The sequence below is a fragment of the Dipodomys merriami genome, unplaced genomic scaffold, assembly GCF_024711535.1.
Source record: "Dipodomys merriami isolate MVZ:Mamm:240054 unplaced genomic scaffold, mDipMer1.0.p SCAF_505, whole genome shotgun sequence".
NCBI classification, from domain to species: Eukaryota; Metazoa; Chordata; class Mammalia; order Rodentia; family Heteromyidae; genus Dipodomys; species Dipodomys merriami.
The window spans coordinates 367,197-498,046 of NW_027206075.1; the positions used below are offsets into that span (position 1 = coordinate 367,197).

A 130,850-nucleotide genomic window follows, 5' to 3' on the forward strand; every position below is an offset into this window, starting at 1 on the left:
ATCTTGATCCTCAATCTCTACCTCCTGTGTAGCTAGATTACAGGTATAAGCCACTGTGCTGATGTTCATTCTTCATTCTGAAGCGAGAATCTGACTGATTTGTTTAAACTATGATCCTCTGGATCTTAGCCTGAGTAGCTACAGGCTTGTACCAGCTCCTATGGACATTTTTTAGAGTTGTTATTTCTAGATGCCCCCCAAAAAGAGAGAGAAAATGTAACATTTCCTTCAGAAACAAGGACCTTTAATAATTAGAACACATAGTGAGCGGCAAGTGCCAGATGTCTCCTGGAGTCAAGGAACTTTCTTTGTTTTCCTGCAAACAGCCAGAATCAGCCTCTGGACCAAGGAGCAAGTATGCAGGTCACACTTCCCCAGTCAGGACCAAAAAAGTCATAGCAGTCCATGCTCAACTCACAAGCCCTGGAAAAACAGGGAAAGCACATCAGCTAAACCCAGCACTCAGGTGTGGCCCATGGATACTTTCCTCCCCAAAGCCACATGCCCTGAACTTCTAAGCAGACAGAGTGAGAACTGACTGGGACATTAAGTCCTCCATCCTCGCTCTTTCCAGGCCCAGCCTTGGCACCCATGATGAGGGAGGTACTTACCCAAATAATCATCCATCAGGGAGCCAATAGCAAACTGGAGGAGGGAAAGTAAAAATGAAGTAAGGCCAAAGAAAGCACAGAAGCACCACCACTCCACCAGCCCCGGGCCCTCCCAGCCCTTTTCCCTCTTAAAAGAACCCCCAGGAACTGTGAGTGGTGAGAAATCAACAGTTCTCAGCTCTGCCTGGTTCAGGCAGGGAGGCAGGCAAGAAACTCACAATGTCATTCTTGTCCACACGGGTTCCTACAATTTTCAAGCGAATCTCATCATCTTGCTGAATCACAATGTCCTAAGGAGAAGAGAACAGTGTTCTCAGACATCTGCAGGCCAGTGCTTTTCTTCCTTCCTCTTCCAGAATGCTTTCTGCCTACTCACCTCATCCGTTGTCTTGTAACAAGGTGGGTTGGAGTTCGGATCAAACTCCATCTCTGATGGGATGGACTGAAAGGAAACATGAGGTGGAATCAGCATTTTACTACATTTTGCTACATGAAATGGTCAGAAGCGAATGTCTCCAGTCCTCGGCCCCACTCAGTGCACCCAAACTTACATGACGGGAGATAAAGCAAGACATGGGCCCAATTTCAGTGAAAAGTCCAACCTAGGAGGAAAAATGAGTATTCATCCTTTTGCTTCTCTCTCCACCACCCCCTGCCTTTTGGCGTGCGTGCGTGCATGTGTGTGCGTGTGTGTGTGTGTGTGTGCGTGTGTGTGCGTGTGTGTGTGTGTGTGTGTGTGTGTATATCAGGGCTTCAACTGAGGGCCTCAAGCTCTTGCTCCATCACTTGAGGCAACAGCTCCACTTCCAGCTTTTTGGTGGTTAGCTGAAGATAAGTGTCTCAAGGAATTTCCTGCCTGGCCTGGCTTCAAATCATAAACTGCTCCTGCCAAGTATCTAGGATTACAAATGTGAGCCTTTCTCTTTTTTAAAAACCTTTCATTTTAAGTTAAACAAACATAGTGTAGTTGTAAAAAGCTTAGGCTTATCACCTAATTATGGCTACTCAGGAGGCTAAGATCTGAGCATCATGGTCCCATTGGGAATGTCCTTGAGACTCATCTCTAGTTAACTACCAGAAAACTGGAAATGGTGCTGTGGCTCAAAGGGCTAGAGTGCTAGCCTTCAGCAGAAAAGCTTAGGGACAGCATTAAGGCCCTGAGTTTTTTGTTGTTGTTTTTTGTCGGTCAAGGGTCTTGAACTCTGGGCCTGGGCACTATCCCTCAGCTCCTCAACTCAAGGCTAGAGCTCTACCGCTTGAACCACAGCACCACTTCCGGTTTTCTAGTAGTTTATTGCAGATAAGAGTCTCACGGACTTTCTTGCCCGGGCTGGCGTTGATCTCAGCCTCAGATCTCAGCCTCCTGAGTAACTAGCATTACAGGTGTGAGCTACCAGCACATAGCTTAGGCTCTAGTTTAAGCACCATGACCAACTATTAAAAAAAAACAACAAAAAACACCTAGTTGGGTGCCAGTGTTCAAGTCCCAGGACCAACAAAAAAATACTTCCTAAGCTTGAGCTTCTACTTAAAAAAAAAAGGATCAAGATATGCGCTGTAATCCTAGCTACACAGGAGTCTAAGATTCTGAGGATCAAGGTTCAAAGCCAGCTAGGAAAAAACAGTCCCTGAGACTCTTTTTTGTTGTTGTTGTTGTTGGTCGTGGGGCCTGAACTCTGGGCCTGGGCGCTGTCCTTAAACTCTTCAGCTCAAGGTGAGCACTCTACCACTTGAGCCACAGCGCCACTTCTGGTTTTTTCTGCTTATGTGGTGCTGAGGAATCAAACCCAGGACCTCATGCAATCACTCTATCACTGAGCCATCCTCCCTCCCTGAGACTCTTATCTCCAATTAACCACCAGAAAACCGAAGTGGCAAAGTGGCTCAAAGTGGTAGAGCACAAGCCTTCAGCTGAAGAGCTCAGGGACACCACCCAGACCCAGAGTTCAAGCCCCACAACTGAAAAAAAGAAAAAAAAAAAAAAAAAAAAAGGATCAGCCACTGTGACTTGATTGAAGGTATGGAGTCAGTAAATAGCTCTTCTGAGGGACCAATCCATAGTCCCCCTATGAGTAAGCTTACCTTGTTCACCTGAGTGACCACAGCATCCACAACTTCACCTTTAAAGGGCCGGAAAACAATGGCTTTGTACTTAACTGGATAAAGGACAAAACCTCGCCCAGGTTGGATCACACCAGCACCAATATTGTCGATGGTGGTGACAGCAATTACAAAGCCGTATCTGTGAGGAAGAGGAAAAGGCACTGGAGGTTGAGGAGCACTAGCCTTGAGCAAAAAAAAAAAAAAAAAAGCTCAGGGACAGAGCCCAGGCTGAGTTCAAGCCCCAGGACTGGCAAAAAAGAGAAAAAAGAAACACCTGGTCTGGTGTTATTCTGAGGCTAGAGGCTGAAATACTTAGGTCATTCAAAGCTCATATGTGTTCTGTAAAGACCCTTGACTATAGAAGATAAACAAAACAAAATCACAGAGCACAGACATAGGAACAATGATTAGACAAAGGGATGGGGATCGTAGCTCAGAGAGTTCTTCCCAGCATGTACAAGACCCTGGGGTTCAGGCCCAGCAAAACTAAAGCAAGCAACATTGAGCAACTAAGGAGTCTCCAAGTGCTAGAGGGCTGACGTGCGTGCGTGCATGCGTGCGTACGTCAGTAATAAGGATTAAATTCAAGGCCTGGTGCTGTCCCTGAGCTTTTTTTTGTCAGCCATGGGGCCCGAACTCTGGGCCTGGGCGCTGTCCCTCAGCTCTTCAGCTCAAAGCAAGCACTCTACCGCTTGAGCCACAGCACCACTTCTGGCTTTTTCTTCTTATGTGGTGCTGAGGAATCGAACCCAGGACCTCAATAATACTAGGCAAGCACTCTACCACTGAGCCACCTTCCCAGCCCCTGTCCCTGAGCTTTTTCACGCAAGGCTATCACTTTACCACTTGAGCCACAGCTCCACTTCTGGCTCTTTGCTAGTTCAGACTTTTAGACTTTCTTCCCAGGGTTGGCTTCCAATAGTGATTGATTACAGGCATAAGCCACCAGCAGCAGACAGGATCTGAACGTTTGATAAACAGCCTGGGCTACATAGCAAGACCCTGTCTCACAACAACAACACAATGATTGTGGAATAAATGAAGTGCCATTATCAGCAGAGGGAAGAACGTCTTGTTATCAACTTTGCAGAGGGCACCAAGGCATAGCATCCCAAAGTGGGAAGAAACTAGCTGGCTGGGACGCCGGAGGAGGGAGAGAGGGAACGATGTGTGCATCTCCGTGACAGGAGGGGAGGAACACTCACTTCCCGGTGCACGTCCCCTCCACCTCGGTGAACAGCTTTTGCTTCACCGTGTTGAGCAAGTTAGGGCCGAAGTACCGCGGATGCAGCAGGATCTCGTGCTCCAGGGAGATCTGCAGAGAACAGGGATGGAGGCCAGGTGAGGCCCGGCCAAGGATCCGGTAAAGAAGCGGCCCTCGCCTTGGCGCCCGTAACCCACTCCTGTGATCACAGCTACTCAGGAGGCTGAAATATGAGGACTGAGGTTCAAAGCCAGGCTGGGTAGGCAAGTCCCTGAGACTCCTATCTCCAATCAACCACCAAAGGGCCGGAAGTGCAGCTGTGGCTCAAGCGGTAGAGTGCCAGCCTTGAGCCAAGAAACCCTCAGGGACGGTTGCCAGGTCCTAAGTTCAAGCCCCATGATCGGCAGAAAAGTGTCACTCGCTTGGACGAACCGCTTCGCAGCCCCCGCCCTCCCACACCGCGCCCGGCTCACGTGGTAAAACATCCTCCCGGCGGAGGCTGGACTACGGAGCGCGCAGTGGATGCAGCAGCCTCTCGGCCTCGGCCGGAAGCACACGCAGCCGTGCCAACCCCACTTCCGGGGCCCCTCCGCAAATCTGATTGGACTTCGCCATCCTAGACCGGCTTGGGGAGGCGGGCACTTATGAAGTTCCGCCCTCCAACCCCACCTACCGGAAGTCCAGCTACCCATCTGCGTAGATGGATGACTCACTTTCCTTTTTACTAGTGCGGTGCCTGTAGCTCAGGTCCTCATGTGGTCTGCCACTGGAGCCGCGCTTAAAGACTCGCGCTTTTTAATTTTTTTAAGTTGTTATGATAAAGATGATGTACCGAGGGGTTACAGTTCCATAAGTCAGGTCCTGATGGGCTTTTTTTTGTTGTTGATTGTGGGGCTTGAACTCTGCCTGGGCGCTGACTCTGAGCCGTTCATGCTCAAGGCTAGCACCCTTATTGGACTCTTTATTGGAGATAAAGAGTCTCAACGTGACCTTTCTGCCCAGACTTGCTTTGAACTGCAATCCCCAGATCTCAGCCTCCTGAGTAGCTAGAATTTCAGACATGAGCCAAACAGACTGACTTTTTGCTGGTTATTTTAGAGATGGAATCCCATGGACTTTTCTTTCTTTTCCACTCCTGGGGCTGAACTCAGTGCCTGGGCACTGTCCCTGAGCTGTTTTTACTCAAGGCTCTACCACTTGAGACACAGCGCCACTTCTGGCTTTATTTCCTGTTTAGGTGATACTGAGGAATAGAACCCAGGGCATCATGTATGCTAGGCAAGAACTCTACCACTAAGCTACATTCCCAGTCCCACCCACCCCCCATGGACTTTTCTGTTCAGGCTGGCTTCAAACTATGATCCTCAGGGATTGGCAACTTGGCTTAGTGATAGAATGCTTGCCTACCATGCATGAAGCCCTAGGTTCAATTCCTCAGCACCACATAAGCAGAAAAAGCTTGAAGTGGCATTGTGGTTCAAGTGGTTGAATGCTGGCCTTGAGCAAAAAGAAGCTTAGTGACAGCCCTCAGGCCGAGTTCAAGCCCCAAGACTGGCTATATATGTATATTAATTTCATCGCCAGTCATCAAACCTCTCTGTGCAATGGGACCTCCATAAACACCAATAAATGATAGGTTCAGAAGCTTCTGGATTGGTGAATGCATTCATGGTCAGGGAAGATGGTATTCCTGGAGATGACATTGAGGCATTTAGGTCCACAGAACATAACTTTTGGAAACAAGCACAAAGACCATAGCCCAAACAGGTTCTGTACAAAGGTCTGCTACCGAAGCTCTATTTAGTAGCATGGATTTAGATTTTTTTTTTTCTTTTTGTAAGGTATATTAAATAAGTAGGTTTCATTAGGTAGCCGATGAAGAGAACACCACGCGCTATTCAGGCAGGAAAAGAAATTAATTTACCAAACTGCTGCTCCCCTTCCCCCTCATGAATGGTGAAGAAGCATGGCTGAAAAGGAAAGGGGGGGGGGAAGAGGGGTGACCCACCTCTGGGCCAGGGACAGGAAGAGGTGTGGCCTGGTTGGGGAAAGGTGTGACCACACTGGATCTGGGTGTGACCTCAGGGTCTGGGACCCTGGAAGGCATGTGACCAGAGGTGGCTCAGGATGTGACTTAGTAGGAGGGGAAGGTGACTGCTTCCAGGTCTGCCAGTTACCTAGGTAAGAGCCAAAAGGGAGGGAGGTGTCCCTGTGCAGACTTTATACACTTTTTGTAGGTCATGGGCCTGAACTCTGGGCCTCGGCACTGTCCCTTAGCTCTTCAGCTCAAGGCTAGCGCTCTGCTACTTGAGCCACAGCACTACTTCTGGCTTTTCCTGTTTATGTGGTTCTGAGGAATCGAGCCCAGGGCCTCATGCATGCAAGGCAAGCACTCTACCACTGAGCCACCTTCCCAGCCCATGGATTTAGATTTCTCATTAGAGTTTTTTGTTTTGTTTTGTTTTGTGTTGGTCAAGGGTCTTGAACTCTGGGCCTAGGCGCTGTCCCTCAGCTCTTCAGCTCAAGGCTAGTGCTCTACCACTTGAGCCACAGGGCCACTTCCAATTTTCTGGTGGTTAATTGGAGATAAGGGTCTCAAGGATCTTCTTGCCTGGGCTGGCTTGAACCATGATCCTCAGATCTCAGCCTCCTGAGTAGCCAGGATTACAGGCACCAGCGCCTGGCTCATTAGAGATTTTACACCCACTTGTAGGTTGTCTCTTGTTTCCCCGCACATAAGTCCCCCTCACTCCACCCCCCTTACCCATCAAGACCCAGTTCTCAGAAAGTTCTCCTTGTTCCTTTCTGCTCCTATCACTTAAAGATTAGTTGTCCACTGAAGTCTATCTTTTATAGATTAACTGTAAACTTACTATAATGGCAGTCTGTCCCTTTCTGAGTACTCCCTAGTCTCAAGTTACTAGAGAAGGTCACACTTGGAAGGGTGCTTTTCATAAATACTGCTCACAAAAAAAAAAAAAAAAAAAGATACCTGTTACTTTTTAGCTTAAACTCAGAGCCTGGGCCCTATCCTTGAGCTCTTTTGTTCAAGACGAGCTCTCTACCTTTTTGAGCCACCTACTGGTTTTTTTTTTTTTTTTTTGGTATTTTGTTTTGTTTTGTTTTCACCAGTCCTGAGGTTTGTGAGCTGTTGCTTCCTCATCTTCCTCATCTTCCTCCTCCTCCTCCTCCTCCTCTTCCTCCTCCCCCTCCTCCTCCTTCTTTTGTGGGGCTTGAACCCTGAGCTCTTCAGCTTAAGGGGAGCACTCTACCACTTGAGCCCCAGCACCACTTCCAGCATTTTCTGCTTCTGTGGTGCTGAGGAATCAAACCCAGGGCCTCATGCATGCAAGGCAAACACTCTACCACTGAGCCAGCCCTGAAAGGAGTATTAGGGGTTGTTCCTTCCCAGGCTGGCTTTGAACTGTGATCTTGAGATCTCAGCTTCCTGAATAGCTAGGATTACAGGTATAAGCCACCGGTGCCCAGCTCTTTGAGCTTCTTTTGCTCAAGGCTAGCACTCTACCACTGGGCTTTTTCTGTCTATTCAGTACTGAAGAATTGAACCCAGGGCTTCATGAATGCTAGGCAAACACTCCACTTCAGAGTCACATTCTCAGCCCCATTACTAATTTATTTATTTTAGTGCTCAATTGACAATAAAAGTCTCACAGGGACTTTTTGGCCTTGGCTGGCTTCAAACCTGAATCCTCAGATCTCAGACTCCTGAGTAGCTAGGATTACAGAGGTGAGCCACCAGTTCCTGGCTACAAGTCATTTTAATCAACATACTCGGTTTCTATCTTCTTTGGAGCCCTTGGCTGACTTTCAAGATCGGTTTTGCTTACCACCCCTTCCAACCATTCCCTGAGCTCCCAGGGCCCTAATATAAAACCAGCCGGTTTACTACAGGTCACTTTTGGGGTGGTCATTCAATCTATGCCAGATGTAGCACATAACTACTGACTTTGTCTTCAGTCCAGACCCCCTTATTACATGGGGCTAGGCTCCTGATGCCATTCTCCTTAGGGTATGGGAAATCTGGAAATTCCACAGGGCCAGTTCTTACCCTGGAGGACACCCAGGAAATATTGCTCTTGAGAAAATCTGTTTTGCATGTACTAATGGCCTAAAATCATGTATTGATGTGTCTTTCCTAAAAGGCCTCTCTGAGATTTAGTAGTTATACTGCCACAGATCCTAGTATATGGAGGGGAAGAAGGTCTCCACCTCATGGTGCCCCAAAAGAATTTGATTATACTGGCCTTGTGGGCATAGGGATCACCCAAGCTTGGAACTGCTGCCCTTCTATTATGGGGACTGCTGCCATTGTGACGGCACCATTGACCTGAGCCTGTGGGGATTGGAGATGACCAGCACAGACCTCTACACTCTGCTCAACTCCCCTGGCTGGAGTTTCCCTTCAAATCTGGCATGGCCTTGTGCTAGGTACAAGAAGGACTGTGCACAGCACTTGGGGAAGCAAGTTGGTTTTATAACAATAAGTCAGGCATCAAATTGGTATGAAAGTCTTTTTAATTGGAACCCATTCAGTGAAATTATTTGATTCTATTCCTCCTCCTCATGTGTAGCCCATGCTTTTATATGTGAGCCACTTGTCAACAGCAATAGTGGTGTTTATATCTCAGTGAATTGAGTTATGTATAGAAGGGAGAATGAAGTAGAAAAGTTATTCTCCAGGTGAAGACACTTTCCAGCATCTAGTTGTGAGAATGTGGCCCCCACCCAGTTGTGAAAATGTGGCCTGGTGGGACTGTTGCTGTAATGTGGGTTGGGGACAGACTTTGAGGGGCCATCTGGATTGATAGCTGGAAGTCCATTTGGCATTCCTTATAATAACAATGCAGGAGTAGTAACATGATTTGTGCACAACTAGAAAGGAATTGACCACCTGGTCAAAAGTAGATATCTAAATAATGCCTATTTGGGGTGTAACTAGCTGGTAGAACCCCCTCCCTCTTCCCCAATCTCTCCTCCCCAGGGATCTGAACTTCTTTCAGGTGGCTGGTAATAGACTCGTTTTTCCTCTCTAAAAATGTGGTCGTGGTTTGTTGTTGTTTGGGTTTTTGTTTATTTTTTTTGGTCCGTCGTGGGGCTTGAATTCAGGGTCTGAACACTGTCCTTGAGCTCCTTTTAAGGCTAGTGCTCTATCACTGAGCCACAGCTGCATTTCAGTTCTTGAACGGTTAATAGGAAGTCTCACCGGGGCACTTTTCTGCTCGGGCTGGCTTCGAATGGAGACCCTCAGATCTCAGGCTCCTGCGTAGCTAGGATTGCTACTGGCGCCCAGCACTGCCCATAGTTTTGGGAGAGCCTGGTGTAGGACTCTGGATTCGAGGGGCCCACACTATTGCTTCTCCTTCCAGTCACCTGCAGCGGGGTGGTTGGGGGTTAGAGGGGTGGGGATTGAGGACAGGAGACCCGAGGGTCACTCCTGTACAACAGTGCGCAGTCGCAAATTCCCAGCCTCTCTTGCCTACAGCCTCAGGTAGAAGCGAAATTCAGCCAATCCTGAGGGCTCTGACGCAAAGAAGGCGGGAAGAAGGGGAAATGTTTAGGACGGGAGTGACAGCCAATCCAATGCCGCGCTGACTGAGCGACGGCTGCTCATAACCATTTGGAAATGCCAGTAATAGTGGGGCGGGACACTGGACCACAAACCAATCTATGACTAGAGAAGGAAAATTTGAGCCAATTAAGACTGAGAAGGTGGGAAGGGGCGGAGCTCGCCTGTGGCCGCTCGGTGGTGGGTGAGGGATCAGCTTTCTCTGCTACTTCCCGTACTGGGAGTCTTTAGTCCCTGGAATGCGAGAGGGGGAGGCTCAGGGAGTTCTCGGAGTGGGGCGTGGTGGCATCGTCCGGGAAAGCTTGGGAGCGAGAGTCCTAGTTGGTAAACCTCTAGAAGATACAGGGTGGGCATCAAGGAAGCAGAGACTGGTCAGGGGCGGGACTTCCGGGGGCGGGGCATTGATGGGACGGGGCGGGGTCTTCTGGTAAGGTTAAGTCGAGGGGCGGGGCTAATAGGATACCTTTTGGGTGTGACCTAAGCAAAAAAGGGGTAGTAACTAAAGCAGGCGTCTTGGGGGGCGGGGTGGGGCCTGGGGTGGCTAGCCATAGTTCAAGGCTAATGTTAGGGTTGCTGGAGGAGTTACCTGCCCTTAACTTCCTGTCCTCTCTTCCCAGGGAGCCACTGGTGGGGACATCTCTTGGGCGCCCTTCCCTTCTTGGGGTGCTATGGAGTTTCCAGAACACAGTCAGCAGCTGTTGCAGAGCCTCCGGGAGCAGCGGTCTCAGGGTTTTCTTTGTGACTGCACCGTGATGGTGGGTAGCACCCAGTTCTTGGCCCATCGGGCTGTGCTGGCCTCCTGTAGCCCATTCTTCCAGCTTTTCTACAAGGAGCGGGAACTAGACAAGAGGGATCTAGTGTGTATTCACAACGAGATTGTTACAGCTCCAGCCTTTGGGCTACTTCTAGACTTTATGTATGCTGGCCAGCTGGCCCTGAGGGGGGACACCCCTCTGGAGGATGTGCTGGCAGCTGCCAGCTACTTACACATGAATGACATCGTCAAAGTGTGTAAGCAGCGCCTGCAAGCTCGGGCCTTGGCAGAGGCAGATAGTACTAAGAAGGAGGAGGAAACCAACTCACAGCCCCTAAGTTTGGAGTTTTTGTCTAGCACTTCCCGTGGCTCCCAGCATTCACTGGCATCTGCTGAGCCCTCAGGCCATTGGGGCAAAGAGGAATGGAAAAGTCCTGCTCCCTTGCCTGTTGTCCGTCCTACAGATGAGCCACCAATGCCTGGTGGGGCTGACACTACACAGCCTAGCATGGAGGTTGACTCACCACATCTTCGAGCACCTCCTCCGCCGGTGACTGATGTCTCTGTTTCTCTGGCCAGCCCTAGCAGCTCTACAGAGACCATTTCTGCAAACTACTTCTCTTCTGGCCTCCCTGCAGTTTCAGTGGAGCCTCTAACTCCATTGGATGTTGGTTCTGAGAGTTTGAGGGTGGTGGAAGCAAGGGATACTGGAGGACCATTACAAGGCTTCTACCCCCCAGCATCAGCCCCAGTTTCAGCTCCAGCCTCAGTCTCAGCCCCAGTTCCATCCCAGGCTCCAGCCCCAGCTGAAGCTGAACTCGTCCAGGTGAAGGTAGAAGCTATTGTGATCTCCGATGAGGAGACTGATGTGTCAGAGGAGCAGTCTCAGGGTCCTGAGGGACTGTTCCCACCGGGAGGCGGAATGTATGGGGGACAGCCCTCCCAACCAGAGACTTTTGAGGAGGCAGGGGCAGCAGGACTAGATGAGGTGGGGCCAACTGACCACTTCCTGCCTCCAGACCCTCATCTGTCCTACCACCTGCTGCCAGGTCCAGGGCAGTATCATCGAGGACTGGTGACCTCACCCCTTCCTGCACCTCCAGCCTTGCATGAGCCACTTTACCCACCTTCTGAGTATGAAGCAGCCCCAGGAACCTTTGGGGTTTTTACTGATGATGTTCCCACCTGCAAGACATGTGGAAAGACCTTCTCATGCTCTTATACGCTACGGCGACATGCTACTGTTCACACACGTGAACGACCCTACGAGTGCCGCTACTGCCTGCGCAGCTACACACAATCAGGGGACCTCTACCGCCACATCCGCAAGGCTCACAATGAGGATCTAGCCAAACGCAGCAAACCTGATCCAGAGGCTGGCTCTGTGCTAGGGATGCAGCCCCTCTCTGGCTCACCCACAGCAGACAGACAGGGTACTGGTGGTGGTGGACCACCCAAAGATTTTGTACTTGGCCCCAAAAATTAATAACTGGGGGACACGAACTAATGCCAGGCCTGAATCTTACCTCCCTTAGATGGTAACACAGAAGGCCAGAGGCATCTCATCACTTCCTTCCGCTGGGTGACAGAACTGAGGGTCGGCTCAAGCTAAAGGTTCCTACACTTTTCTTGGCCCAGCCAGATACATAGGACTTTATGGGGCAGAGTAGATCAGCTGGCCCTCTCTAAGGGTACTGGGATTTTTTTTTTTTTTCCTGAGGTGTAATTACTTCTCACTTCAAATTCTAGAACATAAAGCTAGCAATGGGAAATTATCTCTTTGAACTGGTGTTGTCTGGTTTGTTCCACAAAACTGAAAGAAAGTCTTCATCCCTTTACTCAGGTTCTTTTATCTGACTCCTGTATTTGGGTTAGGTAAGTGAGTCTGATAAGGAAAAAGGGGAGATGGCAGTGTAAACTTTACTTAGGAAAGGTATGCAAATTAAGGAATCTTAAAACAATCTTGGCTGATTTTTACAGCTGAACGTTCGCATTCTGGGTTCTAATGTTTTGGGCACTTTGTATAACCTCTGCTTTTTGTTTGTTTTTGTTTTGGTCTTCCTGGGACTTGAACTCGGGCCCTGGCACTGTCTCTGAGCTCTTTGGCGCAAGGGTAACACTTTACCACTTTGAGCCACAGTATCACTTCCAGTTAGTATTCTGGTGGAGATAAGAGTCTCAAGGAATTTCCTGCCTTGGCTGGTTTTGAATCACCATTCTCAGATCTCAGCCTTCTGAGTAGCTAGAATCATGTGTGAGTCGCCATAGCCTGGCTTACTAATTTAATCCTCAACAACCTTTTGGGATATTATCCCACCATACCTGTTTTTGCATGGGCAAGGAAACTTGAAACTTAAAACGTTAACTTGCTCAAAACTGGCTAAGGGGCTAGCCAGTATTTGAACCTAGCTTATGACTATAGATGCCATGTGTGCTATAGAATGGTCTAAAACATTCATGGCAGTTAACAATTGAAAGTTCTTTTCTTGTCATTTGAGTGTGGTTTTGTTCCCTTTTACCTAGGACGTTTCCTTGATTGTTTCAGTGACACATAGTGTACTGATGATTTGAAATTTTTGCCTGTGTGTTGAAAATATGGATTGTGGTCTCTGAAGACGAGATAGGGACAGACCGGAAACAGTCTTGTGGTACTAGTCTTGTGTGGGGGAGGTTGAGAGTCTGTGGAGGCATTGGAATAATGGTTGCTTGGGAAAGCTACAGCAGAAAAGCCTATGAGAGGATCTTGTCCCACACTTTGCATCAGAAGTGCGGGACTGGTAACATAATTCAGTGGCCAAGTGCCTATAGCATGAATTATGCCCTGGGTTTGATGCCCAGTACCAGAGAAATAAAACAGTGTGATGATGGTAACCTAGAGAAGTTAAATTATGTAAGGTCATACACATGGCTGTTTGCAATGGAATGGCAAAGAAATGAGAATTTGGGGTGTTGATGTGGGATGGGGAAAACTAGCCCTAAGAATGTGAAAGAAAAAGAAAAGAATGTGAAAGAAGGGCTGGGAAGGTGGCTCAGTGGTAGAGCGCTGGCCTTGCATGCCTGAGGCCCTGGGTTCCATTCCTCAGCACCACATAAGCATAAAGAAAAAAGCCAGAAGTGGCGCTGTGGCTCAAGTGGTAGAGCCCTAGCCTTGAGCTGAAGAGCTGAGGGACAGCGCCCAGGCCCAGAGTTCAGGCCCTGCAACCGGACCCCCCCCCCAAAAAAAAAAAAAAAAAAGAATGAGAAAGAAGGCACTGAGAATGTGACTTAGTGGTAGAGTGCTTGCCTAGCATGCATGAAGCCCTGGGTTTGATTCCTCAGTACCACATACACAGAAAAAGCCAGAAGTGGTGCTGTGGTGCAAGTGGTAGAGTGTTAGCTGCAAAACTCAGGGACAGTGAGTTCAAGCCCCAGGACTGGCAAAAAAAAGGAATATGAAAGAACCTGCTCTAGCTGTAGAATGGAACAGCAGGCTTGCTCCAAAGCACATCTTTATTTGCACTCAGGACTTGAATGCAGTGAAAATACAAATAAACTTCCCAAATTCCTTTCCTCCCTTTTCGGGTATGGACATCACATTCGGCACTGTAAACGCTTCTTACAAAGCTAGTTTTTGATACAGGAAGGAGACAGAGCTTAGAGGTGAAGATTTGACAAAAGAAAAGTTCCTTCATTAAGGTATTATAGGAAAAGCTTGCAAGCTTGGGGCCATGGCTCAAGTGGTAGAATATCTTCCTAGGAAGCAAGAGGCCAAGTTCAAACCCACTACCACAGGGCTGGGAAGGGGGCTCAGTGGTAGAGCGCTTGCCTTGCATGCATGAGGCCCTGGGTTCGATTCCTCAGCACCACATAAGCAAAAAGTAAAAAAAGCCAGAAGTGGCGCTGTGGCTCAAGTAGTAGAGCACTAGCCTTGAGCTGAAGAGCTGAGGGACAACACCTAGGCCCAGAATTCAGGCCCCACGACCGGACCCAAAAAAAAAAAAAAGGAGTTTCACACTTTCGTGTCCAGGCTGGCTTTGAATTATGATCCTCAAATCTCAGCCTCCTGATTAGCTAGGATTACATGTGTGAGCTACTGGCACCGGCTCCCTTAGCCTTTTTGTTCAAGGCTAACATTCTACCACTTAAGCTACAACTCCAGTTTAGGTTATTTTAATGGGTAATTGGAGGTAAGACTCTCCCAGAGTTTCCTGCCTGGGCTGGCTTCAAACTATGATCCTCAGACCTCAGCTTCTTTTGTAGCTGATTGCAGGTGTGAGCCACCAGTCCCTGGCTTTATTCAAAATCACCAAACCCTGTGTGGAAATGATTAAAGATGGTAACTTCCAAACCCAAGGATGGAGAGCTTCTGGCTGGCCCCTTCAGGACAGAGGGTTGTTAGACTGTTGACACCAGCATGAGACAATTGATTGACATCTCCATCAGAAGCTGGGATTCTCAAATGTAAGCCTGACCACTGTGTGATTTCTTAGTAATGCTAAAAAAAAAAAAAAAAAGTTAAGTAAAATTTCTAAACTGCATTTTTTGGGGGTGAAAGGGGTCGGTAATGGGACTTGAACTTTGGGCATGGGCATGTCCCTCAGCTCTTCAGCTCAAGGTGAGAGCTCTACCACTTGAGCCACAGAGCCACTCCCAGGTTTTGAGTGACTAATTGGAGATAAGAATCTCACAGGAGGGGCTGGGAAGGTGGCTCAGTGGTAGAGCGCTTGCCTTGCATGCATGAGGCCCTGGGTTTGATTCCTCAGCACCACATAAGCAAAAAGAAAAAGCCAGAAGTGGCGCTGTGGCTCAAGTGGTAGAGCGCTAGCCTTGAGCTGAAGAGCTGAGGGACAGCGCCCAGGCCCAGAGTTCAGACCCCCCCCCCCAAAAAAAAAAAAAAAAAAAAAAAAGAATCTCACAGGAACTTTTCTGCCCAGGCCAGCTTCAAACTTCGATCCTCAGATCTCAGCCTCCCAAATAGCTAGGATTACTGCCATGGTAAGGCAGGCTACTCAATGGAGAGTCATAGCAACTGGGTTTCACAGTGGGGACAGAGTTGGACCTAACTGACTCCAACAAGGCCAAGGGGAGACTCTTATCAAGGGTGTGGGGCGGGGGGAGGGAAATGGATGGAAAATTACTAAGGAAATAGAGTTTTTTGACTTGACAGGATGCACCATGGCAAAATTTTGTCAGTAAGCCTGTTTTATTTTTTATTTTTATTTTTTGGTCAGTCGTGGGGCTTGAATTCTGGGCCTGAGTGCTATCCCTCAGCTCTTTAGCTCAAGGCTAGCACTCTACCACTTGAGCCACAGCGCCACTTCCGGCTTTTTCCTTTTTGCTTATGTGGTGCTGAGGAATCGAACCCAGGGCCTCAGGCATGCAAGGCAAGCGCTCTACCACTGAGCCACCTTCCCAGCCCAGCCTGTTTTATTTATCTTTTGGTCAGTCGTGGGGCCTGAATTCCGGGGCTGAGTGCTGTACCTCAGCATTCCAGCTCAAGGCGAGCACTCTACCACTTGAGCTACAGAGCCACTTCTGGTTTTCTGGTGGTTTATTGGAGATTAGTCTCACGGACTTTCCTGCCCGGGCTGGCTTTGAACCTCGATCCTCAGATCTCAGCCTCCTGAGTAGCTAGGATTACAGACGTGAGCCACCGGCGCCCAGCTTTATTTTGTCGGTTGTGGGGCCTGAACTCTGGGCCTGGGCGCTGTCCCTCAGCTCTTCACCTCAAGGCTAACGCTCTACCACTTGAGCCATAGGGCCACTTCTGGCTTTTTCTGCTTATGTGGTACTGAGGAATGGAACCCAGGACCTCATGCATGCAAGGCAAGCACTCTACAACTGAGCCACCTTCCCAGCCTCAAGCCTAAGTTTTATAAACCATGAAGCTTAGGAGTAAAAATTTGTGTGTGCTGCCAGTCCTGGGGCTTGAACTCTGGGCCTAGGTCTAGCACTTGAGCCATAGCTCCACTTACAGCTCTTTGGTAGTAATTGGAGATGAGTCTTAAGGACTCTGGGCTGGCTTCAAATCACAATCCTCAGAACTCAGCCTCCTGAGTAGCTGGGGTTACAGGCATGAACCACTAGTGCCTTGCCAGAAAAGTTTTCTGATGAAAGCTGATGGTTATATTACTTAATGTGTTGACAGGCACAGAGGAGTCTAGTCCATGAGGTCTTATCAATAAACCAGAGTGCTTTTTCATTCAAAAAACCTATTTACTTTACAGTTATATGATGCTAATAACATTTATGAAGGTACTGGCCATGCTACATGTTTTCAGCTACTATTTAGTATACATGGCATACATGTAATCCACAAGTAAACAGAACGACAAAGGAGCTTCTGGTGGACAGAGCCTTCTACTAAGCCAGACCTGCATCCTGCATGCATGCACAACACAGCTTCCCCACAGGCCATCAGCTGCTCCAAAGGCACTCAGCAATAAAATAATGGGCTTTCTTTATTCTCTACTCTTGTCAGGACTTAAAAACTCTTACAAAATATAGGGTGACAGGTCAAGAGAGATTTGTGTTTTTTGCCCTACTATTTTATAGTATAATTTCTAGAAGACATGGTAGATAATGTCTTTTTTTTGGGGGGGGGTCTGGTTGTGGGGCCTGAACTCTGGGCCTGGGTGCTGTCCCTCAGCTCTTCAGCTCAAGGCTAGTGCTCTACCACTTGAGCCACAGCGCCACTTCTGGTTTTTTTCTTTTTGCTTATGTGGTGCTGAGGAATCGAACCCAGGGCCTCATGCATGCAAGGCAAGTGCTCTATCACTGAGCCACCTTCCCAGCCCATGTCTTTTATTTTTTAGAGAAATGCTTATACAACAGATTTACAACTTTATGAAAACCAGGGATTTCTTCTTTTTTTTTTTTTTTTTTGGCATGAGGCTTGAAGGGTTATTGGATAAATGCTTGAATGCTTGACTCTAGAAAGTTATTATTTTAATGAAAAAATACGTGTTAATGACCTGAGTACAAGCAATAGCAAAGACTAGAAATTACAAATAAATCAGAAAATAGTAACAAGAGGCTGGGAAGGTGACTTTTTTTTTTTTTTTTCTTTTTTGGGTCCAGTCGTGGGGCCTGAACTCTGGGCCTGGGCGCTGTCAGCTCTTCAGCTCAAGGCCAGCGCGCTCTACCACTTGAGCCACAGTGTCACTTCGGCTTTTTCCTTTTTGCTTATGTGGTGCTGAAGAATCGAACCCAGGGCCTCATGCATGCAAGGCAAGCGCTCTACCACTGAGCCACCTTCCCAGCCCGGAAGAAAGAAATTTCAATGTGTATGAATTAGTAAGAAGAATAAGGAAACAAAAATGATTCACTGTAAGCCTTTCATTTACATATACTCGAGCTCTACTTACAATTATTTAGCTTGACAAAAAGATCAGTTTTCCAGTTTGAGTTTGGGCATTTGAGGAAAAACAAAAATCACTGGAGGCTTTGCCTCCCTTTACTTTATCCTCTGCTACTCTTCTGCCCTGTATAGAAATACACCTAAAACATCTCATTAAATTTCATGGCCAGAAATATTTTCACCCATGGCTGATGAATGTTTTCTGGTCTATATTTCAAAGCAAACATCCCCAACAGTAAAATTTTATTGGAAGGTAGCAAATAGCAAATATATAGATGGACACACACACACACACACACAAATGGTCTAAGTAGCAAAGAACTGTGCAGAACAGGAAACAAAATAGAAATTCAGCTGGAACAGAGATACAGGATTCATTTCTCTTGCTGAGGCTCATGTTTCTCCTTAATGGGTCTTTAATGGTCCACCGCAGTTGATGTGCTGGAGCATCCCTTTTCTTTATTAACCGAACATGCCAAGGTACAGTTGTTTCTCTTTTGTATGGTAGCTGTTGAGTTCTGTCTGTGTCAGCTGGAGGTACCGCCGGACATTGGTATCTTAGGAGATGATGGAGAAGGCAATTAGACAAACCATAATCATATGTTAGGCAGGGGAGGGTCATTAACACACTCTCATTTATCTTTCCAGAATCTGAATATATCACAACAATAAATTCCATTACTTAATATCACTCTGAATTTTTTAAAGTCACTGTACACAGCATGGCTGATTGCTAACTTTATAATGAAAGGGATTTTTAGGAAACGGTGATTACAGTACCTAAAGATGCTATCTCTGGGCAGGGGATGTGGCTCAGTGGTAGAGTGCTTGCCTAGCATGCATGAAGTATTGGGTTTGATTCCTCAGGATCACATAAACAGAAAAAGCTGGAAGTGGCATTATGGCTCAAGTGGTAGAGTGTTAGCCTTGTGCGAAAGAAGCTTAGGGACAGTGCCCAGGCCCTGAGTCCATGCCCCAGGATGGGCAAAAAAAAAAAAAAAAAAAAAAAAGATTTTATCCATATTGGTGGCATCTTTTTTTTTTTTTTTTGGTTGGTTGTGGGCTTGAACTGGGATCTAGGCATTGTCCTTGAGCTCTTTTGTTCAAGGCTAGAATTCTACCACTGTGAGCCACAGCATCACTTCTGGTTTTCTGGTGGTTAAATGGAGATGAGTCTCAGGGACCTTCTTGCCTGGGCTAGCTTCAAACTGAAATCCTCTCATATCTCAGCCTCCTGAATAGCTAGGATTAATGTGTTTTACAGAGAGGTTACTGTTTTCATAAGTCAAGTAATGAGTATATTTCTTTCTTTTTTCTTTTTTTTTGGTCAATCATGGGGCTTGAACTCTGGGCCTGGCCGCTGTCCCTTAGCTCTTCAGCTCAGGGGGAACACTCTACCACTTGAGCCACAGTGCCACTTCCAGTTTTCTGGTGGTTAATTGGAGATAAGAGTATCACAGACTTTCCTGCCCAGGCTGGCTTTGAACCGCAATCCTCAGATCTCAGCCTCCTGAGTAGCTAGGATTATAGGCATGAGCTACCAGCACCCGACTATGAGTATATTTCTTTTTGAACACTATCACCTCTTCCTGTGCTTCGCACACCTTCCACCCCCCTCCCCCCGTTTCCCTCTTCCGTCCCTGGCTATAAGTTGCCTAGTCCATTTTCCACATAGTGTTTACTGATTGCACTTATTCATCCTTCTTCCCTTTATTTATGTGTCCCTACTTTCCTCCCTCAAAAGAAAAAAACAACAAAAAAAAACAACACAAGAAAGCAAAAACAAATACCACTACCACCAACAACAACAAAAACCAATGTGTCCCTTTCCCGAAATTCATTTAGATAAGCAGTCATATTTTATATTTTACTAGGCTAAAGTGGCTTTAGCATTCATTTAACTTAGTAAGGTTTTACAGCACTTCTATGCTTGGGGACCCTCTGCTTCTAGTCTTCAGTAACTGCTCTAAGCCAGCAGGGGGGAAACGGGGAGACAATCCTTAATACTGAACCAACTAACACAGTAATACGCCTACTGTCCACTTCACACTTTAAAGGCAAAGTGCAAATCTCAAATTCTCTCAGTAGGCTGCTTCTTTTTCTAGGTCGCACCTGGGGCTAGCAAGAGATAAAAGACAAAATGACAGCGAAAGTAAATGCCAGTCCCCAGCCTGAAAGCAGGCAAATGACAATTACCCAGTTTAACCGGGTAACATCCTATTCCAGACACACCTTTAAAGGGTAGGAAATGAACTTTGAAAACTAATGCTTCTAAAATTCCTGTCACACCCAGTTGGGTGGGCATGGAAAAATAATTATGGGATGTGCCTTTCAAAAAGGGTACAAGAAAGCCTGGAGCTGGTGGCTCATGCCTGTCATCCTAGCTACTCAGGAGGCTGAGATCTGAGGATTGCAGTTTAAAGCCAGCCCTAGCAGGAAAGTCTGTTAAGACTCTTATCTCCAATAAAACACCAGGAAACTGGAAGGAGTGCTATGGTTCAAGTGGTAGCGTGCTCGAGTTGAGCTGAAGAGCTGAGGGACAGTGGCCAGGCCCAGAGTTCAAGCCCCACAATGGACAAAAAAAAAAAAAAAAAAAAAAAAAAAAGTCTCATGCACTTTCCTGCTGGGGCTAGTTTGGAACTGAAATTCTCAGATCTCAGCCTCCTGAGTAGTTAGGATTATAGGGATAAGCCACCAGTGCCCAGCTTGATCATTTCATAATGTTGACAGCAGGACAGATATTTGTCCTCACCACTTCAATTCCCCTCTCACCTTTAGGCTGCCTATTCACAGCAGCCAGGAGGTAATGCCGAGCCTGGTCATAGTCCTGCAGATGGAAAAAGGCTACTCCAGCTCGATACAAGGCCTTGGCATTATCAGGCTGTCGTTCCAGGACTTTCTGACTGTATTCCCTCACTCGTTCATAGTTCACTGGCTCCATCTGAAGGAGACAGGCTAGTGGACAAAATTAAAGGTTGAATGAAGAAGGTGGAGAGGCTTATTCTAACAGATTCCACAGACCACTTCAAGGGCATCCCCAGTGTTCACTTACTCAACAAATACTCACGTGTCTCCTGGGTGCCATACCCTCTATTAGGTACTGGAAACACAGCAGTAAATAAAAGCCATACATACTTGAAATCCACTTCAGTATTTACCAATTGCCTTTTGTATACATAGTGCTATGTATTATCCTAACTTCAGAATGAAAATATATGTCATCTTCATTACACCAAGGCTCTATTTTCAAACTCTCCCATCTTACCAGTTGTGTCAGTCATGGGCCCGGGTGCTGTCCTTGAGCTTTTCAGCTCAAGGCTAGTGCTCTACCACTTGAGCCACAGCGCTACATCTGAATTTCTGGTGGTTTATTGGAATAAGAATCTCACAGACTTTCCAGCTCTGGCTGGCTGGCTTGGAACCTTATTCCTGAGATCTCTGCCTCCTGAGTAGCTAAGATTTTCAGGCATGAGCCACCGATGTCAGCTTCTTGTCATTTTCTTTTCTTTTTTTGGTGGGTTGTGGGGCTTGAACTCTGGGCCTGAATGCTATCCCTCAGCTCTTCAGCAAAAGGCCAGCATTCTACCGCTTGAGCTACAGCCCCACTTCCAATTTTCTAGTGGTTTTATTGGAGATAATAGTCTCATGGACTTTCCTGCCTGGGCTGGCTTTGAACCGTGATCCTCAGATCTCAGCCTCCTGAGTAGCTATGATTACAGGTGTGAGCCACCATCACCTGGCTTTCTTGTCATTTTCAATGACAATATATCACTATCCTCTTGGATGATTTAATAAGGGCTCAAAATAAAACCCTGGCTCAGAGGCAATATCCCAATTCATTATTTCCTATCTTAGAGCAGGGAAATATGCTCCTTATTTCACAACTGTTAGAATTAAACATACAAATATTCTATTATGGTTCTGAGATGAACCAAGTTCAGGGATGATGCGAACAAAAGCCTGGCTTATATGTGCTCCTTTCTCCAACACCCCTACCAAGTGTTCATAGAGTTTATACTGAGCTATTTCCCCAGCAGTCAATTAACCCACCTCTCTTTTTTTTTTTTTTTTTTTGGGTCCGGTCGTGGGGCCTGAACTCTGGGCCTGGGCGCTGTCCCTCAGCTCTTCAGCTCAAGGCTAGGGCTCTACCACTTGAGCCACAGCGCCACTTCCGGCTTTTTTCTTTTTGCTTATGTGGTGCTGAGGAATCGAACCCAGGACCTCAGGCATGCAAGGCAAGCGCTCTACCACTGAGCCACCTTCCCAGCCCTAATCCACCTCTCTTACTACCTTTCATTAATTCATTTCACAGGAATGAAGCATTGATCTGAGCATGTGCAGACACTGAACTAGGAGCAAAGAATGAGAGGAACAAGAGGGATCTTCATGCCCACCCCACTCCAGGTGGGCTTGAACTCAGGGTCTTGCACTTGCTCAGCTTGCTTGTTCCACTTGGTGCTCTACCACTTGAGTCATACTTCCAGCCCAGCTATTTGCTAGTTATTTTGGAGACAGGAGTCTTGGTAACTTTTCTATCTGGGCTGGGTTCAAACCATAATTCTCTGGATCTTGGCCTTCTGAGTAGCTAGGATTCTAGGCATGACCCACTGGTGCCTGGCTAAGGCAAGACATGTTGATGATTTGCTTCCTAGTCTCCAAGTGGAGAATATACAACAAACATGAAATTTTGAAAGTTTTACCTGAAGACAATAAAACTGGGTTGGGAGAGAGAGTAAATGAAGTCAGACTATTGTTTGGTACTGAAGGCTTCTCTAAGAAAGTTACTTTTGGAGGCCCAAGCAGGACAGTCCATGAGACTCTTATCTCCAATTAACCACCAGAAAAAACAGAAGCAGCAACTGTGGCTCAAGTGGTAGACCACTGAGGGACAGCGCCCAGGCCCAGAATTCAGACCCACAACTGACTAAAACACACACACACACACACACCACACACACACACACACCCCAAACAGTAGAACACACACACACACACCCCAAACAGTAGAACACACACACACACACACACACACACACACACACACACACACACACACACACACACACACACACACACACACACACACACACACACACACACACACACACACACACACACACACACACACACCCCAAACAGTAGAGTGCTTAGCATGTGTGAGACCTGGGTTTGTCAGCCATAGTGCGTCTAACCATACACATGCATACATACTCTCAAGTGACTTTTAATCAAGCTCTCAATAACAAGGGTCATTCAAGGAACAGAGCATTCTAGCTCAAGAGTAATTGTTAGCTCACACAACCTGAGATGGAAATATGCTTTGTCAGCATTTAGTGTATAGAGAAGCCAGATCTAATTAGGTACTGCAGAAGAGGGTTAAAGTTTAGATTTTTTTTTCCCCTAAATATGATGAGATGCCATCAACATGTTTTAGGCTGTGATATTTTCTGATTTGTCATCTGTAAAAATCAGAATAATCATTACACATTTTGTAAAACATTCATGACAATAAACACTGTAAATAAACTGCTCACTGTGTTATAAGCACTCAGTAAATGAAAATAAGCACTCAGTAAATGAAAATTGCTAATTTAGTAAGTCTTTATGAACATCTATCAAATACTCCCAGAGATTCTAGAGAGGGCTATGTTACGATAGTCCTTGCCTTCAAGTCCACCTGGAGAGTCAAGATACTTACACATATTCCCAAGTAAAGCTTCTTCTTTCCTTGCTTTTTGGTCAGTTCCTTAGTACATATTCTATTCTTTAATAATGTACAGTATTGCTGGATGCTGGTGACTCAGGCCTGTAATCCTAGATACTCAGGAGGCTGAGATCTAAGAATTTCGGTTCAAAGCCAGCCCAGGCTGGAAAGTCCATGAGACTCTTATCTCCCATAAACCACCAGAAAACAGGAAATGGCACTATGACTCAAGTGGTAGCCTTGAGCTGAATTGCTGAGGGACAGTGCCCAGGCCCAGAGTTCAAGCCCCATGACCAAAAAAAAAATAAATAAATAAATAAATAAATTACAGTGTCTTGCACTAAAAAATTCAAGCTCTGAGGCCACGTGCTGGTGGCTCAAGCTTGTAATCCTAACTATTTAGCTAGCTCAGGTAGAAAAGTCTGCAAGACTGTCTCCAAAACAACCAGATAAAAAGCAGGGCTATGGCCGGGTGCTGATGGCTCATGCCTGTAATCCTAGCTATTCAGGATACTGAGATCTGAGGATCATGGTTCAAAACCAGTGTGGGCAGGGAAAGTCTGTGAGACTCTTATCTCCAATAAACCACTCAGAAAGTCAGAAGTGGTACTGTGGCTCAAGTGGTAAAGTACTAGCCTTGAGCTGAGGATTGAGGGACAGCACCCAGGCCCAGAGTTCAAGCCCCACGACCGAGGGGAAAAAAAAAAAAAAAAGCAGGGCTATGGGCTTAGCTCAGGATTGAGGATGAGCAAGTAAGTAGAACATCTGTGAAGCCCTGAGATCAAATTACCGGCTAGAGGAGGGGGAAAAAATAAAGAATTCAAGCACTGAAGTTAAGATTGACTGGTTTAAAAATTTTTTTTTTATTGGTCGTGGGGCTTGAACTCTGGGCCTGGCACTGTCCCTCAGCTCTTCAGCTCAAGGCGAGCGCTCTACCACTTGAGCTACAGCGCCACTTCTGGTTTTCTGGTGGTTTATTGGAGATAGGAGTCTCACGGTCTCTCCTGCCCGGGCTGGCTTTGAACCGCGATCCTCAGATCTCAGCCTCCTGAGTAGCTAGGATAACAGGCGTGAGCCACCAGCGCCTGGCTTGGTTTTAATTTTATTTATTTATTTATTTACTTATTTATTTTGGCCTGGGGGGCTGTCCCTCGGATCTTCAGCTCAAGGCTAGCGCTCTACCACTTGAGCCACAGCACCACTTCCGGCTTTTTCTGCTTATGTGGTGCTGAGGAATCGAACCCAGGGGCTCATGCATGCAAGGCAAGCACTCTACCACTGAGCCACCTTCCCAGCCCACTTCCAGCTCTTTTGTGGTTCACTGGAGATGAGTCTCACAGTCTGTCCTGCCTGGGCTAACTTTGAACTGCGATCTTCAGATCTCAGTCTCTTGAGTAGTTAGGATTACAGGTGTGAGCCAAGTGCCCAGCTTAGAAACAGATTTCAATTCACGTGAGAATAAACTGGATTGTAGCAGACATGAACATCTTGTTTGTTGTTTTCTCCAAAGCTCACATTTAATGTTCCTCCCTTAATGTTCTCTACCCACCCTTCAGCCCTGTTCTTACCAGCCAGATTGTTGTAGCAGTCTGTCTGGGTGGTGTGCAGTTCGTTTTCTTGTTCGGGTGTAAGAGCCGGGCCCTGTGGGCCTAGACTAGGAATCGGGGAAGGCAGACTCGGGTCTAGCCCTCGCAGCTGAAGCAGAGCTCGGTGGTACCGGCTCACCGCATCCCGGTACTTCCCTTCCCGGTAGCGCTGGTTCCCTTCCTCCTTGTACAGCTGAGCCTCCTGCAGGCGCTTCTCCATAACGCTTGGTGGCCCAGGGCTCTTAAAGAATCGGAAAGGGAAAAGAGCAAATGAAGCTCGGGATTGGGATTGAAATAGTTTCTCGGGCAGCTAAGGAAGGTGGAAAATCACCGTTCTGAAAAAAAAAAAAGGGGGGGTGGGGCAGGCAGGTGAGCTTTGAGGGCTTTTCTACAGCCCCTGTTTCTCCTCTTTACGGTATTTTCAGACTTAAAAAGTGCAGGAAACTAGTTAAAGGGGATGAGGAATAGTCAAGCCAAGGACTAAGCTGGGGATCACGGGATAAGGAGACTTTGAGGGGAAAAAACAAGGCCCGAACTGATGATTAGAGGCCGCCGTGCTAAGGTCTGCAAAATCGGCTTCCTCTTTTCTCAGCGACACACCCCCCCACACCCCGACCCGGAAGTGAAAGCCGGTGGTACAACCGCTACCAAAGGAGGGTTTTACTGCTTCCTAGCTCTTTATTTGTCCTTATTCGATATTACATTTATTGATGTCGACTTCTGTGAGCTGGGGAACCGAGGAGAATGGGATCCGTGTCCTCAATCCACAGGCGAGGCGGAGTCTGCCGCAGAGGCACTCTGGTTTTGGGCCCTCAGCGCAGGCCCGAGCCCGGAAGTCTCTCGGGCTTCAGTTTAAGGGCCGGAGCATGGACAGGAAAGGGTCACACGTTCCACAGTTTGGCATCTTAAGGGTCGCGCGCATTGCGCCCACGCCGACCAACCAGAAGCAGCTCTAGAAAAGTAATCCCCCAGAAACGACCCCACCTGCCCAGCGGAACAACTCTCCTCACCCCACCCCACAGAAATAAATAAATAAGTCCCAGCCGCTTCGCCAATTGGAAAAAAACCCCAAAACCCTGGCGAACACGCTTGACCAATCAGAGCGCCAGGCGACGATTCAAGCTGGCCAATGAAAAGGCGGATCAGGGAGTCTGTTGCTGGGTAGAACTTTAGATGTTAAAAGGGGGCCACCAGGTGTTACTGTATTTCTTGGTTTTGCAGATCCCTTTTCCAGTAGGTACGAAAATGCTTTACTGGAAGGCTCTCATAATGCAACACTTGCCATCCGGCTTTTCTTTTGTTTTTATTCTCCAGAATATTCTACATTCACGCAGGAAAGTGAGGGCATGGCGCGAGCCCTAGGATTTCGCGGTAATTGAAAGTGAGCCGGAAGTACTGGTTGTGAGAGGGTGGGAGGCGCTCCTCCATGCGGCTGCGCAGAACGCCTGGCTGAAGTACGGAGAGTCGGGCGCGCACTCGTTTCCGGGCTACGAGGCACTTGAGCCACCGCCAGCCTTCCCCGCGTCAGACCTCTGCGAGGCTGCGCGGTAATACTGCAGACGCTGATTGGTCCGAGGAGGCGAAAGGGGTGGGGCGAGGGAGGGAACTCCGTCGTCCTCTGCGCGCGCCCGTCCTCGGTAGGGAACCCGGGGCCTGGAAGGAAAGCGGTGCTGCGTTGCGTTGTTTTGGGATCCCGGAGCCGAAAGGGGGAGGGAAGAGGAAAGCGACCCAAACACTACGCTGCGGGCACAGCTCGGCCTTCGCCGCTGCGTCCGTGCGTGCACTCGCTCGCGCGGGCTCAGTACTGGCGCGTGAGGCGGAGGCGGGCGGCGGCGGCGGCGGCGGCGGCGCCTGCGCGGTCGGACTCGGTCGACGGTTCGCAGGGGAGGAGGCGGCGGGAGGCGGAGGAGGCGGCGGCGGCGATGGAGGTGAAGCGGCTGAAAGTGACCGAGCTGCGGTCAGAGCTGCAGCGGCGCGGCCTGGATTCGCGCGGCCTCAAGATGGATCTGGCTCAGCGGCTGCAGGAAGCTCTGGATGCCGAGATGCTTGAGGACGAGGCCGGTGGCGGCGGGGCCGGGCCCGGCGGGGCCTGCAAGGCGGAGCCTCGGCCTGTGGCCCCGTCGGGCGGCGGCCCGGGCGGGGACGAAGAGGAGGACGAAGAGGAGGAGGAGGACGAGGAGGCGCTGCTTGAGGACGAGGACGAGGAGCCGCCCCCTGCTCAGGCCTCGGACCAGGCCGCGCAGCCGCCGCCGGAGCCCCCGGAGGTGGCAGCCATGGAGGCCGAGCCCGAGCCCGATACTTCCGACCTGCCGACCGAGGCCACGGCCGAGTCAGGTGGGGTAAATGGTGGCGAAGAGCAAGGCACCGGCAAGGGGGAGGAAGACGAGCCGGAGGAACGGAGCGGGGACGAGACGCCAGGATCCGAGGCACCGGGTGACAAGGCCGCAGAGGAGCAGGGTGAGGAGCTGGCAGCGGAGCCTGGTTCCGTCCTGCCTCGTGCGCCCGTGAGCCGGCACCCCGCCCTGCACCGCAGGGTTCTAGCCCTTGTTCCCTCTTGCCCCAAAGTGCATGATTCCCGTCGCTTGCTGATGGGACTCCCCCAGGGAACATCGCTTTCTTTCTGTGCCCATTTTTCCAAGGGGTCTGGCGGCCTCTGTGGCTTGGCTCTTTGCAGGAGAGAGGTCTCTGCTTAACTTGGTTCCGTGCTGCCGGTGTGTGGAAGTGAATGGTTTGGCATGCGAGCTACCTGTGGAGTATTCTCTTCCGGTGCTTGCCCTGGTTATCTTATCCAAAAATGTGCTGAGAAATTGGTGATTACAGGGACCGCTAGACTGACAGTTGGAGGATTAGGCCTTAGGGCTACCTGACTGTTGACTTTCTCACTGTAATAAGTATGAAGCAATAAACAGGGTCCGGCAAAGTCCGCTCTGCCAAAAGCACATTGCCAAACCTTGAGCCACACAGAAAATCTGGACGTCCTACTTTAATCTTGCTTGATCGGCAGGGAACAGCGTCTAGTGTGAGCTTGTTGGGTTTAATGGTTAACTAGAGAAGAGAAACTATTAGTTTAGTGCATTTAGAATAGTTTCTTGTCTAGTATTAAATTTTCATCTTCCCACCGAGTCAGTAGATGGGTGCTACCTTTCCCTTTGCAGATATTCTGACTTCCTGAGTTGAGGTTCTGGAGGGTTCAGTAAGTAACCTTGTGGCAGGTGTGTAACGATGCCCCCAGGGAATTGGTGATCTTCTCCTTTTAAACTGATTGTATAGCTGGTCCATAACAGAATCAGAGTAGGTTGGGAAAAGGGAGTTACCTCCAAGTCTTTAAAGAAAGTAAGTTGTGTTAGTTGTCTTTATAATGCTTTTTCCATTGTTATTGAGTATCAGCGTGGTGTAGTTGGAACCTGTTTTACTATAGTCTTATAATGTGTCTTGTCTTACGTCCTGGAACAAAAATCCTATTACATAACCTTTGACTTGTCTGTATCCTAAATAGATAAGAAACTCGGAAGGATAAAGCCCTGTGGGACTGCTTTAAAGAAATTATTAGTGTCACAAAATAGAAAAGCTTAGGGGAAAACTCCTGGGCATTTTCTTCTTCTAGAGAAGTTACTAAATATATGACAACACTTTTCTGCCCCAAATTATGTGCAGTAGAGTTGCAGGATTATTTACAGGTCTCACGTGACAATGGTTTTCTTGCAACTTTCAGTTTAAAAATTCCCTGGTAAAAATATAGCTATCTTGCGCTTTTGTTCACTTGCCATAATGTATAAGTAAAAGCCATTGGATGGCTGTACATTTTAATGAAGGAAAGGCAGACTCTTAAAAATCTGAGACATCTGTGTTACGAAGTTGTGGCAAATTGTTAGAAAATGTAAGTACAGTACCTGTCTTATATCCAAATCTCATAAGAGTTTTTCAGAAGACCTAGGGGATATTTTTTGTTATTTTAATGGGATAATCTACAAGTTTGACCTGATTTACGTAGATAAATTTAGAATATAAAATTGCCCAGTTTTTAATCTGCTGCTTGACTAATTAGCTAATAACACCCCCCTCCCCATAAAATTCCAGCCATTGATAAGAAAATGACCTTTGGAAATAAAATTTTCAGTGGATAAATGAAAATAACTTGACCGTTTTGATTAGACAGATAACTTAGATCCCCTTTAGTTTTTATTGATTCTGAGCTTATTCTACACTCCAGTATAAAAACTGCTGATTTTCTTTCCCTCCTTTTTGTAGGAGATGACCAAGATAGTGAAAAGTCAAAACCAGCAGGCTCAGATGGTGAGCGGCGGGGGGTAAAGAGACAGCGGGATGAGAAGGATGAACATGGCCGAGCTTACTATGAATTCCGAGAGGAGGCTTACCACAGCCGGTGAGGGAAACAGTCCCTTTTCCTTGAAGGGAGTGTCTGCTCTGATTTTGGTAAACCTGGTATTGACTGGATAGTCTGGAAGGAGGGGTGGATTGAAAAATGGAATAGGTTTTTATAGGCATAAGTTTTAGAGTGAATATACCATGGAAGCTCCTATTGCTTTATTTGTTGAAAGAAGCTGTCTGCTGGGATTTGATATTCACTGGTAGTTTAAAATGGACATGATGCCATGCAGATACCGCCCCCAAAGAGAAGGGCCTTTGTTACATTCTATTTGCTTTTCTTTCCCACTGCATATAGCTCAAAGTCACCACCACCTCCAGAAGAAGAGGCAAAAGATGAGGAGGAGGATCAAACTCTTGTGAACCTGGACACGTGTATGTATAAGGCAGATAGCTTGTTTGGAGGGGTTTTTGTTTGGTGTTGAAACAGGGTCTTACTATGTAGCCCAGGCTGGCCTAGAATTCATTGGGTAGCCCAGGTTGACCTCCTTCCTCAGCCTCTGGAGTAATGCCTAAAAGTGTTTTTGGAAGCTAGGCACTGGAGGCTCACACCTATAATCCTGGATGCTCAGGAGGCTGAGATCTGAGGATAGTGGTCAGAGCCAGTCCAGGCAAGAAAGTCTGTGAGACTTATCACCAATAAACTACCAAAAGAGCCAGAAGTGGAGATGTGGCTCAAGTGATAGTACTAGCCTTGAGCAAAAACCCAGGCTGAGTTCAAGTCCCAGGACCACCACCACCACAAAAAAAAAAAAAAAAAAAAAAAAAAAAAAAAACCACCACTACAGTGATTTTGGAGATTAAAACTTCTTGGCCTGAAAATTCTAAGAAACTTTGTATCAATTCTGGACAACTATGTATACTTGTCCTCTGTTGGCAGGTTTCAATTGTGGGAATCACATGATTGACCAATTGAATCTTTCTTTCTAAACAGATACCTCAGATCTCCATTTTCAAGTGAGCAAAGACCGCTATGGAGGGCAGCCACTTTTCTCAGAGAAGTTCCCCACCCTTTGGTCTGGGGCAAGGAGTACTTATGGAATAACAAAGGGAAAAGTCTGCTTTGAGGCCAAGGTAAGAGGCTCATTTAAACTATTCGGTTTATCCATTAAATTATACATTGAACTCCTGATTAATTATTATTAATCCTATTAGTATATAATTAATATTGATTAATATATATAAGTTTAGGAAAAGGCATTAACTGTAAGAGTAGAAGAAATCTACCCTTGTGGTCTTGGTTTAGGTTCAGTGAGTTATACCTTGATATTGAGTTGTGTTGTGGTTATTTTCATTCTGTAAAAATAAAAAAGCAAAAAACATAATTTGCTTTTTAACAAGAGTTTGCTCCTGAATCTATCAGAATCTTAACAGTTCTTTTTCTGACTTGGCTAGGTAGCCCAGAACCTCCCAATGAAAGAAGGCTGCACGGAGGTTTCTCTTCTTCGAGTTGGGTGGTCCATTGACTTTTCCCATCCACAACTTGGTAAAGTTAATTTGTTTCTTCAGTAGGTGTGTCTGTTACCATGTTGATAATGTTGAGAATTTGACAGGTAACTGATTTACCAACTATTCTAGGTGAAGATGAATTCTCTTATGGTTTTGATGGACGAGGACTCAAGGCAGAGAATGGACAGTTTGAGGAATTTGGTCAGACTTTTGGGGAGAATGATGTCATTGGCTGTTTTGCTGTAAGTGTTCCTGAGAGGTGTGGATTCATAGCAAAAAGTGGATATGGGCCCTGGGAATTCAACTGTTTTCCATCCACTGCTGACTTTAAGCATTTACATTGCTTGTGTTGTGCCATATTCTGAGTTTTAAAAACACAATAGCATTTAATCATCATTAAACTGTTTTCATCCTAGAAATGCTTCTATTCTTTGTCCTTACAGAATTTTGAGACTGAAGAAGTAGAACTTTCCTTCTCCAAAAATGGGGAAGATCTAGGTGTGGCATTCCGTATCAACAAGGAATCTCTGGCAGACCGGGCACTTCTACCCCATGTCCTCTGCAAAAATTGTGTTGTAGAATTAAACTTTGGTCAGAAGGAGGAACCTTTCTTTCAACCACCAGAAGAGTTTGTATTCATCCATGCTGTGCCTGTTGAGGAGCGTGTGCGCACTGCAGTCCCTCCTAAGACCACAGAGGAGTGTGAGGTATGCCAAACAGAATTCAGAAGTGCAGTTTCATGCTCCTGAATGGTGGGTGGTTATGTTCTCCCAGGTCTATTCTGAAAACATTACCATACTGGGATGGAACGTATGTTCTTAAATTGGCTTTTTAAAGAATGTCTCATTTTCTATTACATCATGGGTTCTGCTTACTTGCAGGTGATTCTGATGGTAGGACTACCTGGATCTGGAAAGACCCAGTGGGCATTGAATTATGCAAAAGAAAATCCTGAGAAAAGATACAATGTCCTGGGAGCTGAGACTGTGCTCAACCAAATGAGGGTCAGTTGTTGGGAGGATTAACAAGTTAACAAGCTATAGTGTTTGCTCTTAGGCCTCCAGGAAGCTCCTTTGACTTGTCCTTTAGTGGAGAGTTAGTTTTTTAAATGGCTGAGAACAAAGGTCCCATAGAGGAGTGTTTAAAATGGATTTTTATTTTATTTTATTTTTTGTCGGTCATGGGGCTTGAACTCTGGGCCTGGGTGCTGTCTCTCAGCTCTTCAGCTCAAAGCAAGCGCTCTACCATTTGAGCCACAGTGCCACTTCCAGCTTTTTCTGTTTGTGTGGTGCTGAGGAATCAAACCCAGGGCCTCATGCATGCGAGGCAAGCACTCTACCACCAACCACCTTCCCAGCCCCTGGATTTTTTTATTCCTTTCCTTTGCTACATCAAATTTCTGAAAGTCTAAAATCTAGACAATATTGAGGTTGAGAGTGAAAATGACTACTATGGCTACTAAATGACTACTATGAACTAGATAAAGTTCACAGCACTGAGGAAAAGGATGACGTGATGTGATGGATAGTGGATACGGCATTCAAAGAAGAAGCAGCAGTAGCAACAATGACCCGTGAACTTTTAACTTGCTGCATGACTCCTTGTATTTATACACTCTTCCTTACATTTGTCAGATGAAGGGACTTGAGGAACCAGAGATGGACCCCAAAAGCCGAGATCTTTTAGTGCAGCAAGCCTCCCAGTGCCTTAGTAAGCTGGTCCAGATTGCTTCCCGGACAAAGAGGAACTTCATTCTTGATCAGGTATTGTTCAAACGTTCAGAGGAACTTGGTTTTACTGAGAATCCAGAGGTGATGGAAATGAAATGTCTTCTGACATTCTTTCTGACAGAGTGGCTCATAATCAAAAGCTGGATGCATATGTAGAGAGGACTGAATAAAAAGATCTAATCAGGTTATCTAATTATGACCATCTGTGAGTGATGGTTGTAATTGTTAGTTTGTTTCTACTAACATCACAAAGTACTCTTTGCTAGTTTTTTACCTGAGTATATAAATACAGGTAATAGAGGTGGTAGAAGTTTGTTTGGGAGGCTGGGAAGGTGGCTTAGTGGTAGAGCGCTTGCCTTGCATGCATGAAGCCCTGGGTTCGATTCCTCAGCACCACATAAGCAAAAAGAAAAAAGCCACAAGTGGTGCTGTGGCTCAAGTGGTAGAGCACTAGCCTTGAGCTGAAGAGTTGAGGGATAGCGCCCAGGCCCAGAGTTCAGACCCCACGACCGAACCCCCCCAAAAAAAAGTTTGTTTGGATTCCCCAATCTGCCACTTAATTTTAGTTTGGAGTCTTGGAGAAATCCTTGTTCTTTAATCTCTAGGGATATGCAAAATGAGATAGTATCTGTCACATACAGGTAAAGGTATGGCTCAGAGGTAGAGCACTTGGCTAGCATGTGCAAGGTCCTGGGTTTGATCCCCAGCATTGCAAGGAAAAATAATAAAGAAGATTGTGTATATATGACTCCCAATGTGATGCCTTCAATTTGGTTGGAAATGAACTGTAATTTTTATTCTTAACCATCTATTATTCCTCCTGTTCTTAGTGTAATGTGTACAATTCTGGCCAAAGGCGGAAGTTGTTGCTGTTCAAGACTTTCTCCCGGAAAGTGGTGGTGGTTGTCCCTAATGAGGAAGATTGGAAAAAAAGGCTGGAGTTGAGGAAAGAAGTAGAGGGAGATGACGTTCCTGAGTCTATAATGCTGGAGATGAAAGGTGGGATAAATTATACAAGAGTTCCTGTTAGCCTACTGGGTCCTCTTAGCACCAGGAGTGATTCTCTGTGTCTAAAAGTATGAATTAGAAGAATACATGCAAGCTCTTGTAAATAAATGAGTGAGCAGATTGAATGAAAAAGCAGTAATCCCTTGACTTATTCTGGTTATGATATAGAAAAGGAAAGTAGTCGCCGGGCGCTGGTGGCTCACGCCTGTTATCCTAGCTACTCAGGAGGCTGAGATCTGAGGATCGCGGTTCAAAACCAGCCCGGGCAGGAGAGACCGTGAAACTCCTATCTCCAATAAACCACCAGAAAACCGGAAGTGGCGCTGTAGCTCAAGTGGTAGAGCGCTCGCCTTGAGCTGAAGAGCTGAGGGACAGCGCTCAGGCCCAGAGTTCAAGCCCACGACCGACAAAAAAAAAAAAAAAGAAAAAAGGAAAGTAGTGTAGAGTGATGGTACGTTCCTGTAATCCCAGCATTCTGGAGGCTGAGGCAGAAGAATCTTGAGTTAAAAGTCAGTCTCAGGGGCTGAGAAGGTGGCTCAGTGGTAGAGTGCTTGCCTTGCATGCATGAGGCCCTGGGTTCGATTCTCAGCACCACATAAGCAGAAAAAAAAAAAAAGAAAAAAGCCGGAAGTGGCGCTGTGACTCAAGTGGTAGAGCGCTAGCCTTGAGCTGAAGAGCTGAGGGACAGCACCCAGGCCCAGAGTTCAAGCCCCACAACTGGACCCCCCCCAAAAAAAGTCAGTCTCGGCTCCATAGTGGTATTCTGTCTCCAAAAACAAAAAAATAATGATAGCTCACAAGATAACTAAAACTTGAGAAAGAAGCTTCCTTGGGTTATTGAGTAAAGAAATGTTTATGGTGTGTCTGTATGGCCAGTACTGCCCTAGACATGGAGAAATAACATATGAAATGAGGTTCCCCCTTTGTAGATTACTTATACTCCATGAAAACAGGTAATAGGAAATTGTTAGGATTCAAATTAAAATATGATTATACAGTGAATGATCTCAATATTGTAGTTTGATTCCTGGTGTCACATAGGCTTTTGTGTTTTGATTTACCTTAAGATTTTCTTTGTTAAAAAAAAAGATTTTCTTTGTTATTATTGTCATTGTATTTACTTGTGCAAAGGATTCAACAATAAGTACAATGTGTCTTGGTCTTTTCTTTTGATTTTTGGTATTTGATGAATTGCTAATGTAGCAAGGTCTGCACAAGGTAGTATTGTTTGCTTGGTTTCACTTCCTGATTTCCCCTTGCTGTCTTCAGCTTACAGCCGCCACCTGCTCTGTGAGCCCCTGGCTCTTCAAATTCTGAGAGTCAGCCAGGTACTGTTGGCCTCACGCCTATAATCCTACCTGATTATGAGGCTGAGATCTGAAGATCGTGGTTCAGCCCAGGCAGGAAAGTTTGTGAGACTCTATCTCCAGTTAGCCACCAGAAAGCCAGAAGTGGCGCTGTGGCTCAAGTCGTAGAGTGCTGGCCTTGAGCTAAAGAGCTGAGGGACAGCGCCCAGGCCCAGAGTTCAAGCCTCACAACTGACCAAGAAAAAAAGCAAAACTGATAATCACTATCCTTGGAAACATTTACACAGCCATGAGCTAAATCCTCTAAATTTTTACACAGTGAATTTTGCCAATTCATAATTGATACTCCAGCTCCAGGAGGAATTTAGTATAGTTTCATAAAATAGGGCTACTTGGATTCATCCAAGAACCACAAGAGTCCATTGGAGTAAATTCTCCTGGGATTTAGCCTATGAACTTGACATCCAGAGACTGGCCAATATGCTAGGCAATTGTGTATTGATGGCAAAGAGAAGCTTGCACTCGTTTCCTTTTCTTGTATCAATGAATAAAAGGCCTGTAGGCTCAAGTCTCTTAGCTTTATTACTTAACTAGCAACACCAAAAATTCCTCAGTTACTTTAGCCTCTTTCAGTGCTTCTTTCCTGATAAGAAACCTTAACTCACATCACTGCTAATTTATTATAGATCACTTGAGACCTTGTAAATTTACAGTTTGCAGAGATTACAATTTAGGGAAAAATGAGGATTAAGAAAAAGATGAACCCGATCATTGAAGTATGAGTGAGTGTGAACCCAGCATATTTTTGTGTATTACTAGGTGAGGCTTACTTAGAAAGTCTTAGGCAGCCAGGTATCAGAGGCTCGCGCCTATAATCCTATCAAAAAGCTGGAAGTGATGCTTTGGTGGAGTGTTAGCAAAGAACCACCCAGCAAGGTGGTACATACCTATAATCCCAGTACAGTGAAGTTTAAAGGCAGAAGGATCAGCAGTCTTGAGACTAGGACATAGATGGTCTTATTTAAAAAACAGGCTGGAGATCAAGCTAAGTGGATTTGCCTGGCCATGGGTTTCATTCCCTGCCACACACACAATGTCTTTCAATACTAGAATTTATGAGTTCTTACCCATCTGTGTATTTTCCAGACCTACAAACTGCTTTCTTACCCTTGCAGCCAATTTCTCTCTGCCTGAAAAATGCGACTATATGGATGAGGTGACATACGGGGAGCTGGAAAAGGAAGAAGCTCAGCCCATTGTCACTAAGTACAAGGAGGAGGCCCGGAAGCTGCTGCCCCCCTCAGAGAAGCGCACAAACCGCAGAAACAACCGAAACAAGCGTAACCGGCAGAACCGAAGCCGAGGCCAAGGCTATGGTGAGTCCTGGGGATCTGCCAGCCCCCAGTCTCAGTTTGTTCTTTGTGCTGTATTACCCAGGGAGACCCAGAAAAACCAAGTCAAGTCACTCACAGTTAGGAAGCACCTTCTTTATGGAGCTTCTTTCTTCCTGTGTCCTTTACAAATTCTGCTTCTTCCATAATCCTCCAACAAAAAAGAGAGTTACTTTTCAGCAAAAATATGTGTTTCCTTGGCAAGCAGTGCTGCACCTTCTCTGTGTAGCTTTCATGTGAACTTAGGGGCTCCCCGCTTCACTGTACCACTTTATTGAAAAGATTGTGCAGTGAAATCTGATTCTTTTCTTGGTGCTTTGTCTTTTGGATAAACTCAGCTGTAGAGACTAGAAAGGAGATGCATCATTCAGTAATTTGTGGGCTGGGGTGGAGGTTAGAAAGCGAGTTAGACTAGTGTGGTGGAATTATTTCCCCCTGAATGTCTAGTTTGTCTGCTACCCCTGCCTCCCTCCCCCCATGTGTATCCACTGCCTTTAAGAATGTGTTTGTGTATGTGTGTATGTAACCATAAGTCAGGGCTTTGAGTGCTGCCAGCTAGGTGCTGGGTACTTAGAATCCCAAGGTTCTGTCCTCATGGAGAATTAGAAAGACAGTTTCCAAGGTTGAAAGTCTGTGATCCGACGAATGGCAGTTTTTACTCACGTTTCTAATTCTGCCATGTATTCCTTTTGCCATCTTAAATGTTTTACAGGATTGGGGAACTTCAAAAGCAAGGTGGCTCGGTTTTCATGTGTCTCTTTTCCTCTGCCCTCCCCCCTCAGACTCTTTAAAATCCTGGCAATGCTTTAATTAACATTGTATATGCCTGGTTGAAGCAGGCCTCCTATTCCCTTAGATTTGCCTTTGGCTCCAACTTTTTGATTTCCACTCAGTTGTGGAGCCAGGACCCCACGCCAGCTGTCTGAGCGTGCTCTCCATTTCTCTTCCAGTGGGCGGGCAGCGCCGAGGCTACGACAACCGGGCCTACGGGCAGCAGTACTGGGGGCAGTCTGGAAACAGAGGGGTGAGTGCAGCTCTCCTTCTGCTCCTCCCTCTGGGCCGTGATAGCCATTCCTATTGGCTTGGGGGAGCAGAGGGGTCTGGGCTGTTTTTTCAGGGCTTAGGGTTTTGCCCACTTAATGTTTCATCTGGAAGAATATATCCTGGGAAAAAGATTTACCCTGATTTATAATATGAAGCTAAGATGTGTCTTGAAGAAGGGGGCAACCAACTGTGGGTCATGCTGCTGAAAACCCGTAAATGCTTACTACTACTTTCTCTCCTTTCTCAGGGCTACCGTAATTTCTATGATCGCTACAGGGGAGACTATGATCGATTCTATGCACGAGATTACGAGTACAACAGATACAGAGACTATTACAGACAATACAATCGGGATGTGAGTATCTTCTTGGGATGGGGGGAGGGGTAGGAGCAGGATGAGTGTTATCTCTTCATCCCCAACCAGCTCTGGCTCCAAGTGATGAGGTTTCCCCTTTCTTCTAGTGGCAGAATTACTACTACCACCACCCCCAGGACAGAGACCGATACTACAGGAACTACTACGGTTACCAAGGGTATCGGTGAAGCCCCTGCTGTTGTCACCTGTCAGCCATGAAGCTGAATATCGGGGTGCCAAGCACCCCTCAAAACACAACCAAGGAAAACAGGGGCTGTCGGGGTGGGGCTGAGCTGCCAGGGAGGGGGTGGGGGAGGGTGCGCAAGCAGGGGGGTGGGGGGAGGTGGAAACAAACAACAAAACTGTACATTTTTTTTAAAGTTTGTTGAAAAGAATATTGTCTTATTCTATAAAACATTTCAAACCTAGTTAGATATTTGTAATCAAAAAACATTTGCGCAGAAAGCAGCACTTAGGGCTGCCTGTTCTGTACCCTGTAGTTAAGACAGGAAAAGAACTGAAAATGTCACCTCTTCTGATATTCTAAGGCAGCTGGACTGGCAGCCAAGTAAGGGAGAGTGATGTGGGGGACGGGAGCAGCGTGAGGGTACTCTCTCCACAGCAGATAGGAGCAGGCAGGAGTGGGGATAGGGGAGCGCTGTGATGGGACAGTGAAAATAAACGATTGGCTCTTATCAATCACATGCACCAACTAACCGTTTGTATTTTCTTTACCGACCTCTCCCTCTTGGGATATCTGGTCTGGTGGGCTGGGAGGCCAGAGTGTCCCAGTGTCCACTTTGCTGTGCCTTGATGCTGTGTGGCTGAGGCACAGAGACTCTGGTTGGGCGGTTCTATTATATAGGATTCCCAGGCCAAGGGGGCCTGTGGACTGTTCTGGACTGCAGGACAGGATAGCTTAGCCCCCTCCGTGTACCTACTAGTGAATTCCTATAAAGGGGAGAGTGGAATTGCAGCCCTCAGTCTGAAGATTGTGATTTGCCAGTCTATAGTCTCTTGTCTTCCTACTTAAGAGAAGCGGGAGGCCTCTAAATAATCATCTGTTAAGAGTGTCTGCCTCTTACAGTGTGAGAGAAGAAACGATTCTCAGGGTTTCAGCTCACAGAAATGCAGCAGGACTCTGCTTGCCGCAGCAGGACATGTATATAGGGGAATCCTGTGGTATGGGCTCCCAGGCCCAGGTGCTGAGAATAGCAACTATTTTATACAGTATGGGAGGGCCTCTGCCCTGCTGTTTTTTTTGATACACAGGTAGAAAGTGAATAGTATGGGAGGGTGGGGGGAGGGGAGGCAGCTCAGTGGGGCTGCTGAAACTTTGGAGGAATGCGTGAAATTGTATGCATGTGCGTGTGCAAGGAGCACCCCTACCAGACTTCTTGAAACAAGATTCCTTCTGAGGTGCTTCCCTGGGTGTCCCCAGGGACGCATCTCCCCAAGAGACTTCAGTTAGAATCCCTTAATTTGTAGCTTTACCAGTACCCTGCTAGTTCTTGACAGAACAGCTATAACTTGCTATAAGTTCAAGAACATGAGTAGGATATGGGAATGCTCTTTGAATATTCAACTTCAGTTTTAGTTCATCTTTCTGCTCAGCATTGTGTCAACATAAGAGTGTACTGGGCAAAGCACCACGAACTCAGCACTTGCGAATGAGAGAACACCCTGGACTGTGCTAGTAGAAAATGCCTCACTTTAACTTCTGCACTTGGGCAGTTCATGTTTAAAATTTTGTGCTGGGATTGGATCATTCTCTGCCTCTCCCACTCTCCCTGCTGTGCAGCGCTTTTCTAGGTGTACAGACCCTCATCCTAGCCCTCTGACCATCCCAGTTGGGACATGTCCTTCTGCTCATGCACCTTTGACCCCAAGGCTGGAATGGGGCTGGTAGATAAATCCCTCGCAATGATGTTTTGTTTTTTCTTGGTACCTACTTGGTGTGGGTGCCAAAATGGATTTGTGCATGGCAGTGGAGTGATGGCCTGAACCTTCTGGAGCCCACTAGCTTTATTATTATTATTATTATTATTATTATGGGAGTTTGAGAAAGCTTTGCTCCTAAAGTCAGGGCAAGAGCATAAAAACTAGAGCCCAAAGAAATTCCCTTAGGGCAAGATTATGTTTATAGTAGCAAAGTTAATTTTCAGAGGCTGCTCTACCCCCCTACATGTGCTCACTCATCCAATGAAGTGCATCTTGTCTATGACATGGATGGGGGTGTTTGCCCTCAGGCAGGGGGACAAAGCTTACACCACTTGGGAGGGGGGTGTTTAGGAGAGTACTTGCTATTTGTTTTGACATCAGAAAAGTCATCTTTTTCTAAAAGCTGTTTTTCTAGGTATAGAGAATGAAACTGCCATATCCTTGGGGGTTCAGCCCAAGAGATCACTTGCAGCAACAGTGGATGTCTGGATTTTGTTTCTGTCTTGTGTTTTTATTATGGAAAAGCAATGTTAAGGGGGGAGGGAATGTATGTGGATTATGGTAATGGGAGGGAACTCTGGCCTTGTTTTCCTTAGAAGACTTGTTTAGTGTTTTATCAGATGTCTGTTGTAGTTGTAGATGGAAAAGCTTGTGAGAAAAATAAATACCACATGGAGCCTGTCAATATTTTTTGCACAACCTGTAAAGCATTCTTGGAAGTGGCCAGTAAAAAAGGGTTTACCATTTTAAAAAATGTAACTGTGTCATTGTTTACATCTGTAACTTTTTCTTCCCCTGTTCTCTTTACAACATTCTGGCAAAAAAAAAAAAAAAAATGTAGGCACAGTAGCTTCCAGTTTTAGAATAAATAACCATTTGGATTGAATTCCCTCTACCTTCTGTGGCTGCACTGACTGGGGTGGAGTGAGTGTGTTCTTGGGATGTTTGCACTAATTTTTTTTTTTTTTTTTTTTGGTATTGGTACTAGGGCTAAACTCAGTCTAGGCACTTTTGTTCAAAGCTGGTGCTCTACTACTTAAGCCGCACCTACACTTTTTTTTTTTTTTTTGTCGGTCATGGGGCCTGGGCACTGTCCCTCAGCTCAAGGCTAGTGCTCTATCTCTTGAGCCACAGTGCCACTTTCGGCTTTTTGCTGAGGAATCGAACCCAGGGCCTCATGCATGCAAAGCAAGCACTCTACCACTGAGCCACCTTCCCAACCCCCACACCTACATGTTTGGCTTTTATTATTAATTTATTTTTCTGGTACTGGGACTTGAAATCAACATCTGGGCCCTACTAGATTTTTTTACTTAAGGTTTGCATTCTATCAATTGAGTCACAGCTCCAATTCTTTGCTGGTTAATTAGAGATGAAGATTCCCAGAGACTTTTCTTCCCTGCTGGCTTTGAACAGTGATCTTCTGATCTCAACCTCCTTAAGTAGCTAAGATTATAGGTGTGAGCCAGTGGCACCTAGTGCCTTTTTTTTTCTTTTTTGGTTGGTCGTGGGGCTTGAACTGTGGGGCTTAGGCACTGTCCCTGTGCTCTTCAGCTCAAGGTGAGCATTCTACCACTTGAGCCCCAGAGCCACTTCTGGTTTTCTGGAAGTTAATTGGAGATGAGAGTCTCACGGACTTTCCTGCCCAGGCTGGCTTTGAATATTAATCCTCAGATCTCAGCCTCCTGAGTAGCTAGGATTACAGACGTGAGACACTGGCGCCCAGCTCCATTTGTTTTTTAATGCTCATTTCTCAGGTTATACCTGGTACAACCAAGGATAACCTTCATCTCATTGCTACTATTCTTTTGATTTCTATCATGTCTTCACTTGGAAGCATACATTCATTCACTTTGGAGTGTGAGGGGGACTGCATAATTTGTGCTTATGCTAAGAGCTTGAGCTATTGGAGACTAGAAAATGAATTTTAAAACTCACAACCTCCACTCAGGAGGCTAAAATGAGAGGGATCATGGTTCCCAGCGCCAGTAAGAATGTCACTGAGGGCTGGGGATGTGGCTTAGTGGTAGAGTGCTTGCCTAGCATGCATGAAGCCCTGGGTTTGATTCCTCAGTACCACATAAATAGAAAAAGCCAGAAGTGGTGCTGTGGCTCAAGTGGTAAAGTGGCAAAAAAAAAAAAGCTCAGGGACAGTGCCCAAGCCCTGAGTTCAAGCCCCAGGACTGGCCAAAAAAAGAATGTCCATCGGGGGGCTGGGAAGGTGGCTCAGTGGTAGAGCGCTTGTCTTGCATGCATGAGGCCCTGGGTTCGATTCCTCAGTACCACATAAGAAAAAAGCCAGAAGTGGAGTTGTGGCTCAAGAGGTACAGCACTAGCCTTGAGAGGAAAAAAGCGTCAGGGACAGCTCCTAAGATTGGCACCAAAAAATAAAGCAGCTGGGTATTTTGATGTTTACAGGCCCAGTGACTCGGCCTGTTATCCTAGCAACTCAGGAGGCTGAGATCTGAGGATGGCAGTTTGAAGCCAGCCCAGGCAGGAAAGTCTATGAGACTTGAATTTCCAATTAATCACAAAATACTGGAAATATTCAAGTGATTGAGTATAAAAGTTCAGAGACAGAGCCCAAGCTGAGTTCAAGCCCCAGGACGAGCACCAATAAATAATTGATCAGGACATTTGGAATTAAAGCTCATAGCCTTACATACATAGTGTTGAGAGATACTGATATGTAAGTCATACCTTAACTTTGTTACACATTCAAATTCTAGAGCCTTAAAACATACTTTAAGGCCCTCCTTGGTGGTTGCCTATTTTGTGTGTATGTGTACATGTGTACACATGCACACCTGCTAGGACATCATGCTCTCCCTTAGCCTTCCTTTCAGGCTCATGGGTGGCACTCCATATTCTTCCCATGCTTCCAGTCCAGCCTTCCCATCCCCCCTCCCCAGCTAACTGGAGATCGGAGTCTTGGATTTATCTGCTTAGGCTGGCTTCAAACCACAATCCTGAGATTTAGGATTATAGGCATGAACCACCAGAGCCTACCTGGACATGTGTGTGCTGGTCCTGGGGACCACTGTCTCAGCTTTTGTGCTCAAGGCTAGTGCTGTAGTGCTTAGCTACAGCTCCACTTTCAGCTTTTTGTTTTTGTTTGTTTATTTTTTTGGTTGGTCATGGGGCCTGAACTCTGGGCTGGGTGCTGTCCCTCATCTCTTCAGCTCAAGGCTAGCCCTCCACCCCTTGAGCCACAGCACCACTTCCAGATTTTTCTGCTTATATGGTACTGAGGAATTGAACCCAGGACATGCAAGGCAAACACTCTACCGCTGAGCCACTTTCCCAGTGCATACTTTAAGCTTTTTTGGGGGTGGTTAATTAAAGGTAAGACTCTCAGACTCCCCCCACCCCACACCCTATCCCCAGTTCTGGGGCTTGAACTCAAGGTCTGGGCACTGTCTCAGCTTCTTTCACTCAAGGCTAGCACTCTACCACTTGAACCACAGCACCACTTCCAGCCTTTTCTGTTTTTCTGTTAATAAGGAATTGAACCCAAGGCTTCATGCATGCTAGGCAAGCATTCTACAACTAAGCCACCAGTCCCAGTCCGAGTTATCAGGCTTTTTCCTGCCTGATCTGGCTTCTGATTTCCTCTGATCTCCCTCTGAGTAGCTAGGATTACAGGCCGGAGACACTGGTGATTGGCAGGACTTTTGATTTTTTTTTGGGCGGGGGGGGGGGGGGGTCTGGTCATGGGGCCTGAACTCTGGGCCTGGGCGCTGTCCCTCAGCTCTTCAGCTCAAGGCTAGCACTCTACCACTTGAGACACAGCGCCACTTCCGGCTTTTTCTTTCTGCTTATGTGGTGCTGAGAATCGAACCCAGGGCTTCATGCATGCAAGGCAAGCACTCTACCACTGAGCCACCTTCCCAGGCCCAAGGACTTTTTTTTTTTTTTTTTTTGTCGGTCATGGGGCTTGAACTCTGGGCCTGGCTGTCCCTCAGCTCTTCAGCTCAAGGCAAGCACTCTACCACTTGAGCTACAGAGCCACTTCCGGTTTTCTGGTGGTTTATTGGAGATAGGAGTCTCACGGTCTCTCCTGCCCGGGCTGGCTTTGAACCGAGATCCTCAGATCTAAGCCTCCTGAGTAGCTAGGATTACAGGCATGAGCCACCAGTGCCAGCAGGACTTTTGATTTTTGAGACAGGATCTCTCCTTCCTTCTCCCTGTCCCTCCCCACCTTTTTCTCTTTCCCTCTCTCCCTTCCTTCCGTTCTCTTTTCCTCCCCTCTCCTCCCTCTCTTCCTGACCCAGGCTAGCATAAAACTCATGATCTTCCTGCCTCCTGAACACTGGGATCATAGGAGTTTGCCATTCACTAGGACATTCAAACTCAGTGATAAAATGAGGGCTGTAGTCATGGTTTGTGCCAGGCCTAAGTTCAAACCCATAACCACCAACAACCACAGGGGAAAAGAAAGAAAAACCTAGGCTGCCTCTTAGCCATGCTGGGGTTTAGACCCAAGGGCTTTACAAATAAATGCTAGGCAAGAGCTCTACTACTAGGTAACACCCCCAGTCCTTCTCTGAATAGTAGACCACTATCCACCCCTAATTTTATGAGCAGAAAATCTGAACTTTTTTTTTTGTTGTTGTTGGTTTTTTTTTTTTTTAGTTCCGGTCGTGGGGCCTGAACTCTGGGCCTGGGCACTGTCCCTCAGCTCTTCAGCTCAAGGCTAGCACTCTACCACTTGAGCCACAGTGCCACTTCCGGCTTTTTTCTTTTGGCTTATGTGGTGCTGAGGAATCGAACCCAGGGCCTCATGCATGCAAGGCAAGTGCTCTACCACTGAGCCACCTTCCCAGCCCAAAATCTGAACTTTTAAAGTATAATGTCAGGGTTGGGAATGTGGTTTAGTGATAGAGTACTTGCCTAGCATGCATGAAGCCCTGGGTTCCATTCCTCAGTACCACATAAACAAAAAAGGCAGAGGTGGCACTGGGGCTCAAGTGGTAGAGTGTTAGCCTTGAGCAAAAGAAGCTCAGGGACAGTGCCCAGGCCCTGAATTCAAGCCTCAGGACTGGCAAAAAATAAATAAAAGTAATGTCAGCTACATTTATCAAGAATTTTCTGGCTTTTTACCAAGTGTGAGCTGATGTGGAAATTTTCACTCACTGTTCTGTAATATGTGCCAGCATAGATGCAAATCACAATGATAGGAAAGAGTTCTTTTTTTTCTTTTTTTCTTTTTTTTGCTGTCATGGGGATTAAACTCTGGGCCTGAATGCTGTCCCTTAGCTCTTCAGCTCAAGGCTAGCACTTACCACTTGAGCCACTACACCACTTCTAGGAAAGTGTTCTTTTTTTTTTTTTTTTTTGGTCCGGTCGTGGCGCCTGAACTCTGGACCTGGGCGCTGTCCCTCAGCTCTTCAGCTCAAGGCTAGCACTCTACCACTTGAGCCACATTGCCACTTCTGGCTTTTTTCTATTTTGCTTATGTGGTGCTGAGGAATCAAACCCAGGGCCTCATGCATGCAAGGCAAGCGCTCTACCACTGAGCCACCTTCCCAGCCCCAGGAAAGCGTTCTTATTCTCTGCATACAATCTACTCATTAGGTGTTTGAGTGCTTGCTGTGTGTGAAGCATTGTCAGTATGCTTGGATTTTAACAGCTGATTCCCCCTGGAGTTTCCACAAATCTGGAACTAAGCATATTCCTGAACAGAAGGGGCATTGGTCCCCTCCAAGTGCTTGCTTATCCTATTTGTTCATGTTTAGAATGAAGAAATTAGTAAGATGACCTCTAGGACTTGTTAGGGCTTAGAGAGTCACCAACTTGTTAGGGCTTCAGAGAGTATTCCTGAATGTATTCCAAGTTAGTTTGGTACCCCTGTAGCTCACAAAGACATGCTTAGGCTAATTAAGTTCAGTTGTTAGCAATATACTTTGTGTGTATGTGTATGTGCCAGTCCTGGGGCTTGAACTCAGGTCCTGGGCACTGACCTGAGCTTTCTGCTCAAGGCTAGCACTCTACCACTTGAGCCACAGCGCCACTTCTGGCTTTTTCTGTGTATTTGCTACTGAGGAATGGAACCCAGGGCTTCATGCATGCTAGGCACCACTCTATCACTAAGCTACGTTTCCAGCCCAGCAATATACCGTTATTCCTTTGATTTCTTATCTCATCTTCTCCCTCTGCTGTCCCTCTTTAGGAAGGTGTGGGAGATCTTGAGGTGACAGGGCTGTATCTTAAATATACTCAGTCAGCCAGGTACTCCCAAGCATATCCAGTCATGAGTCTAGGCTTTTCTAGGGAGGGATGTTCCTGAGGTCACATCTTGATCTCTTTGGAGCAGCCACCTGGGGTGACCTTCTCTGCCTTGGCCCACTGACACTTACTTAGTTCACCCTGGGTAGGAAAAGGATTCCAGGAGGCAACTGGGCTCCTAAATCCAGCAGGTGCTTGTGAGGTGTTACATGTTGGATCTGGTCTCTGTGAAGGAAGGCTGCTGGGCCCCCGGACACACTAGCAATAGACACTTCTTGGGTAGATGGTCCTGAGAGGACAATGAAGGCAAGGATCCATCCCCAGGAAATCCGAACCCATTTTTTTTTAAGGGCTTATTAAGCCAGTGGGGAGGCCAGGAAGCAGCCACCAACACCCTCACACATCGCCACACGTGTGCCCAAAGGGAGCCTCTCCTGGGTGAGGTAGAGAAGTCTTGATTCCCTCGGATCCCGGCGGCCCAGCGCCCGCCCCGCCGTGCGTGCAGGGACCCCGGGCCCAGGGACCCTTCGCCGGAGCCACGACGGGAGGACGTGGACCCCCACTGGGGCGTGGGAGGGAGCAGCCATTTCGAGACCTGATGAGTACGGAGCGGACCATATTGGGAATGTTGGGCGCCTGGGGGCCGCCATTTTAAGAGTCGCCCTGTACGGCGGGGCTCCGAGGCACGGGGGCCGCCATCTTGGACGGGCGGCAGTGGGCGCGGCCATCTTAGGCACCTGCCGCCCCTTTCCAGCCGCGCCCCGCCCCTGCGGGTTCCCGGATCCGGAGTCGGGCCTCCCCCGCCCCTCCGTCGCCGGTAACTGCCCTTCCCTGGCTCGGCCCCCGCGGACCCTGCCCCCCCCTCCCGCCCCTACCTGGTCGCGTCTGTTCAGCTTTCCCGCCGCCCGGCCGTTGGCGCGGTGAGTGCGAGGCCGCCCCGCTCCGCCCAGGCCGCTGTCACCGCGGCCCCCGCTGGGGGCGCCCGCGTGCCCGGCCCCGGGGAGCGCCGGTCGTCCAGTGGCTCCCCGGGCATGGCAAACCTAGTGACCGACGACCCTGCCCCCAAGAACGCTGACCCCGGAGCTGCCCGCCGGCTCGGGTGACTTTATTCCTCAAACGGGTTTCCCCTCCCCACGGCCCCCGCTGAGCCCGGGAGCCAGCCCCCCGCACATCCCTCTCCCCCTTGTCTCCGGCGGGAGGGGGCCGGCCGCGAGCCGCGGGCTGGCAGCCCCGCGGGGGACCCCTCTGTGGGTGGGGCGGAGGGTGCCCGAATCACGGGGTGCTGGGGGGTCAGCCTCAGGGGTGAGGAGATGGGATAGACGTGGGTGCGGAAGGTTCTGTGCTTCAGGTGATGTCACAGGGCGAGGAGAGGGCTGCGGGGAGCCTCCCGGGTCACCGACCTAAGGACGGGCTCTGGAGAGGGAGAGGGAAGGACGGAGAGGAGGGAAGGGGCAGCTCAGAGGAGGGCACAGAAGAACTTCTTCTCCCGGAAGGGGTTCTCCGAAGTGGGCACCGGAGTGATGAGGGGGTCATCACAGGCGTGGGCATCACAGTAAGTCATCAGGTCTGCTGCTGCCTTGGACACCTGGGGCACAGCCAGGGAGGGGAGGGTTAGCAAGAACCCCTGGACGATGCAGCCTCTCTTCCCCAAAAGGGCTTCTGGCAACAGTCATCGCTTTCACCCCTACAAAGGCCTAGGGCGGGCTCTCCCATCAGAGCCTCAGACCCCAGAGAGTCAAGGAAAGGAGCATGTCTGATCTGCTGGGGAAACTGCCCATCGGGGCCTATGAATTAACGGGAGCCCGGGGGCCCCACCCACCTTTATCCGGCACAGGCTGGCCTCGATTTTCAGCTGCTCCACCATCTTGCGAGCTTGCCCAATACTCATAGTGCTGTTCACTGGAGTCTCCCCTTTCATCCTGGAAGAGAAGAGAGACACAGCTCAGCGCTGTCTCAGCTTCACGCTCACTCTTCACCAACCTTTACAAGGTTGGGTGGTGCCCCAACATTTTCTTCTCCTCCTATCCCACCCCTCTTAGAGGCCTGTCCCAAGAAAATCTTCCCCAAATTCCCACACGGTCTGGACCCGAGGTGATCAAACTATACAAATGATTTTAAAGCTTTTCAGCTCTTCAAGCCACCTGCTGTGAACGCTTCAGCCAGAAAAGGCCCTACCCTGATGAGGCCATCACCTCAGCCCCACTTGTCCCCTAAATTGCCAGTGGGAGAGAAACAATGACTCCCTTACTCACCTGAAGCCACAGGCGGCGGCAGTAGCAGCCTCCTTGGGATGTCGGGTGAGTGCGGGGCACCAAACCCTGCCTCAGATGGGTGCCCCACCCCTGCAGGCAGTTGCAGCCGAAGATGTCTGTAGCACAAACAGCTATTCCAGAGAAGGCCTCTGGTCAGACCAGAGTTCCGTGGGAGGGGGTGGGGGGGGTGGTCACAGTTTCTGCAATTCAAGCACTCACTGCCCAGATGGCTGGTACCTGAAGGATGAAGGATGCTGGAAGGAGCTGTTCAGATCCTGGAGCATACCAACTGCTTGGCCAGTGGGGGAGCCTGGCTGCTGCCTGCATCCCCTGCGCACACCCCCACCCTTACAGTCTCTCTCCCTGCCCCTCCCCCATTGCCGAAGTCCCCAGTCTGGGCTAGAGCCCTCCCCAAAGGAACTCAGGCGGAAACAGACTCCCCCCTTAAATGAAGGTGGTCTAGGCCTGTGACAGTCTCTGCAGTAGAGTACACTTGGTTGCGGGGGACCCTGCTCATTTGAAAATCTGACATCAGCTGGCCATTTGCCCCCCTCCTCCCTTTCTCCCTCTACTCTGACACAGCATTTAGCGTCTGAGTCTTCATTTCTTGCAGTGACCCTCCATTCCCCATATCCAGGAAAATGTGATGCGTACAGGTGGTCCGCTGCTAGATCCCCACGTTTAGCCAAAAGTGACTCGAGTGGGAGATCCAAGGGCAGCGGAGGGAATCGTCGGGAAGATGTCTAAAGAAATGACAGACCAAAGAGAAGCTGGAGGAAAAGAGGGATGCGGAGACCAGATCAAAGGATCGGACAAGGAGGAGGTAAGGCTTGTAAAGGGATCAGTGGAAATATTTTGAAAATAACTGGGCTACCCGGGATGGAGTGTGGGGGGTGACAAACTGCGTGGGGATATTGACGTGAAATTGCAGCATCATGCAAAAAGATGTACACACCCTGGCCTGGCCTTCTGCAGTGCCTTATCTGGGGGTGATTAAACTAGACGTATGTGAAATAGAAGATGCCACCGATGGAGGGCTACACTTAAATGTCTAGTTCTAAAGGGGTTCTGAGGAAAACGGAATCAATCCTCTTAGGGTCCAAGGAGGATCCGTCACGCAGTGTCAAGCTGGGGACCAAACGCTGGGCTGAAATGCATGCTTTGTAAATAGCGGACAGCAGGCCACCTGCACAACACCAAGTTGCACAGGTTCCGGAAGAATGCGTCATTCTCTGGGCGAACCCTCTCCTCCGACGCCCACGGGTCCTAGGAGCTGTGCTAGCTACAAATCAGAGCCCCTTTCACCATTACCATCCCCCCACTCCCCGCCCCCTGCCCTGTTTGGGCTCCTGGGGTTACAAGGAGGAAGATGATATAGGCGGAGGGCGAGAGCATATATGCCTGGTGGGAGGCGCCTTTTCCCGGTGGTCACCTTAACCTAAAGGTGTTGGACCCTGGTAGAAGCTGTGGGAAGCCCTTCACCAAGTGGGCCCCGCCCCCGGCCCCAGGTTCCCGCCCCCGGGATAGGCCACGCCCCTGGGCCGTGGAGGCTGCGGGCTGAAAGAGGCGGGGCTTCTCCTGCAGCCGGAAATCGCTTCTCGCGGTTGCCTCGGCAGCGCGCGCGAGAGGCTGGTGAGGGCCGAGCTGCGGCGTCTGACCCGCTGGTTTCCATGGTGGCGCGGCCCGGCGCGGCGCGGGGTCTGAGGGTGGGGGGTGGGGTCTCCGGCGCTGAGCGCACTGGCCAGCCGGAGGGCGCCGGCGGGGAGTGGCCGTTGACTGCCGGACGCCCTGCCCATGTGAGGCGCGCCTCGGCGGGCTTTTATCATCCTGAGGTGAAGGGGAGAGACTTGGGAGGCATTTGTGACTGCTCTTAGGTCCAGCTGTGCTACCTCAGGCAAGTCGTGCAGCGTCTCTGTGCAGCGCGCAGAGAGAACTGTAAGGAGCCCATTCTCTCTGTTGAGGGCGTGTCCCTGACCCAGATGGCTGGGGGCGAGTTAGATGAGGAACTCTGGCACTGCTGTGAAAGGGAAGGGGTAGCTGGCAGAGAAGCGCCATCACTTGGAGAAGCGTCCTAGGGAACAGTGATTTTGCGTTGTCCTCCTGTTTCTTGTCCCTCGAAGCCACGTATGTCTTTTCTATCCCCAGCTTTCCCCTTCTCTTTTTTTTTTTCCAGGAACCTCCAACTGCCTCATCCCATGGCCAGGGGTGGCGTCCATGTGGCAGAGCAGCAGCTAAGAACTCAAGACCTGAACCTGGGCCCAGACCACCTCCTCTCCCCGCCATGGTCAATGACCCACCGGTGCCTGCCGTGCTGTGGGCACAAGAAGTGGGCCATGTGTTGGCAGGCCGTGCCCGCAGGCTGCTGCTACAGTTTGGGGTGCTCTTCTGCACCATCCTCCTCCTGCTGTGGGTGTCTGTGTTCCTCTATGGCTCCTTCTATTATTCCTACATGCCAACAGTCAGCCACCTCAGCCCCGTGCATTTCTACTACAGGTGAGAGGGGCTCGGTGAGCGTTGCTGGGAGCCTTTTGGAGTTTCTTCGGTCCTCTTATTTACAGCGGAGGAAAGATGAGTCCATTCTGCTAATAGGACTAACCTTCACCACTGGAGGATGCAGCAGATCTAGACTGTGGGGAGCTCAGGTCCTAGTTCCACCACTGTCACTGAATTCTGAGTAAAAAATTAGAAAGCAAGGGGTGACATTGGCCAAGAAGCATTGCACTCATAATAATCTGATATATGGAATTGTATCACCAAATAATAATAATATAAAATATGTGAAGAGGCTGAGCACTAATGGCTCACACTTGTAATTGTAGGAGGCTGAGATTTGAGGGTCACAATTCAAAGCCAGCCTGAGCAGAAAAGTCCATAAGACTCTCATCTCCAATAAATTACCAAAAAGCCAAAAGTAGAGCTATGAATCAAGTAATCAAGCACTGGCCTTGAGCAAAAAAAAAAAAAAAAAAAAACCCAGGGACAGCACTCAGGCCATGAATTCAAGCCCTAGGACTAGCACAAAAAAACAAAAAATTTTTTTTCTCTCCTAAATCCATAGTCATGAATTGCAGTTTCTCAGGTAGATCTTGAACTTATAAGAGATATGGATCTTATGAAACCTGTAACCTATCCTTTCATGAAAATACCTGCATGCCCAGACATGCTGCATACCCACCTACCTCATGCAATTTCAAACTAGGCCCCAAGTCAGAACTCTTGGATCCGAATCTGGAGGTGGGATCCTCCATGAGTGTTTAGAAACATTAGGTCCATAGGTTCCTATCTAAGAATGTCCGCTATACGGAAGTGCCGGAAGAGAAAGTATTGTTCTAGCATCTCAAATCTCCTGGCCACCCCTGTTCTCTTTAACAGACAGAAGTGAAGTAGGACAGGAGGTCAAGAAAATGTGTGGAGAGACAGGCAAGGTAAACTCTTAACTTAGCAGAGGATCATTGCCCTCTTCTCATTTAGGACCGACTGTGATTCCACCACCACCTCGCTCTGCTCCTTCCCTGTTGCCAATGTCTCATTGGCTAAGAGTGGACGTGATCGGGTGAGTATGCAAACTAGAGAAAAGTTTCATGAGATTGTAGGCTTGAGAAGGGTGTGAAGAGCAAACATTGAGTAAAAGAGACAAAGACCAGGGCCCTGAGTGAAAAGGAAGCTAAAGAGAAATTAAGATCTCAATGACTTGAGCATTTGAATCTTTCTGCAAGAGACATTAGGGGAAATCTGACTGTTTCAGAATGGTCACCTCTGCTAGAAAGTGTAGTGGGCTGTAGACTTTGGTGAACAAACCAGCTATTTGATTGCAATAGTATGGCTTGCACCCTAGAGTTTAAAAAGCTTGTCTAGAAAATTATGAAATGATTAGAAAGTGTGTGTGACCTATTTTTACAAAGGGTACTGTGCCAGAGGACTGGCCAGATGCCAGTGTGACTTGAACAAACATGGAAACCCTAGTGAAGGTATATGGAGAGTTAACATTCTATATTAGGTAAGCTGATCGAGGCTCTGTTAAAGCATGGGATCCCTGAACTAAATAAGTATCATGTGAGGGCTGGGAATGTGGCTTACTGTTAGAGTGCTTGTCTAGCATGCATGAAGCCCTGGGTTCCATTCCTCAGTATCACATAAACAGAAAAAGCCAGAAATGACACTGGAGCTCAAGTGGTAGAGTGCTAGCCTTAAGCAAAAAAGAAGCTCAGCCCAGGCCCTGAGTTCAAGCCAGAAGTCTAACAACAAAAAATATTACATGTGCACATGCATATGTGTGTGTGTGTGTGTGTGTGTGTGTGTGTGTGTGTGTGTGTTCTAATCCTGGGGCTTGAACTCAGAGCCTAGGTGCTGTCCCTTAGCTTTTCTGCTCAAGGCTGTAGATAAAGAATCTTTCACAGAGCCCCTGTAATCCTGGCTACTTAGGAGGCTGAGATCTGAGGATCATCGTTCAAAGCCTGCCAGGAAGGAAAGTCCCTGAGACTCTTATCTCCAATAAACCACGCAAAAAAATCAGAAGTGGCACTGTGGCTCAAGTGGTAGAGCACTAGCTTTGAGCTGAAGAGCTGAGGGAAAGCCCCCAGGCCCAGAGTTCAAGCCCCCTGACTGACAAAAAAAAAAAAAATCTCTCACACGTGCTTGCCCCAGTTGGCATAGTCAAGTTAGGCGGCTGCGATCTGAGAATTATGATTCAAAGCCAGCCTAGGCAGACAAATCTTTGAGACTTATATGTCCAATTAACCAGCAAAAGCTGAAAGTAGAGCCGTGGTTCAAGTGGTAAAGGACCAGCCCTGAGTCAGAAAGCTTAAAAGCATGAAGGCCCTGACTTCAAGTCCCAGAACTACCCTTCCCACCCCTCCACCTCCACCCACACCCCCCCCCAAAAAAAAGATGAAGGATGAGAGGAGATGGAGCCCAAGTCCCTGATTACTAGAGAAAACTGAATATTTTTTGCTATTGAACATTTTCTAGTGAATTAATAAAATAATATGTGTGAACTGGGTAACACTCCAGCTCACATGATTGATAGAAAATATACACTGAATGTATCTGTAGGCATTCCAAAAGAATTTGGAAGAATTAAGCCAGGTGCCGGTGGCTCACTCCTGTAATCCTAGCTACTCAGGAGGCTGAGATCTGAGGATCACGGTTCAAAGCCAGCCTGGGCAGGAAAGTTCATGAGACTCCTATCTCCAATAAACCGCTAGAAAACCGGAAGTGGTGCTGTGGCTCAAGCGGTAGAGCGCTCGCCTTGAGCTGAAGAGCACAAGGACAGCACCCAAGCCCAGAGTTCAAGCCCCACGACCGACAAAAAAAAAAAAAAAAAAGAATTTGGAACATTAGAACAACATAGTCTGGGACAGTATGAGACTATGGAGGTGGTAAACCTCCATGATATTGTTGTAGGAGAGGGTGAATATTATGTAGAATGAGGATAATCTTCTATGAAGCAGACAAACCTGACTAAAAGATGGACTTGTTCACCAGGTACCAGATTCTTCTAGTATTAGATTATGTGAATGGGGCTGGGGGTTAAGCCCAGCTGAAGGGCGCCCACCTGGCACGCACAAGGCCCTGGGTTCAGTCCTCAGCCCTGGGGGGGGGAAAAAAAAGCTACAATAGATTATGTGGATGTCCTTTGAGAAGATGAGATTTTTTTCCCTTTTTTTTTTTTTTTTTTTTTTTGTCATTCATGGGGCCTGAACTGAGGGCCTGGGTGCTGTCCCTGAGCTCCTTTTGCTCAAGGCTAGCGCTCTATGTGCTGGGAAGGTGGCTCAGTGGTAGAGTGCTCGCCTTGCATGCATGAGGCCCTGGGTTCGATTCCTCAGCACCACATAAGCAGAAAAAGCCAGAAGTGGGTGCTGTGGCTCAAGTGGTAGAGCGCTAGCCTTGAGCTGAAGAGCTGAGGGACAGCGCCCAGGCCCAGAGTTCAGGCCCCACGACCGACCAAAAAAAAAAAAAAAAAAAGGGCTAGCGCTTTACCACTTTGAGCCACAGTGCTACTTCTGGTTTTCTGGTGGTTAATTGGAAATAAGAGTCTCACAGACTTTCCTGCCCAGGCTGGCTTTGAACCTCAATCCTCAGATCTCAACCTCTGAGTATCAGCTAGGATTATAGACATGAGCCACCAACACCTGGCTTAATTTTTTTTTTTTGGGGGGGGGCAGTCCTAGGGCTTGAACTCAAACCTGGGCACTATCCCTGAGCTTTTCTCAAGGCTAGTATTCTACCACTTGAGCCACAGCACCATTTCTGGCTTTTTCTCTTGTAGGTAGAAAAGTACCCATTTTGGTTTTCCAAAAATTAGTGAGGCAGCTGGGTTACAATCGCCTGGCCTCCATTGGAGAAAGGGTTAGGAATCTCATGAAATCCTTTTTTTTTTTTTTTTTTTTTTTAACCAATAGTTAGTTGAGCTGGTACCAGAAACTCACACCTATAATCCTACCTACTCAGGAGGCTGAGATCTGAGGACTGTGGTTCAAAGGCAGCCCAGGGAAGGAAAATCCATGAAAATCTTCTCTCTAGTTAACAACTAAAGGCTGGAAGTGGAACTGTGACACAAGAGGTAGAGCACCAGCTTTGAGCACAAAAGCTCAGGGGTAACCTCTAGGCCCTGAATTTGAGCCTCAGCACTGGCACTACACAAAAGCCAGGCACCTGTAATTCTGTCTACTCAGGAATTGAGATCTGAGCCTTGTGGTTCAAAACCAGCCTGGCTAGAAAGTCTGTGAGACTCTTTATCTCCAGTGAACCATGAGATCCAAAAGTAGAGCTGTGCCTCAAGTAGTAGAGTGGCAGCCCTGAGTGAAAAAACGAAAGGGCAGCACCCAGGCCCTAAATTCAAGCGCTAACACAGGCACAAAAAATAAATAATAAATAATAAAAATACACTGATTCCCTTTTGATTCAAAACAAGCTTGGACAGGGACTAAGGATGAAGCTCAGTGGTAGAGTGTGCGCTTCGCATGTGCACAGCCCTAGCTTAAATTCTCAGCACTAATTAAATACAAGGCATAGGGGCTGGGAAGGTGGCTCAGTGGTAGAGCGCTTGCCTTGCATGCTTGAGGCCCTGGGTTCGATTCCTCAGCACCACATAAGCAAAAAGCAAAAAAGCGGGAAGTGGTGCTGTGGCTCAAGTGGTAGAGTGCTAGCCTTGAGCTGAAGAGCTGAGGGACAGCGCCCAGGCCTAGAGTTCAGGCCTCACGACTGGAACCAAAAAAAATAAAAAATAATAATAATAATAAATAAATACAAGGCATAGAAGAACATAGAAATGTTCAAATGTTCAGGAGAGCAGGATGGCTCACATCTGTAATTCTAGCTACTCAGGAATCTAAAACCTTAGGATCGCAGTTCAAAGCCAGCTAGTCAGGCAAGTTGGTGAGACATCTCCAATTAATCACCAGAAAACTGGAAGTGGCACTGTGGCTCAAAGTGGTAAGAGTGCTAGCCTTGAGCAAAAAGAGCTCAGGGACACCGCCCAGGCCTTGAGTTCAAGTCCTACAACCACCACTACCAAGAAAAAGAAATAGCCAGGTGCTGGTAGCTCACGCCTGTAATCCTAGCTACTCAGGAGGCTGAGATCTGAGGATCATGGTTTGAAGCCAACCGGGACAGGAAAGTCAGTGAGACTCTTATCTCTAATAAACCACGCAAAAAACCAGAAGTGGCGCTGTGGCTCTAGGGGTAGAGTGCTCACCTTAAACTGAAGAGCTGAGGGACAGTGCCCAGGGCCAGAGTTCAAGCCCCATGACCGACTAAAACGAAACAAAAAAAGGGAGAGTCACTGTGGCTCAAGTGGTAGAGTACTAGCCTAAAGCTGAAAAGCTCAGGGACAACACCCAGGCCCAGGCCCAGAGTTCAAGCCCCATGACCAACCAAAAAAAAAAAAAAAGAAAGAAAGAAAGAAAGAGGGCTGGCAAGGCAGCTCAGTGGTAGATTGCTTGCCTTGCATACATGAGGCCCTGGGTTCAAGTCCTCAGCACCATATAAGCAGAAAAAGCCAGAAGTGGCACTGTGGCTCAAGTGGTAGAGTGCTAGCCTTGAGCTGAAGAGTTGAGAGACAGCACCCAGGCCTGGAGTTCAGGCCCCATGACTGGCAAAAAACAAAAAGAGAAAGAAAGAAAGAGAAAGAAAAAAAGGAAGGAAGAAAGAGTCAGGAGAAAGTAGGGTATGTGTAGATGTAAAACTTTAACCTCTTGAGTCAGACATTGGCAGCTCACACTGTAATCCTAGCTACTGTGGAGGCTGAGATAGAAAATTCATAGTCCAAAGCCGGGCTAGGCAGGAAAGTCTGTGAGACTCTTTATCTCCAGTAACCACCAAAAAGCCATATATGAGGCTATAACTGAAACGGGTAGAGCACTAACCTTGAGCAAAAAAAGCCCAGGGTTAGCACCTAGGTCCTGAGTTCAAGCTTCTGTACTGGCACAAAAAAAAAAAAAAAAAAAAAAAACAGAATTTTAACCTCTTGAGATGGAACTCTGTGAGGAAATATTTGCACTGTGAATCTCAGTCCTACCAACAGAACCAAGAGTAGGAACTGGAGCCTGATGTGCTGCCGCTTGTAAGTCCCTAAGTCCCAGCTATTCTGGAAGCTAAGACAGGAAGATAGCTAACAGGACTCAAGAAAGCCCAAAGAAAAAGTAACAAGATGATCTAGGAGCTCTGTGATTGTACCAGAGCTGGCTAGGGAGGCAGAGCACTGCGGGCAGTTGATTGTAATTAATCATGTAAGTGAGGGCAGGCTGGGTCCATGGGGACAGCCACACTGGCACACAGGCCCCAGTCACACATGGCCCAGTTGGCAACATAGTTCACTTTTGGGAAGAAAAAAAAAAAAAAAAAAAAAGCAATAGAGCATTTCTCAGAATAGAGTAGCTAGTCATTCAGTATAGCCAGCATGATGCTGAAGGCTTGGGATGTCTACTTGGATGGGAGCTACCAGGAGGGGGCAGCACCTGCTTCCAGCATGAGCAATGAGAGGGCCTGTAGTGCTATCCCAGGGGGGTTGTGGAGTATTAGCAGGCACAGCACAATTTTGAAAAGCTTTGAAACAAGATGATGGCTACCTTTGGCAGGTGCTGATGTATGGACAGCCTTATCGCGTCACCTTAGAGCTTGAGCTGCCAGAGTCCCCTGTGAATCAAGATTTGGGCATGTTCCTGGTCACTGTTTCATGCTACACCCGAGGTGGCCGCATCATCTCCACGTCTTCACGCTCGGTAAGTATGTGTGGACACTGTGGGAAACTGTGGAGAATGACTGCAGAAGTCAGAGATCCCAGAAGAAATCCCTGGTTCTGATGTCAGGGGCCAGTCCAGATAAGGGAAGAGGAATCCATTTACCAAACCACATTTTCCCCACTCTCTGATGAGCATGTCCATCTGAGAATAGAGGATGAAGTAACAGGTTCAGCTGGGCATGATGGTGAAGGCCTAAAATCCCAACACTTGGGACAAGGATCATGAGTTTGAGGTTCATGAGTTTGAGGCCAGCCTCAAACTCATTGATTGATATTGATATTGATTGATTGATTGATATTCACAAGACCTCTCAGACACAAACAGGTTTTATTTTTTAATTTAATTTTATTTTTTGGGTCCCGTTGTGGGGCCAGAACTCTGGACCTGGGCACTGTCCCTCAGCTCTTCAGCTCAAGGCTAGCGTTCTACCACTTGAGCCACAGTGCCACTCCGGCTTTTTTTCTTTTTGCTTATGTGGTACTGGGGAATCGAACCCAGGGCCTCATGCATGCAAGGCAAGCGCTCTACCACTGAGCCACCTTCCCAGCCCCACAAACAGGTTTTAATAGTCACTGCCTCATAGTAAGACTGAGAAAATGTAAAGTTCTTATTAGATATAGTGTGTGTTCAATCAGTATTGGACCTCATCGTTAATAAGCTGTTACCAGAACCACATCATGAGAGTGTGCATGGGGCGGGAGCTTCAGGTGGTGCACTGTGCACTGGCACTTATTCCATCCAGGATGACAGAAGTACAGGGGAATGGTAGATCAGAGACAGTGTTATGCTAAACACAGAAAAGTGTTAGAGAAGGAGCCTTTACTCTTTGAGAATAAACAGGTGTTTTCACGCCTGTGATTATTGCTACTCAGAGTGTGAAGCCAGCCCTGGTAGGAAAATCAAAGAGAGTCTCTTATTTATTTATTTTCCAATCCTGGGACTTGAACTCAGGACCTGGGCACTGTCCCTGAGCTTCTTTTGCTCAAGGCTAGCACTCTACCACGTGAACCACCAACCCACTTCCAGCTTTTTCTATTTATGTGGTATTGAGGAATTGAACACAGGGCATGCTAGGCAAGCACTCTACCACTAAGCCACATTCCCAACCTCCATGAGCCTTATCTCCAATTAACCCCCAGAAAGTAGGAAGTAGAGGTATGGCTCAAGTGGTAGTATGTCAGCCTTGAGTGAAAAAACTGAGGAACAGCACCCAGATCCTGAGTTCAAGCCCTAATACTGGCACCTGCACACACCCCCACACACACATACACACATATAAAAGAGTGAACAAACTGGACATTGGTGGCTTGTGCCTGTCATCCTAGCTACTCAGGAGGCTGAGATGTGAGAATCATGGTTCAAAGCTAGCCTGGGCAGGAAAATCCATGAGAGTCTCCAATTAACCACCCCAAAATACTGGAAGTATTTAAGCTGTGGCTTAAAGTGGTAGAGCACTAGCCTTGAGCAAAAAGGTTCAGGGACCGTGTGGTCCTAGGCCCTCAATTCAAGCCCCTTGACCAACCAAAAACATAATAAACAAATGTAGCATAGAGACTGAGGGGAAGGGAATGAAGTTGAGGGAGCAAGTGCCTGAGGAAGGGGCCCTTGGGTGGTGCTAAGGGGTAGGGCATTGGAACCTGGGCTATCTGTCCCCAACCTCTTCCTCCTGGCCCTGGTAGGTGATGCTGCATTATCGCTCTGACCTGCTCAAGATGCTTGACACGCTGGTCTTCTCCAGCCTCCTGCTGTTTGGCTTTGCAGAGCAAAAGCAGCTACTAGAAGTGGAGTTGTATGCAGACTATAGAGAGAACTCGGTAAGCAAGGTGAAGGGTGAGGAGAAGGAGACAACATCCCTGTTGGCTCTGTTGGTGGGGGGAAGGCCATGGAGACTGGTAGTGGGCCTCTGATGAGGCTGATAGATTGGCCCAGCACTGCCTTTACTTCCTCAATCCTACAGTATGTGCCTACCACTGGAGCAATTATCGAGATCCACAGCAAGCGCATCCAGATGTATGGAGCCTACCTCCGCATCCATGCCCACTTCACTGGGCTCAGGTAAGCCCTGAAGCGAGCCATGAGGTTCCATGACATGGAACTCAGCAGCTCTCCTGGGAGCTGTCCTTAAATGAAGAGGATCTTGGGCAGAGGTAACAAGCATGGCCAGTTCTCTACATGGCTGCAATCAGCATATTGACTTCCTAAGGAACCTTTTTTTTTGAGGGGGTGGGACCGGTGGTGGGTGCCATTACTAGGGCTTGAACTCAGGGTCTCAAGTCTGGCACTCTTCCACTTGAACGTGCCTCTACTTGCAGATTTTTTTGGGATTTTTTGTTTTGTTGGTTGTGAGGCCTGAACTCTGGGCCTGGGTGCTGTCCCTCAGCTCTTTACCTCAAGGTTAGTGCTCTACCACTTGAGCCACAGTGCCACTTCCGGCTTTTTCTACTTCTATGATGCTGAGAAATCGAACCCAGGACCTCATGCATGCAAAGCAAGCACTCTACCACTGAACCACCTTCCCAGCCCCAACTTGCAGCTTTTTGATAGAGATAAGTTTCAAGGATTTATCTGCTTAGGCTGGCCCCTAAACCTTGATCCTCAGATCTCAGCCTCCTGAGTAGCTAGGGTTTATAGTCCTGAGCCACCAGTGCCTGGCAGCTGAGGAACTTTTAAAAACACCATGTAAGGTGGTGCATACCTATAATCTTAGCATGCCGGAGACCAAGGCAGCAGAATCAGATTTCAGGCCAGCCTGGGCAGGTAGTGAGCTTGAGGCCGTAGAAAAAATACCTTGTCTCAAAGAAAAAAAAGGTGAATGTGCTTGAGGGGTGGCTCAGCAGTGAGTGCCTACCCAGCGAGCATGGGGCCCTGGGTAGGAAGAAGGAAAGAAGGGATGGAGGGAAGGAAGGCGGGAAAGAAACCACTTGAACCAGGTGTGGTGCTAGGAGAGCCTGTAAGTCTTAGCTACTTGGGAGGCCAAGTGATCAGGAGATCCAGTTGCTCCAAAAGTTTGAGGCCAGCCAGGGCAACATAACATTAGATTGCAGAGTTGGAGGCATGGCTCAATGGGTAGAGCACTGGTCAGTGAGTGAAAGCATCAAGAACCGAGTTTGAGTCCTGGTCTTAGACTAGAAAGAAAGAAAGAAACAACATTAGAGTCTCCCCACAAAAATACAGCAGAATACTCATATAGTCTATTGTTTTGATCCATGGCCTCAGGAAGAGTTCAGGTGGCTCCAGAGACATTCAGGAATGCTGCTGCTGCCCCAAGTCCTTGACCTTCATTAGAACCTGGGGTAACCAAGTTTGGTATATGAAAGGTGGATGGGGGACATAGAGGCTAAATCCAACTCTTAAGTCAAACTCAGTAGGAATTACATCTGGGAAACACAATGGCTGGTTCTGCTGGTAACTGCTGTTCCCTTCCTCTCCCATTTCTTGCTTTTCAGGTACCTGCTGTACAACTTCCCCATGACCTGCGCCTTCATCGGTGTTGCCAGCAACTTCACCTTCCTCAGCGTCATCGTGCTCTTCAGCTACATGCAATGGGTGTGGGGGGGCATCTGGCCCCGGCACCACTTCCCTTCGCAGGTTAGAAAGGGCAGGAACCCCATTTTCCTTCCCCTCAGGATCTTTCCATGTGAGTGGTCCAGGAACATGTTGGGGCTTAGGGAACAGGGGCCCCTGGTCACTGGAGAAAGGATTCCCAGCCTTGCTGCTCAGTTGTCTGTTCCCCCCCGCCCCCCCAACAGACTAGCATGAGAAAAAGGGAGAGTTCACGCAAGGAAGCCCTCCGCCGGATCTCTACCAATCAGCCAGGTAAAAGGGTTGCCTGGGTGGTGGTGGGGAGGTGGGCTGGCAAGAGAGGCCACCTACCTCTCTCTAGTAAGAGGCGTACAGCCATCACACTGAGTCCACAATTAGGGAAAAGGCTCAAGAAGGTAATGTTGGATCTGCCCGCCCGGCACAGCCACCAACCCTAGGCCTCTTTCTCTTGCTTTGGAGGCTCGGGGACTGAAGGCACTCAGGAAGAATCCACCCAGCAGTCAGATGTGACAGAGGATGGTGAGAGCCCTGATGACCCCTCAGGGACAGGTACTGTTCAGTCCCTCCTCTTGACTCTTCAGCTCTCTCCATCAGCCTCTGGGTCCCCCCCCCCGCCGTGGGCTCTCACCTGTGTGTTGCCCTCTTGGTCACAGAGGGTCCACTGTCTGAGGAGGAGAAGCCAGATCAGCAGCCCTTGAGTGGAGAGGAGGAGCTGGAGCCTGAAGCCAGTGATGGTGAGGGCACGAGGGGCGGGGCAGCTGGGGTGGGGGCAGGGCCTCCGGTTAATCTAGTAGCTTATTTGGGACTCTGGATTCTGGCCCAGGTTCAGGCTCCTGGGAAGATGCAGCACTGCTGACCGACGCCAACCTGACTGCTCCTGCCTCCGCCTCCACCTCCACCTCCACCCCGGCCCTTGCCCCGGAGACACTGGGCACCTCCGAGGCCTCTGTGGATGGCCTCAGGCAGCGCTCCACCTGCTCCAGTTCTTGAGGAAAAGTGGGCAGATTCCTCACATTCCAGCACTTTGCCAGCAAACCCTTTTTCTCCTGTTTTCCCCTTAATAAACTATTTTATGCCAGCTGCTTCACCGACTCAGGACTGGATTTCGGATGATTTGAAAAATCCGATTCCTCTCTGATTCTCCCTTAGGGGAAGTTGTCTTGGCAGGGGGAAGCCTCCAAACCTGGCTGGCAGTGGAGGATATTGTTTTTATGTTTGTTTTGGGTCAACACAGGGTCTTACTATGTAGCTCAGGCTGGCCTCAACCTCGCTATGTAGCCCAGGACGGCCTTGAACACACAGTGCTCCGTTCTGCCTGCCTCTGCCTCATTGAGTGCTGGAATTAGGTGGTTTGCCACCATGCACGGCCTGCGCTGTTTTAAACACATCTGTTTCCAACCAGAAACCTAGGAAGTCCAAGGATCTGGGCCCCTAGAAAGCTTCCCGCTCCATCCATGTGACTTGTCTCCCCCCAGGGGTGGGGGATAGGACAGGGCGGGTCTGGCGAGCCGAATCCACCGTCCTAGCCTTTACACCCCTCCCTTTCTCTGTCCATTGGGAGGCAGAAGACAGGAAATGACTGCCATAAATGTGGTGTGATTTTTTTTTTTTAACCCAAACAGTATTTTATAAGTCAGGCCCCGTGCTGTCCGCAGCTGTTTTCCTGTCTCCTGCCAGCCAGGTGGCCCTCCCTCCTCTCCATGGAACTCCATTCCCCAAGTCTTCACATGATTTCAGCCTTTGGGTTCTCAGCTCCTGGCTGCTTTCCACACCTCACTCCTCTGTCAGAACCCAGGCATCCTGGCTTCCAGCTGAAACTGCATGTGGCTTCCCCCATTCCAGGCCTCATGACTCAGGCCCTGTGAGGGGACCAGCCCTCTTGGCACTCACCAGGGAAGGGGCTAGGTGGTGACATCAGGGTTGAAGGGTATAAAAGCTTTCAGCCAAAACTGAACTGAAATTGAAGATACAACCTGACAGTGTAGCCTGCGCTGCTGGGAACGATTTGGCGGACACCATCGATACTTGGTTGCAGACTTCCAGTGGTGAGGGGGTCTGTGGGTCTGAGGGGAAGCGGGGACGGGCAGGGAGGGGGACTGCTTTGATAATATTTGCATGAGATACAGGTGGAGAATAAGGATTCTGGGTTTTTTTCTTTCTCCTTTCTGTTCTTAAGTTCTCTTTCTGAGTTTTTGCGTGTGTTGCTAAGATTCGTTTGCTAAGATTTCTCAGAATGGCAACCGGAAATTAGTCTTACCTTTTTCTCCCCTGATCACCCCACCCTGAGCTGAGTAAATCATTTCTTCCTCATTTTTTACCAGCCCTGTGTTGGCAATGTGGCTTAGTGGAAGAGTGACTGCCTAGTATGCATGAAGCCCTAGGTTTGATTCCTCAGTACCATGTAAACAAAAAGCCAGAGTGGTGCTGTGGCCCAAGTGGTAGAGTGCTATCCTTGAGCAAAAGAAGCTCAGGGGCCGGGCGCTGGTGGCTCACGCCTGCAATCCTAGCTACTCAGGAGGCTGAGATCTGAGGATCGCGGTTCAAAGCCAGCTCGGGCAGGAGAGACCATGAGACTCCTATCTCCAATAAAACCACCAGAAAACCGGAAGTGGCGCTGTAGCTCAAGTGGTAGAGCTCTGGCCTTGAGCTGAAGAGCTAAGGGACAACGCCCAGGCCCAGAGTTCAAGCCCCACGACCGACAAAAAAAAAAAAAAAGAAGCTCGGCTGGGAAGGTGGCTCAGTGGTAGAGCGCTTGCCTTGCATGCATGAGGCCTTCAGTTCGATTCCTCAGCACCACATAAGCAGAAAAAAAGCTGGAAGTGGGGATGAGGCTCAAGTTGGTAGAGTGCTAGTTTACAGCTAAAGAGCTAAGGGACAGTGCCCAGGCTCAGAGTTCAGGTCCTACAACTGACCAAAAAAAAAAAAAAACCACAAGAAGCTCGGGGACAATGCCCAGGCCCTGGGTTCAAGTCTCAGGACTAGCAAAAACAAAAACAAAAAAAAAAAAAACATTAGCTTTTTGTAGCACCTTTGCACATTTCTGGCCATGCATCTCAGGTGTCAGGCTGGATTTCATTTGTATGTGTGTGTGTGCCAATACTAGGGCTTGAACTAGGAATGTGACTTAGTAGTAGAGTACTTGCCTAGCATGCTTGAAGAAGAAGAAAAATACCCCAAAACCAACAACAACTCAATCCTCAGGCTGGGCTCCAGTGGCTCATGCTTGTAATCCTAGCTACTCAGGAGGCTGAAATCTCAGGATTTCAATTTGACGCCAGCCCAGGTAGGAAAGTCCGTAAGACTTTTTGTTGTTTGTGATGGTGGTTGTGGGGCTTGAAATCAGGGCCTGGGCGCTGTCCTTGAGCCTCTTTTGTTCAAGGATAGAATTCTACCATTTGAGCCATAGTACCATGTCTGGTTTTTGAGTGGTTAATTGGGGATAAGAGTCACACATAGACTTTTCTGCCCAGGCTGGCTTTGAACCATGATCCTCAGATCTCAGCCTCCTGAGTAGCTAGGATTACAGGTGTGAGCCTCCAGTGCCCAGTCCTTAAGATTCTTAATCTCCTATTACTCACCAGAAAACTGGAAGTGGTGCTGTGGCTCAAAGTGGTAGAGGACTGGGCTGGGAAGGTGGCTCAGTGGTAGAGCGCTTGCCTTGCATGCTCGAGGCCCTGGGTTCGATTCCTCAGCACCACATAAGCAAAAAAGAAAAAAGCCGGAAGTGGCGCTCTGGCTCAAGTGGTAGAGCGCTAGCCTTGAGCTGAAGAGCTGAGGGACAGCGCCCAGGCCCAGAGTTCAGTCCCCACGACTGGACCAAAAAAAAAAAAAAAAAAAAAAAAGTGGTAGAGGACTAGCCTTGAGTGAAAAAGCTCAGGGACAACACCCAGGCACTGATCAACAAAAACAAAAAACAACTCAATCCTCAGATTTCAGCCTCCAGAGTGCTAGGATTAAAGGTGTTATCCCCCAGTTTTGTTTATGTAAAGTGTTTCATTCTCACCTCTTTCCTCTTTCAATCTTTTTTTTTTTTTGGGTCCGGTTCTGGGGCCTGAACTCTGGGCTTGGGCACTGTCCCTCAGCTCTTCAGCTTAAGACTAGCGCTCTACCACTTGAGCCACAGCGCCACTTCCAGCTTTTTTTTTTTTTCTGCTTATGTGGTGCTGAGGAATCGAACCCAGGGCCTCATGCATGCAAGGCAAGGGCTCTACCACTGAGCCACCTTCCCAGCCCTGTCCTTTTTCCATCTCGATCCTCAATTGTTTCCCTGTCCTTAGAGGGTCTGCCTAGGAAGGCAAGGGGCCCTAGAAAGCAGGACTGACATCTTTTACCTCTTCACCCCTTCCTTTCCAGACTCCATGCTCCACTCTCCTTGCCTTCTGTGGTTCCTGGCCATGGCCTTCTCCTTGGTTCCCAGAGCTCAGCCTTTGACCCCTCAAGACTTGGAGGAGGATGACGAAGATGAGACAGTGAGCACGCCTCTGCTGGCTCTCCGCTGTGACTATGACCGATGCCGCCACCTGCAGGTGCCCTGCCATGAGCTGCAGAGGGCTGGGCCCGTGGCCTGCTTGTGCCCAGGCCTCTCCAGCCCCGCCCAGAGACCTGACCCACCACGCTTGGGAGAAGTTCGCATTGTGGCCGAGGAGGGCCGCGCTGAGGTCCACTGGTGCGCACCGTACTCCCCAGTCCACTACTACTGGCTGCTGCTTTGGGAAGGCACTGGAGAGCCACAGAAGGGGGCCCCTCTCAATGCTACAGTCCGAAGAGCAGAACTGAAGGGACTGAAGCCTGGGGGCACTTATGTCATTTGTGTGGTGGCTGTTAACGAAGCTGGGGAGAGCGAGGTCCCTGGGGCAGGTGAAGATGGCCAGGAGAGGGTGACCTTCCCTTCCTTTGGGCCCTGTGGCCAGATCATTGTGCCACCCAGACCCGCTACCCTGGTCCATGCCGCTGTGGGGGTAGGCACAGCTCTGGCCCTCTTGAGCTGTGCTGTCCTGTTCTGGCACTTCCGTCTACGTGAGCGTTGGGGCTGCCCCCGCCACCGCCCAGCTGCGGGGACTGTCTGATTGGACCCTGGGTCACCCCCATTTGGCAGGAGTGCAGGGACTTGGGGACGCATGGCACTAATCTGACAACCAAGCAGAGCCAGGTCCACATAATGGGGCCACCACTGAGATCTCAGGGTTGAGAACTTTTTAAGGTCCAGGGCTGAGGACTAGGAAGAAATAGCAATTTTCCTCCAAACTGTGAGATCATGAATGATTTAGGCTTTGTGAGTTTGGAAAGATAACATCAAGAACATTATGTAGTTATGTATATAGACATTTAAAATATACTGATGAAAATGTAAAAACTGAGCAGGGAGGATGTGGCTCACATCTGTCATTCTAGCAAATCAGGAGGCTGAGATCTGAGGATCGCAGTTTGAAGCCAGTCCAGGCAGGAAAGTCTAGGAGACTCTTATCTCCAATTAACCACTAAAAAGTCAGAAGTGGAGCTATAGCTCAAGTGGTAGAGTGCTAGTCTTGAGTGAAAAAGCTCAAGGACAGCCGGGCGCTGGTGGCTCACACCTGTAATCCTAGCTACTCAGGAGGCTGAGATCTGAGGATCACGGTTCAAAGCCAGCTCGGGCAGGAGAGACTGTGAGACTCCTATCTCCAATAAAACCACCAGAAAACTGGAAGTGGCGCTGTAGCTCAAGTGGTAGAGCACTGGCCTTGAGCTGTAAGAGCTGAGTGACAGCGCCCAGGCCCAGAGTTCAAGCCCCACGACCGACAAAAAAAAAAAAAAAAAAGCTCAAGGACAGCATTAAGACCCAGAGTTCAAGCCCCATTACAAGCACAAGAAGAAAAAAAAAAGCAAACAAAAAAAATGGTGTTAGCCCATGCTTCCAAATCAAGTACTCTTAAAAGTTTTATTACTGTGGGTGGCTTCATTGGGAGTTAGTGTATGTGTGTGTGTATGTGTGTATGTGTGCTCACACACATGTACTTGTGCTTAGATGTGCATGCTAATCCTGGGTTTAAATTCAGGGCCTGAGCACTATCCCTGAGCTGCTTTTGCTCAAGGCTTGTGCTCTACTACTTGAGCCACAGTCCCACTTCCAGATTTTTTTGGTAATTTAGTGGAGATAGAGTCTCACAGATTTCCCTGCCCAGGCTGACTTTGAACTATTATCCTCAAATCTCAGCCTCCTGAGTAATTTAGGATTACATGCCTTCCTAAGTAGTGAAGATTCCAGGAGTGAATTTTGAAAATAAACTTGATCACAGTGGGAGTTTGGGGTTGGAGCCACATCTTTCTGTGACCTTTTGTTTAGTAATGGTGGACAAACCCATCCAGGGCACAATCCACTTATGTCTGGTGAGGGAGGAGACAAGATTGATATGGGATGGAGAAGACAGGAAAGGACCATGCTGACACAAGTTAGTGGGTTTGTGTATGTGTGTATGCACGAGTCCTAGAGATGGAACTCAGGGTTCCAACTCAGGGTTCTCACCTCTCCAACTGAGAGGTGTCTCTGAGCGTTTTTGCCAAAGGCTAGTGCTGTACCACTTGAGCCACAGCTCCACTTCTATTTTTTGCTGGTTAGTTGGCGATCAGCGCCTAATAGACTTTCCTGCCCTGGCTGGCTTTGAACCATGATCCTCAGATCTCGACCTCCTGAGCTCCTGAGTAGCTAGGATGATACAAGTGAGGCACTAGCACTTGTCTTAGTGTTCCTTTTAGTTAAAACAAAACTAACAGCAATACCTAGGAATCCCTGTCCCCATTTGTGTTGACTATATATCCACTGTGATAACATTAAAGGAAATTTAAAAGGAGGCCTTCTCAGATCCCTTTCGATTGCTTGTTTACACACCTGTTTTCTTGATTTTCTGGTCCTGGTGCTTGAACTCAGGGCCTGGGCTGCTGTCTCTGAGCCTTTTTGGGCTCAAGGCTAGCAATCTACCACTTGAGCCATGGTTCTGCTTCTAGCTTTTTCTGAGTAGTTCACTGGAGATAAGAGTCTCATACTTTCCTGCCCAGGCCGACTTTAAACCAGGATCCTTAGATCTTAGCATCCTGAGTAGCTTGGATTATAGGCATGAGTCACCAGCACCTGGCATATATATGTATATATATGTGTGTGTGTGTATATATATATATATATATATATATATATATATATATATACATACATACATATATATATATACACACTTTTTTTTTTGAATGAAGATCTTTATATGTAGCATGAGCAGGATTGGAGTTTTATTTATTTATTTTTGCCAATCCTGGGGCTGGAACTCAGGGCCCTGACCTTTTTTTGCTCAAGGCTAGCACTCTACCACTTGAGCCACAGAGACACGTCTGGCTTTTTCTGTATATGTAGTGCTAAGGAATTAAATCCAGGTCTTCATGAATGTCAGGCAGGCACTCTACCACTAAGCCAGATTCCCAGCCCAAATTTTAGATTTTGCTCTTTCAGTTTCTGGAGTGCTGGGATTATAAGCATGCACTGCCACACATACCAAACCCAGTGATAGTACATATACTTTCAAATCCTTTTCCTTTCTTCTTTTCTTTTCTTGTCTTTTTTTTTTTTTTTTTGGTCGGTCGTGGGGCTGGAACTCTGGGCCTGGGCGCTGTCCCTGCACTCTTCAGCTCAAGGCTAGCGCTTCTTTGTAAACGAACGGCGTGGTAGCTGGTGGCATTCTCCCGGAACCTGTCTTTTGGGAGGCAGAGGCAGAGAATCTAGGTCAACCTGGGCTACAAAGCAAGACCCTGTCTTTCAACGAAACAAAATAAAACAGAAGGCCTGGGGTGCCGGAGGAAAGCAGCATTTTTAGTTACATCCGAGATAGCTGAGATGCCAAGGTTTCAAAGCCCGGAAGGTGATAAGACTGTCAGACACAGTGTTGCAAAAATCCCTTTGGCAATGGGGCAAAGAACAGCTCAGTTCCCAGGCGAGGACGAAAGGGCCTGAGAGCGGCTATGACTCCTGATAACCACTGCTAAACAATTCTCCAGCGAGCTGCGGCCATGCTCCTCCAGATTTCCCTGCCCAGGCTGGCTCTGAACCGCGATCCTCAGAGCTCGGCCTCCTGAGGACTTAAGATCACAGGTGTGAGCCACCTGCGCCCGCTTTCCAGATTGACCTCTCAGGAGGGCTTCCTTCCCCGCCGCGTGCTTAAAAGCACGGTATCCGCGGCTCGCGGTTGGCTGAGCCCGACCCGCATCCCCGCCCCCTTTCGCTCCGCCCCGCCCCCGCCGGCGTGCGCAAGGTCCCGGCGACCGATAGGAGGGGAAGACTTTTGGCTCTCCGCGGCCCCCGTCCACGCCCGCTCCCACGTGACCCAAACAGACTCGGGTACTTCCGCTTCCCTTCGGCTTTCTTCTCGTCGGTGTCCCCGGCGGGTCCCGAGCCGGGTGAGTTGAGCGAGCGCCGGTCCGCGGGGGTGGCGTCGAGGGCGGCTTTGCCGCACGCTGACCCTCGCCGCTTTCCTTCTCACCCTGCCAGGTCCCCGCGGAAGCGGTGGCTGGCGTCGTCATGGCGGAGCTGACGGCTCTGGAGAGTCTCATCGAGATGGGTTTTCCCAGCGGACGCGCGTAAGAGCGCCCCGAGCCCCCCATCTCCCCGGTCCCCCGGCCCCGGGGTGGAGGGCCGCGGATCCGTCCTGGCCTTTGCCCCAGTCGGCCCGTCACGATGGCCGGCGGGCGCGTGTTGACGGTGTTTCTGCCCCCAGGGAGAAGGCTCTGGCCCTCACGGGGAACCAGGGCATCGAGGCCGCGATGGACTGGTGAGCGGCCGGGCCGGCGGGGGGCGGGGAGGCGCCGGCGGAGGGGCGGCGGAGGGGCGGCCTCACGGCCAATTTCCCCTGCCGACTTGCCCTGCCAGGCTGATGGAACACGAAGACGACCCCGACGTGGACGAACCTCTAGAGATGCCTCTCGGACATATCCTGGGACGGGAGCCCACCTCCTCAGAGCAAGTTGGCCCTGAAGGTCCTGACGGGGAGACAGCCGATTTACTGGCGAGGGCAGAAGAGAATCCCACGGGGTAGTCACGCTTGTTGCTTGTTTGTAGGACCTGGGTCTGCTGCTGGCGAAAGCAAACCAACTTTGACCGAAGAAGAAAGACAAGAACAGACTAAGAGGTCCAGTAAATACCAATCTTACTTTCCCCGGGGATCGTGTTTCACTCCTCTCAAATGTAAACACCCTTTGTCGGATACCTTAACCTTAACACATTTCCTGTGTGGTTTTTGTTTGTTTTTGGTCCGTCATGGTGTTGGAACTCTGGACGCTGTCCCCTGAGCTCTTCAGCTCCAGGCGAGTGCTCTACCACTTTGAGCCACGGTGCCACTTCCGGTTTTCTGGTGATTAATTGGAGATAAAAGTCTCTTGGATTTGATTTACCTGCCCAGGCTGGCTTTGAACCGCAATCCTCAGATCTCAGCCTCCTGTGTGTAACTAGGATTACAGGCATGAGCCTTCCGTGTCCGGCATCTTTTCTTTCCTTTTCTTTTTAAAGTCCTGGATCTCCTGTATGCTGAGCATGTGCTCTACTAATGAGCTAGCTCTCTTCTCCGTGTGTGTGTATGTGTGTGTGTGTGTGTATGTGTGTGTGTGTGTGTGTGTGTGTGTGTGTGTGTGTGTGTGTGCGCGCCCTTGAAATCTGGGGTCAGTGCCCTGCCTTTTTCCCTCTACCACACCCCCACTTAAGGTTTTTTTGGTGATAAATTGGAGGTAAGAGTCTCAAGGTTGGGAATGTGGCTTGGTTGAATGCTTGCCGAGAATGCACGAAGCTTAGAGTTCGATTCCTCAGTATCACATAAAAAGAAAAAGCTGGAAGTGGAGCTGTGCTCAAGTGGTAGAATGCTAGCCTTGAGGAAAAGAAGGCGCCTGATTTCAAGACCCAGGCCTGGCAAAAAAAAAAAGTTTCAGGGACTTCTCTGCCCCCAGCTGGTGATGCTCAGAGCCCAGCCTCAAGCCACCCACACCTGGCACCTCTCTTATTTTTAATTGTCTTTTAAGTTTTTTTTCATCTATTTTGGGACATGTTTCCTGCTGTTTCTCAGAGTTCCTTTTTATACACTCAGCTATTTTTCTTGAACTCTTTCCTTTCTCCAACACAGAATGTTGGAGTTGGTGGCCCAGAAGCAGCGGGAACGTGAAGAAAGAGAGGAGCGGGAGGCATTAGAACGAGAAAAGCAGCGCCGGAGACAAGGCCAAGAGCTGTCGGCTGCCCGACAGAAACTACAAGAAGATGAAATGCGCAGAGCTGCTGAGGAGCGGAGGAGGGAAAAGGCTGAAGAGTTAGCAGCCAGGTCTGGGTGATGGGCAATAGTTGAGAATGAAATCAAGGTTTTTGCTTGACCATGTCCAACCTGCTTTCTTTCTGTCTGCATTCTAGGCAAAGGGTTCGAGAAAAGATTGAAAGGGATAAAGCAGAAAGAGCCAAGAAGGTGGGTGATTGACAAGACCATAGAAACGACTAAGTCTTTTTGTTTGTTTGTTTTTGTCATGGGGCTTGAACTCCAGGCCTGAGCGCTGTCCCTGAGCTCTTCAGCTCAAGGCTAGTGCTCTATCACTTGAGCCACAGTGCTACTTTCAGTTTTCTGTTGGTTTATTGGAGATTAGAGTCTCATGGACTTTCCTACCCCAGCTGGTTTTGAACCTCGATCCTTAGATCTCAGCCTCCTGAGTAGCTAGGATTACAGGTGTGAGCCACCGGCACAGGCATTAACTTTCTTTCCTAGCGTCAGGTAAAAAGCTGGTTACAAGATTGCTTTCTCCTGGTCTGTTTCCTGACAGTACAATGAGTATCTGACTGACGGTTTTACTTTGTCCTACAGTATGGCAGTAGTGTGGGTTCTGGGCCAACCCCACCAGTGACAGAGCCAGGTCCTGTCCCCTCCTCTCCCAGCCAGGAGCCACCCACCAAGCGGGAGTATGACCAGTGTCGCATACAGGTACTACTTCTTTTTTTTTTTTTGCTGGGCTTGAACTCAGGGTCTGGGGGCTGTCCCTCAGCCTCTTTGTGCTCAAGGTTAGCACTCTACCACTTGAGCCACAATACCACTTTGGGCTTTTTCTGGACAGTTTATTGGAGATAAGAGTCTCATGGACTTTTGTGCCCAGGCTAGCTTAGAATAGCAATCCTCAGATGTCAGCCTCCTGAGTCTAGGATTACAGGTGTGAGCCACTGGTGCCCACCTTGATACAACCTCTTTTTTCTTTTCTTTGGTTTTCTTTTCTTTTCTTTTTTCTTTTGGTCTGGTCATGGGGCCTGAACTCTGGGCCTGGGCGCTGTCCCTCAGCTCTTCAGCTCAAGGCTAGCGCTCTACCATTTGAGCCACAGCGCCACTTCTGGCTTTTATCCTTTTTGCTCCTCTTTTGCTCCTGGAACCTCTTTGTTGGTGTACAAGGCACCCAACTTTATTAAAAATTAAAATTTTTTTTTAGCCAATCCTGGGGCTTGAACTCAGGGCCTGGGCACTGTCCCTGAACATCTCTGTGCTCAAAGCTAGCATCTACCACTTGAGCCACTGTGCCACTTTCGGCTTTTTCTGTGTATGTGGTACTGAGGAATTGAACCCAGGGCTTCATGCATGCGAGGCAAGCAATCTACCACTAAGCCATATTCCCAGCCCCCAACTTTCCCCCCCTTTTTTTCAGCTATGTTCTGTTTGCCAAATCTCTTCCTTCTTTGTAAATGACTTTTGAAATCCTACCTCTTGTACTCTTAGGAAAGATATCCAATTTCACCTGCTCTAATCATTTTTGAAGTCTGCACCTCCTAATTACCCTTTTGCTTGTTCATGATGTTTTCCTTTCATTACTCTACTATTTTTGTGATGTGGCATTTATTCTGACATTTTTTGTATAATCTTGCTCTGTCTGTCCTAGACTGAGGAAGCTGGGGCCCTTGCTTTAACCCTTAGTAAAGCCGACAGGATAAGTGTGTCCTCATTAAGTGCTTTAAGTAGTAGTTGTACTTGAGTTGTACAACTCGTTCAGTTCCTCTAAGAGAAAGGAGGGGCCTACTTTAGCTCTTCTTCACCTTTCTTGGGCATCTTACTTAAGTTTTGGTGCTCGGAATACTGGAGATCTCCTTTGCCTTCTAGGTGAGGCTGCCAGATGGGACCTCACTGACCCAGACATTCAGAGCCCGGGAACAGCTGGCAGCTGTAAGGCTCTATGTAGAGCTCCACCGCGGGGAGGAACCTGGAGGTGGCCAGGACCCTGTGCAGTTGCTCAGTGGCTTCCCCAGACGGGCCTTCTCAGAGGCTGACATGGAGCGACCTCTGCAGGAGCTGGGTATGACATAAGGGACTGGGAAGCAGGATTGGTGGATTTGGGCATGCTTGGGAAAAGGAGGGATGCAAAGAAAAGGTATTTTGTGAGAAAATATGTGGCCAGGAACTTGGGGAGTAAAAGCAGATATTATTGTTTATACCTGCTTCTCTTCCATCTTCAGGACTCGTGCCTTCTGCTGTCCTCATTGTGGCCAAGAAATGTCCCAGTTGAGGGGCTTTTATCTCACCATCCCTCTCTGACCTCTTCATCTTTGATACAGCACTGACATCTCCTTCCTAATAAATAGATCCTTGGAGTTCTGTATATGCCTGGCTTCTTCCTGACTAATGGGAGGGACAATAGTGAATAGAGGAAGACACTAAAATAAGGCATTTGGACTAGGCAGTATTGGCTCATGCCTTGAATCCTAGCTACTAAAGAGGCTAAGATCTGGAGACCATTCAAAGCCAGTCTAAAACTAAAACCCTGTGAGACTCCATTTTCAATTAACCAGCAAAAAACTGGGTTGGAGGTGTGGCTTATTGGTAGTGCACCAGCTTGAGCAACCCCAGCTTTCAGGCTATGAGTTTTAAATTCCAGGACAGGCAAGGGGAAATTAAAAGGGTGTTTTGAATAGAGCCTCTTCCTCTTCTTAAGTTTCCAACAAAGAGACTTGTTTCTTCATCTGTTTGCTGCTTCAGAAGTGAACAGGTTGGGGCTGGGAAAGTGGCTCAGTGGTAGAGCGTTTGCCTTGCATGCCTGAGGCCCTGGATTCGATTCCTCACCACATAAGAAAAAAGGAAAAAGCCGGAAGTGGCACTGTGGCTCAAGTGGTAGAGCGCTAGCCATGAGCTGAAGAGCTGAGGGACAGTGCCCAGGCCCAGAGTTCAGGCCCCATGACCGGACCCAAAAAAAAAAAAAGTGAACAGGTTGCAGGAGCTGGAGGCTCATGCCTATAATCCTAGCTACTCAGGAGGCTGAGATCTGGGGATCACAATTTGAAGCCAATCCAGGCAAGAAACTCTTGAGGATTGACCCCAATTAACCAGTAAAAAGTTGGGATGGGAGAAAAAACTGAGAAAATGTGAGGGAAGGGTTGACATTGTCCAAAAAGAAATGTACTCTTTATCTGACTTATGTAAGTCCTCTGTATATCACCTTTATAATAATAATAATAGCAATAAATTTGGAAGTGAGCCAGGTGCTAGTTGCTTACATCTGTAATCCTAGCTACTCAGGAGGTTCAGATTTGAGGATTGTTCTTTGAAGGCAGACCAGGCACGAAAGCTCATAAGACATTTATCTCCAATTAACTATCAAGCCCCAAGTGGAGCTGTGGCTTAATAGTAGAGTGTCAAAGGGCCCTGGTCCTGAGTTCAAGCCCTTGGCAGGCGTTAAAAAAATGGTGGGGAGGGCTGGGAAGGTGGCTCAGTGGTAGAGTGCTTGCCTTGCATGCATGAGGCCCTGAGTTCGATTCCTCAGCACCACATAAACAGAAAAAGCCAGAAGTGGCGCTGTGGCTCAAGCGGTAGAGCACTTGCCTTGAGCTGAAGAGCTGAGAGACAGCGCCCAGGCCCAGAGTTCAGGTCCATGACCGGCAAAAAAAAAAAAAAAAAATTGTGGGGAGGGATTACAGAGGATACATTGCACGTCACCTTTTATTCTGTAGGTGGGGTACATAAATTGAAATTCCTCACTAGTTGTATGCCTTGGCTTCTCGAAGCCTAGTTTTTTTCTTTAGTAGAGTAGGGACAATAGTACCTGTTTCTTGGTGTTGTCATGAGGTTGACATGTTTTTTAGCACAGTTTCTTGGTAGTAAGTCCCTAGTAGATTTTAAATTGTGGGTTTTTTCCAATGGGGAAGGGGTTGAATGTGTATGCAAGTGCTGGGGGTTGAACCCAGGCCTTGTAAATGTTAAGCAAGCATTCTACTACTGAGCATCCTCAGCCTACATTTTTAAAAAAAATGTGTGCCCATCCTGGAACTTGAACTCAGAACCTAGTCATTATCCCTGAGATTTTTTGCTCAAGGGTATCACTCTACCACTTGAGCCACAGCTCTACTTCCAGCTTTTTTTGGTGGTTGATTTGAGCTAAGAGTCCCATACTTTCCTACCTGGACTGGCTTTGAACTGCCATCCTCAGATCTCAGCTTCCTGAGTGGTTTCAGGATGACAGGTATGAGGTACCAGTGCCTCTTTTTTTCTCCCCACCTGACCCATAGAGCACTTTTTAAATGTCTGTCCATAAACATGGAAAGGAAAGGAACATTATAGTGACAAGACAAATGCATGTGTTCGAATGTTGAATACTTCATATATAAAGTTTTTTTTAATATATGCTTGAGGTATGAAAGCAGTGTTCATTACCTAAATATAGGCAAAATTATCCCACTTCAGACTTCATGATATTGAAGCCTCAAGTGACTGTAGGAAAAGCAAGTACTAGAACCTGCAGCTGGGTCAGGTCTGACCCACAAGGCTTTTCCATGGGGGCCCCTTGATGCTGCTGCTAACCTCCACCTATTATTCAACTGCGATCCTCAGATCTCAGCCTCTTGAGTAGCTAGGATAACAGGAATGAGCTACCAGCGCCCAGCCTATAGCTGCCCACTTATTCCTGAGTGTAGGGAAGAAGCATTAACCCTAAAAACCACACACAAATTATTATTTTCTCAGTCGTGAGGCCTGAATTCTGGGCCTTGGGTGCTGTCCCTCAGCTCTTCAGCTCAAGGTTAGCGCTTGAGTCACAGCACCAATTCCAGCTTTTTTTGCTTATGTGGTGTTGAGGAATTGAACCCAGGGCTTCATGCATGCAAGGCAAGTACTCTACCACTGAACCACCTTTGCAGCCCCAATCAAATTTTTTTTTTACACAATTTTATATGTATATATATATTTTTTTTTTTTTGGGGGGGGGTCCGGTCATGGGGCCTGAACTCTGGGCCTGGGCGCTGTCCCTCAGCTCTTCAGCTCAAGGCTAGCACTCTACCACTTGAGCCACAGCGCCACTTCCGGCTTTTTTCTTTTTGCTTATGTGGTGGTGAGGAATTGAACCCAGGGCCTCATGTATGCAAGGCAAGCGCTCTACCACTGAGCCACCTTCCCAGCCCATATATATATATATATATATATATGTTCATACCACTTTTCAAATGTTTTTAAAGTTATGACTACCACCGGTGTTCATTTCTGGGTCTGAACCTCAGTGTTTAATTGCTGTTCTAAATACTATTAGTAGCATGAGGCCCTGGGTTCAATCTCTCTTAAAAAGCCAGGAACTTGTGGCTCAAGCCTGTAATCCTAGCTACTTAGGAGGCTGAGATCTGAGGATTGCGGTTCAAAACCAGCCCTGGGAAGTAAAAGTTAGTGAGACTCTTATTTCCAATAAACCACCAGAAAACCGGAAGTGGTGCTATAGGTCAAGTGATAGAGTTGCCCTTGAGCTAAAGAACTGAGGGACAAGCCGGGCGCTGGTGGCTCACGCCTGTAATCCTAGCTACTCAGAAGGCTGAGATCTGAGGATTGCGGTTCAAAGCCAGCCCGGGCAGGAGAGACCATGAGACTCCTATCTCCAATAAACCACCAGAAAACCGGAAGTGGCGCTGTAGCTCAAGTGGTAGAGTGCTTGCCTTGAGCTGAAGAGCTGAGGGACAGCGCCCAGGCCCAGAGTTCAAGCCCCAGGACCGACAAAAAAAAAAAAAAAAAGAACTGAGGGACAGTGCCAGGCCCAGAGTTGAAGGCCCATGACCAAAAAACCCCAAGCAAAAAAAAAGATCACAAGATGGGCTCCATCCTCAGATCTGTCTCCTGAGTAGCTAAGATTACAGCTGTGAGCCACTGGTGCACAGGGTCTAGGAGGCTCTAATCTCTACTAGTAGAGTGCCAGTGTTGAGTGAAAAAGATAAGGGACACACCCAGGCCATGAGTTCAAGCCCTAGTGTCAGCACAAAAATTAAAACGACCAAGAAGTGTGACTAGATTTTGCTTCCTGTAGGGTTCCAAACCTATGGCTTTATTTTATATTCAGTGGCATCTTGAAGAAATCAGAATTATAGTGGAAGATTGGGATTCCAATTCAATGACTGGAAATTAGTGAAAAGCATGTGAATGGAAGTCCAGTACATTTATGACTTGATGTTTCTATTCCAGGAATGTGCACTTCACATTTCTAAGTTAATCTTGAGGGCAAGAAGCCTTTGGGGGGGGCAGGGGGAGGATGGGAAGGGATGGGAAGAGGAAACAAAGGAGGAGGCTACAATGCTTGATAAGAAATGTATTCATTATCTTGCCCATGTAATTATAACCCCTCTGTACAGTATTTTCACAATTAAAAAATAAATAAATCCTTTGAGGGGATTTGCTGTGAAAAAAAAAGAAAAAGCCAAGGAAAGCAGTCTGCACATCGAATTGCTAGATGCCCCTCCAACCCTTCCCAAAGGCCCTATAGGTATTCATTGCTAAGAAGATATTCAAGGAATAGCTCTGCCACTGGAGCCACAATGCCAGTTCCAGTTTTCTGGTGGTTAATTGGAGATTGGAGTCTCACAGACTTTCCTGCCTAGGCTGGCTTTGAAGTGCGATCCTCAGATCTCAGCCTTCTGAGTAGCTAGGATTATAGGCGTGAGCCACGGGTGCCCGGTATATGGAATAGTTCTGATTTTAAGAATATTACCTGAGCTGGGCACCTGTGACTCATGCTTGTAATTCTGGCTACTGAAGAAGAGCCTGAGATCTGAGGATCAGGGTTCCAGCTAGGCTGGGCAGCCTAATCCTCAAGACTCTTTTATCCAATTAACCAGTAAATAGCTGGAAGCGAAGGTGTGGCTCGAAAGGCAGAATCGGGCCTGAGAGCAAAAGCTAAGCAAGAACATGGAAGTCCTGAGTTTAAGTCTGGCTCTTCCCAGAAGCACACGCAGACATAACGCCACGTGACCCGATTGTTTTGAAAATGTGGTCACTAAGCCTGCAGGGCTTTTAGGGGTAGGGGAGCAGTAGCATCCAGGGGTGCCCGCAGCGCCGGCCCCCCGCATCTAAGCACTTGGAGGGGTCCGTCTGCCGAGCTCGCTCTCGGGATAGACAAGCAGGATTTACTGTTCCATGTCCGTCACATCCGACCTCCATGCGGACTCCGGCCGGGGACGTGCACAGGGGTTGGAGGGAACCTGCTCCCCCGGGGCCACAGTCCAGGTCAGGACTCCCCACTTGGCTCGCAGGGAGGGCCCGGCCCGCTCACTCCGACCTCCCGGGGTTGCTAGCCAACCAGCGCTTCCTCCAGGCCACGTTCTCCTGCGTGGCCGCGGCCTTCTGCAGCGTCTCCACCACCAGCTGCTGCCTCCAGCTTGCCTCGTCCTGGAGCCGCGGGTTCTGCTCCGGCATCTCCTGCGCGGAGGAAGGAGGTTCGCAGTCTCCCGGACACCCACCCACCCACCCCTTCGGGGGCTCCCAGGTCTACCTTTAGCATGCCCTTCTTCTGCAGCTCTCCTGGGGTCACCAGCGCAAAGAGCACGGAGCCCACGGTGGCCCCCACTCCCAGCAAGGCGGCCACCTGCAGCGCTTTGCTCACGGTGCTCATGGCGGACCGCGCGGCCACAGAGGTGCGCGCCGGCGTCTCCCGCAGCCTAGAAGGGCGGCCGCCGCATCTCGGTGCTCCTGCGCGGGCTAGAGCGACGCTGAGGCCGACCGCGGCGGGGACGGGGCGGAGACCATCGAGCTGGGTCGGGGCTAGAGAGGCCTTAACCATAGAAAAGTGGAGTGCTGAGCGCCTGGGTCTTTGGAGTGGAGAAGGCGCGATTGGTGGGTATAGCTCGGCTGTAGTTTTTCTGGCCCACTGGAGACCCACCCTAGGCCTGAGTTCGATCCCCAGCCTCACAACAGAATAAACAAAACAATCTGATTTACTCTCATGCAATGGGGGGCGGAAGCCGACATTGGGAGGACCTTGATAGCCTGGGACCCAAAAGCCAGATCTTACATTGTCCTTTCCCAATCTCTTTCTCATGCCCGGCTCCCTTTCCCTCTTTGTCAATTTCTCTTACTATCCTCCCTTACTTTTTCCCATTTTTGTTTTTTTTAGTAGCATACATTAGATGAATAATGGGAGTTTCACGGTGACATTTCCATACACGTGCACAATGTACTGGAAATCAACCTCATTCCCTGTATCACCCTCCCTTACTTGCTCATACTCTAAACCAGTTTCTACAGGCTGCATTTTTCTGTTCATATGTACAAATTAAGAACTTCTATGGCCCTTCTCTCTCCTGCAGACCCTTCGGCCTCTCACCTCCCTCCCCCTCTGTATTAATTGTACCAAGGCAAAACTCCTTGGTGGGAGTGGCACTGTGGCTCAAGTGGTAGAGCGCTAGCCTTGAGCTGAAGAGCTGAGGGACAGCGCCCAGGCCCAGAGTTCAGGCTCCACGACGGGACCCAAAAAAAATAAAGGCTAGCGCTCTACCACTTGAGCCACAGCACCACTTTCGGCTTTTTTCCTTTTGCTTATGTGGTGCTGAGGAATCGAACCCAGGACCTCGAGCATGCAAAGCAAGCGCTCTACCACTGAGCCACCTTCCCAGCCCCTGCCTTGGTATTTTAGATGTGCATATATTTTAATCGGAATAATCTCTATTGCTCTTCCCTCTCCCAACCCCCTATTGTTTCCTTATCCCATTTTCATTGTTGCAATGTGCGTTTAAAAACTATTCATTCTCCATCTTTTTCTTTTCTCTCCCCTCTCCCTCATTTCTTTAACCAGGCTCAAAGTTAGAATCAGGTTCTCTGTATATACACTATGTACATGTTTATGAGTTTATGACTGTGTATTTTAGAAAAGCTTCAAGAAAAAGAGAAGAGAGCCAGGTGCTGGTGGCTCATGCCTGTAATCCTAGTTACTAAAGACTGAGATCAGAGGATTGAGGTTCAAAGCCAGCCCAGGCAGGAAAAAACTCATGTCCAATAAACCACCAGAAAGGGGCTGGGAAGATGGCTCAGTGGTAGACCACTTGCCTTGCATGCCTGAGGCCCTGGGTTCGATTCCTCAGCACCACATAAGCAAAAAGAAAAAAAGCCGGAAGTGGCGCTGTGGCTCAAGTGGTAGAGTGCTAGTCTTGAGCTGAAGAGCTGAGGGACAGCGCCCAGGCTGAGTAAGAGAACGTTATTTGGGTTTTGAATTTTTTTTTTTATCCCATTGTTGCTGGTACTGGGGCCTGAAGTGAGGGCCTCTTGCTCTTACACTCACCTTTGGGTCTCCACAGAACATGAATGCAACTGACTACTTAGGAGAGGACAAAGGGAAAAATAATAGGGATGGGTATTTTGAAAAGATGAATACTAGATGCTTGAAATATTGTTCATAAGTATGAAAACCAAACTAGGAAACTTGAAGCGGGGAGCCTGTGGCTCACGCCTGTAATCCTAGCTACTCAGGAGGCTGAGATCTGAGGATTGAAGTTCAAAGCCAGCCCAGGCAAGGAAAGTCCTTGAGACTCTTATCTCCAATAAGCCACTAAAAACTGGAAGTGGCACTGTGGCTCAAGCGGCAGAGTGCTAGCCTTGGGCTGAAGGGCCTAGGGACAGTGCCCAAGCCCAGAGTTAAAAAAAAAAAAAAACAAAAAACCCAAAACCAAAACAAGGAAACTTGTTCAGATTGCTTTAGGAAGGTAGAAAGCAACAGAGTGAGAGCGAGTTCCCAACTAACTAATGTAAACTAAAAAATAGTTCCCGGCCAAATAGTAAACACACTAAAAAAATACAAATAAACAAGGCAAGTTGAGAAGCTCAGTAGGTAAAAATGTTCCAAAGCCATTATCGCTGTTCTTCACTCACAAATCATTTAATCCAGATGCCCTTGTCTCCTCTTACCCTCTCTGCCATCCAGGGAGAAAATAGAAATAAAGCTCCGATCATTTTGAGCATCCCCCCTCCCTAGAAAGCCCATAATCTGCTAGTTTGTCATCCTCCTCTCCTCAGCAGTGATTAAGGAACTGGCTCCAAAGAAGATTAAAGCTGCATTCTGTAAAGTACAAAGGGAAGGACTCGAGTTTGAACTGAGCTGCACTTGTGGAACCACCATGGCCCTTGTGCCAGAGAGCAATGAGATTAGAACTTGGCCTAGAAATAGCCCAGGCTCCTCCAGGTACCCAGAAAGTCCCAGAACTCATACTGTCTGGAAAGACAGAGAAGAAACTAGCAGGGTTGAAGAACATCAAGATGTTCAGGTTAGTATTTTCTCACCCTGTGTCCTGCTGCTGGCTCAGCCTCCAGTCTGACTCATGTCTCTGCTGTCTTTACTCAGGCTGCCTCTCAAAATTCCCACTTACCCTCTATTGTGGTAGAAGCATCAGAGGGGAGTGAAGACTATGGGGAGCTACAATGGCCACATAAAGAGCTGCTGCTGCTCACTGATGATGAAGAAGAGGCTGAGACTTTCTTCCAGGACCAAAATGAAGAGCCAGGTGAGCAGGGTGGCTGGCTTTTCAGATGGTCTAGACAGGGCTGAGATGGAAAACCAAGTGTGCTCTTTCAGTTGTTTGACATCAAAGTAGGTATTCAGGTAGTAAATGGGCTACTGGTGTCTTAGCAGTAGAAGGCAGATATTTCTAAGGCTGTTACTGGGGTGTGAACTTATTTTGCAGGAAGGCACTCAACACTTCATCTTTCATTTTCAATCTTAATGATGAGCTCCTTAATTCTCATTCCCCCAGGCTGGGCTTGGAGTCCACAGGACCCCAGCTCTCCCTTAAGAACATTTAACCCTGGAATCAACTGGGAGCAGGAAGAAGAGCAAGATGATTACTGGATTCCTCACAAAGACTGTCACGAACCTGCAAACCCCTGTCCTCTTGGGGAGACAGGTTCCTGTGTCTGTAGAAGCTGCTTGGTGGAATATTCTCACCTCCCACCTCATACCACCTTTGGGGGTGAGTATTGTCACCTAGTTCGGCTCAGAAACTCATCTTGCCTCTGCTTTTAGTTGGAAGTGACCCAGTCTTTTTCTGAGCACTCACCCCAGACCACCAGGGCATATTCCATGTAATGGGATCTCTAGTCTGAAAGTTAAGTCAACAGAAAAGTCCAACCATCCATATTGCAAAGGTAAAGCTACCCTCTCATCTCTCCTTGCTAAACAGAAAACACCAGATTGGGGACCAAAACGTCTTTTATTGAGAACCTTTTACCAAATAAGCAAAGTAGGTAATGCCCTTGAAAGGACCCAGCTCTTGCACAGTCACAGTTCGGCCATGGGATCTTTGCTCCAAGCAGGGCAGTCGTACATCAGGGTCTTCATCTGAGAACTGAATCAGGGTCCCTCCAGGGCTTAGGACCCTCAGGCATTCTGACAGTAGCTGGTATGCCCCAGGGAGACCACCCCGAGCAACAGCGTCCCAGGTGCCCTTGTCCAACACTAGTTGGAAGGAACCCGAGGGAGCTATAGATGCCATGTTCTGGGCATCAGCATGCATGAAGCGGAGGCAAGAGGCAGGGTGACCAGGGCGTAGGGGTGCTTGGTTCTGGCCACCCACTAGGAGGCCATTCATGTGGGCCACAGCCACAGGAGAGAAGTCTATACCTAGTACATCCACAGGGTGTGGGGATTTGGTATAGAGGCCCGCGCTGAGGCTGGAGGTCCCACAGCCCACATCCAGCACCCGCAGTGGGCCAGTGGCTCGGGCCTCTTGCAGCAGAGGCAGGAGAAGTTCCTGGATTTCCTCATATCCAAAGAACCAGTCGAAAGTGGGGACACCGGCCAGACGGGGCTGGGTGTGGAGCCGATCCCAGAGGCGGCGGTCTGCCAGGCAGCTACTGGCCAGAGAGCCTGTGGATGCAGGCGGAGGGTACCCGGTGCTGGGTTTCAACCTCGCCGCTGCAAAAAACGGCTCAAATGTACCCTAGGGTCCTAAGTCATGATTTCAGCGACAAGAAAGAGTCACACCCGCTTCCCCCCCACACCCCCGCCCTGTCCCGCTGTCCCACCGTCCCTACCGGCCAACATCCGGCGCGCTCGGGCCACCAGAGTCGGCACTGGGAGCGGTGGGCGGAGTGCGGCCATCCGGAGGTCCCGGCCAGGGCGCGGCGCTGGCTCACGTGGCTGGGGGGGGGGGGGGATGGCCCGCACACAGCCTGCCGGGACGGAGCCTCGGGTGTAAAGGAGGCGGACACCGACCTGCGTGGACAGCCTTTACTGGCGGCAACAGTACCATGAAGGGAGGAAACACGTCAGCTCTCCATTATGGGGCGGCGACCGCAGACCTGAAACCAGAGAGAGGTGTGTGAGCCCCTCGCGGAAGGGGAACCGCTGCGCTTCACATGTTCCGCCCCGATCGGGGACGCGTGTCCCGGCGCTTGAGGATAGAACCGGCGTACGAGAAGCCGCCGGCACCGAAGACATGACGCCGAGAGGGCTCGAGCCCTTTCCTTCTGCCTCCGTACATAACGGAGATCGGGACTGCACGCCCGCTCCCCGCCAAGAAATGGAGGGCTTGATGGATGCAGGCCGCCTCCCTTCACCCCCGGAACGACCGCTGCCGGCCGAGAAACCGCCAGAACGCCACCCACTTACCAAAGCTCCCTTCGAAAGGCAACAACGCGGCGCGAGTTCTCTTATATAGGCCCTCGGCACGCCCCCTTGCCGTGATTGGTCCGATGGGATAGGGGGCGGGGTCTCGCGGAAGTCGCGAAGAGCGGAAGTGCGGCCCCGAGTGAACCACGCTGCAATTATGGGTGCTCCGGGAGGAAAGATCAACCGGCCCCGAACGGTGACTGTCGGGGAAAGGGGGGCTGTTTGCGAATGTTTCCCCAAGCTTTTTCAGAGTCTTCTCCTCCTGCACTAGATCGATGGGAAACTGGGGCTGCCAAGTGTCGGAGGGAACCCGGGTGGCCGAACGCATCCTCAGCTGATTCCATGCTCCCCCCCCCCCCCCCCGCGCTTTGTAGGAGTTGAAGAAGAAGCTGTTCAAGCGCCGGCGAGTTTTGAACCGGGAGCGAAGACTGAAGCGCAAGGTGGTTGGGGCGGTGATAGACGAAGGGCTGATCACGAGGCATCACCTCAAGAAGAGAGCGTGAGTGCCAGATCTTTTCCCTTGGTCCTCCCCATTGATTTCTTATTGTCCTCCCTGCCTTCCAAGCTCCAGAGCAGCCAAAACCTCCCCTGGCGTTTTCTTGAACGCTCACGTTAATACAGAGAATGTCTCAGCTGTGTTGGTTCCTAAACTATGCTAGCCTATGCTAGCCGCTCACCACACCCGTACCTTACAGCTTCTGCAGGATTGTCACTATCACATTTTGTACTAGGTATGTACAGTCACTTAAGTTTTTTTTAAGTAAGCTTATTTTTCATACAGAAAATTGCATCTGTAAGTGTACACAATTCTTTGAATTTTCCTAAAGGTACACACAGGATTTTACTTATGAATGTCAAGACTCTTGATTCTGGGGAAGAGTTTTCGTTCGTTAATTAAAGTTTAGTGAAACTTTAATGTTTACTTAAGGACTTTAGGTAAGCAGGATGCTGGTAGCTGAAGCCTGTAACCCCAGCTACTCAGGAGATGGACTCCAGTCAGGACTGGAACGTTAGTGAGACTCTTAGCTCCAATTTACATCAGGAAGCTGGAAGGTGTGGTTCAAATGGTAGAGTGCTAGCCTTGAGGGACAAAAAGTTAAAAGTCCCCCACAGGCTGTGTACCCACACAAAAGAAACAAAAAGGACTTTATGTAATAACCTGATCCTGAAGAGTATGTTGGTTGGAATTAAGTATGTTGGACTTTACTCACAACATGAAAACCCAACCTTTAAGACACTTAAGTCATTTGAAATCAAAGGCTCACTCTTGAAATCAAAGAATCACTCTTGTGACCTGGGTTGGTTCAAGTTGGCCTGTGTATCCTTGTTTCCTATCTATTGTTCAGGTCCAGTGCTCGGGCCAACATTACTCTGTCTGGGAAGAAGCGCAGAAAACTCCTACAGCAGATCCGGCTTGCACAGAAAGAAAAAGCAGCTATGGAAGGTGAGACTGGGACACAGAGATGGAAGTGAAAGGAAAACAGGGTTTGTTTGGGTTCTTCAATGTTTCCTTCTTCCCTTTGTTCAGTGGAAGCCCCTTCAAAGCCAACCAGGACTAGTGAAGCACAGTGCAAACGACCAAAGAAGATAAAAGCCCCCCAGGATGTAGACATGGAGGACCTTGAAGGGGAGAGCTAAACTCCTCTACCTGGATATTCTCAGCTGGAGCCAGAAGGATTTGGTAGTTGCTTCAAAGGACTTTGGAGAAAGCATGAACCTCCTTCATTTTTCTCGGATTCCTCTTCCACAGTGGTCTACTGACCTTCCCTAGAGGGATGTTAGGAGGGAAAAAGGCACAGAAGAAAGACTGGAGAGCATCCTCTCTAGCAATCAAATCCATTTGTAAGAAAACCCTAGAGTTTGACTGAGGCATGTATGATTAAGTGTAGAGATAGAGATGGACTTTGAAAAGAGTATAGGTGGAGATAGGCCAGAAGCAGGACGCACAGAATTTCCTTGAACAAAGGCAAATAAAAACCAGCCTCGCTTACTGGGCACCAGTAGCTCACACTTGTAATCCTAGTTATTCTGGAGGCTGAGATCTGAGGATTACTGTTCAAAGCCAGCCCAGGGCAGGAAAGTCCATGAAACTAACTTCTAATAAACTACTCAGAAAAAGCTGGAAGTGGCACTCTGGCTTAAGTGGTGGAGTGCTAGCCTGGAGCACAAAGAGGCTCAGGGACAGTGCCCATGCCCTGAGTTCAAGCACCAGAACTAGCAAAAAAAGAAACCAGCCTCTCCAATGGCCCGGCTTCCCTAATGAGTGAAACTCTAGCTTTCCATTTCTAACAAAAGTAGAGATTATTAGAGGGGAGGCAGGTATGGATCCTGGTACCAGTCCTGCCCCTACCCCTGTGGTTTTGCCAGGTTGGGCAAATTACGTTACCTCACTTAATCTTGCTTCTTTGGTTTGATGTTTTTAATAAAATAAAGACCAAATGTTTCCCATTGTCCTTTTTTCTTGTGTTGGAGATCAAACCTAGGTGTTCATGCATGGTAATCAAGCGTTCTACCACTACAGAATCAGCTTCCGTATTTCATCTCTTATTAGATACCGTTAATAGACAAATTGGGCTAGGAATATGGCTTACTGGCAGAGTGCTTGCCTAGCATGCATAAGCCCTGGGTTTGATTCCTCAGTACCACATAAACAGAAAAACCCGAAAGTGGTGTTGTGGCTCAAGTGGTAGAGTGCTAGCTTTGAGCAAAAGAAGCTCAGAACAATGCCAAGGCCCTGAGTTCAATCCCCAGAACTGGCCAATTTTTTTTTTTTTCTGTCAGCTGTGGATCTTGAACTCGGCATGGGTGCTGTCCCTGTGTTCTTCAGCTCAAGGCTAGTGCTCTATCACTTGAGCCACAATGCCACTTTTGGTTTTCTGGGATGTAAGAGTCTCACAGACTTTCCTGCCCAGGCTGCCTTTGAACCATGATCCTCAGATCTCAGTCTCCTGAGTAGCTAGGATTACAGGCATGAGCTACCAACACCCAGCTGGGACCCAGTGCTTTATTAATTAAGCCAGGCTTTTTGCCTTTTGTTTTTCAACTAGGGTCTCACTTTTTGCTGAGGCTAGCCTGAGTGGTGATGCTCCTATTTATGCTTCCAGAGGAGCTGGGATGAAAAGTGTGCCACCACACATTTCTTTATTTGGTGAGATGGAGTTTCAAGAACTTTTTGTCAAGACGGTCCTGAAACGTCAATAGTAATCTCTAGACCTGCCCCCATTGAACTCAGGGTCTCTAGCTGTTGCTCAGCTATTTGCTCACTGTTGTGGTTCTATCACTTGAGCCATTCCTCTAGTCCTCCATGGCAAGATTACTAAACAGCCATGTCCCAGTTTTTGTTTGTTTTTCCTGTCCTAGAGCTTGAACTCAGGGCATGGGCACTGTTCTTGAGACTTATCTCTAACTAGCAAAAATATGGAAGTGAAGCTGTGGCTCAACATGGTTAGATCACTAGCCTTGAGCAAAAAAGCTCAGGAATGGAGTGTCCAGGCACTGAGTTCAAACCCCACAACTGATAAAAATAAGTCTTGGATTTTCTTGCCTGGGCTGGGTTTAAACCATGATTCTCAGATCTACAAGCATGAGCCACCCACCAGTGCCTGGCTTCCTCTTTTTTTTTTTTTTTTTTGTAGGTCGTGGGGCTTGAACTCTGGGCCTGGGCGCTGTCCCTCAGCTCTTCAGCTCAAGGGGAGCGCCCTACCACTTGAGCTACAGCGCCACTTCCCGGTTTCTGGTGGTTTTATTGGAGATAGGAGTCTCACGGTCTCTCCTGCCCAGGCTGGCTTTGAACCGCGATCCTCAGATCTCAGCCTCCTGAGTAGCTAGGATTACAGGTGTGAGCCACCAGCGCCAGGCTCTGGCTTCCTCTTTCATTACTTTTTACGTAATTGTTTTATTATTCTACATAATTATACATTAATAATCATTTTATTATTATTACTGTTATCTTTTTTTGAGACAGAATCTCGCTATGTATGTATCCCAGAGAGTCCTGGAATTTGTGATCCTCCTGTCTTAACCTCCTGGGAGTTGGGATTGCAGACGTATACCAATATGCCTGGGTATCGCTGTCTTTTGAAAAGCTCATGAGCTTCATTTTAGTAATTTTATCATTATAAAAATAATGTTTAAGCCGGGCGCCAGTGGCTCACCCCTGTAATCCTAGCTACTCAGGAGGCTGAGATTTGAGGATCGTGGTTCAAAGGCAGCCCGGGCAGGAAAGACTGTGAAACTTTTTTTTTTTTTTTTTTGTCGGTCGTGGGGCTTGAACTCTGGGCCTGGGCGCTGCCCCTCAGCTCTTCAGCTCAAAGTGAGCGCTCTACCACTTGAGCTACAGCGCCACTTCCGGTTTTCTGGTGGTTTATTGGAGATAGGAGTCTCAGGGTCTTTCCTGCCCGGGCTGGCTTTGAACCGCAATCCTCAGATCTCAGCCTCCTGAGTAGCTAGGATTACAGGCGTGAGCCACCAGCGCCCGGCAGACTGTGAAACTCTTATCACCAATAAACCAACAACAAACCGCAAGTGGCGCTGTGGCTCAAGTGGTAGAGCGCTAGCCTTGGGCTGAAGAGCTGAGGAACAGCACCCAGGCCCAGAGTTCAAGCCCCATAATGGAAAAATGTTAAAAAAAGAAAAAGAAATCTGGCTGTGGCTGTGGCTTAGTGGTAGAGCGCTTGCCTTGCATACATGAAGCCCTGGGTTCGATTCCTCACTACCACATACACAGAAAAAGCCGGAAGGGGTGCCTATGGGCAGAGTGCTAGCCTTGAGCAAAAGAAGCTCAAGGACAGTGCCCAGACCCTGAATTCAAGCCTCAAGACTGGCAAAAATAAAAACAAAAACAAAAAAAAAAAACACACACACAAAACGTGAATCCATGCGAATGTCACGCCAAGCCTCAATCTGTCAAAGGTCCTTTGGCGAGTGGGGTGGGAGGGATGTGTTGAGGGTCGGTCGACTTCCTGCTGTCTTCAACGCGCTGCGGAACCCAAGTGCTCGGCTCAGGAACAACGTCGGTTTCGTTTTCCTGTGAGGCTTCCGCGCTAGTTTCTTTCGCGTCTCTCGTCAACGCGCATGCGCCGTCTGAGCTCCGCCGCTCCCGCCTCGGGCTTGGGGTAGGGCTCCGGGATGTCCGCGTTGTGCGACCCTCCCGGGGCCCCGGGGCCTCCCGGGCCTGCCCCCGCCACCCACGGTCCCGCGCCTCTCAGGTAGTCAGAGCCCTTGGTATCTTCCCCCACCGCGCGGCCCCGCGCCGATCCCCAGCCTTCTCGGTAGATACCCGGATCCTACCCCAAGAACTCGCGTCAGGGTTCTAAGAGATTCCGGTTCGCGTCCTCCCAGAACCTGGGGATTGCTTCTCTTAAAAACCCTGGGTCCAGTGCCCGCCCTCCCAAGATCTTGGTCCTGCCTCTCCCTCCTCCCTATTGCTTACCTTCTCTTGGCTTTGCGGATAACAGAACTCTTGGGAACCTAAGTCATTCTATCCCTTTCAACCTGAAGGAACCCAGAAGGCCTTGACTTTCATAGACTGTGATAATCCAGGTGCAGAAACGTATTGAATGTTTCTGGTAGACTTTTCCCTTGCACTCTCTCCTCATCTTGGGGGTGGATTTTTATTTTATTTTGAGGAACCAGAGAGGAATGGCACAGAGGAATGAATGCACAGCCCCTAAAGGATGCTTTCTTCTTTGACAGAAAAGGCAATTTGCCTCTTGCCTTCTAAGAAGGAACCCATATGTTTTCAGAAAGGGAAGGTTGGAAGGCATTACTCTTGTCTGTGCTCTAGGACACTCGATTCTCAGGCACTTTGAAGGTGTTGGGTAGGTGGTGAGTGGCTAGGATTTTTGCATAATATGGAAAGAACAGGTGTTGGGAGGGAGAGCCTTTATTTAGTAAGGGGGTTAACGAGTTTCCATTGCACCTGATTCCAGGGTGCTTTTGTTGTGCAGGAGAGTGAGACACAAAATGTATTTACTCAATTCAACAAAAATGTATACCTCATGTACATCCACACCTCAATAAAAGTGGATTTAGTGTTGAAAAGTAAGGGAATGGTTCCTATCCTTTTGGAGTGTATAGTCTGATCACTTATTTTTGATTACCTTATCTGTAGAGTGGATCATAATTGTCTTTATTGAGCTGTTGTCTGGATTGAAATAATACATGTAAAATAATTTAAAGAGGATCTGTCCTGGCTAGGAGGTGTAGCTCAGGGCAGAACATATGCTTAGCATATGTGAAGCCTGGGTTCAAGCTTTAATGCCCCCCCCCCCAAAAACAAACAAACAAAGGTACCTGGACTTTTTGTGTATGTGTCTTATTCAGCATTTTGGTTCACAATTGGCACTCTACACTTGAGCCACAGCTCCAGATCAGCTTTTTTTCTTTTTTTTTTTTGCTTATTAATTGAAGATAGTCTCTTGGACTTTTCTGCCAGTGCTGGCTTTGAACTGAGATCTTCAGATCTCAGTGTCCTGAATAGCCAGGATTACAGATGGGAGCCATCAGACCCTGACTGGCAGTTTTTTTTTTTTGTTTGTTTGTTTTTGGTAGGTTTTTGGGCTTGAAGTCAGAGCTGACAGTTTTAAGTTATTGACTGCTAGTATTTTTGTTATGGAAAGAAAATGAGCATTTATTGAGTGATAGCTAATGTGATACATGTTTCATAAGCTCTTGTGAAGAAGGTTCAATTTATTTTCCTTGTTATATATAGAAATTTAAACTCACAGTCCCAGTGCTCTAAGTCTGCTTTTTTTTTTTTTTTTTTTTTTGCTTCCTTGTAGTGCTCAGGAGCTGTCCCAGGAAATCAAGGCTTTTCTCACTGGTGTAGATCCCATCCTGGGTCACCAACTCTCAGCCCGGGAACATGCTCGCTGTAGTCTTCTGCTGCTGCGCTGTTTGCCACCTGCTCGGGCTGCTGTGCTGGACCACTTAAGAGGTGTTTTTGATGAGAGTGTCCGGGCCCATCTAGCTGCCCTAGATGAAAGCCCTGTGGCTGGTCCTCCTCACCTCCGTCCACCTCCACCTTCCCACGTCCCTGCTGGGGGACCAGGTCTAGAGGATGTGATACAGGAAGTACAGCAGGTGCTGTCTGAGTTTATCCGTGCCAATCCAAAGGCCTGGGCACCTGTGATTAGTGCATGGTCTATTGACCTCATGGGTCAACTGAGCAGTACCTATTCAGGCCAACATCAGCGTGTTCCCCATGCTACTGGCTCTCTCAATGAATTGCTGCAGCTCTGGATGGGTTGTAGGGCCACCCGTACGTTAATGGACATCTATGTGCAGTGCCTCTCAGCTCTCATTGGTAGCTGCCCAGATGCTTGTGTGGATGCCTTGCTAGACACTTCAGTCCAGCATTCCCCACACTTTGACTGGGTTGTGGCACATATTGGCTCCTCCTTTCCTGGCACTATCATCTCTCGAGTCCTTTCCTGTGGGCTTAAGGACTTCTGTGTCCATGGTGGGGCTGGAGGTGGAGCTGGTGGTGGCGGTGGAAGTTCTTCTCAGGCTCCGTCCACAGATCCATTCCCTGGATCTCCTGTCCTCCCTGGGGAGAAACGGGTGCCCAAGATTGCCTCAGTTGTAGGCATTCTAGGGCACCTGGCCTCCCGCCACGGAGACAGCATCAGACGGGAGCTCCTGAGAATGTTCCATGATAGCCTGGCAGGGGGCACCGGAGGCCGGAGCGGGGACCCTTCCCTTCAGGCTACAGTTCCCTTCCTACTGCAGCTGGCGGTCATGTCACCAGCTCTACTTGGCACGGTCTCTGGAGAACTTGTGGATTGCCTCAAGCCCCCAGCTGTGTTGAGCCAGCTGCAACAACACCTGCAGGGATTCCCCCGAGAGGAGCTGGACAACATGCTCAATCTGGCTGTGCACCTGGTGAGCCAGGCCTCAGGTGCAGGTGCCTACCGCCTGCTGCAGTTCCTGGTGGACACAGCAATGCCTGCTTCAGTCATCACCACCCAGGGCCTGGCTGTACCAGACACTGTGCGAGAAGCCTGTGACCGACTGATCCAGCTGCTGCTGCTGCACCTGCAAAAGCTGGTTCATCACCGGGGTGGATCTCCCGGGGAAGGGGTGCTGGGCCCCCCCCCACCTCCCCGCCCAGTGCCCTTTCTGGATGCACTAAAAAACCACGTTGGAGAGCTGTGTGGAGAGACATTGCGGCTAGAACGGAAGCGCTTCCTCTGGCAGCACCAGCTTTTAGGCCTGCTTTCTGTCTATACCCGGCCCAGTTGCGGACCTGAGGCGTTGGGCCATCTACTAAGCAGAGCCCGAAGCCCTGAAGAATTGAGTTTGGCAACCCAATTATATGCAGGGCTGGTGGTCAGTCTCTCTGGCCTCCTCCCCCTGGCTTTTCGAAGCTGCCTGGCTCGGGTGCATGCAGGGACTTTACAACCTCCCTTCACATCCCGTTTCCTGCGCAACTTGGCACTGCTAGTGGGCTGGGAACAGCAAGGTGGTGAAGGCTCTGCCGCCCTAGGGGCTCGCTTTGGAGAGTCTGCCTCAGCCCATCTGTCTGACCTGGCTCCTCTCTTGCTACATCCTGAGGAAGAAGTAGCTGAAGCCGCAGCTTCCCTCTTGGCCATCTGCCCCTTTCCTCTGGAAGCCCTGTCTCCCTCCCAACTCCTGGGATTGGTCAGAGCTGGGGTGCACCGCTTCTTTGCCTCTCTGAGGCTACATGGCCCCCCAGGTGTGGCCTCTGCCTCTCATCTTCTCACCCGCCTTTCTCAGACTTCCCCAGCTGGGCTCAAGGCTGTCTTGCAGCTACTAGTTGAGGGAGCCTTACATCGAGGCAACACAGAACTGTTTGGAGGGGAAGTAGATGAGGACAATGAAAACCTCTCACTTGTTTCAGCTCCTTTGGCATCGGCCTCCCTGTTGGACACAAACCGGCGGCACACTGCAGCTGTGCCAGGGCCTGGAGGGATCTGGTCTGTTTTCCACGCTGGAGTCATTGGTCGTGGCTTAAAACCACCAAAGCTTACGCAGTCTCGAAACCAGCAGGAAGTGATTTATAACACCCAGAGCCTTCTCAGCCTCTTGGTGCACTGCTGTTCTGCCTCCGGGAGCGCTGAATGTGGGGGTTGCTGGAGTGCGTCTACCCTCAGTCCAGAGGCAGCCAAAGCAGTTGCAGTGACCCTGGTGGAGAGTGTGTGTCCAGATGCGGCTGGGGCAGAGCTGGCCTGGCCCCCAGAGGAGCACGCCCGGGCCACTGTGGAGCGGGATCTCCGCATTGGCCGACGCTTCCGAGAACAGCCTCTGCTGTTCGAGCTGTTAAAGCTGGTCGCAGCTGCTCCCCCGGCCCTGTGCTACTGCTCTGTGCTGCTGCGGGGGCTGCTGGCCGCCCTGTTGGGCCATTGGGAAGCCTCCCGCCACCCTGACACGGCTCACTCCCCCTGGCACCTGGAGGCATCCTGCACCCTGGTGGCTGTCATGGCTGAGGGAAGCCTCCTACCACCTGCCCTGGGTAATATGCACGAAGTATTTAGCCAGCTGGCCCCTTTTGAAGTGCGCCTGTTGCTGCTCAGTGTCTGGGGCTTTCTCCGGGAGCACGGGCCCCTGCCCCAGAAGTTCATCTTCCAGTCTGAGCGCGGCCGCTTCATCCGGGACTTCTCTAGGGAGGGTGGGGGCGAGGGCGGCCCGCACCTGGCAGTGCTCCACAGCGTGCTCCACCGCAACGTCGATCGCCTGGGCCTCTTCTCCGGCCGTTTCCAGGCACCCTCACCACCCACCCTCCTTCGTCAGGGGACCTAACCTTCTCCCCCCCCCTCCCCCGCGCACCCCGCACCAGACGCCCACGGAGGTTGAACAGTGAGAGAAGAGACTTAAAGAGCTGTGCCACAGGAGGGTTCATTTCTACATCCTTAGCTTAATAAGTGCTGTCACTTTTCCCCCACCCTACTTTTTTTCTAAATAAAATTTGCCGAGTTGAGACAAACAGTCCAGTGTTTGTGCCTAAGGTGGGGAGCTGGAGAAATCTTGACAGCGCTGAGCTCCCCGCCCCGCCCCGCCCCGCCCCGCCTCGCCTCGGGAGCAGGTAAGGTGTGTGGTCTACCGATAGGACGGACGACCGGCCCCTTTTTGCATTCGCCAATCAGGAGGCCGGAAGGGGAGGGCACTATGATACGTGGCCCTGCGTGCGCAGGGGCGGGGCCGCTCGGGGTCAAGGAGCAAACCGGGCACAAGATGGCGGCGGTAGCGGCAGTGGCGGCGCGTAGGAGGCGGTGAGGAGTCCGGAACCCGGGGGGCGCACCCGGATGCCCCTAACTCCCCAGACCCCATATTGCTCCCTTCCTTACACCCTGTCTGCCACCCTGCTCCCCCTGGCCCCGCGGAGACCCTTTGTTCCTCGAGGCGGCCTCAGGCCCCTCCAGCCCCCCGCGTCGTGGTGGCCCTGGCCCCTGGGGCTCCTGGTCCAGCCCCGGAGTTCAAAAAGGCCGCACCTGCGCGCTCTTCTCGGCCTGGGCCTCTCTCCGCTGCTTAGCTTCCCCCAACACCGCCGCCTCCTTCCTGCAGTAGCTGGGTCGTCGGGGGAGGCTAGGGTGGGGGTGCGGGGGGACACACGCACTCCGGTTCCTGGCAAAGCCGCCTGTTGCCTTAGGGCCCTTTAGCCGGGCTGGAAGCTCGCGTCCGCCTCGCCCCGGTCTGCCCGGGCTCCATCCCTACTATTGTTATCTTCACGTGAGCACCAGCCCTGGCTAGTGCTCACTTTGGTTGGGGTAGGATCTGTAAGTTCAGAGTCTGCATGGATGATGTTGCTCAAACACGACACGTAATCGAATGGTCTAGTCCTTGCTCTGAAGTTTTAAGTACCGGGGGCAGAAGGGGAAAGGGTTGGAAACACATCAGCTCCACAAAGCGTTTACCTAACGGATATACTGGGGGAGAGTGGATCATAAACTTAAGCTCTGGGAAGCCTGAGACAATAAACAGGTCTTACTTGCCCTTGCAGCTCATGCCTGACTTTTTAGCTTATGAACTCTTCTTGTTTAGGGGTGCTCAGAGCATCCCTGGATACCTAGCTCCTTTCGACAGAGCATAATTAAAAGATATCTAGAAATCCTATTCTCTGCTAAGTGCAGGTATGACTCAAGCCTGTCCATCTTGCTACTCAGAAAGCTGAGAGCTGAGGTCAAGGTTCGAAGCCATCCCAGGCAGGAAAGTTCATGAGATTCTTATTTCCAATGAACCAACAAAAATCCAGAAATGGAGTTGTGACTCTGTTGGTACAGCTTCCAGGCCCTGAGTTCAAGCCCCAGTACTGGCACAAATCAATAAAATTTGATTCCCCATGGTCATTCCTCCAACTCTAAATACTCCACAGAGTGTTTGACTTAACACTGTTGCTTAGGGAAGGATGAATATGGACTCAGTGGTCCAAGATGCTTACTGTAGCCATTCTTCAAGAACTCTGCCACATGCCCTTGGCTGAATTTTCTGATAGCATTTATTTTGTTCATTTTGCTGATACAAACCTTGCCTTTTTTCTCACTGGTCTGCTGTGGAGTGCTCACTTGGTAGCCTTGTGGCCCTAGAAAGCGTAGATATGTTCTATGATCTCCTTTCTAGTAATTTTCTTACTTTAATTTTTTTTTTTTTTTTTTTTTGCCATGGTGCAGGCGAGGCAAGTGATTACCACCGAGTACTCTGGTGAATTTTTAAAAATTGTTAGCTTATAAACAGATACAGGGCTGGGGAGGTAGCTCAGTGGTAGAGTGCTTGCCTTGCATGCATGAGGCCCAGTGTTCAATTCCTCAGCACCACATAAGCAGAAGAGGCCGGAAGTGGCACTGTGGCTGAGGTGTTAGAGTGCTAAACTTGAGCTGAAGAGCTGAGGGACAGCGCCCAGGCCCAGAGTTCAGGCCCCATGTCTGACTGGAAAAAAAAAAAAAGATACAAAGGCTAGATCCAATGTGTACAGTAGGTCCGTCCTGTCTTTAGTAATTACAAAATGTTTTTGTTTTTTGTTTTTTGTCGGTCGTGGGGCTTGAACTCTGGTCTTGGGCACTATCCCTGCGCTCTTCAGCTCAAGACGAACACTCTACCACTTGAGCTACAGCGCCACTTCCTACAAATTGCAAAGTTTAATTGCCAAGAAGAAATCTGTGTCCCTCTTCTCTACCTCCCCACTTTGGAATCTTCTCCAGCAAGTGCTCCTATACTACTCATATAATAAGAGTTACCAGCTGGCCAGGTGCCAGTTGCTCATACCTGTAATCCTAACTACTCAGGAGGCTGAGATCTGAGAATGATGGTACAAAGCCAAAGCCAGCCTAGACAGGAAAGTCTGAGTTTTTTTTTTTTTTTTATTGTAAAAATATTGTACAGAGGGGTTACAGTTACATGAGTAAGGTAATGAGTACATTTCCTATCGAGCATTGTTACCTCCTCCAATATATGTGTATATGTGTATATATGTGTACACACATATATGTATATTTATTTATTTAGCCAGTCTTGGGGCTTGAACTCAGGGCCTGGGCACTGTCCCTGAGCTTCTTTTTGCTCAAGGCTAGCACTCTACCACTTGAGCCATACACCACTTCCAGCTTTTCCTGTGTATGTGGCACTGAGGAATCAAACCCAGGGCTTCATGCTTGCTAGTTAAGCACTCTACCACTAAGTCATCAGCTCAAGGCTAGCGCTCTAACACTTGAGCCATAACACCACTTCCAGCTTCTTCTGCTTATGTGGTGCTGAGGAATCGAACCCAGGGCCGCTTGCGTGCAAGGCAAGCGCTCTACCACTGAGCTACCTTCTCAGCCTCTGTGAGACTCTTTATCTCCACTAAAACTAAAAACTACCAAAAAGACAGAAAGTAGAGTTGTGGCTCAAGTGGTAGAGTGTTAGCCTTGAGCAATCAAGAAGCTCAGGGATGATGTCCAGGCTTTGAGTTTTAAGCCCCTGGCCTGACCCTCACCCCCCTTCCCCCCACAAAAATACTGAAAGAATGCTGGGCGCTAATGGCTCATGCCTGTAATCCTAGCTACTCAGGAGGCTGAGATCTGAGGATCACAGTTCAAAGCCAGCCCAGGCTGAAAAGTCCGTGAGACTCTTATCTCCAATAAACCACTAGAAAACCGGAAGTGGCACTGTGACTCAAGCGGTAGAGCGCTTGCCTTGAGCTGAAGAGCTCAGGGACAGCGCCCAGGCCCACAACCGACAAAAAAAAATAGTGAAAGAAAAGGAAAAAGCTGGCTTCAGTGGTACATACCTGTAATACCAGCACTCTGGAGGCTAAGGCAGGAGGATTGTGAGTCCAAGGCCAGACTTGATTATATACTGATACATAGATCTATATCTTTTTTGGGGGGGGAGGTGGTCCAGTCATGGGGCCTGAACTCTGGGCCTGTCCCTCAGCTCAAGGCTAGCACTCTACCACTTGAGCCACAGCGCTACTTCCGGCTTTTTTCGTTTTGCTTATGTGGTGCTGAGGAATCGAACCCAGGGCCTCATGCATGCAAGACAAGCACTCTACCACTGAGCCACCTTCCCAGCCCCTATATCTATTTTTTTTTAGTGTGTGTCCTGGGGTTTGAACTCAGGGCCTAGGCCTTGCTGTCCCTGAACTGTTTACTTCAAGGCTAGCTCTCTGCCACTTTGAGCCGTAGTAGCTCTACTTCTGGTTTTCTGGTAGTTATTTGGACATAAGAATCTCATGGACTTTCCTGCCTGAGCTGGGCTGGCTTTGAACTGTGATTCTCAGATTTCATTTTTTTTTGGTCGGCCGTGGGGCTTGAACTCTGGGCCTGGGCGCTGTCCCTGCACTCTTCAGCTCAAGGCAAGCACTCTACTGCTTGAGCCACAGCACCACTTCTGGTTTTCTAGTGGTTTATTGGAGATAAGAGTCGCCCAGACTTTCCTGCCCGGGCTGGCTTTGAACCTCGATCCTCAGATCTCAGCCTCCTGAGTAGCTAGGGTTACAGGCGTGAGCCACCGGTGCCCGGTTTATTATTTTTTTTCTATATATTTTTGAAATGGAAAAAGTTTCACTATGTTGCCCAGTTGGGCCTTGAACTCTTAGGCTCAAGCAGTCATCCTGCCTCAGTTTCTCAAATAGCTGTGAACTACAGATAACACTTTATCATTTAGAGAGCTTTCAAACAGATACCCAGACCCTATTCCAGTCCTATTAAATCATGTTTTTAGAGGTTGAGACTAGAGCATGAATACTTTATAAATTGCTGGTAGAGTCCAAAGTTAGGGATATAATACAGCCAAGCCCCCATGGCCATGTTATAGGTCATTAGAGTTATAGCTCTTGCTCTTTTCAGCCCTGGATGGTGATGCAAAAGTAGACATGGGGGCTAGGAAGGTGGTTCAGTGCTAGTGTTTGCATGATGCCCTGAGTTCGATTCCTCAGCAACACATAAGCAAAAAAAGTCAGAAGTTGCACAGTGACTCAAGTGGTAGAGTGTTAGCCTTGAGCTGAAGAGCTGAGGGACAGTGCCCAGGCCCCACGACCGACAAAAAAAAAAAAAAAGTTGACACGGGAGGAACAGAATACCTGGTATACTGTGGGAGGTAGGATCCTTAGGAAATGTGACCTGCAGGCTGGGTAAGGGTGCATCTTTAACTTTATAATTGTAGCTCGAGCCATACTCATTCATGAAAGGCACAGTTTTCTTTGTTTCTCAGATCCACACATATGGTACCTCCATTTCCTCCGGGATTAGCTGTTATTTTTCTTCTTGAGAGGCTGATGTAACCAGAGTCAATACCAGGACCTCTGAAGATCAAAGTTATTTGTTCCCTTCCTCTTTTCTTTTCTTCCTCTTTTTTTTTTTTTTTTGGCAGGTCCTGGGGCTTGAACTCAGGCCTGGGCTCTGTCCCTGAGCCTCTCTGTGCTCAAGGATAGCGCTCTACCACTTAAGCCATAGTGCCACTTCTGGCTTTTTCTGAGTAGTTTATTGGATATTAGAGTTTCATTGACTTTCATGCCTGAGCTAGCTTTAAACCCTGATCCTCAGATCTCAGCCTCCTGAGTTCTTGCCTGTTTTCAATTGTACCAGTACTGGGACTTGAACTCACGGCCTCAAACTCTTGCTTGGCTTTCTCACTCAATGTTTGTACTTTTACCACTTGGGCCTCAGCTCTAGTAAAGTCTCAGATTTTTCTACCAGGACTGGCTTCCGAAAGGGACCCTTAGATCTCTGTGTCCTAAGTAGCTATGTGAACCACCAGCACCTAGCCAGACTGTTTTTTTTTTGTTGTTTGTTTGTTTGTTTTTTGCTGGTTAATTGGAAGTGGAATTTCTTAGATTTTTGTGCCTGGACTAGCTTTGAGTTGTAATCTATATCTCAGCTTCCCTGAATAGCTAGGATTACAGGTTGTTTGCCTGGCTTTTAAATTTTTTTTATCTTTTTTCTTTTTTTTTTTTTTTTTTTGGGGGGGGGTCCGGTCGTGGGCCTGAACTCTGGGCCTGTGTGCTATCTTTCCCTCAGCTCTTCAGCTCAAGGCTAGCGCTCTATCACTTGAGCCACAGCACCACTTCCGGCTTTTTTTCCTTTTTGCTTATGTGGTGCTGGGGAATCGAACCCAGGGCCTCATGCATGCAAGGCACTGGCTTTTAAATTTTATTTCTTATTTTTATTTTTGGGTTGTGGGGTTTGAATTGAAGGTGTGGGCACTGTCCCTACCACTTTGAGCCACAGCTCCACTTCCAGTTTTCTGGTGGCTAATTGGAGATAAGTATCTCACAGACTTTCCTGCTTGGGTTGGCTTTGAATCTCAATCCTTCTTTTTTTTTTTGGTCGGTCCTGGGGCTTGAACTCTGGGCTTGGGTGCTGTCCCTCAGCTCTTCATCTCAAGGCAAGCGCTCTACTGCTTAAGCCACAGCGCCACTTTCAGTTTTCTAGTGGTTTATTGGAGATAAGAGTCTCATGGACTTTCCTTGCCCGGGCTGGCTTTGAACTGTAATCCTCAGATCTCAGCCTCCTGAGTAGCTAGGGTTACAGGCGTGAGCCACTGGCGCCGCCCGGCTGGGGTCTCAGGCTTCTAAGTAAGATTACAGGTGAGACTCAACAATGCCCAGCTCCCCTCCTCCATAAAACAATTTGAATAGGTTTCATTTTTTATTTTCATATATGCAAAGAAACTACATCAACCGTATTCGTCCTCATTCACCCTCTTTGTTAGCCTTCCCTCATCATGTTGGTTCCTTATCCCTCCCTTTCCTGTTCAAGCCTGATATTTTCCTGTTTTGTTTTGGTGCTGGCACTTGCTGTCCCTTAGCTTTTTTACTCAAACCACCTCCACTTCTGATTTTTTGCTGCTTAATTGGAGATAAGAGTCTTAAGGAATTTTTCTGCCTGGGCTAGCTTTGAACCATAATCCTCCTATCTTATCCTTTAAAGTAGCTTGGATTACAAGCATGAGCCTTTTAATTTATGTGTATTAATTACAGCAGTTGGTTTCAATATTGTATTTTAGATATGTTTATATTATGTTTTGCTGAGAATAACCCTGTAATTATTTTTTGCTTCTTAAGTACTTTTTATTTTATTGTTATTATTTGGTGGTAGTCTAAGGGCCTGAACTCAGGGCCACACAGTGTCCCTGAGATTTTTTGCTCAAGGCTAATGCTCTGCCACTTGAGCCATAAGCTCTATTTCTAGCTTTGTTGGTTAATTGGAGAAAAAAAGAGTCCCTGCCCAGACTGGCCTTCCAACTGTAGTTCTCAGATCTCAGCCGTCTGAGCAGCTAGAATTATAGATGTGAGCTGCCGACACTTGGCTCTCAAGTCCTCTATTGATCAGTAGCTTTCATTGAGGTCCTTACACTGTACTCATACATAGTTGCTCCTCCTGTCTTTTGAAGAGAAGATGTGAGTAAGTCGACTCTTCAGGACCTTCTACCTTGTGTCTACTCTGCCATCTCTTTTTTTTTTTCTGCTATCTTTTGTATTTAATGTGACTCCATCTTCTCTTTCTCATGAGCTGTCCTATATAGCTATAACAGGCATGGGGCTCTTCCTAACTTCCATGTTGATTCTATCTCTTTGTCCTTTTGTTCCATAGGTCTTGGACAGGCTTGTTACTGGCGTGTTTAGGAGTCTGCTTGGGGATTACCTTTGCTGTGGATAGAAGCAACTTCAAGACCTGTGAAGAGAGTTCCTTCTGCAAGTATGTTATTTGTGGGAGAATGGAATGGAAATGAGGGTAATGTTGGAGGTGGCAATGAATACCTTAGAGATACATAGGAATATTGGGGTACTCTCTTACTTTATTTCCCCATTGTTGCACTTGGCAGGAGGCAGCGCAACATACGGCCAGGCCTTTCTCCATATCGTGCCTTGCTGGAGACTCTGCAGCTGGGTCCTGATTCTCTTACAATCCATCTGATCCATGAGGTGACCAAGGTGAGGCAGGACAAGGAAGAGTAATAGAGTTAGGGGCATGACTACAGGATAACTTGGGAAGGGGGAACTTAAAGTGAACAATCTGTGTCAGCCTAATCATTGGCTAGTTATACTTTGTAAAAAAATCTAATCTTAGGCCCTTTAGGCAAAGGCTCAAAGTCCCTTCAAGAGGGACTGGGTTCAGGGACTTTGCATGGTATAGTCCCTCTAATTTCTCCAAATCCAAATCTTTATCCCCACAGGTGTTGCTGGTGCTGGAGCTCCAGGGGCTTCAAAAGAACATGACTCGGATCAGAATTGATGAGCTGGAGCCCCGGCGGCCCCGATACCGTGTACCAGATGTTTTGGTGGCTGATCCCCCTACAGCTCGGTAAATTTGTCTGAGAAACATACCTTTCCTTTTTGCTCTTTGTCCTTCCCGATGAACTATTTTTTTTTTTTTTTTTGACTAGTCTTGGGGCTTGAACTCGGGGCCTGGGCACTGTCCCTTACCTTCTTTTGCTCAAGGTTAGCACTCCACCACTACCACTTGAGCCACAGCACCATTTCTGGCTTTTTTTCTCTTTATGTGGTACTGGAGAATCAACTCCAGGGCTTCATGCATGCTAGGCAAGCATTCTACCACTAAGCCACATTCCCAGCCCTGAACCTTCTTTAGGTAGCCAATTTTCCTGCATCAGGGTAATACTTAAGTGTTACACTGTGCTACTCTGACTCTTTTTCTATTGCACTTTCATTTACTCTTTTTTTTTTTTTTTCATTTACTCTTTATCTTCATTCAGTAAGCAAGTATTACTTCATCTTCTGTACCTTGGCTGGCCTAGGTGCTGGTTTTATAAGAGAAAGTAAACAAGGCTGATTTCCTACCTTTAGAAATATACTATTGCCGGCCCCATTACTCCTCCACTCCCATTCTATGTTTTTTTTCCTCAAAAACTACTCAGAATAGCATACTCCATATTTATTTATTCATTCATTCATTTATTGTGCTGGTGCTAGGGCTTGAACTGAGATCCTGGGCTCTGTGCTTGACCTTCTTTTTGCTTAAGACTAGTGCTCTACCAGAGCTCTACGTCTGGTTTTTGGTAGTTAATTGGAGATAAAAGGCTCATAGACTTTCCTTGCTCAAGCTGACTTTGAACCTTGATCCCCAAATCTCAGCCTCCTGAGTAGCTATGGTTACAGGCAGAAGCCACCAGCACCCCAGCTTTCCCCTTGCGCTTTCCTGTATCCCTTTTCGTATCTTTCCCAGGCTTTCTGTCTCTGGCCATGATGACAATAGTGTTGAGCTAACAGTGGCTGAGGGACCCTACAAAATCATCTTGACAGCTCAGCCATTCCGCCTTGACCTGTTAGAGGATCGCAGTCTTCTGCTCAGTGTCAATGCTCGAGGACTCATGGAATTTGAGCACCAGAGAGCCCCCAGGGTCCCGTGAGTACAGGGGTTGGAACAGCAGGGAGTCTACCATGGGAGAGTGTAGGGATATTGTGGGGTATCTAGGTTCCTGGGAGGAGACGGGGTGGCAAGACTGCTGGGTAGTAGCTGGGGGCTGGAGGGGTTGTAGTTTTCTCCATTTTCTATACAGATCAGGAGGCTGTCGCTTTTGTCCCTGAGCTGTGCTTTGGGCACCTCCTCTGGGAGGCCTGCCTGGGTCTATCTCTCCCTCTTCCCCTTCTCATATCATCATATTCCCCATATTTATTTTCTTTCTTTTAAAAGACATTTATTTATTTATTGGATTCTTTTCCCCCCATCTCTGGAAGTTTGTCGACTGAAACTCACTTTTATGTTTCTGTTTTTGTGTTGGTTTTGTGCCTCCTTTTCCCCTTCCCTACTCATTTCCTCCTGCCCCAGTTTTTCGGATAAAGTTAGTCTCACGCTCGGTAGCATTTGGGATAAGATCAAGAGCCTTTTCTCTAGGTAAATCCATGACCACTGGTACTGTATGTGTTCTTCTGTCTTTACCCACCCGTCACTCTGGTCCTCTTGGAAAGGGATCCCAGATCTTTCCATGCCCTGTACTTTACCTCTCCCGCTTTTTCCCACTGTGTGATGTTTTGGCCCTTGTTTTGTGTTGCTCTGGCTAACACACCCCTGGGAGAAAGAAGATGAAGTGCTGCAAGTCCTTAAGGAATGTTAGGAACTTAGTGTTTTGCCAAGGGGTGGAAGGATACTGCTTGTTGCTGGGGTTCTTTACCCTTAGCTGAGGTGGAACTGAGGTCCCAGACAGCCGCTTGCCAGCTGCCTGAGAGCATTCTTTAGAAGAACCTTTTGAAGTTTTTGTTTGTGTCTGGAGAAGTTTACTATGGTCTGACTTCCCTTGCAAAACCATGTGTCAGGCCAGGTGTCTGAAGCCAGTGAGAAAGTAGCTGGAATCAGCGTATCTTAGGAGAGGCATCAGAGCCAGGAGGACTAACATTCAGAACTCAGGCCCCTGAACCACCCTGCTTGTCTCTTCTAGATGCTGGCAGAGGCTGGTGATTTGCCCCTGTATGTAGAAAGCATTTTCTGGTGGGAGGTGCACACAACTCCTCATTTTCTTTTCTCAGTTCGTTCCCCATCTTTTGAAAACTTAACTGGTTCCTGGGGTCCCTCTCCAAGCTTTAATGTTCAGTCCCTTCCTCCAATGCTTTCATTCCTTTGGACCCTTGGCTCTCTATTCCCCTACCCCTCCTTCCACTAGCCCCTCGTCCCTGCCCCCTCTGGATTGGAGCAGACAGCTCTCCTACCTTCCAGGCAAGGATCAAAAGACCCAGCTGAGGGCGATGGGGCCCAGCCTGAGGAAACGCCTGGGGATGGTGACAAGGCAAGTTGGAGGGGGTGGGTGGTTGGAGGATAGGGCTGGCTGGGATGTTGGATGGGAAAGTCCCATAAGAAACTTTAGATTAGGGAGCTGGGAGACATGGCTTGATTGGTAGACCACCAGCTATAAGTAAAAAAAGCTGAGTGAGAGTGCGAGGTTCCAAGTTCAAGCCCCATAACCTGCATATTAAAAGAAAAATAAAAAGTACAAACTCAGCGAGATTCACCATGAGGGATGGGATTTAGAAAATGAGAGAAAGAAAACTGGTGTATGATTGGGTAGTGGTCCACTTTCCTTCTTACAGCCAGAGGAGACCCAGGGGAAAGCAGAGAAAGATGAGCCAGGAGCCTGGGAGGAGACATTCAAAACTCACTCTGACAGCAAGCCATATGGTGAGGGGCTGGGAGAGCCCTGGGCAGGGGCACAGGGAGTCCTTGCTTAAGAACAAGCACTGGAGCTCAGCCTTGGGTTCTTTTCTAGGCCCTACGTCTGTAGGTTTGGACTTCTCTCTGCCAGGCATGGAGCATGTATATGGGATCCCTGAGCATGGAGACAGCCTGAGGTTGAAGGTCACTGAGTAAGTCCCCTAATGATACCAGAAGGAGGAGGGAGAAGTGGGTGGAAGTCTGGTCTTTGGGAGGTGGGCATGATGATGGATAGTCCATGGATCACTTTCTTTTTTGGGGGGATGGGGGGGGTCCAGTCATGGGGCCTGAACTCTGGGCCTGGGCGCTGTCCCTCAGCTCATCAGCTCAAGGCTAGCGCTCTACCACTTGAGCCACAGAGCCACTTCCGGCTTTTTTCTTTTTGCTTATGTGGTGCTGAGGAATCGAACCCAGGGCCTCATGAATGCAAGGCAAGCGCTCTACCACTAAGCCACCTTCCCAGCCCCGCATGGATCACTTTCTGTGCTTAGTCACTATGGTGGTTCAGAAAGTTCTTTGAGCAGGGCGTTGGTGGTTCTCAAGTCTTTAATCTTAGCTACTCAGAAGCTGAGATCTGAGGATCATGGTTCAAAGCCAGACCATGCAGGAAAGTCTATGAGACTCTTATCTCCAATTAACCACCAGAAAACTGGAAGTGGTGTGTGGCTCAAGTGGTAGAGCACTTGCCCTGAGCCGAAGAGCTCAGGGACAGCACTCAGGCCCAGAGTTCAAGCCCCACGACTATCAAAAATAGAAAAAGAGGGGCTGGGAAGGTGGCTCAGTGGTAGAGAGCTTGCCTTGCATGCCTGAGGCCCTGGGTTTGATTCCTCAACACCACATAAGCAAAAAGAAAAAAGCCGGAAGTGGCGCTGTGGCTCAAGTGGTAGAGTGCTAACCTTGAACTGAAGAGCTGAGGGACAGCGTTCAGGCCCCACGACCAGACCCCCCAAAGAAAAAGAAAAAGAAAGTTCTTTGAGAAAGGACAATTACTTCTCATCACTGACCTGAATCTGGTAGGATTTGGAGTACTGCAACTGGGGCCAGTTCTTAGCTTAGGCCTGTCTGTCTGTTTGCGACCAGGGGTGGTGAACCATATCGCCTATACAATTTGGATGTATTCCAGTATGAACTGGACAACCCCATGGCCTTGTATGGGTCTGTGCCTGTGCTCCTGGCACATAACCCTCATCGAGACTTGGGCATCTTCTGGCTCAATGCTGCTGAGACCTGGGTTGATATATCCTCCAACACTGCAGGAAAGGTAAGAGTAGGGGGAGAAAGCAGGGCCTGAGCTAGGCAGTGATGGCTTACACCTGTAATCCTAGCAACTCAGAGGCTGAGATGTGAGTTCAAAGCCAGCCTAGGCAGGAAAGTCTGTGAGACTTTTATCTCCAATAAACTACTCAAAAAAAGCCAGAAGTGGAGCTGTAGTTCAGGTGGTAGTTTTGAGCAATAAAGCTCAGAAACAGTGCTTAGGCCCTGAATTTAAGCCCTGGGACTGGCACCAAAAAAGAAGAGATTGAGATCTGAGGATCAGGATTTGAAGTCAGTCTGGTCAGGAAAGTCCATGAATTTCTTTAGCTCCCAAATAGCCAAAAGTGGGGTTGTAGCTTGAATGATGGAAAGCCAGCTAAAGTACAGTGCCCAAATGCTGGGTTCAAGCCCCATTACCACATACACCAAAAAAAGAAGGAAGAAATTAAGATATGCCAGGTGCCAGTGGCTCCTGCCTATAATCCTAGCTACTCAGGAGGCTAAGATTATGGTTCAAAGATCATGGTTCAAAGCCAGCCCAGACAGGAAAGTTCCCATAAGACTCTTATTTCCAATTAACTACTCAAAAATTGGTGATAGAGCTTTGGTTCAAGGTGGTAGAGCACTAGCCTTAAGCAAAAGAGCTCAAGGACAGCATCTAGGCCTTGAGTTTAAGCCCCATGATCAACCGAAAAAAAGAAATAAAGATGTGAGTTTTGAAGAAACTGGTGACATAGCCTGTTTGGGGCATTGTAGAAACCTTCTGCTTTCTCTAGTCGCTGCCAAATGACCACACTTAAGGAAGGCATTGCCAATTGTGGCCTGAGGGCATGCATTTGTTATGGGTATAGCATGTGCTAGGCACTCTTCTAGGTGCTGGGGACATGGGCTTACTAAGCTTTGACAGGTCCTCCATTCCCAGGAAGACAGCAAGATGAATTCAAGGTGGTAATTGCTAACATTGAAACAGTCATGGAGATGGGGGTAGGTATGTACTGCTTTAGACAGTGTGGTACACAAAAGCCTCCCTGGGGAGGTGACATTTAATATTAGATCAAAATAAGATATTAGGAGTCAAAATAAGACCTTGAGGAGAATGTTGCTGCTTTTATATGGAATTGGAAAATTTAAGGGTTTATTTGCCTTTGATCCCTTCTGTAGACTCTGTTTGGGAAGATGCTTGACTACCTGCAGGGTTCGGGGGAGACCCCACAGACAGATGTCCGTTGGATGTCAGAGAGTGGTATCATTGATGTCTTTCTTCTGCTTGGGCCTTCTGTCTTTGATGTCTTCAGGCAGTATGCTAGTCTCACAGGTAGGTGATTGGGCCCAATCGGCTAACTTACAGCCTCATTTTGTTGTTGTTGTTGTTGTTGGTCGTGGGGCTTGAACTCTGGGCTTGGGTACTATCCCTCAGCTCTTTAGCTCAAGGCGTGTGTTCTACTGCTTGAGCCACAGCACCCTTTCGGTTTTCTAGTGGTTTATTAGAGATAAGAGTCTCATGGACTATCCTTGCCCAGGCTGGCTTTGAACTGTGATCCTCAGATCTCAGCCTACTGAGTAGCTAGGATTACAGGCGTGAGCCACCGGCGCCTGGCTTACAGCCTCATTTTTTTCCTCTTGTCTTTTGTACACTTTCAGAAGTTTTGTGTTTCAGTCTCTTTACTAGTGCTATACTCTCAGCCTCCTTCTCTTATGTCTCCCTCAGTTTCTGGGACGGCAAGGATCCATCCCCATTAATACCCCACATCCTTTATAAACCTACAGGAACCCAGACATTGCCCCCACTCTTCTCCCTCGGCTACCACCAGAGCCGTTGGAACTACCGAGATGAGGCTGATGTTCTGGAAGTGGATCAGGGTTTTGATGATCACAACATGCCCTGTGATGTCATCTGGCTTGATATTGAACATGCTGATGGCAAGCGGTACTTCACCTGGGACCCTAGCCGCTTCCCTCAGCCCCGCACCATGCTTGATCACTTGGCCTCCAAGAGGCGGAAGGTAAAGGGGTTGCAGCCATGGTCAGTGATCTCTTGGTAAGGCGGAGGCGAGATGGCCTTAGAGCTCTCTGACCAACCACTTTTGTGTTCTTTGCCCTCAGCTGGTGACCATCGTGGACCCTCACATCAAGGTGGACTCTGGCTATCGTGTTCATGAAGAGTTAAAGAACCAGGGCTTTTATGTTAAAACCCGGGATGGCTCTGACTATGAGGGATGGTGCTGGCCAGGTAGGCAGGCCTAAGCTTGAAGGAGAGGCAGATGGAAGGCCAGGGAGGTAGAATGGTGACTTGGTCCTGGGAGGAAGAGGGAGGTATTTGACCACCACCTTTATCCCCTTCCAGGCTCAGCTGGTTACCCTGATTTCACTAATCCCCTCATGAGGGCCTGGTGGGCTAACATGTTCAGCTTTGACAATTACGAGGTAGGAAAGGCCTCTCCTTATGACTCTTGTTCTTCCTACCCTGCCTGCATGATAAAGAGCCTTCCTGGTTGCCACTCTGCTTCGGTTGGATGCCTGTAACCTTCTGTGGGCCCTTGATCTGAGGAAATAAATCTTTCTAGATTCCTAGGAACTCTCAGACTGACACTGCCTGTCTTCTTCCTTCTTGTCTTCTGTCCATATTACCTGCTATATTCCCAGGGCTCAGCTCCTAATCTCTATGTCTGGAATGATATGAACGAACCATCTGTTTTCAATGGTCCTGAGGTCACCATGCTCAAGGATGCCCAGCATTACGGGGGCTGGGAGCACCGAGACATCCATAACATCTATGGCTTCTATGTGGTAAGAGATTGAGAGAGGAGAGTTGGTGGAAAGAAAAAAGAGAGGCCCGGAATGTGGCTTAGTGGTAGAGTGCTTGCCTAGCATGCATGAAGCCCTGGGTTTGATTCCTCAGTACCACAGAAACAGAAACAGAAAAAGCCAGAAGTGGCATTGTGGATCGAAGTTGTAGAATGCTAGTCTTGAGAAAAAACAAAAAAAAAGCCAGGTGACAGTGGCTCACACCTGTAATCCTAGCTACTCAGGAGACTGAGATCTGAGGGTCATGGCTCAAAGCCAGCCCAGGCAGAAAAGTCCCTGAGACTCTTCTCTCCAATAAATCACCAGAAAACCAGAAGTGGCACTGTGGTTTATGCGGTAGAGCGCTCGCCTTGAGCTGAAGAGCTCAGGGACATCGCCCAAGCCCAGAGTTCAAGCCCCATGACCAAAAAAAAAAAAAAAAAGGGGGGCTGGGAAGACGGCTCAGTGGCAGATGCTTGCCTTGCATGCATGAGGCCCTGGGTTTGATTCCTCAGCACCACACAAGCAGAAAAAGCCAGAAGTAGAGTACTCACCTTGAGCTGAGGAGCTGAGTTCAAGCCCCATGACCAACAAGAAAAAAGATAGATCCTAGGACTTGAGGATCAGGCTTCTTACAACTGATAACAGGACTCTTGTTCTCACTGCCTTTTTTTTTTCTCTCTCTACTCAGCACATGGCCACTGCAAATGGGTTAATACAGCGCTCTGGTGGAATAGAACGGCCCTTTGTTCTAAGCAGGGCTTTCTTCGCTGGCTCCCAGCGTTTTGGTAAGACTTTGAGAATAGAGCTGTAGCAAAGGAGGAATACCAGATCAAAAGAGCCACACCCAGGCCTAGCTTTTGGAAAGCTGTTCACTGAATCTCCCTATCTCTAGTGTTCTTTTAGTGGAATCAAAAAGGGCAGGAGAAAGTCCCTATTTGAGTTCTTGGGAGTTAGATGCCAGTTGATTACACTTGTAGTCCTTGTTACACAGGAAGCTGAAATCTAAAAGATTCCATTTTGAAGCCAACATGAGCAGAAAAGTCTGTAAGACTCCCATTTCCAAAATAACCAGAAAAGGCTGGACTAGAGGCCCTGAACAAGGCCCTGGATTCAAATGCCAGTACTAGCATAAATAAATATAAAATTCTTATGAACGCTATCTTCTGCTTCTGGGGACCCAAGAGTAGATGTGGTAGGGCAGAGCAGTCACCTTCGTAAAATGCTAAGGCCTTTCTCTATTTAACCTCTTGTCTTCTTCAGGAGCCGTGTGGACAGGAGACAACAGTGCTGAGTGGGACCATTTGAAGATCACCATTCCTATGTGTCTCAACTTGGGGCTGGTGGGACTTTCCTTCTGTGGGGGTAAGAGAGGGGAATTTAGGGTCTTGTTTGGTAGGAGAGGGGCAAAGTAGAGGTCTTAGGACCTAGGCATGAACACAAAACTACAAATTGGGAGTTGTGGGTATTTGGCTTGGGCAGTTCATCAGGCAGCATCTTTCCTGAACCCTCTTTCCTAATTGCTTTCCCCTCCCTTTCTCAGCGGATGTGGGTGGCTTCTTCAAAAACCCAGAGCCAGAGCTACTTGTTCGCTGGTACCAGATGGGTGCCTATCAGCCATTCTTCCGGGCTCATGCTCACTTGGACACTGGGCGGCGGGAGCCGTGGCTCTTAGCAACTCAGAACCAAGATGTAATCCGAGATGCCTTAAACCAGCGATATTCTCTGCTGCCCTTTTGGTACACTATCTTCTATCAGGCCCATCGAGAAGGGTTTCCTGTCATGAGGTGAGGCATTTTGGGGGCTCTATGTAGAGCAGGCTGAGAGTGGCTGGGGAATAGTGGGAACTGGTTCATATCTCCTTTTTTTTTTTTTTTTTTTGGGGGTCCAGTCATGGGGCCTGAACTCTGGGCCTGGGCGCTGTCCCTCAGCTCTTCAGCTCAAGGCTAGCGCTCTAAACTTGAGCCACAGCGCCACTTCCGGCTTTTTTCTTTTTGATTATGTGGTGCTGAGGAATCGAACCCAGGGCCTCAGGCATGCAAGGCAAGTGCTCTACCACTGAGCCACCTTCCCAGCCCTTGGTTCATACCTCCTTTCAGCAGACCTTGAACAGGAGGGAAATCTCATCTTGGGAATTAGAGGGGAGCCAGGCACTGTTGGCTCACATGTGTAATCCTAGCTACTCAGAAAGCTGAGATCCGAGGATCACAGTTCAAAGCCAGCCCAACCAGGAAAATCTGTGACTCTTATCTCCAATTCACCCCACAAAAAAAGTGATCAAGTGGTAAAGCACTAGCTTTGAGCAAAAAAGCTCAGGGACAGCAGCCAGGCTGGGTGTTCAAGCCCTATTACTGGCACCAAAAAATAAAAATAAAGGAAATATTGGGCATTGTGGCACATGCCTCAGGAGTTGAAGAGTTTAAGGCCTGAGCTTCAGAGCTAGACTTTGTAAAAAAAAAAAAAAAAGTGAAAGACTAACAATAACTAATAAGCCAGGTGCTGGTTACTCACCTATAATCCTAGCTGCTGAGGACTCTGAGATCTGAGGATCATAGTTCAAAGCCAGTCTGGGCAGGACTCATCTCCAGTCAACTACCAGACAAGTAGCACTGTGGCTCAAAATGTAGAGTGCTAGCCTTGAGCACAGAGAGGCTCAGAGATAGTGCCCAGGCACTGAGTTCAAGCCCCAGGACTAGCAAAAAAAAAAAAAGAAAGAAAATTACCAACAGTGATAAACTTTGACAAAAGTAAAACAGGATAATGAAATCAAATGGTCACAAAAATGCTCCTTTTTTTGGGGGGAGGGGGGGGAGGTCGGTCATGGGGCTTGAACTCTGGGCTTGGGCGCTGTCCCTCAGCTCTTCAGCTCAAGGCTAACATGCTATTACTTGAGCCACAGTACCACTTTCACAAAAATCCTCTTTGATAAAGCCATGAGTGGGGCTGGGAAGGTGGCTCAGTGGTAGAGTGCTTGCCTCGCATACATGAGGTCCTGGGTTCAATTCCTCAGTACCACATACGCAGAAAAAGCTGGAAGTGGGCGCTGTGGCTCAAGTGGTAGAGTGCTAGCCTTGAGTTGAAGAGCTCAGGGGTAGGCCCAGAGTTCAAGCTCCATGACCAACAACAACAACAACAAAAAGCCATGAGTGCTGAGTAAGATGAGTGCTGAGTGCTGAGTTGGACAGACTTTTGTGATCCTGAGGAACAATGTTCCAAGCACAGCAGGCTGCAAGTCTAAAAATTCTAAAGTTTAAAAAAGAAAAAGTCTGGGGCTGGGAAGGTGGCTCAGTGGTAGAGCGCTTGCCTTGCATGCCTGAGGCCCTGGGTTCAATTCCTCAGCACCACATAAGCAAAAAGAAAAAAAGCCGGAAGTGGCGCTGTGGCTCAAGTCGTAGAGCACTAGCCTTGAGCTGAAGAGCTGAGGGACAGCGCCCAGGCCCAGAGTTCAGGCCCCATGACCGGACCAAAAAAAAAAAAAAAAGAAAAAATCTAAAGTGAGTTTGTTGTGTTTCAGGAATAGATAAAAAGACAGTGGGCCTTGGGTAAGGACTCCTTAGGAGAGATTGGAATTTAGAAGAAAATCTGATGTAGGGCTGGGAAGGTGGCTCAGTGGTAGAGCGCTTGCCTTGCATGCATGAGGCCCTGGGTTTGATTCCTCAGCACCACATAAGCAAAACGAAAAAAGCCGGAAGTGGTGCTGTGGCTCAAGTGGTAGGGTGCTATCCTTGAGCTGAAGAGCTGAGGGACAGCGCCCAGTCCCAGAGTTCAGGCCTCACGACTGGACCCAAAAAAAAAGAAAGAAAGAAAATCTGATGTAATCCTGGAGTGCCCTGTGCAGTGCACGATACTGCAGCATGCAGGGAGGCTTCTCAGTGGTTGCTGTGCAAAGCAGTTGATGGGTGGGGAGCAGGAAGGTGGGATAGACCAGACAAGATAAGGTTGTGACAATTGTCTGCAAACTCCTTACTCCTGTGCTTTTTTTGGTTGGTCGTGGGGCTTGAACTCTTGGGCTTGGGTGCTGTCTCTCAGCTTCAGCTCAAGGCAGGCGCTCTACCGCTTGAGCCACAGCGTCACTTCCGGTTTTCTAGTGGTTTATTGGCGATAAGAGTCTCACCAACTTTCCTTGCCTGGTCTGGCTTTGTACCTGGATCCTGAGATCTCAGCCTCCTGAGTAGCTAGGATTACACACATGGGCCACCGGCACCCGGCTTCCTGTGCTGTTCTTATTGCCAGTTCTTGGGGATTACTGAGAATGTCTTTCTCTTTCTGCTTCCTTGCTAGGCCTCTGTGGGTACAGTATCCTCAGGATGTGACCACCTTCAGTATGGATGATCAGTTCCTACTCGGTGAGAATTGGTTGGGGTGGAGCTGAGAAATTCTTAGTTGTGGAGACCCAAGAAGGGTTAGTGTATGTGGCTGGTGGTACACGGGACAAATGTTCTGGTGTTGCCCATTTAGCCTGGGACCTGATCCCCTAGTTACAAGTTGATTCTTGTGTGTTTTAGGGGATGCACTTCTGGTTCACCCTGTATCAGATGCTGGGGCTCATGGTGTACAGGTCTATCTGCCTGGCCAAGGGGAGGTGAGTTATGGAAAGGCATAGACAAAAAGTAAACAACATGGAGCCAGGAGCTGGTGGCTCACGCCTATAATCCTACCTACTCAGGAGGCTGAGATCTGAGGATCATGGTTCAAAGCCAGCCCGGGCAGGAAAGTCTGTGACTCTTATCTCTAATAAACCACTAGAAAACTGGAAGTGGCATTGTGGTTCAAGCGGTAGAGCGCTTGCCTTGAGCTGAAGAGCACAGGGACAGCGCCCAAGCCCAGAGTTCAAGCCCCACGACTGACCAAAAAAAAAAAGTAAACAAGATGGGCATCCCTGTGCACTGAGCAACTGAACATCTTATCCTCACAGGTGTGGTACGACAGTCAAACCTATCAGAAGTATCACGGTCCTCAGACCCTGTACTTGCCTGTGACTCTAAGCAGTGTGAGTATACCAGTTCTATCTGCCTGTAGGTTTCCAGATGGGGAGGGGAACACAGTGTGTGTACTTGGAGGTCTGGTACCTGTGTGCACATAGTAAGAACAGAAAGATGTGGGTGTAAGTGGTGACTTCATCCTAGCACTGCTTTTGTCCTAGATCCCTGTGTTTCAGCGTGGAGGAACAATTGTGCCTCGATGGATGCGTGTACGGCGCTCTTCAGACTGTATGAAGGATGACCCCATCACTCTGTTTGTTGCACTCAGTCCCCAAGTGAGTGCCTGCGCAGAGAGCCAACTCACCTAACTGCCTGCCCTCGTGGGACTCAGTCCCCTGGGGATGAGCTCTTGACTTCCTCTTTGCTCAGGTGCTCAATTGTCTCATTTACTGTTCAGGGTACAGCCCAAGGAGAGCTCTTTTTGGATGATGGGCACACATTCAACTATCAGACTCGCAATGAGTTCCTGTTTCGCCGATTCTCCTTCTCTGGCAACACTCTTGTCTCCAGGTAATGGGATCCCTCTAGCAGGGGGTTGGTCCTTGGGGATGTCACTATTGACCGTGCTCTTCTCTCATCTCCTGACCTTGCTTTGGGTAAGAAGTTCCTTCTGTTTTTAACATCTTTTCCCTGTTGGGCATCTGCTTTTGCCTCCAGCTCAGCAGACCCCAAAGGCCACCTTGAGACACCCATCTGGATTGAGCGAGTGGTGATAATAGGGGCTGGAAAGCCAGCAGCTGTGGTGCTCCAGACAAAAGGTTAGTGACAGATTGGACCCAGGATGGCAGACAAGAGGAAGCAGAGGCAAGGTTGATAAGGTTGGGATGGCCTTTCCTGTTAGCCAACTGTGGTACTCTTGTTCCTCTCTTAGGATCTCCTGAAACCCGGTTATCCTTCCAGCATGACCCTGAGACTTCTGTGTTGATCCTGCGTAAGCCTAGTGTCAATGTGGCATCGGATTGGAGTATTCACCTCCGATAACCCAAGGGATATCTTCTTGGTTGGGGAGAAGGGTGTGGTGGTGGTGAGAGTTAACCCTTCTGCCTTGAAGTTTGACCCTCCCCAGACTTTGCCCTATTCCAAGACCCAGATTCTTACCAACATCTGGGTAGGATGTCAGGACTGTCCTTGAGCTCCAAATTTCTTTGGTGACCTCTTCATTTCTGTTCTCTGACACCAAGCCTTCCCCTTCATCCCCCCAACATCCTGTTGCTCTAACTGGAGCACACTTACTTGTGAAGACCTGAGAACTACAAGGTCCTTGCCTGCCCACTTTCTCCTCCTTGGGGACCCTGACTTCCCCAGACCCTGTCCATTCATGTCACTTGTGTGTTGATGCCATTTCTTGGAAGAAGATGAGGGCAGTGAACTTTAGTGTTCCTTTTCTCCTTCCTTCCCACCCCCTCCTGCCAAACTGCCCTCCCTTGTTTTTTGTTTTTTCATTCCCCTGGCTCTACCCTGCCAGCCTTCCCCTTTCTCTGCCCCACTGATACACTGGGACCACCCCTTACTAGTAAGGGATGAATGGAACAAGAGTGAGGTTGCTTCCCTCTCATCCCAACCACCCCTTCCCTCCTCCCCACTTCCTTCCATTGCCTCAGTTCTGTGGGGGCAGTCCTATCCCTATCCCCTGGGAGAGAGACCATTTCTACACCTCCTTAACTAAGAGGGGATGGGTGTTAAACTTTTGCCCCCTTCTGGTCCCCTGGGGCATTCAAGATGAAGAAATCAGTTGTGGTTTCATTGAATCACGGTCACCTGTATTTATTGCTGGGAGAAAGCTGAGGGTGGGGGGAGATGATCATGTGTACCCAGGGTTGGCCAGAGCCCTGGGTGGGAGGTGGGTGGGGAAACTGGGGGAATATTTGTGGGATTTTTTTTTACTTCCTCCTGCCCCCAGCTGTGACAGATTTTGATAAAAGGAGAAATAATAAAAAGATAAACCATAACTTACTGCCAAGTGTGTGAATTCTAGTAGTAACCCAAGTATATTCTAGAAGCCCATGAACTTGCCATTTACATCTGGCTCCAGCATAAGCTTCATCATTTCAGTAAGATGAGTAAACTGAAGCCTTCCTCAGCTTGTTAGATGCCAGCAAAGCCCTGGATTTTAAAGTAGACTTGGTAGCCAGGCACTAGTGGCTCATGCCTGTAATCCTAGCTACTCAGGAGGCTGAGATCTGAGGATGATGGTTCAAATCCAGCCTGGACAGGAAAGTCTGTGAGACTTGTTATCTCCAGTAAACCACCAGAACCCTGGAAGTGGCGCTGTAACTCAAGTGGTAGAGCACTAACCATGAGCTGAAGAGCTCAGGGACAGCACCCAGGCCCAGAGCTCAAGCCCCATGACCAACAATAAATAAATAAATAAATAAATAAATAAATAAACTTGCTTACTAAGTGGACATCAGAATTGACAATGTTTCTTGGATATAACAATATCAATATCCTCTTGGAGGAAATTAAAGTCATTTTTTTTTCAAAGTAGAAGCTGTTTTTAGATTACAATTAAAAAAAAAAATCTTCCATTAATCCAGGCACCAGTGATTTACCTTTACAATTCTAGATACTCAGGAGGCTGAGATCTGAGGATCCAGGTTTGAAACCATCTGAGCAGAAAAGTCCCAGTGAGACTATTGTCTCCAATTACCCACCAGGAAAGAGGAAGTAGAGCTATGGCTCAAACTGGTAGAATGCTAGCTTTGAGCAAAAGAGATCAGGGAAATAGAACCCAGGCCCTGAGTTCAAGCCCTAGGACTGACAATAAAAAGAAACGGACTGGGAAGGTGGCTCAATGGTAGAGTGCTTGCCTCACATGAGGCCCTGCGTTCATTCAATTCCTCAGCATCACATAAGCAGAAAAACCCAGAAGTGGTGCTGTGGCTCCCATGGTAGAGCAATAGCCTTGAGCTGAAGAGCTGAGGGACAGTGCCCAGGCCCAGAGTTGAGGCCCCACGACCGAAAAAAAAAGAACATGAAGATTTTTTTTTTTTTTAAATTGTATTTTATTTTATTTGAGAACATACTGTACAGGGGGGCTACAATTACATGGGCAGGATAATGCATACATTTCTTACCAAGCATTGCAGCCTCCTCCTTTGTTTACCCTTCACTTCCCGGCCTCCCCCCTCCCCCCGAAGATTTTTTTTTTTAAGGAGGCCCTTAGATTTGTTTTGGGCATTGACATTTGTACAATGGAGGCAGAAATTGCTGATTCCAGATGGCTTCTAGGGTTCTGATTTGTGGCCAGTTAACATTTTTTTTTTTAGTTAGTCACACTTCTACTTTCTGCTTCTCTTTGTAGTTATTTCTGCATAATTTTTAAAAGCTTTACACAGGGCTGGGAATGTGGCTTAGCATTGAAGTGCTTGCCTAGCATGCACAAAGCCTTAGGCTTGATTCTTCAATACCACATAAACAGAAAAAGCTGGAAGTGGCGCTGGAAGTGGTAGAGTGCTGACTTTGAGCAAAAGAAGGTCAGGGACAGTGCCTAGGCCCTGAGTTCAAGCCCCAAGACTGTCAAAGAGGGAAGGAAAGACGAAGGAAGGTAGGAAGAAAGGAAGGAAAAAAATGGTAATGTTGTGGAACTCAGCAAAACATTTAATTATAATTGGTGCAATCAGTCAGCAAAGCCCAGGGTCTAAGAAACCCTAGACTCAGTCACTGAGACAGAGCCACCGGGCCACCTGGGAGAGACAAGAGGACCGTTGAAGATAGAAGCCACAGCAAATATTAGAAATAAAGCATTTCACGCCGGGCGCTGGTGGCTCACACCTGTAATCCTAGCTACTCAGGAAGCTGAGATCTGAGGATCGCGGTTCAAAGCCAGCCTGGGCAGGAAAGACCGTGAGACTCATTTCCAATAAACCACCAGAAAACTGAAAGTGGCACTGTAGCTCAAGTGGTAGAGCACTCGCCTTAAGCTGAAGTGCTGAGGGACAGCGCCCAGGCCCAGAGTTCAAGCCCCATGACTGACAAAAACAAAAACAAGAAATAAAGCATTTCATACTATCTGTTGTCCTGGACTTCATTCATTGAGTTGCTAAGTCAATCTGAGGAGGCTACAGTGCAGGTCTAGCATTGAGTTGCAACACTAGCAGGCATTGTCTGCTGATCTGCAACACTAGTATGTGCTGCCTCCTAGCTATGGAAGCCAAGTGGTCTCCAGGCTGGTGTTGGCTCTGCTACTTAGGAGGCTGAGACCTGAAGGATCTTAGTTCTAAGCCAACCTGAGCAGAAAATGCTATAGTAATCCATGTCTAATTAGCCATGCTGGACTGAAGGTGTGGCTCAAGTGGTAGACATACAAACTAAGCAAGAAGTTGAATGATAGCCAAGGCACCAGCTGGGCATCTGTGGCTCATGCCTATAATCCTAGCTAATCAGCCCTGAAATCCTAGCTACTCGGGAGGCTGAGGTCTGGGGATCATGGTTCAAAGCTAGCTGGGGCTGAGACTCTTCAATTAACCACCTGAAAACTGAAAGTGGTGCTGTGGCTCAAATGGTAGATCACTCCCTTTGAGCTGAAGAGCTGAGGGACAGCCTGTACCCAGGCCCAGAGTTCATGCCCCATGAGTGACAAAAAAAAAAAAAAAAAAAGCCAAGGTAAAGTGGTAAGTGCTAGCCTTGAGCTGAAGAGCTCAGGGAACAGCACCCACGCCCAGAACTCAGACCCCACGACCAAAAAAAACAAAAACTTTTGCAGTTCAATTTCAATAAATAATATTTATTTTTGCTGGTCCTAGGGACTTGAACTCAGGGCCTGGATAGCCTCTTTGTGCTCAAGGCTAACCCTTTACCACTTGAACCACCTCTGGCATTTTCTGAGAAATTTATTGGAGATGAGTCTCATGGACTTTCCTGCCCACTCTGGCTTGGAACTTTGATCCTCAGTCTCCTGAGTAGCTAGGATGACAGGTGTGAGCCACTGGTGTCTGGCTAACTACTCTTTTATTTTTTTTTAATTTTTATTGTAAAGGTGATGTACAGAAGGGTTACAGTTACATAAGTCAGGTAAATTGTATTTTAAATATTCAGAGAAGTTACACCTTGGGATTCCTCCTCTGTTATTTTTCAAAAGGCAAATTGAGTGCTGAATACCTTGTAAAGTGATTTTAAAAAATCTGTCTGTGAAATCCCCTAGTTTGAGAAAATTCAAGCTGGGAGCTGGTGGCTCACGCCTGTAATTCTAGCTACTCAGGAGGCTGAGATCTGAGGATCGCAATTCAAATCCAGCCTGGGCAGGAAAAATCCGTAAGACTATTATCTCCAGAAAACCAGAAGTGGCGCTGTGGCTTAAGTGGGGGAGCGCTCGCCTTGCGCTGAAGAGGTCAGGGACAGTGCCCAGGCCCAGAATTCAAGTTCCACGAACGGTCTAAAAACAAAAAACAAACAGTTCAATTCCTTAGGAGGTAGTGTTTTGCCTTGGCACCTCCTCCTGCCCAATTGCCACCTGCTGTAAACTGGGCGGGAAGAAATGAGAAGGCACATCGAAAATTGCTCGTGGCAATGGCATAATTTTTGTCAATTAGCTTTTTGTCTATAAAATGAGGTCAGCTCTGTCTAGCTCAGTAAGGGCATGAGAGATTCAGAGGACCAGCCTGGCACATGGTAGACCCTAGAGTTCATTCATTTGTGTAAGAAGGATTAAGCAACTTCGTGCTGTGGCTGATGAGAGCGGGACACTAGAACAAATCGATGAGCAGGGGCCGGATTTTTCCCATGCAATTCCACGCTAGCATGAGGGAGGTCCCGCGTGCTCCCAGCCTAGTTTGACACGCGCACTTGACATGCCGGATATGACGCCACCGCCCCTTGGTTCCCGGAACCAGGTGTTGGGACCGGATGTTCGCCCCTCCTGCCCCCCCCTCCGCCGATGACCGGAAGTGGGTCCTGACGGGTGCTGTCAGCCCCAGCTCCTGGGTGCCTGCAAAGAGCTCGAAGAAGGCGGGGTGCAGGGCGGGGCCGCTGCAGGGGCGGGGCTTGCGGGGCGGGGGCGGGGGACCCTTCGTCCCCGCGCCGATCCCCGCCGGCCCGGGCGTCCGTGGCGGCGCGGCCATGAAGCTGAAGCTGAAGCTGAAGAACGTCTTTCTCGCCTACTTCCTGGTGTCGATCGCGGGCCTTCTGTACGCGCTGGTGCAACTCGGTGAGCGGGGCGGGGCCGGGCGGGGCGGGGTGTGTCGGGGCGGCCCGCCCTGGGGACGGAGCTCTGCGCCCACGCGGTCCGTCCCACTCGGCCCTCGGGACAGCCCTCGGCGGCCCCGCGCCCTCGCCGCTCCGGGGCGCTCCGCCTGTCTCCTAGAGGCTGCAGGGCCCCGCAGGACGCTGCCAGGAGCCAGGGTCGACCCCTCTCCCTCGTCCTGTTCTAGCCGGACTGGCTTCCTGACAGGCTCCCCAGAACCCCACATTCGTGCTCTCTCGAGCTCTTGACTTGTTCCCCCGGCCGGCAATGCTCTTCTCTCAGCTTGCCCCGAACACCTATTTTTTTCTCACCCTTGCAGTTTTAACTCACTTGTCATCTCCTCAGAGGCCTTCCTCGACTAGCTAAAGTGATCTGTATTATTCCAGATTCTCTTTTAGCCTCTCTTTATTCCCCTCATGGCCCACTGCAGTTTGTAACGATTTTTTTTTTAACAATTTGTTTCTTTGTGTAGTCTCTACTTCTTCCACTAAAAGTGAAAGGTCTGTTAGGACAGGGTCTAGTCTGTGTTTCCCTAGGAGTATCCGGTGGTGGAACCAGTGGATTTAATGACAGAACTGTGGTCACACAGCCCAGGGAGCAGACTGAACTCCACCTCTTATACAGGGTTTTAAGGATAGTGCCACTGCATGGTCCTCAAGTATATTGGTTTGATTAAAGGGAATATTGATGAGGAGCTGGGAAGTTGGCTCAGTGGTAGAGTGCTTGCCTCGCATGCATGTGGCCCTAGGTTCGATTCCTCAGCACCACATAAGCAGAAAAAAGTCGGAAGTGGTGCTGTGGTTCAAGTGGTAGAGTGCTTGCCTTGAGTTGAAACGCTCAGCACCCAGGCCCAGAGTTCAAGCTGAATGATGGACCAAAAAAAAAGGAACATTGATGAGTTCCTTAGAAATCTAGATTGTAACATTAGGACCATTGGATAGAAAGGATAAAGACAGATTGGTAGCTCTGTGTCCAACTTGAAAATGTTAGATTGTCTAGGAGAGGAGCTTAGTGGTAGAGCGCTTGCCTGGTAATGCAAGGCCCTTGGTTCTACCTGTGAGGGGGGTGGGGGGGGATGTGGTGGTTTAGGGCACCACAGTACATTCCAGTATTCAGGGGTCAGAAGCTAGAAGGTCGAGAATTCTAAGTCAGCCTGGACTATGTAGTAGGATGCTGCCGATTGAAGCAGTGCATTCCAGAGCTGTAGGAAATGCTAAAATAAAATTGTAAGGGATATTGGCTGTGAGTTAATGAAAAGATTTTTTTTGTCCCATTAGGATGCTGAACATTTTATGGTTCTCTGTCCCCACTCCCCTTCCCTATTGGTGCTTCTTGGGACCAGGCCAGCCATGTGACTGCCTCCCTCCCCTGCGGGCAGCAGCTGAGCAGCTCCGGCAGAAGGATCTGAGGATTTCCCAGCTGCAAGCAGATCTCCGTCGCCCACCCCCTGCCCCTGCCCAGCCCCCGGAACCTGAGGCCTTGCCTACTATCTATGTCATTACCCCCACCTATGCCAGGTATGGGTTGTGTTGTAGCAGAGGGATGCATCAACCAAGAAATTGGGTTGGGGGCTGGGAATGTGGCTTAGTGGTAGAGTGCTTGCCTAACATGCATGAAGCCCTGGGTTCCATTCCTCAGTATCTCATAAACAGAACAAGCTGGAAGTGGAGCTGTGGCTCAAGTGGTAGGTACTAGCCTTGAGCAAAAGAAGCTCAGGGACAGTGCCTAGACCCTGAATTCAAGCCCCAGAACTGGCAAAAAAAAAAAGATGATGAATTGGGGCAGATGCTGGGGTAGGGGCTGTTTGTAAGCTAGAGCTGCCAAACAATACCATAAATGAGCTATAAGTTGTGGGAAAATGGATTTTTTTAAAGAACATAACAGTGTACTAGTAAGTATATAAAATTCCTGCTGGGTTTTTTGTTATTGTTGGTAGTGGTTGTAGGTCTTGAACTCAGGCCCCTGGTGCTGTACCTGAGCTCTTTTGCTCAAGGCTAGTGGTCTACCACTTTGAGCCACAGTTCCACTTCTGGTTTTCTGCTGGTTAATTGGAAATAAGAATCTTACAGGCTTTCTTGTCTGGGCTGGCTTTGAATCATGATCCTCAGATCTCAGCCTCCTTGAGTAACTAGGATTACAGGTGTAAGCCACCAGTGCCCAGCTTGGATTTTGAAATAAGACAATAAAATTACAAAAAAAAAAAAAAAATCGGGGGGGTGGGTAGGGAGGTGGGAGAGTGGGGGGGGGACTTGGGAAGGGATGGTAAGGGGAAACAAAGGAGGAGGCAACAATGCTTGCTAAGAAATGTACTCATTATCTTGCCCATGTAATTATAACACCTCTATATGGTATTTTCACAATTAAAAAAAATGAGCAAATTAAAAAAAAAATCAAATCGGGTGCTAGTGCTCATACCTGTAATTTTAGCTACTCAGAACTATCACTGCTTTTGCCCTGGCAGAAAAGTTGATAGATTCTGTCTCCAAAATAACCAGCCAAAAACAAGGCTGCAAGTGTGGACCAAATGGTAGAATGCTAACCTTGGAAATTCAAGTCCCCATATTGCCACTGAAATAAATAATTAATTAAAATTAGAGGGCTGGAGATGATGCTCAGTGGTAGAATGCTTGCTTATAGCACTGAAGAAAAAAAAAGTGGGAAGGGAACTGAAGGTTGTGGCTCACACCTGTAATCCTAGTTACTTGGATCCAGTTTCAACAACAACCAGCCCAAGCCTTGTAAAGGCCTTACAAGACCCCATCTAAACTACTAAGAAGCTGGGTGTGGTGGCATGCATCTGTCCACATCCCAGCTATGGTGGGAAGCCTATATAGGAGGATTACAGTCCAGGCTGGCCCAGACAAAATAGTGAGACTTATTTTTTTTGTCGGTCGTGGGGCTTGAACTCTGGGCTTGGGCACTGTCCTTGCTCTCTTCAGCTCAAGGAGAGTGCTCTACTGCTTGAGCCACAGTGCCAGTTCTGGTTTTCTAGTGGTTTATTGGAAATAAAAGTCTCATGGACTTTCCTGCCTGGGCTGGCTTTGCACTGCGATCCTCAGAGCTCAGCCTCCTGAGTAGCTAGGATTACAGCCATGAACCACCAGCGCCCAGCTATAGTGAGACTCTTATCTTAAATATAATGAAAGAGATAAGGATTAGAGGTGTGGTTTCAGTGATAGAACACTTGCTTAGCAAGTTATGAGGCCCTGAGTTCAAATCCTAGCACCCCCCCCCAAAAAAAAAGCAGTAGAAATAGGCCAGTTATTTTAATTTCTAGAAATGCCTTCACTAGCTATCATGTACAGCGTGTTACTCTTTACCACACAATGTGCTAAATGTTTGACATTTGTGTTAAGTCAAAGAATAGCTTTATTACTGATAAAAAACCAATTTGGAAATGTAGTTTGGGATCTGCAGCCAAAAGGGCCTCATAACACATGTGCATCTCTGGAGTCAGATGGCTGCGCCATCTCCACACAGGCAGCTCTAGGTCCCCTCCACCCACGTGCACATTCCTGCATGCACCACCACTCCTGGGGCAGGCAGCAGATGTCAACGATGACTGAGTCTTCCTCCCTGCAGAAGAATAATGGAGGAACTCCTCTAGAATCCCTCTCCCTAGACACCCAGCACAGGAGGAAAAGAACCTGAGAACCTGGTCTCCCAGTGTTTTCAAAAAAGTCATGATCATGTTTACTTTTACAATAACATTGTTACAAAGTATTGTTATTCCCATTTTACAGCTGAGTAAAGGGAAGACTCAGAGCTAACCATTTCTCCCAAGTATTTCAACCTTAGGTTACACAGCTGGGATTCAAACCCAGATCTGTGTGGTGGTCCCAATGCCTGTGTGGTTAGTTGATTGTCTCCTAGGTTTGAGGTGGGTGGTGGAGACTGATTAGAATGGCAGGGCAGGGCAGGTGAGTGTGGGCAGGGAATTGATGGTTAATAAAGAGGGCCCTTGGAAGCTGGGTGCCTGTGGCTCACGCCTGTAATCCTAGCTACCCAAGAGGCTGAGATCTGAGGATCACAGTTCAGAGCCAGCTTGGGCAGGAAAATCTATGAGACTCTTATCTCCAATGAACCACCAGAAAACCAGAAGTGGGGCTGTGGTTCAAGTGGTAGAACGCTGGCCTTGAGCTGAAGAGCTGAGGGACAGCGCCCAGGCCCAGAGTTCAGGCCCATGACCTACAAAAATAAATAAATAAAATAATAATAAAGAGAGCACTTGGGCACTGGCTGAGGAGAAGCTAGGGAAGATAGTAACAGTGAGCCAGGAGAAGCTTTGTATTATCCAGGCTGCAGTGAGCCCAGGATGCCATGTACCTTCCTGCATCTCTTCCCCTGCAGGCTGGTGCAGAAGGCAGAGCTGGTGCGGCTGTCCCAGACCCTGAGCCTGGTGCCCCGGCTACACTGGCTGCTGGTGGAGGACTCCGAGGGCCCTACCCCGCTGGTCTCGGGGCTGCTAGCTGCCTCCGGTCTCCTCTTCACACACCTAGCCGTCCTTACCCCCAAGGCCCAGCGGCTTCGGGAAGGAGAGCCAGGCTGGGTTCGGCCCCGTGGTGTAGAGCAGCGAAACAAGGCCCTGGACTGGCTCCGGGGAAGAGGGGGTGCAGTGGGAGGGGAAAAGGACCCACCAGCACCAGGGACCCAGGGAGTCGTGTATTTCGCCGATGATGACAACACCTACAGTCGGGAGCTCTTTGAGGAGGTGAGACCTGGGATGGGAATGGGGAAGGAGGCCAGATGGAACTGCCTGCATCTGTTACCTTGGTTACCAGTGTCCCTGAAGGCTTCTGGGTGAGACATGGGGAGCAGAGTCGGGCAGAGTGAACCAGGTGGTTCTTTCTGCTGTTCCCTCCCCTCACCCCTCCCCGGGCCACCCGTGTTTCTTCTCTCCCCATCTCCGTTAGATGCGTTGGACCCGAGGTGTCTCAGTGTGGCCCGTAGGGCTGGTGGGCGGCCTGCGATTCGAGGGCCCTCGGGTACAGGATGGCCGGGTTGTGGGCTTCCACACGGCATGGGAGCCCAACAGGCCGTTCCCTGTGGACATGGCGGGATTTGCTGTCGCCCTGCCCTTGCTGTTGGCTAAGCCCAATGCCCAGTTTGATGCCACTGCTCCCCGGGGCCACCTGGAGAGTAGTCTCCTGAGCCATCTCGTGGATCCCAAGAACCTGGAGCCGAAGGCTGCCAACTGTACGCGGGTAAGGGGGATGGAGGTGGCACAGAAACCCAGCTCTGGGACAGATAGGTGGTTGGAGAAGTGGGGCAGTATAAGCCAGGTGCAGTAGCTCACGCCTGTAATCCTTGCTCCTCAGGAGACTGAGATCTGAGGATCATGGTTCAAAGCCAATAGGAGCAGGAAAGTCCATGAGACTCTTTATCTCCAATTAAACACCAAAAAAGCCGGAAGTGGAGCCATGCCTCAAGTGGTTGAGTGTTGGTCTTGAGCACAAAATGCTTAGGGACAGCACCCAGGCCCTGAGTTCAAGTTCCAGGCTGGTACAAAAGCAAAACAAACAAGCAAACGGGCAAGACCCAGGGAATGGGTATTTGAACAAGGAGGGACGTTCTGATCTCTGATCAACCCTGCTTACCCTTCTATGGGACAGCTGGGAGCTAGGGAGGAACAGCGTTTGCTGCCACTGAGTGTCACAGACTCCTTGGAGCCCGTGAGGGCAAAGGAACAAAGCCCCATTTTAAAGACACTGACATCCCCTCCACCCCTGCCCTTCACACAACCTAGCCAACACCGAAGGTAGAGAGGGAGGGAGCATCCACTGTCCATCAGGCTCCAAAGGCCTGGCGATGGCCGGTCCTGGCTGTAACTGAAACCCTTCGGCACAGGTGCTGGTGTGGCACACGCGGACAGAGAAGCCCAAGATGAAGCAGGAGGAGCAGCTGCAGCGGCAGGGCCGGGGCTCAGACCCAGCCGTTGAGGTGTGATGGAGGCTCACTCCGGCTTCGACCTCACTTTAGGCACAGACCTCGTGGGATTGGGCTCCAGGCCTATCCAACATGTGCTACTGCAAGTCTTGACCCCTTAGCAGAGGCGGCTCCTCTGGCCCCAGGATGTGGTGTACCGCCTTCTCCCTTCCCCAGCCTGCCATGTGGAACTGTCCACAGGCTGGGGACAAGCAGCTGTTGTGTGGAGCCAGGTCAGCTCTGCCTGGGGTGGAGCAGGACAGATGGACTCAGCAGGGGGGGTGGCTGAGGAACTGGGTAACTTATTGGGGCTGGGCATGCACTGGGGGGGCTGGAGGAGCTGGGCTGGACCCTCCCCACCTGAGCATGCGGACCCCTTCCTACCTCCAGAATAAACAATCTCAATCTGAAGGGGCCTTCTGTTTTCCTTTGCTTGGCATACCTTGTTCATGCTCCGTGCTTCTGAGAGATGTGGGCACCTATAGGCACCTATTCCTGCACGGGCCGGGCCAGGGTCAAAACTCTGGAGTCCTGGCTTCCCCTTCACACAGAAAGGCATTTTTTGTCATGCACTCCATGAGAAAGAACGATGGTTTCCATCCAAACACTTTATTTACAGAGCCTGCACCAGAGGCCATCTCCAGCCCTGCAGGGTACTTTCCCATCACCCAGTGTTTTTCTCATATCTAGTGGCTTTGACCACAGGGCTGGTTCCTAGGAAATCTAGTTTCTCACCCCAGTCTAGCCTGTGACTACCCGTAACCCTTCTAATTCTAGGAGTCTCCTCCTAGAGTCTTGATGAGGAGTTGGAGTTTGCCAGGCATAGGGTGGCATCCTGCCTGTATTCCTAGCTACTCAGGAGGCTGAGATCTAAGGATCACAGTTGGAAGCCAGCCTGGGCTAGGAAAAGTCTGTGAGTCCCTTTATCTCCAGTTAACCACACAAAGAAAAAAAGAAAAAAGCTGGAAGTGGAACTGTGGCTCAAATGGTAGAGAGCCCACCTTAAGCAAAAAAGTCAAGGGAGAGCTCAAGACCTTGAGTTTCCCACATTTGTCCATCCCTTCCTCTTCCTCTGCCCCTGTGCCCCATCCCAACTGCAGATTGCTAGGCCTCCTCTGGCTGATCCTCCTTGGGAGGGTCGTCTTCTGGTGGGGCTTCCTCAGGCGCTGGTTTGTGGGTACCCCCTCCTGGCAGCCACGCTGTTTTCAGCATGTCTTTCAGCCCACTGGGGAGGAGGTAACCCTGGGTTTCTCCTTCCCCATCAATGACCCCTCCAAGCCCCTCCAGCGCTGTCTGCAGATACCTCAGGCCGAGGAGCACCAGAGCCTGTGGGAAAAGCGAGGGTGGGGGTGGTAGTCAGTGGTTCCCAGAGCCCCAGGGCTGAAGTCCCAGATGGAAGGGGACCCAGGGTCCTTTGCTGACTCACCTGCAGCAGGAATGTGACAGCCAGCATGCTGCCCAGCGTGCTAGACAAGTCCTGCAGGTGTCCCAGCAGCACCTCGTGGCACCCTTGGGCCCAAAGGTTTAGGTTGCGTTGTCGGGGATCGAAGAGAGGGTGGGCGTAAGGGTCTGAGAGTCGGCTTTGCAGGCAAGGCCGGGGCGAGTGGGGGTTGCAGCAGGAGAAAGGGACCCCGTCGGTCAGGTACAGGCCTTCCACATTGCTCTGGATCCGGCTGCAAGGCAAGGGCTTAGGATGTTGGCCAACTCAGGCCTGGGGGAAAAGCTGTGTGTGTGGGGTCCACAGGAATTAAGGAGGGAAAAATGATAGTAAAACATTTATAGACTGCTTTACTCTGTGCCAAGCACGCATAATTCACTTATCTTCACAACTCCTAGCAAGATAGGCACTGTTATCTACATTTTATAGAGGAGGAAATGGGCCCAGAGTGGCTTTGGCAACATGCCTCGGGTGGCACAGCTGATACATAACAGAACTGTAACCCCAATTCTCAACCACTGTGTTCCATTTGTTGCCCGTCTGGATGGGATGGGGGTGGGGAGGGGTGGTTCAAAGCAGCAGGAGGGCCTGGAGTGCAGGGTAGGGGGCGAGGAAAAGAAGGAAGAGAAGGGGAGAAGCAAATCACTCACTCAACCACATCCTGGTCATTGGGGTCCAGGTAACGGCTGCTGACCCACTGGACCCCAAACCAATCCTTGTAGCCATGGCGCCCGCAGCAATGATGCTTCAACTGCAGCTCATCCATCAGTCGCTTGGCCTGACAGCGCCCAGGCACCTCAGTGTCCTTGTAGTGAGCCAGGGCGATCCCCAGCCCTTCCTCCAGCCCCTGGTCCAGACTCATAGGCAAACCCAGGGCTAGCCCCAGGGCAAGGATCAGAAGCCCTCCGCCCCCAGCTGTGCCAGCCGCCAGCAGCGGGCCCAGGACGCCCCGCCAGGGAGGGAACCGAGCCGCATCCAGACTGGCCCGGCTGGCTCCTGCCGCCCCCAGCCCGGTGCCCAGAGCCACCGCCCCCGCCGCCAAGGCGGTCTGCGGCAAGGCAGGGAACCGACAGGAGGGGGCCAGGAAAGTGCCCAGGTGCCTCAGCTGGGCCAGGAGGTGCCCACTAGAGACCAGGGTGAGGCCGCTGGCTAATGCCAGCAGCCAGGAGAGGAGCCAGAGCCCTTGCGCCAGACGGATGCGGGCCTGGAGGGGCAGCACCAGGGGCAGCACCGGCGCCATCTCCCATCTCTGCCCGAGGGGAGAGTGCAGAGCCGTCGGGGATGACGGATGGCCAGGACAGGGTGCTGAGTCAGCCCGGCCTGGCTTGAGCTAGGTTAATGCCATGCTGACCCCAATACCCTGGGCATCCTCCCACTGGGCCTTAACCCTCTGCCGGCCCCGATTCTGGATGCGCGGGCCTTGCCCCTTCGGGAAAGCCCCGCCCACGGGCACAGCGCCCACTTCGTGACCCCGCCCTGCCCCTTCGCGGAAGTGGGGGTTCGACCGGCCCGGCGGCGGCCTGGCTGCAGGGCGGGGGGGGTGTGGAGAGGAGACCTCGGGAGCCCGCGCCCCCTCCCGAGTCCCTTGGGATCCCGGGACGGGCGGGGGGGGGGGGGACCCCGGAAGGGCTCGGAAGCTCGAGTCCAGGAGCGGTCAGGGGCCGGGCCCGCCCGCGCACAGGGCCGCGGGGCCCGGACGGGGAGGGGTTACCCGGCGTCCCCCCCCCTCGGGTCCGCCCCCTCCCCCCCCCCCCCGCGCTTCCTGGCGGCTCCGCGTCCGGCGCCTGTTTGTGCTGCTGCGGCGCTGGGGCCCCGGGACGGCCCCGCCACCCCAACCCCGGGAGCCGAGAGCCGCCCCGGCGGGCCCCGGGGGGGCTGCGGCCCCGGCTCCCTAGCGCCCCCTCCAGGCCCCATCCCCGCGCCCGACAGCGCCCCCCCGAGGGCAGGCACGGCGCCCCCCCTTCCCGCCGCCGCGCGCGCGCCCCGGGGTGCTTCCCCTTCCCCGCTCCCCGGCCATGGCCCCCGCGGCGTAGACAACTCCTCCGCCGCTGCCGCTCGGAGCCAGCCGGGGGGGCCCCCGGATGGACGGGGCCGAGGGGCCCGGTGAGTACGGGGCGGGGCGGGCGGCGCGCCTCTGCCCGTCGGTGCCCGTCGGCTGGCGAGCCCGCGTGCTCCTCGGCCCCCGGTGTGGGGGGGCGCTCCGGGCATCCTCCACTGCCCTTCCGGCCGCCCCCCCCGAGCCCCTGGGGTCCTCCAGCTGTCACCTCGGCCTTCCTGAACGCCCGGCTACCCCCCCCGAGGACCGCCTCCCCCCCCCCCCCCCGTCTCCCCGTCGCCTGTCACCCCTGCTGTCCCCTGGGAATTCCGAGTCTGTCCCCTGGGACCCCTCCCCCGCGGGTGACTTGGGACGTCGGCTGCGACTCCCGTCAGTCACCCTGGCCCCGCACCCTGGAGCTCCTTCCTGGTCTCTGACCCTCACTGTACCGCCGCGGGCCTCCCCTCTGCCCCCCGCCCCCCCCGGGTCCCTGGCTTGGTTTCTCTGCTTGCTGCTTCTTTTTCTTTTTGAGGCCAGGGCTGGCTGCGGGTGTTGGGAGGCCCCCCGTCCCTCACCCATCCCGCTGCGCCCGCCGGGCTCCCACGTTCCTCGGCGGCACTCCATATTCCCCCGCTGGTACTCTGTGGTACTCCCTGTCTTCGCTTGCGGAGGCTGAGATAGCAGGAAGGAAGCTCTGCCAGGCTTCCCTGCTTTGCCCTGCCAGGAGGAGGCCGCTGATCCCCCGCCGCCCTGGGCTCCGGCCCTCTGGATGCGCCTCCTTCATGCCCGGGGCTGCTGCAGAGGGGGCGGTCCATCGGACCGTGGTGAAGTTTGGGGAGAGGGAGTGTGTGTTGGGGGGGCACAGGCCTCCCTCAACCCTTTCTCCAGGTGGTGGCATTTTTGTTTTGAGTTCTTCTTGTTCCTTTCCCAGAAGAGGGCTCTGCCCAGGACGCCCTGCAGTCCCTGAGCCAGCGGCTCCGAGTGCAGGAGAAGGAGATGGAGCTGGTCAAGGCGGCCCTGGCGGAAGCCCTTCGCCTGCTCCGGCTGCACGGGGCCTCCCCCTCCCTGCAGGGCTCTGGCATGCCAGCTCCTACACGGGACAGGTATTCATGCCCCACAGCCTCCTCCTCCCCCTTCCTGGAGCCTCTGGGGGGGGGCATTAGGTTGATTCGCTTTCTCCCCAGCAGCCCTGCAGCACCCCCAGGACTGCCACCTACATGCAGCCCCTCTTTGGTGAGCCGAGGCACCCAGACAGACACCGAAGTGGAAATGGAGCCGTCCCCTGCGCCCCCTGGCCTGAGCAATGGGCCTCCAGCCCTCCAGAGGGGTGGTGAAGAGCCTAGTGGCACGCAGTCTGAAGGAGGAGGCAGCAGCAGCAGCGGGGCTGGCTCCCCTGGACCCCCAGGGATCCTCAGGCCTGCGCAGCCCTTTCAGCTCGCTGAGACGTAGGTGTTCCGGCCGTGGAGGCTGGGAGGGGTGGAGGATCCGGAGCAGACCTTCACCTGCTGACTCTACCCCTACCAGGCCTCGGAGAAATTCTTCCTCCTCTTCCTCCCCCTCTGAGCGCCCGCGGCAGAAACTCTCCAGGAAGGCAGCTTCTTCTGCCAATCTGTTTCTGAGGTCAGGCAGCACGGAGAGGTGAGCAAGGCCCCTCCTCAACCTGCCCTGTCCAGACACAGGCTCTGGACTTCCCACATTGCTCACCTCACTTTCCTGGGTAGGAAACCAGGTAGGGGAACCGCATTACTCATCAGAATGAGGGGATCAAGCACTTTTGCTCCTCAGGATCCTTGCGGTGTACATGGCACTGTGCCACACCTGCCATCTCATTCAGTCTCTACAGCATCTTTTTTTTTGGGGGGGGGGACAGGGATAGGTGGTCCCATGCAGTCCATTCAGTCCATTACATTGGTAAGGAAACAGGCTCAGAGATAGTAAATCAATTTGCTCAAAGTTACAGAGCTAGAGTCAATCCAATTCTTCCTTTCTTTTTTTCTTTTCTTTTCTTTTTTTTTTTTTTTTTTGTTGGTCATGGGGCTTGAACTCTG

General features: G+C 49.2%; 17 protein-coding genes and 1 non-coding gene across 37 annotated transcripts in view; 11 read left to right on the plus strand and 7 right to left on the minus strand.

Moving 5' to 3' along the window:
• Window positions 1-228: 228 nt before the first annotated feature.
• LOC138810671 (DNA-directed RNA polymerase II subunit RPB7) lies at window positions 229-4,478 on the minus strand. Its single transcript, XM_069997844.1, has 8 exons — window positions 4,392-4,478; window positions 3,920-4,029; window positions 2,694-2,853; window positions 1,163-1,213; window positions 988-1,053; window positions 830-901; window positions 612-645; window positions 229-423 (listed from the first exon to the last, which is right to left on the minus strand). The coding sequence occupies exons 1-8, from the start codon at window positions 4,401-4,403 to the stop codon at window positions 410-412; spliced, it is 519 nt and encodes a 172-aa protein (XP_069853945.1). The 5' UTR covers window positions 4,404-4,478; the 3' UTR covers window positions 229-409.
• Window positions 4,479-9,655: 5,177 nt separating this feature from the next.
• LOC138810672 (zinc finger and BTB domain-containing protein 3) lies at window positions 9,656-12,040 on the plus strand. 3 transcript variants are annotated; one of them, XM_069997846.1, is made up of 2 exons: window positions 9,656-9,689; window positions 10,123-12,040. In XM_069997846.1, the coding sequence occupies exon 2, from the start codon at window positions 10,174-10,176 to the stop codon at window positions 11,743-11,745; it is 1,572 nt and encodes a 523-aa protein (XP_069853947.1). In that variant the 5' UTR covers window positions 9,656-9,689; window positions 10,123-10,173; the 3' UTR covers window positions 11,746-12,040. The 3 variants fall into 3 exon arrangements, with proteins under 3 accessions (XP_069853947.1, XP_069853949.1, XP_069853946.1); XM_069997848.1 differs by having other exon boundaries at window positions 9,661-9,685; XM_069997845.1 differs by lacking the exon at window positions 9,656-9,689 and adding an exon at window positions 9,733-9,829.
• Window positions 12,041-17,826: 5,786 nt separating this feature from the next.
• LOC138810677 (tetratricopeptide repeat protein 9C) lies at window positions 17,827-46,689 on the minus strand. Of its 2 annotated transcripts, XM_069997858.1 has the most exons (5): window positions 46,603-46,689; window positions 36,239-36,310; window positions 24,871-25,129; window positions 20,371-20,553; window positions 17,827-18,155 (listed from the first exon to the last, which is right to left on the minus strand). In XM_069997858.1, exons 3-5 carry the CDS (start codon window positions 25,106-25,108, stop codon window positions 18,061-18,063), a joined length of 516 nt encoding a protein of 171 aa, XP_069853959.1. In that variant the 5' UTR covers window positions 25,109-25,129; window positions 36,239-36,310; window positions 46,603-46,689; the 3' UTR covers window positions 17,827-18,060. The 2 variants fall into 2 exon arrangements, with proteins under 2 accessions (XP_069853959.1, XP_069853960.1); XM_069997859.1 differs by lacking the exons at window positions 36,239-36,310; window positions 46,603-46,689 and adding an exon at window positions 25,591-25,855.
• Window positions 26,509-40,253, plus strand: LOC138810673 (heterogeneous nuclear ribonucleoprotein U-like protein 2). The gene is made up of 14 exons (XM_069997849.1): window positions 26,509-27,345; window positions 29,137-29,272; window positions 29,573-29,649; window positions 30,209-30,348; window positions 30,670-30,760; window positions 30,853-30,965; window positions 31,167-31,430; window positions 31,605-31,727; window positions 32,358-32,486; window positions 33,284-33,452; window positions 35,944-36,144; window positions 37,110-37,183; window positions 37,451-37,558; window positions 37,666-40,253. Exons 1-14 carry the CDS (start codon window positions 26,811-26,813, stop codon window positions 37,744-37,746), a joined length of 2,241 nt encoding a protein of 746 aa, XP_069853950.1. The 5' UTR covers window positions 26,509-26,810; the 3' UTR covers window positions 37,747-40,253.
• Window positions 46,455-61,855, plus strand: LOC138810674 (seipin-like). 7 transcript variants are annotated; one of them, XM_069997851.1, is made up of 13 exons: window positions 46,455-46,544; window positions 47,848-48,024; window positions 48,617-48,802; window positions 50,153-50,472; window positions 51,451-51,532; window positions 57,057-57,200; window positions 58,901-59,035; window positions 59,179-59,276; window positions 60,668-60,809; window positions 60,971-61,037; window positions 61,224-61,313; window positions 61,418-61,498; window positions 61,588-61,855. In XM_069997851.1, the coding sequence occupies exons 3-13, from the start codon at window positions 48,719-48,721 to the stop codon at window positions 61,752-61,754; spliced, it is 1,410 nt and encodes a 469-aa protein (XP_069853952.1). In that variant the 5' UTR covers window positions 46,455-46,544; window positions 47,848-48,024; window positions 48,617-48,718; the 3' UTR covers window positions 61,755-61,855. The 7 variants fall into 7 exon arrangements, with proteins under 7 accessions (XP_069853952.1, XP_069853953.1, XP_069853954.1 ...); XM_069997852.1 differs by lacking the exon at window positions 47,848-48,024 and having other exon boundaries at window positions 46,465-46,544; XM_069997853.1 differs by lacking the exons at window positions 46,455-46,544; window positions 47,848-48,024 and adding an exon at window positions 46,629-46,647.
• Window positions 46,807-48,215, minus strand: LOC138810678 (guanine nucleotide-binding protein G(I)/G(S)/G(O) subunit gamma-3). Its single transcript, XM_069997861.1, has 3 exons — window positions 47,980-48,215; window positions 47,547-47,646; window positions 46,807-47,312 (listed from the first exon to the last, which is right to left on the minus strand). Exons 2-3 carry the CDS (start codon window positions 47,643-47,645, stop codon window positions 47,184-47,186), a joined length of 228 nt encoding a protein of 75 aa, XP_069853962.1. The 5' UTR covers window position 47,646; window positions 47,980-48,215; the 3' UTR covers window positions 46,807-47,183.
• A 67-nt stretch (window positions 61,856-61,922) lies between the features above and the next one.
• Window positions 61,923-67,574, plus strand: LOC138810676 (LRRN4 C-terminal-like protein). Its single transcript, XM_069997857.1, has 2 exons — window positions 61,923-62,809; window positions 65,118-67,574. Exon 2 carries the CDS (start codon window positions 65,123-65,125, stop codon window positions 65,828-65,830), a length of 708 nt encoding a protein of 235 aa, XP_069853958.1. The 5' UTR covers window positions 61,923-62,809; window positions 65,118-65,122; the 3' UTR covers window positions 65,831-67,574.
• Window positions 67,575-69,099: 1,525 nt separating this feature from the next.
• On the plus strand, window positions 69,100-73,373 carry LOC138810679 (UBX domain-containing protein 1). The gene is made up of 10 exons (XM_069997862.1): window positions 69,100-69,176; window positions 69,268-69,356; window positions 69,494-69,547; window positions 69,646-69,752; window positions 69,835-69,904; window positions 70,886-71,077; window positions 71,164-71,215; window positions 71,606-71,722; window positions 72,878-73,070; window positions 73,231-73,373. The coding sequence occupies exons 2-10, from the start codon at window positions 69,298-69,300 to the stop codon at window positions 73,278-73,280; spliced, it is 894 nt and encodes a 297-aa protein (XP_069853963.1). The 5' UTR covers window positions 69,100-69,176; window positions 69,268-69,297; the 3' UTR covers window positions 73,281-73,373.
• A 3,653-nt stretch (window positions 73,374-77,026) lies between these two features.
• On the minus strand, window positions 77,027-78,737 carry LOC138810680 (ubiquinol-cytochrome-c reductase complex assembly factor 3-like). Its single transcript, XM_069997863.1, has 2 exons — window positions 78,504-78,737; window positions 77,027-78,430 (listed from the first exon to the last, which is right to left on the minus strand). The coding sequence occupies exons 1-2, from the start codon at window positions 78,621-78,623 to the stop codon at window positions 78,281-78,283; spliced, it is 270 nt and encodes an 89-aa protein (XP_069853964.1). The 5' UTR covers window positions 78,624-78,737; the 3' UTR covers window positions 77,027-78,280.
• A 1,990-nt stretch (window positions 78,738-80,727) lies between these two features.
• LOC138810704 (LBH domain-containing protein 1-like) lies at window positions 80,728-82,045 on the plus strand. Its single transcript, XM_069997896.1, has 4 exons — window positions 80,728-81,264; window positions 81,342-81,501; window positions 81,751-81,966; window positions 82,020-82,045. The coding sequence occupies exons 1-4, from the start codon at window positions 81,118-81,120 to the stop codon at window positions 82,043-82,045; spliced, it is 549 nt and encodes a 182-aa protein (XP_069853997.1). The 5' UTR covers window positions 80,728-81,117.
• Window positions 82,046-82,187: 142 nt separating this feature from the next.
• Window positions 82,188-83,624, minus strand: LOC138810681 (citrate synthase-lysine N-methyltransferase CSKMT, mitochondrial-like). 6 transcript variants are annotated; one of them, XM_069997867.1, is made up of 3 exons: window positions 83,607-83,624; window positions 83,211-83,296; window positions 82,188-82,910 (listed from the first exon to the last, which is right to left on the minus strand). In XM_069997867.1, exons 2-3 carry the CDS (start codon window positions 83,245-83,247, stop codon window positions 82,207-82,209), a joined length of 741 nt encoding a protein of 246 aa, XP_069853968.1. In that variant the 5' UTR covers window positions 83,248-83,296; window positions 83,607-83,624; the 3' UTR covers window positions 82,188-82,206. The 6 variants fall into 6 exon arrangements, with proteins under 6 accessions (XP_069853968.1, XP_069853966.1, XP_069853969.1 ...); XM_069997865.1 differs by having other exon boundaries at window positions 83,030-83,296; XM_069997868.1 differs by lacking the exon at window positions 83,607-83,624 and adding an exon at window positions 83,411-83,577 and having other exon boundaries at window positions 82,188-82,862; window positions 83,030-83,296.
• LOC138810709 (small nucleolar RNA SNORA57) lies at window positions 83,376-83,524 on the minus strand. The gene has a single exon (XR_011367222.1). It is a non-coding gene; the product is annotated as a small nucleolar RNA SNORA57 (small nucleolar RNA).
• Window positions 83,625-83,700: 76 nt separating the features above from the next.
• LOC138810682 (uncharacterized protein C11orf98) lies at window positions 83,701-86,057 on the plus strand. Its single transcript, XM_069997871.1, has 4 exons — window positions 83,701-83,802; window positions 83,981-84,105; window positions 84,953-85,050; window positions 85,135-86,057. The coding sequence occupies exons 1-4, from the start codon at window positions 83,764-83,766 to the stop codon at window positions 85,242-85,244; spliced, it is 372 nt and encodes a 123-aa protein (XP_069853972.1). The 5' UTR covers window positions 83,701-83,763; the 3' UTR covers window positions 85,245-86,057.
• Window positions 86,058-88,696: 2,639 nt separating this feature from the next.
• Window positions 88,697-93,554, plus strand: LOC138810683 (integrator complex subunit 5). Its single transcript, XM_069997872.1, has 2 exons — window positions 88,697-88,813; window positions 90,389-93,554. The coding sequence occupies exons 1-2, from the start codon at window positions 88,734-88,736 to the stop codon at window positions 93,366-93,368; spliced, it is 3,060 nt and encodes a 1,019-aa protein (XP_069853973.1). The 5' UTR covers window positions 88,697-88,733; the 3' UTR covers window positions 93,369-93,554.
• Window positions 93,555-93,778: 224 nt separating this feature from the next.
• Window positions 93,779-115,178, plus strand: LOC138810684 (neutral alpha-glucosidase AB-like). 2 transcript variants are annotated; one of them, XM_069997873.1, is made up of 25 exons: window positions 93,779-93,838; window positions 100,634-100,738; window positions 100,866-100,974; window positions 101,217-101,344; window positions 102,227-102,406; window positions 102,830-102,895; window positions 103,712-103,781; window positions 104,083-104,170; window positions 104,259-104,355; window positions 105,284-105,464; window positions 106,619-106,772; window positions 107,225-107,460; window positions 107,561-107,687; window positions 107,802-107,881; window positions 108,101-108,244; window positions 108,933-109,029; window positions 109,505-109,606; window positions 109,785-110,028; window positions 112,523-112,587; window positions 112,747-112,823; window positions 113,157-113,231; window positions 113,385-113,498; window positions 113,621-113,733; window positions 113,881-113,981; window positions 114,095-115,178. In XM_069997873.1, the coding sequence occupies exons 1-25, from the start codon at window positions 93,801-93,803 to the stop codon at window positions 114,202-114,204; spliced, it is 2,901 nt and encodes a 966-aa protein (XP_069853974.1). In that variant the 5' UTR covers window positions 93,779-93,800; the 3' UTR covers window positions 114,205-115,178. The 2 variants fall into 2 exon arrangements, with proteins under 2 accessions (XP_069853974.1, XP_069853975.1); XM_069997874.1 differs by lacking the exon at window positions 102,830-102,895 and having other exon boundaries at window positions 114,095-115,177.
• Window positions 115,179-119,103: 3,925 nt separating this feature from the next.
• LOC138810689 (galactosylgalactosylxylosylprotein 3-beta-glucuronosyltransferase 3) lies at window positions 119,104-125,740 on the plus strand. Of its 2 annotated transcripts, none has more exons than XM_069997883.1 (5): window positions 119,104-119,368; window positions 120,747-120,921; window positions 123,755-124,115; window positions 124,318-124,608; window positions 125,252-125,740. In XM_069997883.1, exons 1-5 carry the CDS (start codon window positions 119,281-119,283, stop codon window positions 125,348-125,350), a joined length of 1,014 nt encoding a protein of 337 aa, XP_069853984.1. In that variant the 5' UTR covers window positions 119,104-119,280; the 3' UTR covers window positions 125,351-125,740. The 2 variants fall into 2 exon arrangements, with proteins under 2 accessions (XP_069853984.1, XP_069853985.1); XM_069997884.1 differs by having other exon boundaries at window positions 119,287-119,368; window positions 120,682-120,921.
• A 182-nt stretch (window positions 125,741-125,922) lies between these two features.
• Window positions 125,923-128,502, minus strand: LOC138810688 (rod outer segment membrane protein 1-like). Its single transcript, XM_069997882.1, has 3 exons — window positions 127,418-128,502; window positions 126,756-127,002; window positions 125,923-126,655 (listed from the first exon to the last, which is right to left on the minus strand). Exons 1-3 carry the CDS (start codon window positions 128,005-128,007, stop codon window positions 126,434-126,436), a joined length of 1,059 nt encoding a protein of 352 aa, XP_069853983.1. The 5' UTR covers window positions 128,008-128,502; the 3' UTR covers window positions 125,923-126,433.
• Window positions 128,503-128,574: 72 nt separating this feature from the next.
• LOC138810685 (echinoderm microtubule-associated protein-like 3) overlaps window positions 128,575-130,850 on the plus strand; it is an 11,978-nt gene continuing 9,702 nt past the window's right edge. The window contains exons 1-4 of one of the 4 annotated variants that reach the window (XM_069997877.1): window positions 128,575-128,870; window positions 129,734-129,905; window positions 129,987-130,247; window positions 130,327-130,440. In XM_069997877.1, the coding sequence (XP_069853978.1) occupies window positions 128,849-128,870; window positions 129,734-129,905; window positions 129,987-130,247; window positions 130,327-130,440 (569 nt within the window). In that variant the 5' untranslated portion in view covers window positions 128,575-128,848. Of the gene's footprint in view, window positions 128,871-129,487; window positions 129,627-129,733; window positions 129,906-129,986; window positions 130,248-130,326; window positions 130,441-130,850 lie in introns of those variants that run through there. The other 3 variants (XM_069997878.1, XM_069997875.1, XM_069997876.1) reach the window with 3 other exon arrangements.

Excerpts from the sequence above, each read along its gene's own strand:
- LOC138810671 (XM_069997844.1), bottom strand. Across the intron at positions 1,054-1,162 it reads CTTGCTTTATCTCCCGTCAT|TCCATCCCATCAGAGATGGA; the intron begins GTAAGTTTGGGT and ends GTTTCCTTTCAG. Across the intron at positions 902-987 it reads GTTACAAGACAACGGATGAG|GACATTGTGATTCAGCAAGA; the intron begins GTGAGTAGGCAG and ends TCTTCTCCTTAG.
- LOC138810672 (XM_069997846.1), top strand. The coding sequence starts at position 10,174 with ATGGAGTTTCCAGAACACAGTCAGCAGCTGTTGCAGAGCCTCCGGGAG.
- LOC138810677 (XM_069997858.1), bottom strand. The coding sequence starts at position 25,108 with ATGGAGAAGCGCCTGCAGGAGGCTCAGCTGTACAAGGAGGAAGGGAAC. Across the intron at positions 20,554-24,870 it reads CTGCTACAACAATCTGGCTG|CCTGTCTCCTTCAGATGGAG; the intron begins GTAAGAACAGGG and ends TTTGTCCACTAG. Across the intron at positions 18,156-20,370 it reads TGTGAATAGGCAGCCTAAAG|ATACCAATGTCCGGCGGTAC; the intron begins GTGAGAGGGGAA and ends TCATCTCCTAAG.
- LOC138810673 (XM_069997849.1), top strand. The coding sequence starts at position 26,811 with ATGGAGGTGAAGCGGCTGAAAGTGACCGAGCTGCGGTCAGAGCTGCAG. Across the intron at positions 29,273-29,572 it reads GAGGAGGCTTACCACAGCCG|CTCAAAGTCACCACCACCTC; the intron begins GTGAGGGAAACA and ends CACTGCATATAG. Across the intron at positions 30,966-31,166 it reads ATGTCATTGGCTGTTTTGCT|AATTTTGAGACTGAAGAAGT; the intron begins GTAAGTGTTCCT and ends TTGTCCTTACAG.
- LOC138810678 (XM_069997861.1), bottom strand. The coding sequence starts at position 47,645 with ATGAAAGGGGAGACTCCAGTGAACAGCACTATGAGTATTGGGCAAGCT. Across the intron at positions 47,313-47,546 it reads CCAGCCTGTGCCGGATAAAG|GTGTCCAAGGCAGCAGCAGA; the intron begins GTGGGTGGGGCC and ends GCTGTGCCCCAG.
- LOC138810674 (XM_069997851.1), top strand. The coding sequence starts at position 48,719 with ATGTCTAAAGAAATGACAGACCAAAGAGAAGCTGGAGGAAAAGAGGGA. Across the intron at positions 48,803-50,152 it reads AAGGATCGGACAAGGAGGAG|GAACCTCCAACTGCCTCATC; the intron begins GTAAGGCTTGTA and ends TTTTTTTTCCAG. Across the intron at positions 59,036-59,178 it reads CAGACTATAGAGAGAACTCG|TATGTGCCTACCACTGGAGC; the intron begins GTAAGCAAGGTG and ends TCAATCCTACAG.
- LOC138810676 (XM_069997857.1), top strand. The coding sequence starts at position 65,123 with ATGCTCCACTCTCCTTGCCTTCTGTGGTTCCTGGCCATGGCCTTCTCC.
- LOC138810679 (XM_069997862.1), top strand. The coding sequence starts at position 69,298 with ATGGCGGAGCTGACGGCTCTGGAGAGTCTCATCGAGATGGGTTTTCCC. Across the intron at positions 69,357-69,493 it reads GGTTTTCCCAGCGGACGCGC|GGAGAAGGCTCTGGCCCTCA; the intron begins GTAAGAGCGCCC and ends TTCTGCCCCCAG. Across the intron at positions 69,753-69,834 it reads AGAGCAAGTTGGCCCTGAAG|GACCTGGGTCTGCTGCTGGC; the intron begins GTCCTGACGGGG and ends GCTTGTTTGTAG.
- LOC138810680 (XM_069997863.1), bottom strand. The coding sequence starts at position 78,623 with ATGAGCACCGTGAGCAAAGCGCTGCAGGTGGCCGCCTTGCTGGGAGTG. Across the intron at positions 78,431-78,503 it reads AGAAGAAGGGCATGCTAAAG|GAGATGCCGGAGCAGAACCC; the intron begins GTAGACCTGGGA and ends TCCTCCGCGCAG.
- LOC138810704 (XM_069997896.1), top strand. The coding sequence starts at position 81,118 with ATGGCCCTTGTGCCAGAGAGCAATGAGATTAGAACTTGGCCTAGAAAT. Across the intron at positions 81,502-81,750 it reads GGACCAAAATGAAGAGCCAG|GCTGGGCTTGGAGTCCACAG; the intron begins GTGAGCAGGGTG and ends TCATTCCCCCAG. Across the intron at positions 81,967-82,019 it reads ACCTCATACCACCTTTGGGG|TTGGAAGTGACCCAGTCTTT; the intron begins GTGAGTATTGTC and ends CTCTGCTTTTAG.
- LOC138810681 (XM_069997865.1), bottom strand. The coding sequence starts at position 83,096 with ATGGCCGCACTCCGCCCACCGCTCCCAGTGCCGACTCTGGTGGCCCGA. Across the intron at positions 82,911-83,029 it reads AGCGCGCCGGATGTTGGCCG|CGGCGAGGTTGAAACCCAGC; the intron begins GTAGGGACGGTG and ends CGTTTTTTGCAG.
- LOC138810682 (XM_069997871.1), top strand. The coding sequence starts at position 83,764 with ATGGGTGCTCCGGGAGGAAAGATCAACCGGCCCCGAACG. Across the intron at positions 83,803-83,980 it reads AGATCAACCGGCCCCGAACG|GAGTTGAAGAAGAAGCTGTT; the intron begins GTGACTGTCGGG and ends CGCGCTTTGTAG. Across the intron at positions 85,051-85,134 it reads AGAAAAAGCAGCTATGGAAG|TGGAAGCCCCTTCAAAGCCA; the intron begins GTGAGACTGGGA and ends CCCTTTGTTCAG.
- LOC138810683 (XM_069997872.1), top strand. The coding sequence starts at position 88,734 with ATGTCCGCGTTGTGCGACCCTCCCGGGGCCCCGGGGCCTCCCGGGCCT. Across the intron at positions 88,814-90,388 it reads CACGGTCCCGCGCCTCTCAG|TGCTCAGGAGCTGTCCCAGG; the intron begins GTAGTCAGAGCC and ends GCTTCCTTGTAG.
- LOC138810684 (XM_069997873.1), top strand. The coding sequence starts at position 93,801 with ATGGCGGCGGTAGCGGCAGTGGCGGCGCGTAGGAGGCG. Across the intron at positions 101,345-102,226 it reads GCTGATCCCCCTACAGCTCG|GCTTTCTGTCTCTGGCCATG; the intron begins GTAAATTTGTCT and ends TATCTTTCCCAG. Across the intron at positions 102,407-102,829 it reads CAGAGAGCCCCCAGGGTCCC|TTTTTCGGATAAAGTTAGTC; the intron begins GTGAGTACAGGG and ends CTCCTGCCCCAG.
- LOC138810689 (XM_069997883.1), top strand. The coding sequence starts at position 119,281 with ATGAAGCTGAAGCTGAAGCTGAAGAACGTCTTTCTCGCCTACTTCCTG. Across the intron at positions 119,369-120,746 it reads GTACGCGCTGGTGCAACTCG|GCCAGCCATGTGACTGCCTC; the intron begins GTGAGCGGGGCG and ends TCTTGGGACCAG. Across the intron at positions 124,609-125,251 it reads AGGCTGCCAACTGTACGCGG|GTGCTGGTGTGGCACACGCG; the intron begins GTAAGGGGGATG and ends CCTTCGGCACAG.
- LOC138810688 (XM_069997882.1), bottom strand. The coding sequence starts at position 128,007 with ATGGCGCCGGTGCTGCCCCTGGTGCTGCCCCTCCAGGCCCGCATCCGT. Across the intron at positions 127,003-127,417 it reads AATGACCAGGATGTGGTTGA|CCGGATCCAGAGCAATGTGG; the intron begins GTGAGTGATTTG and ends CTTGCCTTGCAG. Across the intron at positions 126,656-126,755 it reads CTGTCACATTCCTGCTGCAG|GCTCTGGTGCTCCTCGGCCT; the intron begins GTGAGTCAGCAA and ends CTTTTCCCACAG.